Source organism: Telopea speciosissima, chromosome 4 (genome assembly GCF_018873765.1).
Source record: "Telopea speciosissima isolate NSW1024214 ecotype Mountain lineage chromosome 4, Tspe_v1, whole genome shotgun sequence".
NCBI lineage: Eukaryota > Viridiplantae > Streptophyta > Magnoliopsida > Proteales > Proteaceae > Telopea > Telopea speciosissima.
In genome coordinates, this window is record NC_057919.1 from 51,054,916 (window position 1) to 51,199,094 (window position 144,179).

At 40.4% G+C, this 144,179-nt stretch overlaps 2 protein-coding genes across 2 annotated transcripts; one reads left to right on the plus strand and one right to left on the minus strand.

The window, feature by feature from the left end:
- Nucleotides 1-10,491: 10,491 nt before the first annotated feature.
- Nucleotides 10,492-14,608, minus strand: LOC122659381 (secreted RxLR effector protein 161-like). The gene is made up of 2 exons (XM_043854493.1): nucleotides 14,248-14,608; nucleotides 10,492-10,682 (listed from the first exon to the last, which is right to left on the minus strand). Exons 1-2 carry the CDS (start codon nucleotides 14,606-14,608, stop codon nucleotides 10,492-10,494), a joined length of 552 nt encoding a protein of 183 aa, XP_043710428.1.
- Nucleotides 14,609-53,829: 39,221 nt separating this feature from the next.
- LOC122659382 (ethanolamine-phosphate cytidylyltransferase-like) lies at nucleotides 53,830-83,888 on the plus strand (the record flags this gene model as incomplete). Its single annotated transcript, XM_043854494.1, has 8 exons — nucleotides 53,830-54,082; nucleotides 54,215-54,393; nucleotides 78,172-78,243; nucleotides 79,905-79,972; nucleotides 80,146-80,266; nucleotides 83,005-83,067; nucleotides 83,171-83,293; nucleotides 83,812-83,888. Coding segments are annotated over 8 exons (951 nt in total), but the record flags the coding sequence as incomplete, so codon positions are not given.
- Nucleotides 83,889-144,179: the final 60,291 nt, after the last annotated feature.

Sequence of the window (144,179 nt, forward strand, 5' to 3'; positions counted from 1 at the left end):
GAGTGCTAGAAGGGGAAGAGACGGTGAGAGAAAGGATATGCATGAAGGCAACTGAGAAGACGATGGATTGTGTGTTATCGATACAAGATGACGATTAGGGTCCCGGTAAAAAACCCTAAATCTTGATTGATAGATATGACATCTATCACTTATCATGATTTTTGGGTTCTAGATTGACAGAAATGGTATGAACAGGCGGGAAAATGAAAATTCTCATCCCCCTTCCCGCCATCATTTTAATCAGGTTATATATAACCTCATTTGCTCATTTGAATTTTCTTTTCATCTTCAACATACCAAAGGTAATCCGTTCTCAGAAAACCCTAACTCTGTGGAACTCATTTGTATTTCCTTTTCATCTTCAACAGACCAAAGGTAATCCGTTCTCAGAAAACCCTAACTCTGTATTGTGCTTTCTTTGCATCTTTATTTCTCCTTACTTCTATGAATCTTCTGCAACTTCTCTTGGCATGTTAAACTGTTGATGATACTATGTGTCTGTGGTCAACAACTGATGCTCTTTGTTTCTATGTTATTGAAGGCTAATCAGTCCGGTTTATCTAGGGTTTTCTCCTTCTCATAAAACCCTAAATTGTATTTCTTTTTCTTTGCATCTTTATTTTTCCTTACTAGTATGAATGAATCTTCTGCAATTTCATGGCATTTTAAGCTCTTGATGATACTCTGTGTCTGCGATCAAGTGATGCTCTCTGTTTCTGTGTTATTGAAGGCTAATCAGTCCGATTTATCTAGGATTTTCTCCTTCTCAGGAAACCCTAAAACTGTATTTCTTTTTATTTGCATCTTTATTTCTCCCTACTTGTATGAATAAATCTTCTGCAAATTCATGGCATGTTAAGCTATTGATGCTCTCTGTATCTGTGTTATTGATAGCTAATGAGTACGATTTATGTAGGGTTTTCACCTTCTCGGAAAATCCTAAAACCGTAACATATTGCTCTATTTTGTTGTACTCTGTAACATATTATTTTGTGTCTGCAGTCAAGTGATGCTTTCTGTTTGTGTGTTATTGAAGGCTAATCAGTCCGATTTATGTAGGGTTTTCACCTTCTCAGAAAACCCTAAAACCGTAACATATTGCTCTGTTTTGTTGTACCCTGTACTCTGTAAAAAAAAAAAAAAAAAGAGATGACCAGATTGGGGACCCTTTACCCTACATGTCTGAGTCTGATAGCATGTTGGAGGCTATACAGTCTGGCTTAGCATTATGTTGGGTGAAATTACTTTCATATGATTGAAACTTAGGTGGCACTTGGTCAACCTCCAAAAAAAAAAAATAGACTAGAATCTCTGGTCTCATCTCTTGAAAAAAGACTTAAAGTGGGAGCTCCCAGTGCCCCTACGTTCGAGATCCTGGAGGATTTCATCCAAAGCTCTGAGCTTATCTGGATCTGATAATGCCAATCCGCTTACTCCTGCTCTACTAGTGCATTTGGGAATATCTCTCTCACCTGGTCAGCAGTACCTCATTCATTCCTCTAATTTTTCCCATGTCTGAAAACGGCAACAAAGGAAGAAGTTTCTTGCTCAAAGAGGGATGCCCCAACCTTAATTTCTTTTGGCTTCTTATCTGATCCTGGGTTAATAACCCTAGATTCCTGAAGAATTGCCTGTGCTTTCTTCTCTTTACTTTGTTGGATTAGCTTAAGGAAATCTAGCAGAGGGTCATCATCATTTCCATCCTCAAGCGAGGGTGGGAGCTCTTTCACTTTGATAGGTAGTAGGACCTATCACTCTTTTTAGCATATATGAATGATGCACAGAAAAATCCATTCAGAGGTTTATATCGTACCTTAAGAGAGAGAATCTGATATGCTACAACCGAGTCAAGCACTTCGATGCATTCATCCCAGAAAACCCATATTTTATTGCCAAAATTCTCATTAGTGATATTAGTCTCATGTAATTTGCTAATATTTGGATCCAATGTTCTTGACTGAGGATATTGTTCTTTTGATAGCTTAGCAATAAGTAGTAGGACATTGTTCTTTTGATAGCTTGAATCCAACATCTTTCCAATTGATACATAGAAGGAGGAGAGATTATTATCTTAACCTATTATTAAAAGTTTATCTCTTTCTCTCTACTATTTTGGTAACTAAAAGCTCAGTTTGCTGAATTTACATCCATTTGATGCCCTTGGAGATCAATGTTAAGATGCGTTAGAAAAGGAAAAAGATTGTACCACTTCTCTTGGAATAGCACTTAACAAACTCAAGTTGGCATTTGATTCAGCAAGGACGGGCAATTAGTGGATTCAAGTTTCAATTAGAAATGTCTGGGAATAATGATGGACTGTAACATTTTGATAAATTTGTTTAATTGGTATGTGGTTTGTACTAAGTTGGCCACATAAGGACGAGGGTGTTGTTTTATGTGCTGCCACTGGTAGTATTACATGCCTGCTTCCTGAAGTAGTGGATATATATATAGGGGCATGGTTGATTATCATATTTCCTTTGTGGCTATCTTGAATATACTTGTACTATTTATATGAAACATGGTTGTTTTCGGTATAAAGTTTTGTTGGCAACACTCATAATAGGTCCATAACTTGTTCAGCTTGCAATTTGAGGAGATCTTCCCCTTGGATCATTAAACCAATAGTACTGAAGTATCAGTTCCAGGTGTTTGTTCATGGCTCCAGATCATATTTGGGGCCTTTGGGTTATTGTAGGTGGAATCCTGAAATCAGAGGCAGCTTAGGTTGTTTGATTAGCTATTTTATGTTGTTTTCTCTTTTAGTTTTACTTCTTGTTTAGGGATTATTTTCCTTAAATCAGGTCTATTTAAATGACCAATTTAGGTTTGTCAAAAAACAAATGGGGGGGGTGGGTTTTGTCAAAAGACCAAAGGGCTCACGTGGGCACACTAGAGAAAGCTCTCTGCACAAGCTGTTAAGTGCAGTGCAAATTGCCAACTTTTGTCACATGGGGTGGGTTGATTTGGGTGATTGAGATGGAGTAGATATGTTTATCATATTTGGTGCCCACAGCCCTACCCCAACTATTTAGAAGATATGGTATGGTACTTCGGTAATGATGAGGTTTTTGGTAGTGATCGGCTGACTATGAGGAAGAAGAAGGGTTTGTGGGTGTTGTAATTAAAAGGGTAGATTAGGTACTTAGCCCATTAAGAAGGGCAAATTTGTTTTTTAAAAAATATTAAGTTGCTGACATCACCACTTAACAATTCTTAACTAACGATAGGGGATCTGTGTGGAATTAGTTTGGTAAAGCAGCGGTTGGGGCTGATAATAAGGTAATTAGTGGGTGTGCCTTAAAATATAGGCAAGTTAGACCCCAAATTGGTGGCTAGTTTGGCCGGCAAAGAATTAATTTCTATTTTGGTAGTTGCTGTCATATCTTCTAGCTCATAAGGTGCAGTACTTGTTGAGGGCTGAAATCTTGTATTTTGTAGTTTGGGTTGTGGGAGTGAAAGGGGTGTATTATTGGTATTATTTTACATTACCTGTGTATTTTATTTTTTCTATTTTTCTCTTTGTCTCAAGGGCAGTGTGGTCCTTTGGGGTTGTTTAGGGCTTTCTTGCTTTTGAGTGGTCCAGCTGTCAAAACTTGTTGATTAAGATATGTATTGTGCTGCTCTACAACTTCTTTTCTTTCTCTTTGTATCTCTGCAACTTTTCCAAAACTTGTTGATTAAGATATGTATTGTGTTGCTCTACAACTTCTCTTCTTTCTCTTTGTATCTCTGCAAGTTTTTTAAAACTTGTTGATTAAGATATGTATTGTGCTGCTATGCAACTTCGCTTCTTTCTCTTTGTATCTCTATAACTTTTTCTTCTTTCTCTTTTGATCAAACTCTAAACCTACAAAGCATTACAGAAGCAACAGAGGCTTGGGCTCTTTAATTTATTGCAAACAGTCAATTATAAAGCATCTATTGGTTTCTTCTTTTCCACTTTCCATTCAAAACATCATCTCCTATTGTCATAAGCAGCTTGGTTTTTTATCTTATTCCTCTGAAACCTATTTTTAGCTTCTTCATTACTGGCCTATTGTTGAAGTTACAGTACTACAGAAATTGTAATTGTGATGAAGATATAGTTTTTGCCTCTTGATAGCTGTCCTATTTCTACATTGCTCTTATTTTTATTGAAATTATGGCTGCTTTGGATGACAAAAATCAGACCATTAGTATTCGGGTGAATGGGAACAACTACTCCTATTGATCCTCTATAATGCAAAATTTCCTACTTGGTAGAGGCAGATTGGGCCATGTAACGGGTTCTACTGAAAAACCATCTGATTCTAATGACACCTATAATGCTGAAATAAGTAAATGGGAAATGGAAAATACATAGGTAATGCATAATAATACCAATAATACCCCTTTCACAGTGGGCGGCCTCGAAAGGGCTGAACCATGTAGATCCTTGCATTGTTTGTTTGATTGCTTTGTTTGTTTGTTTCGTTTTGTTTTCTGCATTGTGTATAGGTTTCCATTTCTACAGTAATCTTGTTTCCATTACTTATGCTAGTTGTTTATGTGTTAGTTGTGGATTATTTCTCCCACCATTTAAAGAGTTTATTATTTTTTGTCTGTCATACTAACACCTATGAACTCTCCCTGCTTGAATCATAGTATTGTTCCTGTGTTTGCTTACGATGGCAAGACTAAGGTTACACATTCTGAGGAAAAAACCTTGCCCCCACTCGCTTTAGGCTGAGTAAAAGAAAAGCACATAATCTTGTGTTTATTACAACTTTAAGGAGATGGCGCATTGAAAAGCAGAGAGAGCTGTGTCGTCTTGCTTTGGCAGCTTATAGAGCTCTACCAGCTCTACCAGCTCCACCTGCTACACCTGCTCCACCTGCAGCAGCAGCTCTACCTGCTCCACCTGCACCACTTAGTCCAACAGCTCCACTTGCCCCACCAGTTCCACCAGCATTTCCACCTTCTCCAGCAGCTCCACCAGTTCCACCTGCCCCACCAGTTCCATCAACAGCTCCACCTTCTCCACCTTCTCCACCAGGTCCAGCAGCTGCAGCAGGTCCGCCACTAGCTCCAGCAGTTCCACCACCAGCACCACCAGCCTATGGTGGTGGTACTTTTGATGATCCAATCCTGGTAGACAACATACCAGACACTTGCATTGTCTTGTCATCAGATGATGAAGAAGATGTGAAAGAGAATGTTTTTGAAGAAGAGTATGACGAAGAAGAAGATCCAGAAAAAGATCCAGAGGAAGATCCAAAAGAAGAAGAACATCCAAAGGAAGATTCAGAAGAAGATGTAGAAGAGGATCCTGAAGAAGAGTATGATCCAACAGGTGATGAGGAAGAGGAAGAGACAGATTGAAGAATGTTTCATGTTTTTTTGTGGCATTTTTTTTGCAATGAATCAGTGTGGATTTAGTATTTTTTTTTTGTTTCTACATTGATTTTTGGACAGTTTTTTAGTCTTTTTTTTTTTATTTTGGGTAAAAGGTTTGTATTTATGGTCATCTTAAATCATTATGATATAGACTCATGTATGATATATCCGAGTCAATCGGATGTTCCTTTCTCTTTTGGTTGTAAATAGTTTTTGGCTTAAGTGGACATGAGTTAATATCATTATGTATTGGAGGATGGGAAGTCTGAAATATGTGTTGAAAAAATGTGTAATTAAGATTGTTTATAAATATGGGGTTTATTGCTATGGTTTTCTATGCTTGAATGAATAGTGATAAAATACTTTGGAGTTTGTAGTGTTTGAACTTTGAAGGTTGAAGGCTTGAAGTCCTCTCTCTCTCTTTTTTTCTTTCTTCTTTTGTGAGTTCAGAAAAGATAAAATTTGTTGTGAGTTCAGAAAAGACAAAATTTGCAAGCATGGGGTATGATCTAAGCCACCAATATTTAACAAAAGTGGGGTCTGGTTCTCTATCATTGGCCTTCCATTTGTCTTAATGAATAACGACCAATAACCCAATAAACCCAATAAACCATAAACCATAAACCCATTAATCCAATAACCCAATAAATCCAATTAACCCAATAAACCATCAAACCCAATAAACCCAAGAACCCAATAACCTAATAACCCAATAACCCAATAAACCCAATAACTCAATAAACCAGATAATCTAATAACTCAATCAACCATAGACTCTCAAACCCAATAAACCATCAAACCCAATAAACCCAATAACCCAATAAACTATAAAACAAATAACCCAATAACCCAATAACCAAATAACCTAATAATCAAATAATCCAATAACCCAATAAACCCAATAAACTCAATAAACCCAATAACCCAATAACCAATCAACCATAGACCCTCAAACCTAATAACCCAATAACTTCATCCCTAGCCTTCCTTTTGTCTTTATGAACTGTAAAAATGTTTTTGTTAAGAGGACAAAGTAAAAATGTCTTTGTTAAGAGCTCTAGCCACGGCTGGAGGAGAGCCAGATCCATGTTCCTATGCCACAAAAAATCTTGAGGTGGACAGAGTACACGATAAGGCACGTTAAGCAAAACGACATTCTATGTTGATTTTGTCGGGCACACATAATGATAGACACCAAACTTTGTTTGACATTAAAGTTGTAGCCTAATATGAAATCTCATTCCTATGACACTCTTTCGATGTTGAAGTTTATGCTTTGAATGTCAAACTGAGTCTTTTCAACGTCGAATTTTATGGTTTTTTCTACAAACAGAAATTTTTTATTTTTGGGATTTATCTCATTATCAAGGAAAAAGGATCACCCTTGGAGGCCTAGAACTCGTCTTGGTTCATTCCTTGACACTGAAACCCCCCCTTGACATGATAAACCATGTATTTAACTTCAATTAATTGGCCAAGGGTTTTTAGCCTTTTCAACTGGGCACTCTTTTAATCATGTACCAAGTTTGATTATAATCATGCTTTGACATACTTCAAAAATAAAAGTTGAGAAATTAGGACAATCGAAAAATAGAAAGACAAGAATCCAATAAGATGGACAAGAAATTTAATAAGAGACCTACCAAAAATTAAAGTGATATAGTAAATAGAGCCAACAAAGACATTTTTATAGTTCATACCCTAAAACTGTATTTCTATCACATTGCTTATACAACCCTCCTATGTCATGACAAGACAACAATCCACCAGTATATACATTCCTTATTCTCTTGAGGAAAAGAGGGGACTGGTGTATGTTTCTTACATGTGCAACTTCTATCAAAGATAAATATGAATTTATCAACCAACCACTACACTGAAAGCCTAAAGTATGTCTTTGTAATAGGGGATTGGGGCTTTAAATGACAAAAAACCAAAAATCCATTACTCCTCGTGGTATTATCAGCTACCTCAAACCAGCTTTTTGAATCCACTTGCCCCATAAAAACCTGGTGGAGATAAATAGGCACAGTAATTATTAAGGCACACAAAATTCAATTCCAAGAACAACTCTAAAAACTATCATTTGATTATTCCCATGGATATTAAAATCTAACTATCTTATGTCAGATAGAAACATGTGCAGGCAAAATTGAAATTCGTGCCTTCCTGGTATGACTGCATATTCCTTACTTGTGGAGAATGCAGCAATAAGCTGTCTTGCAAGGGAACAAAAATCCAATTCCAAGAACAACATCAGCATGCACTCAAATGAGGAAGACAGCAGTAGCAACATCCTTGGCTGTGGGTGTAGTTTAAGCCTGTAAATGGCAACTCCAGTACTTGTAGTATTCCAGTAATAGTAACAGCACAAGGGTATTACAACAAGGGATTGAGATCTACATCAGCTAGGGTTTGTCCAATCCAATAGCATTTCACCGACAAAACAGTATTAACAAACATATATAAATGCAGAAATATCACTATATAAAATTAAAAAAATTATAAGAAAAGTACAACTGCAATGAACCAAAACCAAATATAACTTACAAAATTTGGAGTACGACCCACCCTTATCCTAACCAAAATTGGTTGAATGACAAAACTGTTACAAAAGAGTAGTAAGTTCTGCATGACAAACAAGGGTTTAGTGAATAAAGAGGTGTTGTGTTACCAAAATATTCAGAACATGTCTTAATATAACCTAAATGTTTTACCATTCAAATCTATTTGCTCTGATCGATTTCTGCCTTGTGTATTATCCCGTGCTCTCTTTATTTGCAAGGATAGGTTACTACATTGCGTATTAACCCCCAAGGTCTCTATTTGCGAAGAAAAATTGCTGACTTGTGTATGATCGCCCGTAATCCCCAATGTGTTAACCTAACAATAAGACTTATAAGAAACTAATAAATATAAATAGAACTTACAATATAGATATAACAAGACAAGGAAAAGAATTACCATAGGACAATTTTGAATGTTGTGGCCTGTACCGCCAAAAGAAGAACAATGGTAACCTCTTCGGTTAGTGACTGTTTCAATGCCAGCAATCATACGTTGTAAATTCGGTCTCCCCCTTGTTATCGATCTACGTAAGGGTTGATTTACTCTTCGTTGGACTACAGCTGAAGGTTCCGGATTACAACTGGAACTAGGCACATTTACTTGCAATCTCTGGACCTGCACTAATCCTTCATTCAATATTTTTAAAGCAGCATCAGACCGCTCTTCAGAAAGAGATCCTTCTCTTGCAAATTTATTGGCAAAATCTTGTAAAAGCCATATTGGTTGTTGTGACTGTCCTTGAGATGACCCTGACAAAGTTCTAGATGGGGTGTTACTAAATTGGGCCGCTTTGGTCCACCTATGCATGATATACCTATCTAAAATGTGGGATTTGTCTGTTATCACATATATCTTAAGTATATGTCGGCACTGTATACATTTTTTATTGAACAAGTTACATCCACAAATTGTGATATCATTCTGATAATTATCCAATACATATTGGACATCATTCTCTCGAACCCCATCCAAATGAAAGACCTTATACCTCTTCTCTATAATTTCATCATCACATTGATTTGCTTGAACACCAAAACAAGTAAACTACTCTTCAGAGAAAAACTTGAACACCTTATTAGTATAAACATTAGCGGCTTATTGCTCAATTCTGTGACCTGTAGCACAAGAAGGGGATGTGGTGATGCAGATAGCATCTTCCTTGGCTTCTTTTTCTCTTCGTCTGTTCACAGCCTCTTCAAATTGAGTAACAAATCCATTAAGAGATGTTGCTGATGTGAAAAAGCCCTTAAAACACATATTCATTGACTCTCCCCTCTGTGTCATACTCATTCCAGCAAAAAAGGTGTTACGAAAGTAACAAGGCACCCAATGTTGACGTATCCTAAACTGCTTTTTTAGCCATCGATGATCTTATAAATTAAATCTGTTTACCATGCTCTCCCAACGCTCCTCAAATTCAATGGTGTATTAGAGCCATAAATACAACTCCTATAAACTGCGTTCAAATCAGGATATTACTTGTACAGTGCTCTCATGTGTTGTATCCTATGTTTCTCCAGATGCCATCCACATAGCCGATGCACAGTCAATGGAAACACCAGCTTGATTGCTCTCATTATTCCTGAGTCTTGATCTGTAAATATTGCTTTAGGCTGTATATTTTCCATCGCTCGAAACCATGTCCTAAATAGCCATATAAATGATTCCTTTGTCTCATCAGCTATTAGTCCACAACCAAAAAACGTACACTGCATGTGGTGATTCACACCTGTAAAAGGAGCAATGGGAACTTATATATATATATTTTTTTATATGTCGTATCAAAGACAATTATATCACCAAAAGTCTTGTATTGTTCCCGTTCTCTACTATCAACCCAAAAAACTCCAATCAATTGGTGGTCTTCATTGACACGAACATCATAAAAAACCCTGCATCTGATGCCATTTTACTCTCCAAATAGTTAATTGTTTGTTGACAGTCTACCCCTATGCAATTTCTTCGATTTGCCCTAAGTATAGTCATACAAAATTCATCATTAATACCAGCAAACTTCTCACCACCAGCAAAATCTTTTACAACTCTCATTATATGTGCTTGTCTTATGCCACACTTATGCAGTCGTTGTACAAGATCAACTGTACGTTTATGCCTTTTCTGATGTGATCTAAATCTGAAAGACTCATTCCTGTTCACCATTATATGGTTGTGCTCCTTTTCAAATTTATCCACCACTCACACCCCATTACTACTCTTGATCTTCAATACAGCCCCACACTGAGTTTTCTTTGTCACACGTTGCTGGTAATCCACCTTTCTCTATTTGTCTTTTATTTTCTCACCCTGATTTGAACAAATATAGTATCTTGCAACTACGTGTTTATCTAACTTTGACCGATCCACCCTGTATTTCTGAATAGAAAACCCTATCTCCTTGGCATAACTGTTATAATGTCAATATGCCTCATCATCAGTCGGAAATACCATGCCAATAGTAGGTTCCAAGTCATTAACATTGGTAATCATTACTGGGAGATTCTCTTCCCTATCTAAACTCAAATCCACATCTTGTTCCTCACCACCATCTTCTCCTTCTGAATTATTTCAGTCATCATCATCATCTCTACTAACATCATGACCCACTGCATTTACTGTATTTTCACTATCAATAAAATACTCATCATTTAATACATTACTTGACCCAGTTTCATTTTTCCCATCAATAAAAGCATTGTATGGATCCGCGAAATCATTGAATTCCATTATCACCCAATATTGTATACTCCTGCAATAATCTAAACATGTGTAGGAACACGAGGAGAACAAAACTAAATTAGGACAAAATGTATTTAAATAATGAACATAGTATCACATAATTCAGCCAAATAGTCATTCAGTAAATTGGGGGGAAAACTGCAATTCCTTGAAAGCAACACTACTTTAGGTTTAGTTGAAAAGGATTTCTTTCCATGAGATGATTGTGGAGTCCTCTCTCACATGAACTACCTATGACAATCCAAAGTTTTCCACGGGCAAGTCTTAATAGATTCTAAACATTACTAGATGGATATTCCATGTTTGAATCTGGGACCCAAATTTAACACTCCCCTCATATCCATATTAAAGATCCATTTTCATGAACTGTACTGATTACTAGTTTCCCAGGGCAATATAGAGGAATTATGGACTTGTGGTGACTTTGATCCCCAAGCCAACCCTGTTTTGCAATAGGCTAGCTGGTCCAGGTTTCCTAGCTGTACAAATGCTGAAGAAATCAGAATGTGAGGTACAGTATAGAATTATTTGAATCTAAATGCTTGAAACACAACATGTATTGTACACTTTGACCATCACATCTTGTTACACTGTACAACCCCATTGAACATAGAGTACATGTGGTCATAGCCAAAGAAAGACATGGAATGTACATTTCTTGTTCTTATACTGTGAAAATTTTGAGTTGTTTCTTGTTATAAAATGTTCTTTGTTTTACTCCTTATTCCAACCCCAATCTAATTTCATGGATTTCCACATAGCTTGTGTGATATTTTCTTTCTAAATGTATTTCTTGTCTAATAGTAAGGATCTAAGTTAAAAGAAATGAAAATGAAGAAGAAACTCTATAGATTTTATACACAATTCATACAATTACTTCTTCTTTAGTCATTACTAGGACCTAACTTCAATACAGTGGAAAAAAAAAAAAAAAAAGTTAACAGAAGGAATTTTGCTATCTTTCCTGAGCACACACACCCCACCCCATGTTGTCCTACACCTGAACACACACACACAGCCCAATTCCTTGCTGCTCTACACTTGAGCACACACACCCCACCCCATGCTACCCAACACCTGAGCGCACACACAACCCCATCCCTTGCTGCCCCATACACCTGAGCACACACACCCTCACCCCTTGCAGCCCTACACCTGCACACACACCCAGCCCCATCCCTTGCTGCCCCTACACCTAAGCACACCTCCAAATGATGTCAAACATTTGCATAGTACTACACATATTGAAAGCCAAGCATTAATGAAAAGCAGAATCTTTTCATATTAAAGGGTATAATTATTCCTACCTGCCCTACACCTGAGGCCCTCAATCCTAGCTCTATGATTAGAGATTATTTCATTACATTAACTTAGATCATTAGTAACTAGATACAGCAGGTCTAATATTGCATTAGCATGGAAATGGTGAGGGGAATAAGAAAACTAATACTATTTCATTACATTAACTTAGATCATTATTTGATTCATGTTCAGATTCTAATATAATGTTTTATCAACTTCCTCACAATTGAATTGCAGTATTTTCTTCCATTATAGGATCTGGAACAAAATACTAAGAAGAATAGGAAGCAAGCTACTCATAAAAATGGAACTTCATAACTTATCAATGATAACCATGATAGTATGATACAAAGACTAAAATTCTTAATGATTACAAAGAGGCTCAACATGAGAGAGAGAGAGAGAGAGAGAGAGAGAGAGAGAGAGAGAGAGAGAGAGAGAGAGAGAGATCTACCACAGCATATTGTCTACTGAAAACCATGAAAATTGCAATTCATGTTGGGAATAAACCTGTTGCGCTGTGGAATATGGATCGGGTCAATACTTGTAGTTCATGATCAAGAATAGAGAAGAAATAATTTCAGAATAACATTCATGGTTACCTTAGAGTCGCAAGTGAAACTCCTCCTATAGATAATAGGTCTTCCAACTTGTGTAAACTTGGAGATTGAAAAATTGGTCAACACTTTGAAGCTTGATCAATCCTTACAACCTTTTAGAAGAACACAAAAATCACCAAAGCCTCTTGAGTTCTCTAACTCAAGTCTCACACACACTACTCCAAGAGAGGGGTGAGAGAGAAGTCGTGGGAGGAAAAGAGAGCACTGCCAAAAAATGTGGGAGGCTCCTCCCTCTTCCTCTTTTATAGTTTTGGAGATCCTTGGGTCTCAAGTAATCTCCTTCCATCTTGGCCTTGGCTCAATCTTCTATTTTGGTGTTTTGTGAATCTTTCAATTTTTGCAACTCCAATTTGCTACTAAAGTGAAGACATAGAATCTCAAAAGGGATACAATCTTTCTAAATTATGGTTCATGAGATATTCTCATAACATAAAAAGATATTCAACCATATATATTTTATTCTCCCATATAATGCCATGTGTCCAATAAACTCTTTTATTGCACATAAGCCCTTCCACTTTCCTAATATCCTATAATGAATTATAGGATATGTACTTTAATGCTGTTTATCCCCAATTCATCATGTACGTTGATCGAGAGAATATGTGATTACGATCGGACGACCGAAAAACTTCGAAATCAATTCTCAATATAATTTATATAGTAATTTTATATTAAAAATAAATTAATAAAACACTTCGAATAAACACTGGATCCAAGTTTAGTTCTGACCAATCACTTTCTCTCTCTTGGATATTCCCCACGTACAGGTAGTGGATTCCATGTTGAGAATCCTCTTTGTTTACAATGCGGGATCACGAATCCAGTATACCGGTTTATAGTTCGATTGGATATCAACCATTGGTTTACCAAAATCCGTAATGCCACACTGCAACAAATAAAATCTCTCAAGCCAAAGGGCCATCGAGTGGCGGGTAAGTATATCACACACACAACTAGTAGCAATACATAAGATATGCATACCAGATTCTTATCTATACACGTTCTCGACGTGTACCCACATCCATGCACTGAAATCACCATTTCTCATGACATGCGATATAGAAACCATATAAACGGGATGTCCAATCCCATTCCTAGTTCAGACTAGTTTTAGGTAAAGACCTATGGAACATTCTTATAAGCCCAAATAAAAAAAATGCCAAAATTAAATTCAATAATTTAATAATTCGGGTTTGATGGATACACATTTCCAATAATCTCCCACTTGTACATCAAAGCCAATTACCAACAAAAGTTACACCTAAGCTCTCAATATGTTTTTGAAACACTATAGGAGCTAATCCTTTTGTCATCGTATCTGACACACCGTCAGCAGTGCCAACTTTGGAAATAGCTACATTACCTTATTGGATTATCTCTATAATTAGGTGATACTTCTGCTGCACATGTTTGTTCCTCTGATGAGCCCTAGGCTCTTTAGACTGTACAATCGCCCCCGTGTTATCACACAATAAAGGTATGGGGTTCTTGACTAACTCTGAAACAACCTCCAAGTCGGTAAGAAACTTCTTGAGCCAAACACCATCCTTGGCTGCATCACCAGCTACTAGGTACTCTGTCTCGGTAGTAGAATTGGCTGTAGATTTCTATTTGGAGCTTCTCCACACAATCGCTTCACCACCCATAAGGTAAACCATACCGGATGTAGACTTTCTATCATCCTTGTCAGTTTGGAAATCTGATTCCGTATATCCAACTACTAACAACTCATCACTTTCATACACTAGAAAACAATCTTTGGTCTTTCTCAAATACTTGAGAATATTCTTGATCGTAGTCCAATGCTCTTTTCCTAGATTGGATTGAAACCGACTCACTATCCCTACAACATAGCAGATATCTGGCCTTGTACACAACATAGCGTACATCAGACTTCCCACTGCAGAGGCATAGGGAACTCTCCTCATCTCTTCAATGTCTTCTGGAGTCTTGGGGCATTGAGATTTAGAAAGTGAAATTCCATGACGGAAAGGAACATTTCCTTTCTTGGAATTTTTCATGTTAAACCTTGCCGGTATCTTTTCTATGTATGTGGATTGTGACAAGCCTAGCATCCTTTTCTGGCGATCTCTGATAAGCTTGATCCCAAGGATATAGCTAGCTTTACCCAAGTACTTTATCAAAAAAGTGGTGGACAACCACACCTTTACGATGAAAGAAACCCAACATCGTTCCCAATTAGTAAAATATCATCTACGTACAGTACGAGAAAACAAACCGCACTCCCACTGAACTTCTTGTAAACGCAAGGTTCATCCATGTTCTGTTCAAAGCCAAACGATTTGACTGCTTGATCAAAATGGATGTTCCAACTCCTGGAAGCTTGCTTGAGTCCATAAATGGATCTCAACAACTTGCACACTTTGTTCTCTTCACCTTTTGAAGTGAACCCCTTTGGCTGTTGCATGTAGATTTCTTCATCAAGAAATCTATTTAGAAATGCAGTTTGCACATCCATCTGCCAGATTTCATAATTATAGTGTGCGGCTATTGCCAACAAAATCCTGATGGATTTCATCATAGCTACTGGCGAATAGGTCTCCTCATAGTCGATACCTTCTTGTTGAGTATAACCTTTTGCTACTAGTCTTGCTTGAATCTCTCAACCTTACCATCTATGCCTCTCTTCCTCTTGAAGATCCACTTACATCCAATGGGCTTTATGCCTTCTGGTGGATCCTCCAGAGTCCAGACATTATTGGAATAGATTGAGTCAATTTCAGAGCGCATGGCTTCCTCCCATTTGGGTGCATCTACATCTTGAAGGGCTTGTTTATATGTATACGGATTGATATCCGATTCAGTGGTAACCATGTAGAATTCTTCTACGGTCTTAGCTTCTTCAGTGAGAAGTGTATAACTTGTGGGTGGTCTTATGGTCCTCCCACTATGTCGCGGCTTCTGAACTATATTAGGTTCGATGGGGTCGATAGTTGGTTCAATTGATGGATTAGGCATTTCAGGTATAGAAGACATCTCTTCTATAACAACAGGGTCGCTTCTCTTGGCAATCAAATCTTATTCAATAAAACTAACATGCTTACTAACAATGACTTTCTGATTTGCGAGGTCATATAAATTGTAACCTATTGTGCCTTTTGGGTATCCCAAGAATAAGCATCTAAAAGAACGTGGCTCTAACTTACTATCTGTTTGTTGCTTGCGTACATACACAGCACAACCCCAAACCCTGAAGTGTTTTACGCTGGAGGATACCTAGGGGATTCCATCTTGCCAATCTTGGTTGGAAGCTGAATCTCTCTTACCCATCCCTTGATACGCTCAATGATGGAGGCTGCACTACGTCGCCTCTCCTCATGCCGTCTGTTGTTTCTTTCCTTCCAGAGTTCCCAAACAATCAAAGATGGCAAAATACCAACGATGTAGGCACTTAGGTTATTGCAACTACCTGTACCCTGCCACAGCAAAACTCGGCTTCTGATATCTTGAGAGGGCAAGAAAGGGATGTCCAGGAGCCTTGAAAAATACTTCCAAACCTTCATTACTGTACCGCCAGCGCCCAAGCAGTGATCCGTAGTTTCCCTCCTTGGCTGTCCGCAACAATTGCATCTAGATGCCAAGGGAATGCCAAGGGCCATGAGGGCATCGTCAGTGGGGATCTTACCCAAGAGGAGCTACCAAGAAAAAAACCCCACCTTCAGGGGCACTGCCTGATTCCAGATCCACTTCGAAAAGGAACTATCAGGGTCCCTATGCCGGACTTCGTCCCATGCAGATCTAGAGGAGAAGCGGCCATCACACTCTGGAGTCCATATCAACAAATCTTCCCTATTTGAGAGCGCAAAATCCCCTGACCTGATGCTCTCCCTAACTGCCTCTGAATCGATGAGGCTTAGGATTTCCTCCTTCCATGCCCCAACACCATCGACCGCATCTTTGACCCTCAGATTCAGACCCACAAGCAAGCCATTATCCACGAAGTCTATTAGAGGTCCAACCCCCACCCAGTTATCCAGCCAGAAATAGACTTACCTACCCCAAGCAGCCATCTAGACCTCTCCAAAACAAATCCCCTGAACTCCAAGGTGCGGCGCCAAGATTTAGAACCAGTCCCAACCCGCCCAGCCAAAGTGACGTGCATGTTTTTGAAGTACTTGGCCCTGAAAAATCCACTCCACAGTGTTTGCTTTGATAAAACCTTCCAAAACCCTTTCAACCTGAGTGAAAGACCCACATCCTGCAGCCATCGAACCCCTAGACCCCCTTCCGCCAGAGGCCTACAAACCTTCTTCCAGTTTACCCAGTGCCTGCGGTTGCCCCATTCAGAGCTGCCCCAGAGAAAATCAGCAAAGATCTTGTTCAGACTGCGTAGGACCGCTTTCGGTGGATCCAAGGTGGCCAAGACATGAATTGGCATAGAGGAGAGCACATGCCTCAAGAGCGTAATGCGACCTCCAGAGGACAGCAACCTACCCTTCCACCCTGCCACTCTACTTCTGATCTTCCCTACCAGTCCATCAAAAAGATTGATCCTCAATCTTCCCGAGTATAGCGGGGCTCCCAGATAAGTAATAGGGAGGGATTTCCTGGGGAAGCCAGTAACCACCCCCACCATGTGTGCTGTAGCCAACGAAGCTTTTTCGCCCAGAACATAACAGCTTTTCTGCCTATTAACCAGCTGTCTAGAGAACCCTTCATACCTAGTACTGAAGCCCATAATCTGCTTAAGAGAGCGCTTCAATCCTCTGGAAAAAATAATGGTGTCATCTGCAAAGAGACTATGTGAGACTCCTGGGCATCCCCTTGGAAGTCTGTAGTAGGCTGCCATACCATCAACAAATAAACCTTTCAAACCCCTGCTAAGGACCTCCTCTGCCAAGATAAATAGGGCTGAAGACAGGGGGTCTCCCTGCCGCACCCCCCTAGAAGATTTAAAGAAGCCCAACTGCTTGCCCCCTATATTTATTCATTAATAGAAAAAAAGAATATTACATACACCTCCCTATGGAGGTAAAAGATAAGAAAGGTAAAAAATAGAAAATACACAATGGGCAACTAGACAAAAGGCTAGTTCCCAAACTACCCTTATCCTATCACTTCTAACAACTCCAACACCTACTTTGGTGTGAGGAGGGCTGGTATGATGCATGGGCTCATGCTCTCTTGTATGAAACCCTTTTTCAGCAACTCGTCCACTTGTTATTTCATCTCTGAACGATAGGCGGGTAAGTTTGTAGCACTGACCCCGGTATGAGATCAATGGCATGTTGGATGTCTCACATCGGGGGTAGCTCATCTGGAAGTTCCTTTGGTACTAAATCTGCAAAATCAGATAACAGTTCCCTAATGGGTTTTGCAAAGTTAGTTCATGGTAGGGGTAACTTCCTTTGTGACCAAGGCCAAGACAAGGCCAGTCTCTTTGCTGGTTTGTAAGAACTCTCGCTGCGGTAGTGCTAATAGCTTAGTTGCACTAGATTCTCCTAATTTTAAGTTTTCTTTCTTACTTTACTGGCTTGGTGTTGGCTTTAACATCATGTTTTCTCTTCTCTGCTGGGACATTTACAGAGTTCAACACAATACGTTTACCCTTAAATGTGAAAGTTCACTGATTTGTTTTGGCTCTAATCGTCACATCATTGTTGTAGAGCTATGGCCTACCAAGAAATACGTATGTCAACTGCATCAGAATAACAGCACACCATACTTCTTCATTGTAGGAACCCAGCTTTAGTGGAACTGGACACTTTTGGTTGACTTCTAAGGTGTTCCATTGAGGACAGAAACTATATAGTGCTGTGAATATTTCTCTTTTCCAAGATTTATTCTCTGGGTAAAGAGATGTGAAACTACATTCACATAACTTCTGCAGTCCACCATCACTTGCACTACCTTGGATCCAATGGCCATTCTATTGTAGAATATACAATTGTGTCTTCAGTCTTCTCCCTGTGTTTTAGGCTTTTAGCAACCGGAATACGAGTAACCACATTAACCTCATAAATTGGTATCTCATTGTCATACTCATCTGATGGTTGGTCTTTAGTATCATCCTCAAGGGGAAGTCCGTTATTAATTTCAACACCTTCCTCAGTCTCAAGGGTAGCAACAACAACATTTGTGCTCCATGCCTTCTGTGGAAAGAATTTGGCAAAGTGTCCACATTTGTTGCAGTGATAACACTTTGTCTCGTTGTTTGCATTCATAGGAGTTTTTCCTTTCTCAACAAACGATGGAGTGTTGTTCGATCTACTTGTAAATGGAGGTGGCCGAATAATAGCTGGTGGTCTCCTATATTCCCCGATTTGACTTCCATAAGGTCTAATGAGAATTTTCAGTATATCTTCTGCCTCTAATGCCCTCTGTTAACAGTCTTGAAGATCATAGACAGTAGTTGTTCCCATGGTTTTTCTGACCTCTTGTCGTAGCCTAAGTTTGTACCTAGATATTAGTTGTATGTCATCTTCTTCCACTCCTAGCCGTGAGCCCGTAACAATAGGCCATCATACTTATCTGTGTATTCGGACACAGATAATGTACCCTGCCGTAGTGTATTCAGCTCATCATGCAGACGGATCACAAAGGACAATGGGAGGTACTTGCCCTTTAGATCAACTTTCATATCATCCCAAGTAGTAATGGGCGTGTCTCTATCTCGATTCCTGTGCTCTTATAATCTCGACCACTCTTTGGCTGGTCTAACAAGTTTAGTCTTGTCTAACTTGATTTTTCTAGCTTCTGACATGTCATAACAGTCGAAGTAGTCATCAATCGCATTTACCCAGTCAAGGAACACCTGTGGATCAAGCTTCCCATTATACTCCTTCAACTATAGCTTCACCTTTTGTAATTCAGATCGGCTAGGGGAAAACCAATGTTATCAAAGTATGTTCTCATGTGATCCTCAAACGAACCCGGTGGTGCCTCCGGTAGTCCGGTGTAATAGTTCTCTATGGCAGGAAAACCAATGTTGTTTTTTGGAGTGGACTGTTGTGAGGACAATGTATCAACACGTTGTGACACATTGTTCAGATGTTGCTCCATAGACAGATTCTCAATCATATCAGCCAATTAACGCATGGAAACTTTATCTTCTCTTGAATTTATAGGGTTAAAACTTGGAGTAGCCATAGCTCTGATACCAAATTGATGGGGGGTGGGGGTAGGTAGGATGAACCCTAGGTTCAGGTCACACACCCCTCTTGACAAGATTCCAAGTAAAACCCAAATCAGAAAAATCAATAGTAAGGTAAAAAAATCAACCCTCTCTGATGAAGGTCAAACTTTAACCAATACTCACAAACGGTTAGAATAGGTGATCCGCTGAATATAGTAGTGATCTAATGGTTGGATTAATCATAATCAATGAATAACCAAATCTGAAATTCCAAACCCAGGGATAGCAGATTCTTAATGGTAGGTGTTGAATAATGTACACCAGAATACCGTGGGGGTATTCTGGTCATTTTACAGTTGTAATTTTATGTTTATGTACCTCCTAGTTAAGTTGGCTAAACTAGGGGTATTTTGGACATTAGGCTGTAATCTCTCTTATTATGAATACAAGGCTTGTTTGATCACATTGATCATTCAAGCAATATTCTCTAATTTAGATCTGTTAACATGGCATTAGAGCAGGTTTCAAATTAGGGCCCTCCCTTCTCTTTTAGTCTCGATTTCTCCTTCCTCTCTCTTTCATTCTCGATTTCTTCCCTCCGCTCTCTCCTTTTGTTCTTCATTCTCCCAAAAGGGCAGCACTGATGAGGTGATCTAAAGATCCAGATGCTGCCCTCCATTACCTCATTCATGATATAAAAACAAAAATTCTGCTCGATAGAAGATTGCTCCCTATCTGCGATATTTGCAGCCTTCAAGTTTTTTGGATTGATCCTCTCTACAGTAAAAGGACTCGATTCACCTTTTTGAAGTGCAAGAACTGCAGAAGATTATTGCGCAAGCTTCTATCCCTCCTCCTTGATCGATTTTTTTCACAATTCTGGTTTTTTCCAAAACCCGAAAAATATCGATCCTTGTGTTGCTGGTTTCTGTTGAAGCTGGTTTTTGGAAGGGTGATTCTCCACTCCTACAGGCACACTCGATCTCAGTTTCAGCTCCATCCATTAAGGTTTTGGCACCATTCCCCCCTATATCGATCTCACCAAAAACAGGGGTTTTTTTCAAAACCCTGATAAAATCGATCTAGGGGTTTGGCCTATCTGTTGCTGCTGATTTTTGGGGACAATTATTATCACCATTACATAGGTCTCTCCACCAATTCCTAGCCCTTCTCTTGAAATGCTTACTGGGTTTCTCATTACACCAGCCCTTCTCTGCGATTTGGGTTTCTTTGCTGCATTATGGATGACTTTGAAGTCTCTATTGGCACTTTTGCTACTGATGGGTTTGGTAGGAATGATAACTGTGACCTCCCTAATCCTATCAAACTGGATGGGAGCAATTATCTGATCTGGTCTCGCTCGACATACTTTGCCGCTGGCCTTGGGCTTACTGGACATATTGATGGTACTACTGCTATGCCAACTGCACTTGGTCCTCTTCTGAATAGGTGGATCTCCAATAATGGTATACTCATGTCTTATTTGATTGGCTCCATGCAATCAAACCTTGCAAGTGGTTCCCTTCTCGAGTTCTTGACTCCTGTAGTCCGGCTGAGATTTTACTTGGGAATTCTTCCTTTGTGGTTTCTCCCAAGGTGTTTGGTTGTGTGTGTTATGCTAGAGATACCAAAGCTCCTAGCAAACTTGAACCCCATGGGTTACGTTGTATTTTTTTGGGTTATTCTCCAACCCAGAAGGGTTATAAGTGTTACCATCCTCCTTCCCGTCGTACTCTGGTCAGTATAGATGTCATTTTTCATGAAAACCTTCCATATTATTCTTTACCACCTCTTCAGGGGGAGAGTTCTAGTGAAGATGTGGTTCCTCCTCTTGAGTTTCCTACTCTTTTATATCCTTTAGATGCAGCCCAGCCCCCTTTGGTTGCTGCCCAGTCTCCTTTGGCTCCTACCCCTTCATCTCAAGGGAATCCATTACAGGGGGAGATCATGGAAAATAATGATGGTGATGTTCCTATTCAGGGGGGAGCTAACTCCAGTCCAGAGAACTATTGGTGAATTTCAGAAGAGAATTGACAACTCCATCATTATCACCTATAAAAAGGATGTTCCAAAAAAGGGCAGCTTCAATCCACTGTTGCACCAATACCTATCCAATTGCTAACTCAGGATCCAGATCCTCCTCCTGGTAAGACTTCTTCCTCCGACCTACCTATTGCTTATCGCAAAGGTACTAGGACTTGCACTCAGCATCCCATTTCTCGCTTTGTTTCTTATAGTTCTCTTTATCCATCCTTTCGTGCATTTGTGTCCTCTCTTTCTTCTATTTCCATTCCTAAAAATTGGCAGGAAGCTTATGCAAATGGAAACTGGAAGGCAGCAATGTTGGAGGAAATGAGAGCATTGAAAAAAAATAATACTTGGGATCTTGTAGCTCTTCCTCCAGAGAAAAAACTAGTGGGATGTAAATGGGTGTTCGTGGTCAAACAGAAGGTTGATGGGACTATGGATCGATACAAGGCACGCCTGGTTGCAAAGGGCTTTACTCAAACATATGGAATTGATTATCAGGAGATCTTTGCTCCTGTTACAAAGCGGAATACGGTTCGAGTTTTGCTATCTTGTGCAGTCAATCTTGGATGGGATCTTTAACAGCTAGATGTGAAGAATGCCTTCCTCAATGGAGAACTTGGTGAGGAGGTGTATATGGATACTCCACCAGGGTTTTCTTGTGATAGTAATAAAGGTAAAGTGTGTAAATTGAAGCGTGCACTTTATGGGCTGAAGTAATCGCCTCGAGCTTGGTTTAGCAGGTTTCACAAGGTCATGGTTTCTGTAGGCTATAAGCAGAGTAATACTGATCACACTCTCTTCATCAAGAGGGTTGGTTGAAAACTCACTGTTCTTATAGTCTACGTTGATGACATTGTTGTTATTGGTAATGATGGTGATGAGATCAACCATTTGAAGATCTTTCTTGGGCAGGAGTTTGAGATTAAAGATCTAGGAAAGCTACGGTACTTTCTTGAGATTGAGGTTGCCAGATCTTCTAAAGGCATATTTCTCTCTCAAAGGAAGTATGTCCTGGATTTATTGGCTGAAACCGGTTTGTTAGGATGTCACCCTTCAGATACTCCTATGGATGCTAATGTTCATCTTAAAGAAAAGGAGGGTGAACCTGTTGATAAAGGCCGGTACCAAAGACTAGTGGGAAAGTTGATTTATCTCTCACACACACGTCCTGACATTGCTGTTGCTGTGAGTACTGTGAGTTAGTTTATGCACGATCCCTACTCTTCTCATATGGAGGCTATTCTTCGCATTCTTCACTACTTGAAGTCAACTCCTGGCAAAGGGATCCTCCTATCTCCTCATGGTCACCTATGGATAGAGGTGTATACTGATGCTGATTGGGCTGCTTCTACAGATCGCAAGTCTATCTCTGGGTATTATTCTTTTATTGGTGGCAATCTTGTCACTTGGCGTAGCAAGAAGCAGAATGTGGTGGCTCGTTCTAGTGCTGAAGCAGAATTTTGTGCTATGGCACAAGGCATTGAGTTACTTTGGCTGAAAGGCTTGCTACAAGACCTTGGTATTCCTATTTATCTTCCTATGATGTTGTACTATGACAACAAGGCTGCAATCAGTATTGCACATAATCCGGTACAACATGATCGCACCAAGCATGTTGAAGTGGATAGGCATTTCATCAAGGAAAAATTAGAAGAGGGGGTGATTTGTGTTCCCTTTGTGAAGTCTACTGATCAGATTGCTGGTATTTTCATCAAGGGATTGTCTGGAAAGCTATTTAATCCAAATTTAGTCAAGTTGGGCATGATTGACATATTTGCTCCAACTTGAGGGGGAGTGTTGAATAATGTACACCAGATAGGTGACCTGTTACTGTGCTACTCTTCACTGGTTAGAGATCTAACTTCATGGGTGATAGCCAGGGAAAATCCTCTCATCAACGGGACGGACACAAAGAGGTTCTTGTTTTTCCTAGAAAAAGTGTGGAGAATGATTGAACGGAGAAAGAAAGAATCATGCGCAACAGGCTTCTGCTAGGCAATAGGACTAGACTCTGACTGACTGACTAAGGATTTTCAGGGAGCTCGAAGTTTGATGCCCCTCGCCGTCTTGGCAAGGTTTGGCAATGAGACTCAGTTTTACATCCATCGAAAGCGGAGAGACCAAAGGCTGGTTGTAAATCAGCAGCATCCATTCTTTCGTAGTCTTGTTTGGTAGTAGGAAAGCGTAACCTAAGCGCAACAACGAGCTTCCGCCAGACAATTGGACCGATCACTACTGGGACTATTACTGGGAGACTGATCATCCAGAGGTGCGTCAACGACTATACTATACAGTTTCGGTTTCTTCACTTCACAGGGGGGCTGGGCTATTCATTACCCGAGGTACTCAGACACCTCCAGGATCCAGATGCAGTAAGTACAAGTCACAAGCAACCAAAAGTTTAAAATATTTGCAAATTAACTTAGTCAGAGTGCGCACAAGTTATACTATTTACATAAAGTTCTAGTCCTCTAGTCCACTTAAAACTCCTTACATTCGGTTACATTTTATGTACATTCCCTAAAAGGAAAAGTAACCTACCTAGTATTTATAATGGATTTCCATCCATCAAAAGAATGTAAGGAAAGAACAAAAAGAAACAGAAAGTTGGTCTACATTATCAGTCCCTATTCAGCATACACACTCGGATCGTCTAAGTAATAGGGGTCACACCCCTCTCCGTCCATATCAGCATATGGATCACCACCACAAACCTCTGGCTCGAAATCACCCTCCCCGGCATTGCAACATATACCTGCAGGATCATCTAAAAGAGAAAAATTCCACAGGGGTGAGCTCCACTGATCCCAACAAGTAAAGATAGACCACACACATAGAAGCATGAATCTTAAAATGCATGAATTAATTTTAAACCTAATTTTCATTTAATAAGCAATGCCTAAGTCACTAGGTCAATGCCGCGCCAACAACTCGGGTAACGATCTCAATTCCTTTCCATTTCCCTGAGCCGTATCTCAATTGTTGTATGGGGCCCACATCGGTTGTTGGTACGGTATACCTTCCCATGGGTAGACCCCGATAATCATAGCCTGGACCCCGCCCCGGCATGTACTTCTCGGGACAAGGGGCTATGATCACCAACACCTGAACCCCTGTTGGTAAGGGTTGTAGCATTAAGGAATTGACATCCCTAGCCATGTGCATCTAAATGGCACTGTACGAGGTGTACAGTACTCCCGCATCCCATACTACGGCACACCATATCACTAGTTTCCAAGCCGACTACGACGTCTATTCTAACACAAATATTCATAAAGCATATTTCACAGTACATTGTTCACGTTCATAAATCACAAATAACGGAAACAATAATTATCACATATAAAATTGGAATTTAAATATGCAATTAAATAATGACAATTATATCCAAGAATGAAATCATACATTCCTAAAACAATCAAAGCCTATCCCACTTACCTTGTGATGATTGAGATAGAGATGTTGGGTTATGTTCCGTGTCGGTGGTCGGCGCAATTTGACGAGCGAACGGTAAAGTCCTACGAATGCTTAACCATATCCGGTGTTAGAAAGCGTCAAGAACTCGTGTGGAGTCCTAGGGTTACCTCATGGTAGGGTTAGGTAAGGTCTAGGACGTGTTCACGAGTGAACGGCATCTCAGGTTGATGAGGCAGTCAACTGGGACATCAACCTGAGATGGCAGTGTTTTAAAAACTGAAACAGTTGTTCTCTGGTTGATGAACCAGTCAACTGGGACACCAACCTGAGATGACAGTGTTTTAAAAACTGAAGTAGCATTCTCTGGTTGTTGACCCAGTCGACTAGGACATCGACCAGAGATGGACAGCAGCCCCAAAAATGCAGAAAACAGTATCTTTAATGAGGTTTTGGGCTGAATCCTCGTTCAATTGATCATGGATATTGTTCGCGTGATCATTACCATGAATTGGAACGATGGTATGATCAATTTGCATGGAAAAATCGGGGTTTTGAAGGTGGGAACAGCTATGAGGGTAATTTCATGAATAAGTCTTTCATTAAAACTGCTCTATATGGCTGAACATGAATCAAGTATTTTAATTCGATAGGTTAGTATTAAGGTTAGCTTAGGGTTAGGGTTTATATATATGTGGGTTTTAGGTTCTAATTTCAAAAATTAAAACCCAATTTCATAAGTTACAGGAATTGAATAGAACATGGTTCATTCCAATACTTTGAAGATCGGCATGGGTTTGGTAGGGTTCACTATGATTAGGTTAGAGAGAAAATGAGGAGGTGAGGATTATTACCTTAGGTTAGCAAATCCAATTTAATCCGGCACTCTTCTTCTTCTTCTTTTCTCTCTTTCTCTGTTTAATTCATACGGGTGGGAAACATTGCAAGTGAATGATTTAGTTATTAGATTAGATTTTTAATTTCCTTTACTACGTTAAATCATAAGTCGGTTTGGTGTAGGTGTAGATAGAGGTTAATTATTTTTTAATTAATTAGAATAGTATGGAATGTCTTATTAGATAAGTTTGGGTTGATTTTTATATTAACTAATTATAGGGCGGTTTATGCATCTGAATAGTAAGCTGAATAGATGTCAGTTATCTAATACTTAAGATTTAAATAATTTACTATTTTATGATCCAACCCAATACAACTTCCTAGTTTTTGTCTTTTTATAGAATTTTATCTGTTTATGCATTAAGCCGATCCTTACGCAGATATTTGGATTTTGTGGGTCCCATGGGTCCTAGAATGTTGGGAAAAACATCCCAAGCCATTAATCGGGAGGCGGCGACGAGATCTCCGACCCAAAGCACTGGGCCCCGTGCCTCTAAAACATAATCCGCGGTGGTACAATTCTCTGGTTGATGTAACAATCAACTAGTACATCAACCTGAGATTTTTGTCTTTGTTTTCTTCGTGTCGGAACATCCATGCGTTCCGCAAGCGAACCCACACGGACATAGTTTTAATACTAAAAACACCTAATACAAGGTTAGGATCCCTTACCATGAGGTGTACGTCTGTGTGTGGATCCCACAACCGCACGGGGGAGGTATCTGTCATTTTATCGGCAGACGTCGAATTGATGCATGGATTCCTTCTTCCTCTTCTACCCGCTCGAATACCCAAACGACATTCTATAAAGAACACGGTGTTATGACCTCGGGTTTCGGATCTTCGGGTTAGGGTTCAGGTCGAAAATATGCCAAGCTGTAACATTCTCCCCACCTTACAGAAATTTCATCCTCGAAATTGACGTACCTTGTAAGTTGAAAAGGTTTGGATATCTTTCTCGCATCTCTTCTTCACGTTCCCAAGATGCTTCTTCAAGTGCGTGGTTTCTCCAACGCACCTTGACATAAGTGACAGGAACATATAGACCCTATGAGATTCTCAAGAAAATCGGAGCGATAGCGTACCAACTGGCTCTACCACCCTCGTTGGAAGGCGTTCACAACGTATTCCATATATCCATGTTGAAAAAGTATGAACCAAACCCAACACACATTTTAACTGCTGAACCGGTACAACTCGAAGTGGATATGTCCTACGAAGAACAGCCCAAGGAAATATTGTGGCGTAAAGAACACAAGCTCTGCAACCGTACTGTCACTTATGTCAAGGAGTGTTGGAGAAACCATGCACTTGAAGAAGCATCTTGGGAATGTGAAGAACAAATGCGAGAAAGATATCCATACCTTTTTAACTTACAAGGTACGTCAATTTCGTGGACGAAATTTCTGTACGGTGGGGGGAATGTTACAACTTGGCATATTTTCGACCTAAACCCTAACTCGAATCCGAATGTAGGTCCGGAACCCGAGGTCATAGCACCGTGTTCGTTATGGAATATCAGTTGGGTATTCAAGCAGGTAGAAGAGGAAGAAGGAATCCATGCATCAATTCGACATCTGCCGATAAAATGACAGATACCTCCCCCGTGCGGTTGTGGGATCCACACACAGATGTACACCTCATGGTAAGGGATCCTAACCTCGTATTAGGTGTTTTTAGTATTAAAACTATGTCCGTGTGGGTTCGCTTGCGGAACGCATCGACTTTTGGATGTTCCGACACGGAGAAAACAAAGACAAAAATCTCAGGTTGATGTACTAGTTGATTGCTACATAAACCAGAGAATTGTACCACCGCGGATTATGTTCTAGAGGCGTGGGGCCCAGTGTTTTGGGTCCGGGATCTCGTTGCCGCATGCCGATTAATGGCTTGGGATGTTTTTCCCAATATTCTGGGACCAATAGGACCCACAAAATCCAAATATCTGCGTAAGGATCGGCTTAATGCATAAACAGACAAAATTCTATAAAAATACAAAAACTAGGAAGTTGTATTGGGTTGGATTATAAAATAGTAAATTATTTAAATCTTAAGTATTAGATAACTGACATCTATTCAGCTTACTATTCAGATGCATAAACCGCCCTATAATTAGTTAATATAAAAATCAACCCAAACTTATCTAATAAGACATTCCATACTATTCTAATTAATTAAAAAAAACTAACATCTATCTACACCCCACCAAACCGACTTATGATTTAACGTAGTAAAGGAAATTAAAAATCTAATCTAATAACTAAATCATTCACTTGCAATGTTTCCCACCCGTATGAATTAAATAGAGGAGAGAAAAGAAGAAGAAGAAAGGGAGAAGAAGAGTGCCGGATTAAATTGGATTTGCTAACCCAAGGTAATAATCCTCACCTCCTCATTTTCTCTCCAACCTAATCATAGTGAACCTTACTAAACCCATGCCGTTCTTCAAAGTATTGGAATGAACCATGTTCTGTTCAATTCCTGTAGCTTATGAAATTGGGTTTTAATTTATGGAATTAGAACTAAAACCTACATATATATAAACCCTAACCCTAAGCTAACCTTAATACTAACCTATCGAATTAAAATACTTGATTCATGTTCAGCCATATAGAGCAGTTTTAATGAAAGACTAATTCATGAAATTACCCTCATAGCTGTACCCACCTTCAAAACCCCGATTTTTCCATGCAAATTGATCATACCATGGCTCCAATTCATGGTAATGATCACGCGAACAATATCCATGATCAATTGAATAAGGATTCAGCCCAAAACCCATTAAAGATACTGTTTTCTGCATTTTTGGGGCTGCTGTGCATCTCTGGTCGATGTCCTAGTCGACTGGGTCATCAACCAGAGAATGCTACTTCAGTTTTTAAAATACTGCCATCTCAGGTTGGTATCCCAGTTGACTGGTTCATCAACCAGAGAATAACTGTTTCAGTTTTTAAAACACTGCCATCTCAGGTTCATGTCCTGGTTGATTGCCTCATCAACCTGAGATGCCGTTTCACTCGTGAACACGTCCTAGACCTTACCTAACCCTACCACGAGGTAACCCTAGGATTCCACACGAGTTCTTGGCGCTTTCTAACACCGGATGTGGTTAAACATTCGTAGGACTTTACCGTTCGCCCGTCAAATTGCGCCGACCACCGACACGGAACATAACCCAACATCTCTATCTCAATCATCACAAGGTAAGTGGGATAGGCTTTGATTGTTTTAGGAATGTATGATTTCATTCTTGGATATAATTGTCATTATTTAATTGCATATTTAAATTCCAGTTTTACATGTGATAATTATTGTTTCCGTTATTTGTGATTTATGAACGTGAACAATGTACTGTGAAATATGCTTTGTGAATATTTGTGTTAGAATAGACGCCGTAGTCAGCTTGGAAACGAGTGGTATGGTGTGCCGTAGTATGGGATGCGGGAGTACTGTACACCTCGTACGATGCTATTTAGATGTACATGGCTAGGGATGTCAATTCCTTAATGCTACAACTCTTACCAACAGGGGTTCAGGTGCTGGTGATCATAGCCCCTTGTCCCGAGGAGTACATGCCGGGGCGGGGTCCAGGCTATGATTATCGAGGTCTACCCACGGGAAGGTATACCGTACCAATGACCAATGTGGGCCCCATACAACAATTGAGGTACGTCTCAGGGAAATGGGAAGGAACTGAGATCGTTATCCGAGTTGTTGGCGTGGCATAGACCTAGTGACTTAGGCATTGATTATTAAATGAAAATTAGGTTTAAAATTAATTCATGCATTTTAAGATTCATGCTTCTGTGTATGTGGTCTATCTTTACTTGCTGGGCTTAGTGGAGCTCACCCCTGTGGATTTTTATCTTTTAGATGATTCTGCAGGTATATGTTACGGTGGCTGAGAGGGTGATTTCGAGCCAGAGGTTTGTGGTGGTGATCCATATGCTGATATGGACGGAGAGAGGTGTGACCCCTATTACTTGGACGATCCGAGTGTGTATGGTGAATGGGGACTGATAATGTAGACCGACTTTCTGTTTCTTTTTGTTCTTTCCTTACATTCTTTTGATGGATGGAAATCCATTGTAAATACTAGGTAGGTTACTTTTCCTTTTGGGGAATGTACATGAAATGTAACCGAATGTAGGGAGTAGTAAGTGGACTAGAGGACTGGAACTTTATGTAAATAGTACAACTTGTGCGCACTTTGACTAAGTAAATTTGTAATTATTTTAATCTTTTGGTTGCTTGTGACTTGTGCTTACTGCATTTGGATCCTGGGGGTGTCTGAGTACCTCGGGTATTCGGGTCAACCATCGGATCCTCCTAGGGGAGGTTCCGGGCCATGGGGGTATTTTGGTCATTTTGCAGATGTAATTTTATGTTTATGTACCTCCTAGTCAAGTTGGCTAAGCTAGGGGTATTTTGGACATTAGCCTGTAATCTCTCTTATTATAAATACAAGGCTTGTTTGATCACATTGATCGTTCAAGCAATATTCTCTAATTCAGATCTGCTAACAGTAGGAAATCAGTGTCCCTGATCAGTCTCAAAATTTGGTCGAAGATCAATGCCCAAAATGTGAGCCAGATCCAATGGTTAGATATAGAATAAAAATAAATTTTCAGCTCTGGAACAAAAACGGAGCAGGTTTAGGAGATTTTTTAAATCTTCAGATCAGAGGGTCGAAACCCTCTAAAACCATAGTTCGAGAACTCACGAGATCTCGCCGAGTTTCCCGGTTTTTCGAAATCCCGAGACGAGATGGGGGTCGAGTCATAAAAGTACAATATATCTACGAGATCTCTGCGAGATCAGAGATCTCTCCGAGATCTCGGAACTCGGTTTGACATAGGAAAATGCCCATCTAGGTCCTTTACATGAGTGCCAGATCTCGAGATCTTGCTGGAAAATCTTGGTATACAGACACCTATCTATGCCAGGAACCAAGACGGACAAGACAAACATTTATTTATGCCTAATATCGTTTAAAATTTCATTTACTTAAGATATTATTCATAAATAAGCAAATATCCCCCTATTTGAATCCAATAAAAATAGTTAAAAAATCAAATTCCAAAAGGAAAAAAAAGTCAACCCCCCAGTTCAAGAACAAAAACTGGATTTTCGACGGTAGGTGCAATTTTCAACTTTCTAATACAGGGGTTTTTCTCAAATCTAAAAATTTCATAAATCTTATTATGGTAAAACATTGCTAAAAACCAAAAGTGCAGTAAAATATTCATTTGTTTTGATGTCCAAAAAACTATTTTCATTCAGAGCGATTTTGACAGCATTCGCTGTTGAAAGCTTTCCAACAAGTCCAAGATTGCTTAAATCTGAATTATATTAAAGGAGTTATGTACCGGTCAAACTTAATTCGGTGTGCGCGAATGCTGTCAAAATCGCTCTGAATGAAAATAGTTTTTTGGACATCAAAACAAATGAATATTTTACCGCACTTTTGGTTTTTAGCAATGTTTTACCATACTAAGATTTATGGAATTTTTAGATTTGAGAAAAACCCCTGCATTAGAAAGTTGAAAATTGCACCTACCGCCGAAAATCCAGTTTTTGTTCTTGAACTGGGGGGTTGACTTTTTTTCCTTTTGGAATTTGATTTTTTAACTATTTTTATTGGATTCAAATAGGGGGTATTTGCTTATTTATGAATAATATCTTAAGTAAATGAATTTACTTAAATGATATTAGGCATAAATAAGTGTGTTTGTCCTGTGTCTGTCCTGGTTTCTAGCATAAGTAAGTGTCTGTCCTGCTTTCCCAATAAGTGAAACTCCTATTTGGACTTTGTTTTTGCAAAATCTGATAGTGCAATTGTGTTTAAATGGCCTAAAATAGGCTGAATACCAAGTTTCAGACCCAAACTAGGTCTAAAACTCACCGAGATGAGGCTTCGAGTCGAGAAAAAAAAAAGTGCACCCTCGGTTTTTCAAGAGTCCGAGTTGGCACCGAGACCCGAGTTTTCGAACCTTGTCTAAAACTCAGGTTGAGGGGTCCTCTTGGATGACCCTTCAATGGCCTCAAATCCCAACCCAATCCTATGGCTAGATTCCCTTGAATGGGAAATCGAAGTTCTCTCAAATACCCCAAAAACATGGGTACCACCAGGCACCAGCCAAGAACACAGCCCAAAATCTCTTTATAAAAATCCAGAATGAAATAATAGATGAGATTATTTGCAGCAGGTTATATATTGATTAAACCTCACAAAAGAACTTAAAGAACAATGGCTGAACTTACCTGATATTGCAGGGAAGAAGGAGAGGATAAGAGAAGATAAAAATCAGATTTCTCATTAGATGCTATTCAGTATGTCACTGAAAGTGCAGCTGCTGTTTCCTACAGTAGCACCTTGTTTCTCACAACACCATTGTAGCAAAAGCTCAAATTCTTATCATCATAAATCGTGGTCAAGGCCCTTACAAACTGTGCTTTTATAGAAAAATTAATAAGAAACTCCTAATCTTATTAGGAATGTAGAATCTTACTTGTTAAATAGCAAACATAACCCAAAAAGGAAATCAAACTCCAAAAGGAAACATCCCACACAAGGTTAGGGAGTTTAAAACAAAATAATCAATTTAAAAAAATCTAACACTGAACCCATGAACTGGGCTTGACTTAATCATTGTCGAGCCAAAGGTTTTATGATTTCTTCTTAGTATCTTGCGGGGAGTAAGTGAGGTACTCCTTGCCTGCATCAGTGATGAAAAGAAAAGGAGTCTCGTAAGAACTTGGTATGGTGTAGAGGTGTATGTAAAAGATTCAGAAGTTAAAATGAGGAAAATTTATATGATTTTTGCAATTACCCAAAAAAGGGATGGAATTATGATTACCTAGGTGCCGTGACTCCTATTGAATCTCTCTCTCCTCTTGGTTTCTTGTAAAAGATCTAGTGTACCCGTTGGGGGTTGTTTCTGCAGCTTGCATTGATATCGCCTGTAAGCCACTGGTTGGAAGGAGATAATCTATAGTTCTTTCATATCAGATGTTTCTATTTTCGGGCAAGGAGGATGATTGTCCATCATGTATCATCTCTATCCCAAAATTAGATTCCTTCTCTTCATTAAGATTCTTAGAAAAGTGATAGAGATGATTCATATAGGTTCGCTTTGGTATGATTTATGTTTCTATTTATCTAACATATTTTTATTTTCCTGATGTTTGCTATGATTATGATCCTTCCTTATTTCTATTTAATATAAATTAAGATAATTAAAAATCACAAATAGCTGAGGAGCTCTTTGTGATTTGTGGCCACAAACCATTTATTGTGATTTATGCGCTCACTTTTGATGAGCACGTGTTGTAACGGCTCCAAACCAAGGGTAAGTGGGTAACTTTGATGCAGACAGGACAGGAAGTACCTCACTCCCCCAAGAAGAAGTCATACAACCTTTGGCTCGACAGGGATTAAGTCCAGCCCAGTTCATGGGCTTAGTGTTAGTTGTTTTTTTAAGTTGTTTATTTTGTTTTAAACTCTCTCACCTTGCGTGAGATGTTTCCTTTTGGAGTTTTGTTTTCCATTTGGGTTGTTATGTTGCTATTAGCAAGTAGGATTCTACATTCTTCATCAGATTAGGAGAGTGTCTTTAGTTTTTCTATAAAAGCACAGTTTGTAATGGGACCTTGCCAACAATTTATGATGAATTAGAATTTGAGCTTTTGCTTCAATGGTGTTGTGAGAAACAGGGTGCTATTGTGGGAAACAGCAGCTGCAACTTCAGTGAGATTCTGAATAGCATCAAGTGGGAAACTGATTTTTATCTTGTCTTATCCTTCTCCTCCTTCCTTGCGATATCAAGTAAGTTCAGCCAGTGTTCTTCCGTTTCTTTTTTAAATTTTTTCGTGAGATTTAATCATATATATACCTGCTGCAATTATTCTCCATCTGCCATTTCATTCTGGATTTTTTTTTCTTAATTTTAAAAGCAATTTTGGTTGTGTTCTTGGCTGGCGGTACCCCTGTTTTTTGGGGGTATTTAATAGAACTTTGATTTCTCATTCTAGGGAATCCTCATAGGATTGGGTTAGGATTTCAGGCCATTGAAGGGTCATCCAAGAGGACCCATCGACCTGAGTTTTAGAGGGATCAGACCCTCTGATCTGCGGATTTAAAAAATCTCCTAAACCTGCTTTGATTTGGTTATCTGAAAATTAATTTTTTATTCTAAATCTAACCATTCAATCTTGCTCATATTTTGGGGATTGAAAGAACCCTCCAAGACTGACCTTCGACCACATTTTGAGCCTGATCACTGGGGATCACCTATTCTAACTGTTTGTGAGTGTTGGTTAAAGTTTGACCTTAATCAGAGTGGATTGATATTTTTTTTACCTTATTGTTGATTTTTCTGATTTGGGTTTACTTGGGATCTTGTTAAGAGGGGTGTACCCTCCCCCCCCCCCCCCCCCCCCCAATTCAAACTTCCATCAGTTTTCTTTCCAAAAGCAACCTAAAGGATCAATCTCTCTTCATATGAACATTAAACCCCTCTCTCTCTCTCTCTCTCTCTCTCTCTCTATCTCTCTATCTATCTATTTCTCTCTCTTTCTCTCTCTCCCGAGTAGCAAACCTGTGACCGTGCAGCCGAAAGGATCTCTCTCACTGCGCATGAATTGATTTTTCATAGGGATGTTCTCTCTCTCTCTCTCAATCTACTTTTCCATTTTTGGTTTTGGGGTTCAAGGAAAGCATCTTCCACTGGGTTTAGCTTGATAGTTGTGAGGTATGGTTCTCTCGCATGCTCTCTCTCTGTATAATGCCGTGGGTTCTTTGCGTCTGGCTAAGAACCCAGATAGACCCTCTTTTGGAGACTGGCTCGCCTCTGGGAATCTCAGTTGAGACCTCTTCAACGACTCCTTCCTCAAGTGTTTCATACTCTCTATCTAAGGTAGCTTCTCTCATCAGTTACTTTAGTTTATTTCTGACGTCTTATATTTGGGATAATATATGTGAATATTTCCCAATTCTGTCTGTTTTTGATATGGATCAAAATCAGTTTAATAGGAAATATTAATTTTCCCCATTTTAGATGATGCCCGGTTTAGTGTTAGTCCATATGAATATAAACCATTGGATTTGAAAATGAAGATGTCCTTTAAACCAGAAGATAGGTATATTTATATCACTAATTTTCAAATCAAGAGAAAAGTTCAATGGAAGGTTCATGCTAGCTTGAGTGCTAATTGAGTAAAACCTATATTGTTTATTGAAAATTGTAGCTTTGATGGTTTATACTTGCTTACCTGTCACTTAAGTAAAATGTATATTGGTCATTGGGATATATTACTAATATAGAGAGGTTGCCTGATTACACCTAAACTTCAGTTCATAGGTCGCAGTTCAGATGACTGTTACAGTGGGGAAAAAGACTTGGCTGCCTTATAATAACTTGTCTTAGTTATTTTCTTGAAGAAGTCAATGCCAGAAACATGAGAATTTGTGCTCTTGAGGTGGTTTTCTTGGGAAACTATCCTAACGTTACTGAAAGTTTCACATTTCTCAGCCGTTCCCGGTATTTTTGGACCGTCTGAACTCTTAGATGAAGTTGTTGCCAATTTTGAGTTTTGTGGAGAGTGTTATCAAATCTCTTCTTGTTACCTAGAATCTTTTCCTTGATTCTTTTACATGCTTTGCAGTTGTTGGGTTTCTTTGGATTTGGTCCTTGATATGAACCACCCAAGTTTATCTTTATTTCTAGTTTAAAGTGGCTAAGATGGCCATGGTTATGTTTATCAACACTGTCGAAAATAGGGGTGGCAAAACCTAAACCGAACCGGTCAAACAGACCAAAAAATCCCAAACCGAATCAAACCAAATCCTTATTGATCCGGTTTCAGTTTGGGGTATTATGGAACCGGATGAAAACTGGACTGCACCGAACCCACCAAAAACCACATCGAACATGGAAAACCAGACCGAAACTGATACCAATCTTGAAATAATAAAAAAAAACATGTTTTCTCCCCATAATTATGCATATATATATATATATATATATACTGGTATCAGAGCCTAACTCTATTTCGGCTACTCTTAGTTTTAAGTTCTTCTCTCCTTCTCTTTTTTACTTTCTGGCAGTCCTCTGGGAGTTGCGTTGCGAGTATTAGTTGGCTTTTAGGGCCGTTGGGCAAGAGGTAAGACCCAGATTGCGGTTAATTAGCAACTAAGATCTCCTTCACCCTTTGGTGGATGGAAGTATACCTTAGTTAGGGGGATATGTTCCGATAAACTATGAGTAGACTTAGTAGAACCATGTCTGCGAGACTAGTCGGCGACTTCAGTTCGCCAAGTCATGTAATTAGTAATGAAGTTCTAACAAGTGACCTTGATCAGTCCCTTCAAAACTGGACCTTACCCAAGGTCCCAACCAAAGAAGTTTACAAACAAGAATGGTATAGTTTCACTGAAACTATCAAGACTGTAGAACAAACTATCAATTACTCTCCAGATATGGAAGAGATCCAACTCTTAGACCCTTCAAATCTTAACAAGTTAAAAAAGGATTTTAATTATATCCATATAGGACTTATACAAGTAGCCATCAAACCCCTGCACAGGGAAGGACTCAACGTAGCCCTCCTGCTTGCACTCAGGGATCAAAGGTTCCTGCAATTTGATGATTCCCTTCTAGGGATGATAGAAACAAGTCTTCACAAAGGCCCAGTTTATTTCAATTGTTACCCAGACATAAATTTATCCTTGAATGATGCAAATCTTCTGGATACCTTAAAAGTTAACATCCTTACAAGTGGTTACAAGATGAAACAAGGCTCTATACCAATTGCCATAATCCATAGAATCCAATATAAGGCCATGAGAACTTTAAGACCCAAGGCTCTAAGAAGAACTATCAAAGGACAAACCACGTTCATAGAAACGGACTTCGTCCATTCAAGAACCGTTCACCCTAAAACGGTGAGCTGGAAAGACATTAAGTTTCCGACAAAATGGTGTCTCCAGGCACCTTGCCCAGAGTCACTGGTTGAGCCAAACAGTGACGTTGAATCTATAAACCAAGATCAAGACGGAATGGTTACTATAACATTCCAGAGGAAAGATAAACAAATAAAACCAAATCCTGAAGAGTTTGAAAGACTCAGTCAAGTCCCAAGTAGAGCTTCAACCTCTAGCTCTCTAACAAGTCTTTACTTAGAAAACCAAAGGTTACATGAACAAATAAGGTCCTTACATATTCTAGGATTGCATACTCCAATTAACAGTAATGTCACCCAAGGAATTTATGAAGAACAGTCTAACAAGTCTTCTCCAAATGAACCAGCCTCACCAACTCAAACTGACATGCAACACGAAGCAAGAGTTGCTGTCATAACAGTAGAAGACTATGAGATAGACAAACCCAAACTCGAGTAGATTTCGTTCACTCGAAACGCCTGAAAAAGAGAATGGTTTTTTAGCTACTTTTCAAAAGAGAAACAACAAGAAATCAAGAACCTGCGTACGACAAAATGAGAACCATCAAAGTAGATGTTATGTTTTTCACATATTTAGACATCTATACAAGTAATAACAATATTCCTTATCCCTTCTCAAACATCAATGCCAGTAAGAAGGTGTACCACACCTGGAAATTGGCTGATGACAAGACCATAGAAACGATACACCCTCCTGGTTCAAATGTTAAATTAAAAATTAACAACACGGAAATCTTGGCAACACCTTTTAGATCTATCAAGGTGTTTCGATGGATCCAAGAAAATTATGAACAAACAAATTACACAAACCAAGATTTACAAACCATAGGAAGTCAACTAATTAGAATAGAGAACTTAGTTCAAAAAGACACTCCTAGTGAACCAACGTCTCTAAATCAAGCTAGTACTTCCTCAACAACAACAACCCTGTTCAAACCTTTCACAATTTCTAACAAGAGTTTAAAAAATTTAAATACTCAAGAAAATAGAGATCTAGTAAGCCAAATTTCCACAAGATTACAAAGCTTGATTGTCCCTGATACACCTCAAAAAGAAACACAAGGAAGCTCTGCTTCCAATGTGGCGAACATCCAACAAATGGCTTCCTCTGAATCATCCAGTAATGAGGAGGAGCAAGAGCAAGTAAATGCTATTACTAGCCCATACATGAACAATAACTATTATCCAAGACCAACATACCCAGATCTTCAAATTGAACAAAGAAGGGAATTTTCCCAGGCAAATTACCAAAGTGGTACCATCTATGAATGGAACGTAGATGGTATGTCAGATTACAATCTGGCCAACAAACTCCAAGAAATGACCATGGTGAGCAATGCTCATCGGATCAAGAACATACCTGATCAAGCCATAGCAGAAATAATTATTTCTGGGTTTACAGGTCAACTTAAAGGTTGGTGGGATAATGTTCTCAGTCCAACTGAAAAAGAATCCATACTAAATGCCATTCAAACTAATGAACAAGGTCTACCAATTATAATAGGAGACCAACCAGTTGAAGATGCAGTAAACACTTTAATTTTTAGTATAACCAAGTATTTTTTAGGAGATCCCACAAGACTCAAGGATAGGTCTTCTGAACAATTATCAAACCTCAAATGTAAAAAATTACACGATTTTAAGTGGTATAAAGACACATTCAAGACCAAGGTTCTAACTAGGGAAGATGCAAATCTCCCTTGTTGGAAAGAAAAATTCCTTACTGGGTTACCCATTTTATTTTCTGAAAAACTCAAACAAAAATTAAGAGAAGAAAACAATGGAGAAATACCCTATCAAACCCTCACCTATGGTGACCTCATAAGTCTTGTACACAAGGAAGGGTTAGCCCTATGTACAGATATCAAGCTTAGAAAACAAATTAGAAAAGAATCAAAATCCTACAAACAAAAATTAGGGGGATTCTGTGAACAGTTTGGTTTCGATTCAAAAATCATTTCTCAAAAGAAACATAAAAGTCATAGGCATAACAGGAAGAATAGATACTCAAGTAAGTACAAAACCAGAAAAGAACCAGATAAAAATTTAGACAATAGATCTAGCCCAAAGAAACAGGGACCTTACAAGAGAACTTTCCAAAAATCAAGACCAACCCAAAACACCAAGACGGGTTGTTACAACTGTGGTAAACCAGGCCACATAGCCAAATATTGTAGACTAGCAAAAAAGATAAACTCACTCATAATGCCTGATGATACCAAAATCCAACTCTTAGCCGATTTGGGTCAAAACAGTTCAGAGAGTGGAACAGAAACCCAAGAAAATGAGTTGAACCAAATTGAGTCAAACAGTGATAGTGATGAACAGGCTTCTCCTTGTAATTGTAGCCAAGGAGTTTTCTGTAAAAATTGTGATGATTCAGAATCATCAGAATCTATAAACATGATACAATCGAATTCAGGACCTAAAACCTTTAACAAACCAGAAGAATTTCTAAACTTTGTTGATCAAATCAAAGATAAACATACCAAGACTTTATACCTTCAACATGCCCAAGAACTTTTACAACAAGTCTCATCAACAAAACCCCAAACTAAGGCAACCCCTTATAACACAAAAAATATTTATAAGAAGTTTGACAAAACTCCTACTCCTTCACAAAATCCGGATCAAGTTAAAATTGCCAGCCTAGAAGCTACTACAAATGATTTAAAGACTGAAATCAAAAATATAAAAGCAGACATAGCAAGTTTAAAGAAGTTTCAAGAAAAGATCGAATTAGAGGTAGAAGAAGTAGGAGACAACAAGATACAAACTTTACCAAACAATAATGAAGATTTTGTTGATATTATTAACAAAGTCAAATGCCAACAGTGGTATGTCAATATTACTATTGTCATATCCTCACCCATAAGATCAAGCACCATAGCCCTGGTTGACTCGGGAGCCCAAATGAATTGCATACAAGAAGGGTTAGTCCCAACCCAAGTATTTTGAAAAGACAACTCAAAAATTAACAGGAGCAAATGGCTCAAGACTAAACGTAAATTATAAATTATCGACGCTCACATCTCGCAACCAAGGAGTTTGTCTAAAACAAATATTCATATTAGTAAAGGACCTTAACATCAAGTTATTCTAGGACAACCTTTCTTAGAACTCATAAAACCCTTCACTGCTTTCGGATCAAGGAATTACAACAACTATCCTAGGTAAACAAGTCCATTTCCAATTTTTTGAACAAGCAAAACCAAAGAAATAGACTGCTCAAAACAAGAGCCATTTGAACAATCAACTATAAGTCAAATTCAAAGTAAACAAAAACATCTCGCAATATCTAAAACAAGAAGTTAACCATAGGACAATTGAACGAAACTCCAAGAAAGAACAGTTCAAAAACAAATTTCTAACACCAAGGCCCAAATTGAAAAAGAACTCGTTCGAGTTTTCGATGCCTTGCGCAGACGTAGGCATATTGTCCATCTTCCCTATGAACCAAGTTTTTCGGATAAGGACATCCCTACAAAAGCCAGACCTATTCAAATGACCCAAGAACTACAAGAAATATGTAAAAGGGAAATTCAAGACCTTCTTGATAAAAATTTAATCAAGAAAAGCAAGTCACCTGAGTCTGGCCGCTTTCTACGTTAATAAGAACGCTGAAATAGAAAGAGGGACGCCCAGACTTGTCATAAACTACAAGCCTTTAAATGAAGCTTTGCAATGGATCAGATATCCTATACCAAATAAAAAAGAGTTACTCCAGAGGCTTTATCAAGCTACAATTTTTTCAAAGTTTGACCTCAAGTCTGGATACTGGCAAATCCAAATTCATAAAGAAGACCGCTATAAAACAGCCTTCACCACACCATTTGGTCATTACGAATGGAACGTAATACCTTTTGGTTTAAAAAATGCCCCTAGTGAATTTCAAAATATTATGAACGACATCCTAAACCCATTTGGCCAGTTCATAATAGTCTATATTGATGATGTTCTAGTATTCTCCAAGTCTATTGAACAACATTTCAAGCTTCTTAGGAGCTTCTTCCACACCATGAAAACTAGTGGATTAGTTCTTTCCCAGAAAAAGATGGAGTTATTCCAGACCAAGGTTAGATTTTTAGGTCATTACATTTACCAGAACCAAGTCATCCCAATAGAAAGATCTATAGCTTTTGCTGATAAATTCCCTAACCAAATCCTAGACAAAAAACAATTACAGAGGTTCCTAGGAAGCCTAAATTATGTCAGAGATTTCATTCCTCAAATTAGCCAATTATGTAAAGATCTTTACTCTAGGCTCAAGAAAAAACCAAGTCCATGGATTTCAAACCATACCAAAGCAGTTCAAGATATTAAAAAATTAGTCAAGGAAATCCCATGTTTAAAACTTGCAGATCCTGCACTCTTCAAAATTGTTGAAACTGATGCCTCTGAACTTGGATACGGAGGCATTCTTAAACAAGTCCAAGATGATAAAGAACAATTAGTCCAGTTTGCTTCAGGAGTTTGGAACCTAGCCCAGCAAAATTACAGTACCATTAAAAAAGAAATCCTTTCAGTAGTTTTTTGCATCCAAAAATTTCAAAGTGATCTTCTAAACAAAAAAATTTTAGTAAGAGTTGATTGCAGTACAGCAAAACAAGTTTTAAAAAATGATGTTCAAAATATTGCTTCAAAACAGATTTTTGCAAGATGGCAAGCCCTTTTATCGAGTTTTGATTTTGACATAACTTACATAAAAGGAGAAATGAATTCAATTCCCGATTTCTTGACCCGTGAATTCTAGCAGGTCCTAAAACAATTTCTGTATCATGGCTCCAAAGGAGCCCCCAAACCAAGTATAAAATCAAAAGGTTCCTATGCTAAACCAATCGCTTCAAGTCAACTAGTCAAAGTGTCCCCCTCCAAAACAATAGTTGAAAGTATTCCCTTCACCCAAGTCGTGGCTAGTCACCCACTCAAATAGTTCCTAACACAAGGTCATCCCAAAGCTCTCTAGGCCAAGTTCCTCCACAACAGTGTCCAAACCAGCTTTCTTCCCAAAACTTACCTAAGAGTCGGTATGTCCTCAAACAAGCTTATCAAGACATTTTTGCCCTTGTATGACCAGCCACCAAAGGTCGCAACACTCCGTGGAAATAGCGCGAAGGGCTTTTTTCCAAGGTGGGATTTCTATTCCCCAAATAGTTCAAAAGGCCAAGAGTTCTATGAGTTTATCCTCGTTGATACTGATTCCATCCGTATCAAACAAAATTTCGACAAAAATGAACCAAACTTGGTTACCCATACTTCAAGAACCATTTTACAAATTATCGGCCCAAGGATTGGGGTACACATCCCCTGTCTACAAAAAGGTTCTCTCAAAACTGCCCAGGAATATCACTATTTTGACTACATGGATGCTTGGCACCATGCTTTCCTGTTCCAAAATAGTAAGAACCAACATTCCTGGTTCTTTTGTTTCGACTTCAAGTTCTCAAGCCCAATTCCAAATTGGTTCCCTCGTTGGTGGGCCGCCTATGGGCCAATTAATGACATCCTGCCGGATCAAGTGTTCGATGCTCTAAGCATTTTTTGCCAGCACACCAAACAAATCCCTGAACAGCCAGATCTCCTAAGATTCTTTATCCATTGCCGTCTGGCGTGGATCATATATTGGGAATATGCAATTGGACAATCTGAGGGCCCCGATTGCTCTATCCCTTTTCTAGTAAGAAACTTCGTAGTCAAGTGGTGGGACAAGTGTGATCTAAGAAGGTGCACCCCGAGGCCCTTATCCAATCCTCACAAAGCTAAACCTCAAGTGGCCCTCATCAAGGATCGGACAAGTCCAAGAATGAGACGCCCAAGCTAAAAGCCAAACAAGCGAGATCGAGGCCCACTGGCTGCCCTCGACATCAAGAAGAAAAAGAAGAAACCAGCTCAAGTGTTGGGTCCATTGACCCCCACCTTCATGAAGGCCAATATGCTCAAGACCCGGATGATGGACTGGACCTTACAACCAACAACTCTCTTCAACAAGGTCCACCAAGGTCCATGAGCCAAACTTCCGAAAAGTGGGCCGTTAAGCCCATAGGGTTAGTCTCCAAACCCCGATTTTGGAGAATCGTCACCATGACGACATCATAAAAATGGCTCAAGAATCGACACGTGGTCTGTATCAAAAGTCGTGTCCCGGTTACTATCTCTCGGTCCTAGATAGTCAAGCCACCACTGGGCCCATTCAAATACAGTGAACCATCTAAACCAAACCAATGAGGAAAACAGTGTCTCGGCACGTGGAATGCCTCGGTGCGGTTTTTGAAGTATCTTCTCAAAGATTCCAAGTTCTACCAACAAAGTGGTGAATAGTAAAAATGACTTTTTATCGTAGCACTACGGACCAAGACTACTTTCGGCGTCCCCGCCTCCAAAGTCAAGACTCGGGCCCACGACCACATGCTTCTTCGCCCTGCCAAAGATTCCTTCAAGATAAGGTTTGCTTTCAGTGGAAAAGTGAAGCATCCAAAGCCTCCAAAGCTCTATGAAACCCTTGGTCTTCTCCAAGAAGAGGAGGAGAATCTCTCGAGGAGGAAAATAGAAGCACGCAAGATGCTTGTAGCTCAGCTCTTCAAGTTCTTACACCCAGTTATTTCAGGTTTTTAATTTTATTTTCTTCAAGTGTAATTCATCAAGTGTTCTCCAAGCTGTAACTAAGTTTCATCAAGTGTTCGTCAAGTCTGTAACTACAAGTTTAAGCCTTTATCTCAGGTTTCAAGTTTCCTTCAAGTAAACCCGTAAGTGAATAGTTTTCTTCAAGCTTTCTTCAAGAGTCCTGTATATCAAGAGTGTAATTCAAATTCTCCTAGTAATATAAAATTCAAGATTATATATATATATATCTATCATACTATTATATAAAAGCACGAATGCATGCTTTGTGGCAAAACTTTTCCTTGACTACTATCACCTTATATTCCATCTTTCTTTGTCATTAAGTATCACATACACGTACTCACCCTTTGGTCTTGTCATGTTTTCTTGCTCTGCCTCCAATATTCAGTATTGCATCTGTGTGTGTGTGTGTTTTGAAACTCTCACTTTTGTGATATTTACTTAACATAAAAAGAGATGTAAACTTAAAATGTATGATATCCCATGGTAAATAAGTAAGGAATGTTGTGATATTTAATTTCTGCTAAGTTATTTTTCAGACTTTATCTCGTGGTTGTTTAAAGATTCAATACTACATTCTCTTATTTTATTTAAAGTTTTTAATGATTCTTTTTATAATTTTATTGTCAATTTATGTTGTTATGCTTTTGTTGTGATGTTATTAAGTGTTTTGTTCTTCTTATTGTGTTATTATTTTTTTTTTGCACAATTCCTATGGTATTTTTTATTGGAAATCTTTCTATATTTGAAAAAGCTTCTTGACTCCCTTTTTCCATAATTTTCCTCCCTCATATTTCTTTCTCCCCGAGCATAAGATCATATGGTCACACATACATATGCAAGTGCATGTTTGCTAGTATATATATATAAACCGAACCCAAACCAGACCGAAACCAAACTTTCCCAGATTGGTTTGGTTTCGGATTCACCCGTTCTCACCCTGAAGCCTATTCAGCCCAACCAAAACAGACTTAACAGATCGATTGACACCCCTAGTAAAAAATAAAGAAGTATTATTGAACTAATTATCCTTCCGGCGCCACTAACTTGAATCCAATTGCTTTAGTAATATCTGATTATCTTCCTTTCCCAATCGAAGTCCCCAAAGAGCTGATCAGCTTGGTTTCCAAATCCAAGGCCCCAAAGCCCAGCTGATCACTATCATTTTTCCTGAGAGCTGACTGGTTATGTGGATGTTAAAACAGTTTGAAAGAAACCTTAGATTGAGTTCCACACAAGTACTTAGGAGGAGACCCCAAATACTGAGTCTGCTTGTCCACTCTCTTTATTGACAAAATTTAGTATCAAGCTGCATATAGAATTCCTTAGGAGGAGACCCCAACTTCACTGTCGTAAAATAAAGCCTAAAAAAAATGAACACCACAATAGCATCAAAACATATTATGTCAAAATCAATGATAAAGAAGCATAATAATAAAAAAATTCCCACCTCAGAAGCCTCAGATTACTAAATGGTGGAGGTTTATTTGGAAACTTAAGTTACATCCGCGATTTAAAGTTTTTTTTTGGCGTCTCTTGAATGCAGGGCTCCCTGTCAGGGCTACCATTGCCAAATGGATCACTATCGACTCATCATGTGTTCTTTGTGGCAATAGTGATGAATCGATCTGGCATTTATTCCTTGCGTGTGATTGGTCTAAACGTATTTGGGCTTCTGGTCCGCCTGGACTAAGAACTGATCATCTCTCAAGCTCATCCTTCCTCAATCTCTGCACTTCTCTTCATGCATCGTTGGCTATGGACAAGCAATCTCTCATTTGGTTTTTTTCTATTTTTGTCATCACTTGTTATTTTCTTTGGTATGTAAGGAACAAGGTTCTAATGCAGGCTGCTAAGGCAGACCCTGTGGTTGTTATAAACAATGTTATTAAGTGGGCTAATGATCTATGGATCTGCCCACCATCTTTATCTCCATCTTGTTTAACTTCCAGTTCTTCTCATCCTCTGACTTTATGGTATCCTACTAACACTATGACCCACATGACTGGTGTAATGGTCGCAGGCCTCATTGAACCAGAACTTAATTTAGCCAAGTGGACATTTAACCTTTTGATAGATGGCAACAGTTTTGTCACCGATGCAGGTTGTATCAATGTACAGGAGTCAACTACAGCAGCTCTTTATGGGTTACTGCAGGGTTGGAAGGAATCTCGACAAGAGGGGATTGTTCTCCATCATGTCTGGTTGCAAGATAAGGAGTTATTCTTGTGGTTCACCAATCCAGATGCTGCCAACATCTCGTGGCTTTTCCTACCCCTCTTTTTGCATATAGCTGAAGTCTCAAACAATTTTATGAACATTATTTTTCACTACTTACCGGAGAAGGAGACAACTACTCCTTTTCCGCCACCTGGAACTCTCTAACCTGCTATATTTATATAGTTTTCTTTGCTTCATCAAAAAAAAAAAAAAAAAAAAAAAACAACTTTCTAGTCTTTTTTTTTTGGGGGGGGGGGGGGGGGGAGGGGATCTAATGTAGGACAGGATTGAAGATTCAATCAGTCCCAAAACAGGAGCTGAAATACAGGGAATGGTTCAGCTCGATGGGGATATGGCTTGAATGATTGGGTAGGTTAAGGCAAGGTCTAGGGTTAGGTTTAAAGTAAAGGAATAGGTCTGGGACAGTAGGGAGGTCAAGGGATCAAGAAAAACAAATCTGCAGCAGGGTTTCTCCTCTGCCGATTTGAGTAGCAGGCTAAGAATTAGGGTTTTGAAGGGGTTTGGGGAGAATTGTTGTAGCAGACAATCTGCTGGTCAGAATGGGATGAAAGTGGGACGAGTGGGGGCCTTAGGTAGGGGAATATGTGCTCAAAGGATTGAAGGAAGGTGATGACTGGATTGGGCAGAAGAAGCGGGTGATGAAATTAGAAAGTAAAACAAAACAGGCACAAACCAGGGCACAGCAGCAAGGGGGCAGCTGTAAAGGTGTCTCGGTTGATGAAGAGTAGTCTTCCAATGGCTAGATAGCTTGTAGGGGATGAAGAACAGCAGCAAAGTGTGAGCTCCTGGGCTTCCCATCGCAAGGAGTCAGCCAGATCATACACCAGCTCCTTCCTCCATGGATCAAACACCAAGGAAAATACTTCAGCAGAAGTAAATAAGCTTGACAGCAATGTTGAGAATCAAAATCGTGGGCTGCTTACCCTCCTGGGTTGTTTTTATAGACTTTATTAAAACAAAATAGTAAGGACTCAAGATTAGAAAGTTCCAAAAACTAGAAACTCCGAACTTTGGCCCTTTACTTGGGTTACAAAACACAATCAGTTTCTAAACTGATGTGACCTACTAATTGTTGACAACTTACAAACTATGAAAATAGAAACTAACTTCTTACATTGAAATTAGAATGTAAACATTCTAGACAAATAACTTGGTCCACAAATCTTGACCATGACATAAACTAGACCAACTGAACCAGCCAGTTCATTGGTTCATTACATGACCCAAAAATTAAAACATAAAGAACCCAATAGAACCCAGCAGCAGCCTTCTCAAAATCGTGGCTGCTGCCTTATTCTTCTTCTTCTTCCTTGAATACACTCTTAGCTCTGCATCAGGATCCCAATATCCAACCCTGAAGAATTGATAGATGGACCTAAATGGATAAAGAAAAAAAAAATCCATGTAATCAAACACAAACAAAATTGTACCGGAAAATGGTATGGTGAGGAACTTTGGGAGACCCCATCAGCTATTCCTTCATGTCCATCAACAACCAAATCAACCAACCCCCATCCCAGATCATTCTTTGTTAATTTAAAAAAAAAAGAATTTCTTGCAAATGCTGTTAGATGGGGGAAAGCAGAGTACAAGCCTAAAATCTGTCAAATAACCCCAGATCAGTTTTGTGGAAGGCTTTATTGGCTTAGGATCCCTAGATTTGGTGGTTTGAGATATCATGACTCCCAACACCTTTTATTTTCAGGAGTGATGTTTTCGTTTGGGGTTTGAGACGCATTGCTTTCCTTCCTTTTCAGGAGGGCTTTTTACTAGTCGTTATGTTGAGTTCCAGGATGTATCTCATTAGGTAAAAATGGCATGGATATGGGAATCAAAACGCTGTCAGATGTGGCACCTTCCTTATAAATAATATGAAATTAGATTGAAAAGTATGTGGAAGTCCAACATGGATTCATAGCAAGGTACTAAAACTCGGGTCTCAGGACCAACTTGGCTCTTGGAAAAACCGAGTTGAGTCGAGATCTCGCCGAGTTGGTGCATTTTTTTTTTTTTCGTCGAGTTAGGTAAATACATACTAGATGGGTCAACCCGAGATCTGGACCCGAGATCTCGCCGAGATATGTCGAGTTCTGTCGAGTTAGGTGAGGTATTTAAGTGGTAGGTGGGTTAAAAAATGGGTCGAAACCAAGACCCGAACCGAGATCCGAGATCTCGGCGAGATTTTGCACTTTTGAGACTCGCAGGCAGTATCGTCTCGGTTTGTTCAAAAACCAAGAAACTCGGCGAGATCTCGCGAGTTCTCGAACTATGATTCATAGACAAGGTATTCAATGTAGCAGTATTTTGGAAAATGCAAGTCCTTTTGTTGCATGAATTGGTCATCTTCTTGGATGTGCTCTTGTTTGCAGCCTTTTTTGGTTCTCTAAAATATGAGATGCTTGGATATAGCTGTGTTCACCACTGAAAAATGTATGGTCCTTGGCATTTGTCAGATGTATTGTTACATTGAAACTGTCTTTTTGTATTTTCTCAAAACTGAGATGCCTCTAGCATGGTATGGGTATGTTTGGTGATGAAGCATGAATGCCTATAGCATTTGGTACTTATCATTTGTTGGTGTTGCAATTATTAGTGGGTTAGACTGGATAACCGAACCAAGGCAAAGTCTCTGTCCCTACCCAACCCACATCCTCTATTGGATTTTGGATACAATGACTGATCAAGGAATGATTAACCAATAATCATTGCTACTTGCTTTTAGTTTCAGTTCATGGCCAGCTTTCAAAGAGAAAATACTTGTGTTTTATGGGATTTTTATTGTAAGTGGTTAACTTCAAACTCTGATAGCCTGTCAAAATTTGCTCACTTGATTAGGAGTAGGCTCTGCTATATGTACATCAGTAAGATGAGGCCTCTCACATACTTGCAATGAGTTGAAGACGGCGTTAGTGATGATAACGAGGTTGGGAGTGTTGTGAATGTGGTAGGTGGTACGCAACAATAACAATGGAACACATATCAACGACAAATAGCAGATCAGATTGAAGAAGCTTATCAAGAGTGATGATGAAAATAATGTGTGTATTTTCTTTTTTATGTAATTGTTCAGTATGGTTTTGTTGAAGACTATTATTGATGGACTTGTGTTTTTCATTCTTTGGATGACATTATTAATACCAAGTTTTGCGGTTATAAAATATTAAGAGAATTTAGGACTCTTCCCCCATTTGGCTACCATGTGTGTAAGTGTTACCATAAGGTGTGGTTGCTCCATTGAAACATGTCAACCCATTCCAGGTTTTGCAGACATGTGAGACCCATTTGGTCCAAAGAACCCATCACCCAATCACTTACAATGATAAAATCTACAAACCCCTTATGTCTAAGTTGCCAAAGATCTGATTAAAGGTAAACCTATTGTTAGCATTATTATGGAGTTCTTTTTTTTCTTTTAGTTCAAGCTGGATCTTCTTTTTTTACATATTTGTATAATCCAGCTTGAGGGAGAGTGTTGAAGTACTGTTCATGTGACACTGTTCACGTGAACAGTGATTTGGTTGATATGTGTATCTTCTATTTTCCTAGTCCTAGTTGGAGTCCTATTTTCTAATTATGTCAAGTCCTAATTCTACTGTGAGTTGTTAGTCTTAGTTTCAGTTAGTTGTTAGTTCTAGTTCTTTTCCTATTGTAACTTGGAATCCTATCATGATTAGGAATTCCTAATCTGATTAAGAGTTTCCCTTTCTATTGTAATCATGATTAGGAATTCCTAATCTGATTAGGAGTTTCCCTTTCTATTGTAATTTCCCCTCTATTATAAATAGAGGGGCTTACCTATCAATTAAATAACTCAAGCATTACAATCAATTCTTCTTCCATCTTCTCTTCTCTCTCAAGTTATTGGTTACAGGTCCTAGGTTATCTACATGGTATCAAAGCCAGGTTACCTGTGACTAATTCTCTCTAAGATTGCCGTTTTGAGAGTCGTTTAGGGTTTCTTGTTTTTAGAAAGAAACCCTAGTTCATCGAAGAAGAAGAAGAAGGAGAAGAACTAGGTTTTCTACATGGTATCAGAGCTCATGGTCTGAAGTTACCCTGAGTTATTATCGCCTTTCCGGTTTGAGAGTCATGTAAGGTCTCTGGTATGGTGAGCAGCTACTGTCACCGCTGCTGCATGTTTATAGATATTCAGTTTTTTGTTTGATTTCTGTTGCTATGGCTGTCGATTTAAAGTTCGAAGCTAGTTTTGTTTGGCTATGTGATTGGTTTTATGGCTTTTATCAAGCCTTGTTTATGTGTTGGTTGCTTGCCGCTGTTCCTTTTTGAGGACTGGTTCAAAGGTGGAACATCCACCTGCAATTTTCTGTTGGCGGTGTTCTTTGTCTGGGGAACCTTATTGTTGTTTCTCGGCTATGTCGAAGGTTCCTGCTGGTTTGGGATGTTGAAAATTTTCTTCTGACTGGTTCGATTGCTTCGATTGATGGAGTTGAAGGTGTCTTCTTGGAATATGCCTCAGTTTCTTGTAGATCTATCACATCAGCAACCTTCTTGCGATTTGGGTTTTGTCCAAAAATAAAAAACCTGTCCTCTATCGATCTCATCATTGGCTCATCTTCTTGAGCTGCCTTTTGGAGGATATTTTGGACTACCAGAGAGAGTAACTCGATTACAGTTTGGGGCCATTCTGCCAGCTGGTTTGTGAGATTGGATTAAATCTCTATCTGCTATTTTTTCTGCTGATCGAACTAAGTTTTTTCTGGTTGGTCGATTCATGTTCTCCTTCACTCGATTTTTTTCTGCGAGATGGTATTTGCTTTTGTGGTCTGGTGTTTGTTGAGTCCAGAGGTTGAAGACAATACTTCCGCCTCTGATTCACGCTGGAGGTTGGAGATGGTGCTGCAAGTTCTGCTTCTACAATGTCTGCAGATGTACTGTACATATATATATATATATATTTTAACACTTGAGTTGCTGATTTGATTTGCTCAGGTTTTGATCTGCCTTTTTGGAGATCTATTTTCTGCAGTGTGTTTTTTTGGAATCGATTGTTGTTCTGTTTGAAGATTCCTTGGAGATCGATCAAGGTTATTATTGGGAACAGCTCTTTTTCCTGGCCAGTTTCAGATCTGGTTCTTGTTTGCCGCTGTTTTTATTCGAGGAGTTTTATTCCTTGTTGGGTATATGATATGCTGCCGCTACTACGATACCACTGCTACTGCCAGATTCAGTTGCAGGTTTTTTTTTCTTCTCCATCTTGCAGGGGTTTCCATTCTGGTTTTTTGAAGAACAGATATCGATTTGCTGAATTGATCTGTTGCTACTTTGTGTGGTTGTTCTCTCCCAAAGGGCGACTGAAATTCTAGAATCTTGGCTCCTGTTGATGCTCCTACAGTGAGAATCGAAACCAAATCAGGTCTGGTTCTCAGATTATCGCCCCAACTTGTTTCAGCCACACTTTGTCGGCATAATACCTAAAATCAGGGACTGTCCTTGGGTGATCTTGAGAGGCCTACGTGTTACAAAGCCTTGCCTAAAATTTAGGATCGAACAGATCAAAGGTGAGGAAATTTTCTTCTTCGAAGTCAAGTCTGGTTTCGTTTCTGGTTTCGGATGTGGCCAAAGGTTGAAGGTGACTATGCTTCCTTCTCTCACAGTAGAAGAGGCCTGAAGATTACGAAGTATTACCCAATATTTCAGGTTGAAAAAGCCCTATTTGTTGCGATATTCCCTTCGAACCAGGTCTGGTTCCGTGACTTTCTCCACCTTTGTTTGTGTCGTGAGGTTGAAGAAGACCTTCTGCCCACGATATCTCTTCATCTTGGTTAGCTTTATTTTGGATTTCCATTAATACCCCTTTGTTTCACGTGAAGACAACTACTACAATAGTACCCTATGTCATCATTACTTTATTTAGTTTCATATATTACCCTTCCTTTCTCTCTTTATTCCACTTAAGCCATTCTTCAAATTTTCATGTCATCATGTGCCATCATTACCTTATTTGAGTTTCCAGCTTTACCCTTACTTGTGAACTTATTTACTCCTTGACCCTATGGCCTTCTTTGTTTCTTTCAAAGGAATCCAATTCTGTTCACCATATTTACCAAAAGGCCATCCCTTTTTCAACTTTGTGTTATTTACAGTTCTACCATTCCCCTATTTGCCTACCCAATTGACCCTTGAACATTCTGGTTTATCACCAGTTTGCCCTTTGGCTTGGATTGTATTTCAAAGTGGATTTCCACCAAATTACAGCCATGCCATCCTTTTTCCAACTCCATTCCATTTCAATAATTCCTTTCATATCCCATACCTTTGGTATTTACCCATAACACCTTTGGAAACTTCTGGTAAATTATAATTTTACCATTCCTTCCTTTTTAATTACCCGTAGCACTTTTAGAAAATTCTGGAATATTATGTTTTTGCCCTATCTTTTACATTATCTCTGTTATGTCCACGTGTACTACACGTGAAGGGGGGATTATGTACAATACATCTGCAGACATTGTAGAAGCAGAATTTGCAGGAACACTTGGTCCAAAGCATAGAAGATCAGAGTTTTCACCATTGCCAATGGATATCTACTTTGTTATTGGGTTGAGTTTGCCGTAAGGGGGAGATTGAAGTATTGAAATATTGAAGATATTTGGTTGTTGCCTATTTGAGGACTTTCGATTGGGTTGATACAGTTTTTTTCCGCTACTTGATTCAGTTTGTTTTCGCTACTTGCTGCTCTAGTTATTTCACTTCAAGATTCTATGTCACTATGAGAATTTGAGATTCATCACTGGATAGCTATTGAAGATCGTTGAAAGCTGCCTTTTTTGGAAGACATTCCAGTACCGGTTTGCTGATCATGTATGTCCAAGTTTTGAAGATCTATTTTTTCAAGTTCTTGAAAGTTTATTTGGGAGCTGCATTCATATGTCAAGCTGGATTTTGCTGCACCTTAGTTTTTTCCCATTTTGTTCAAGTTGGGCATTAGTACATTGTATGCGCCAACTTGAGGGGGAGTGTTAGCATTATTATGGAGTTCTTTTTTTCCTTTTAGTTCAAGCTGGATCTTCTTTTTTTACTTATTTGTATAATCCAGCTTGAGGGGGAGTGTTGAAGTACTGTTTATGTGACACTGTTCATATGAACAGTAATTTGGTTGATATGTGTATCTTCTATTTTCCTAGTTCTAGTTGGAGTCCTAGTTTCTAATTATGTCAAGTCCTAATTCTACTGTGAGTTGTTAGTCTTAGTTTCAGTTTGAGTTAGTTCTAGTTCTTTTCCTATTGTAACTGGGAATCCTATCATGATTAGGAATTCCTAATCTGATTAGGAGTTCCCCTTTCTATTGTAATTTCCCCTCTATTATAAATAGAGGGGCTTACCTAATCAATTAAATAACTCAAGCATTACAATCAATTCTTCTTCCATCTTCTCTTCTCTCTCAAGTTACTGGTTACAGGTCCTAGGTTATCTACACCTATCTCATGTAATAGCACTTACTTCACATGGCTTCATGGCCATACGATGAGAGAGACTGAACATAGACAGGATCCTCAATCAACTCGTAGGTTTGAACTCTGAAGTGCAAACAAGTTATGGTATTCCTTTTCCAACTGTGACATGTATGACTACTCACCCATCCACATGATCTGCCACAAGGTTCTCTTGGTAGTGATAAAGCTATTTCTCATTGTACTCCATGTTGTGTGTGTGTAGAAAGTTCAAGAGAAGTGGGAGTGTGGTTGGGTTTAGGGTTGGTGTTGGTGTTGGGGATGAGAATGGTGAGGAATCCTTTGTTCAAATATGCTATAGATTTCAATAAAGGTTACATGGTTTTTTAATATATTCTGCACATAAGCATGCCAAACTTATTTCTCGTTGTGTAATCTATTATGTCTAGTGGTATCCAAACGGTTATTATTTCTGGTCCATAATTTATATCACAAATGATTTTTCATAAATAGGTCATAAATACAAATATAAACTATACCAAAGAGAGCCTTACTTCTTGTGATCTAATTTGTGATTCTTTCTAGGCTTCTTCTTGTTAGTGGTCTGAAGTGGGTAGATGAAGTCAATGCCAATGCTCCATACGCGATTACTAAGGAATTCATGGATAATCTATTCAATGAACATAAGATTGACTATATTGTACATGGTGATGATCCTTGCCTACTTCCAAATGGAACTAATGCTTATACTCTGGCAAAGAAAGCAGGCCGTTACAAGCAGATTAATTGCACTGAAGGCGTCTCAAATACTGATATTGTAGGCACTACAATTCTCTTATTTTGACCTTCACTTTTCGGTCTCTTATTGTGTATTATTACTTATGTTCTATACATTTACATTCCAAAACTTTCTATTTTGGTACTGCACCTCACCTGGTAACACTTGTTTTCAGGAAGGATACTTTCTTCAATGAGGGATACAAAAGTTGGTGATGGTTGCGATAGTCCATCTTTGCCTGGACTGTTTCATGATATGAATATCACTCCAACCAAGGAAAGTTCACCAAATGGAGCCCAAATATCTCACTTTCTCCCTACATCTCGACGATTTGTACAATTTTCAAATGGGAAGGTATAATCTGGTTTTCTATAACCATTTTACCATATACAGTCACTAAACGATTTAAATGACTCAATGGGAAGAAAGATCCTAGACAATATAATACTAAATCTTTACATCCTTGCAGCTCTACTTATAGGTCTGATCATGTTCTGCATTTCCAAATAGTAATGACAAAGGGGTTGTGTGGGGTGGTGGGTTTTACATGATCCTACTCCAACTCTGTCTTAACCCTTGGAAACTGAAACATTCCCTCGCTTCTCACAGGTCTGAAAACTACAGTCAAATTACCTAGCAGAAAATGGAACAGGGTCTGAAAACCATATCAATACTGTCTAGATTATAAAAAGTCAACTCCAAAGAAAGTAGTGTAGCAAAGGACCAATAGAATGTTTTAATTCTATTTCTAATGTCGAAAGGCTTCAAGAAAACTACCAATTTCAATATTTTCTGCAAAAGAAGACTAGAAGCTTCTCATGAGAATCTAGGAACCATGGTTATAACAATTCTTTGTGTCAGATTTTAAAAACCCCACTCCAACTAGGACCTGTTTTGGTTACTCCACCCACTTTGATATGTGCAACACATGGGGTTATCCATTTAACCTCCACCATCACCCTTCCTGTGTCTTGATATTACATGTTAATTTTCCTTCTGATTTAATATATCTGCTAATGTGTTTTCCTTCATACATTGGAACACCCACCCACCCTACACACACACTATACATGAATCTTGGTTATGAAAATTCATGCTTAATCCTTTTGAGTATTCATGAGTGCTCTGACAACCCTCACAAGTGCCAAGGTCCCACAAACCCATGTTTCATGGTTGTGGGTCCAAGTTTCAGAATCCAGCACTAACATGAACTTTCGGACTAGGCAAACCCCCAAAATAGGAAGAGTGGGAACTCGGAAACAAACAATTTTTTTAGTAATTTTTAAATATTTAAGATTGTTCTTGGGATGAGTATATTTGTAACCTTCTAACTGGAGATAGGGTGAGTAATAATGATCTGGACGATTAGATTATTCATCAAGACACCATACGTCATAGATATGTAAAAAAGGTTAGCGCAGTTGAAGTTAAAGAAGCCTTAAGAAATATGAAAACAGGCAAGACACCATGCCCAGATGAGATCCCAATAGAAGTGTGGAAAATTCTAGGAAGTTGTGGGGTGTATTGGTTAACTAATTTGTTTAACATGATTATGGAGACAAGGAAAATGCCACATGAATGGAGAAGCATTGTACTCCCAATCTATAAAAATAAAGGTGATATTCGAAGTTGCAATAACTATAGAAGCATAAAGCTAATGAGTCACACTATGAAACTTTGGGAGAAGGTTATTAAAGCCCGTTTAAGAAGAGAGATTCATATCTCGGTGAACCAATTTGGCTTTATGCCAGGGTGTAGATTCACGACAGAAGCTATCTACTTATTGAGGAGGCTGATGGAAAGATATAGAGATAGCAAAAAGGATCTCCATATGGTCTTTATTTACCTGGAAAAAGCCTATGACCGAGTCCCTAGAGATTTAATCCGGCATGTTCTAGTGAAGAGAGGGGTGTCGAGTAGATATGTGGATGCAATTAAAGATATATATGAGGGCATGGTGACTAGTGTGAGATCTGGGGGAGGTTAGGGCAAGGAATTCCCAATTTCGATTGGGTTATATTAGGGATCAGCCTTAAGCCCTTATCTTTTTGCGCTTATCATGGACGATCTAACCAAAAGCATTCAAGATGAGTTCCCATGGTGTATGCTCTTTGCTGATGATATCGTTTTGGTGGATGAGACAAAAGAAGGGATTAGCTCTAAGTTAGAGTTATGGATATCAACCTTGGAAGCAAGAGGCTTTAAGATTAGTAGAACGAAGACGGAGTATATGCTGTGTAATTTTAGCCACATTATGATGGATACCGACATGGTGCGAATTGAGGAAAGAGAGATACCGTAAAGCAACTATTTTGGATATTTGGGGTCAATCATAAATAAAGAAGGTGACATAGAGGATGATGTTTCATAGAGAATTAAAGTGGGATGGATGAAATGGAGAGGTGCATCCGAAATGTGTTACCGACGTATTCCTTTAAAGCTTAAAGAAAAGTTTTATAGGACTGTTGTACGCCCCGCTATACTGTAAGGGGAAGAATGTTGGGCAGTTAAGAAGTGCCATATTGAGAAGCTATGTGTAGCAGAGATGAGGATGTTAAGATGGATGTGCGGAAAAACTAGGAAGGATAAAATACAGAATGAACGTATTAGAGCTGACTTGGAAGTTGCCCCAATCAATGACAAGCTCCAAGAGAGTCGTTTGAGGTGGTATGGTCATATTCATTGGAGGCCTAGGAAAGCCCCAGTAAGGAGGAGTGATATGATTCCGATTGAAGGAGCTAAAAGAGCCAGACCTAAAATGACCATAGGAGAAGTTGTGAGGAAAGACATGCATAGTCTAGGTCTTTTACTAGGTATAGCCTCGGATAGAGCCTATTGGAGGGCAAGGATCCATGTAGCAGACCCCATTTAGCTGAGATTCTCTTGACTTGTTGGGCTGTGCCTTTTTCCTCTTACTTTCATCCTTTATATTTTATGTTTCTATTTATTTTATATCTTTCACGTGTCATTTTCCATTTTTGATTTCTCATCTCATTCCCCATCTCTTCATTCCCTTTTTTTTTCATATTTACACTGTAGTTTTCCCTACTTTGTTTTGTTTGGATCCATGTAGCCGAACCCATTAAGTTGGGATAAGGCTGAGTTTTTTGTTGTTGTTGGTTCATATGAATAACTAGTTAGAAACTAGGTATAGATTGATTCTAACAAGAAAGAGGTAGTGAGAGCTTTGAAAGGGAGAAGAAGAAGATGAAGAAGAGAACAAGAAGGGATGAGAGAGAAATTGTGAGTTAGAGAGAAACCTCTCCTAACTCCTATATTTACTTCACTAATAATCTTAGGAAATTACATAGGACTCCTTAAGGAGGTAAAAGATAAAAAGGGAATAAAGCACATAAACTCCAACACTCTTCAAGCTGGAGAATAAATGTCATACATTCCCAGCTTGCATAGAAGAGTACTGAACTGGTTAGGGATAAGGCCCTTAGTGAAAATGTCTGCCAATTGATCACCGGTCTGCACAAATGGAGTACAAATGCAATCTGAATCCAGCTTCCTATCAACTTCAATGTGCTTTGTTCGATCATGTTGAACAGGGTTATGAGCAATACTTATAGCAGCCTTGTTATCACAGTAGAGCCGCATAGGTCCCTCACACTCAAACCCCAATTCTTGAACCAATCGCCTCAGCCATATAAGTTCACACACCCCATGAGCCTGTTAAGAATAGTTGTATCAGGGGTATATATGTACATAATCCCTATTTTATGTACTTTATGTGTCATTTGTATAAGGCCAAGGGCCTGAGTGTAATTATATATTCTTTTCAATATAAGCATGTTAGTCTCTTGTTTTGAGACATAACACACCAAACCAAAACCGTGGCTGCTCTCTTCAGTTTTCTTCTCTTCTCCTTCTTGCACTCTAAAAGATAACATGGTATCAGAGCATTGATCCTGCTGTTTGCAAGTGTTCGAAGGAAGTTTGGGGAGTGAAGAAGGTTTTCTTTCACTTGGTTGCTGCTGCTGTTCGAAGGTCTGGTTAGGTTATCTTCTCCAACTTGTTTCTCTCTTGTTTGGAAACTAAATGGAGTGCTTTAGTTTCGTTTGGGGGTCCTCTTTGATCTCCTTGGCTCCTCTTAAGCCTTCTGCAAGCATCCATCCATCCACAAGAGATCTCGGTTTGGCTGTTTCGCTAGAATTTCGCTACTAGAGTCTAGATCGCACTGCTTCTTCAATAGAACCTTGTTTGGCCATTGTTTATGGTTCATTTGCATCGTTTTTTGGTAAGGAGCATTACTCATCTTTACTCCGCTGCTGTTTGAGTATTTTCTGAAGATCTACAAGTGTTTCTAGCCTTTTTTTGGCTATTGTTTGCCCTGTTTTGTGCTACTGTTTTGAGAGAAATCTGTTTGCTTGAAGTGCTGCTGTGTACATCTTCTAAGTGGTTGATTTAAGATCAAATATGGGTGAGAAAAATGTTGAAACACCCTTGCCCCTTGTGGAAACAGCTCCTTCTCTCCCTTCTTCCTTTGAGAGCCCCAATATCCAACTTCCTATTGCCAAGCTTGAGAACCACAACTATTTGGATTGGTCCCGATCCATGAAATTGATTCTTTAGTGTATGGGGAAGATGGGATACATCAATGGCAGCATTAAGGCTCCCCTCCCTACCGACCAAGGATACTCCAAATGGGACACTGAGAATTCTCTTATGATGGCCTGGCTTTTTTTTCTCAATGAAGCCTGAGATTGGAAGAAGATTTATGGGCAAGGAGACTGCCAAACACATTTGGGACAGTGTGGCCCGTATTTTTGATCGAGTTGGGGACTCTACAAAGGTGTACCAACTTCTCCAACAGATTGTTAGCCTGCGCCAGGGTGATAGAAGCATCTCTGACTACTATAGCCTTGTTGTGGGCCTGTGGGAGGAGTATGATCACTGTAGAGATCTTCAGTTGTGTCCTGATGATGAGGTCAAAGTGTACCGGTTGTTTGAGAAAGAGAGGGTCTTATTTCTCCTTAGAGGCCTTAATTCTGATTTTGAACCTCTTAGGGTACAAATCCTTGGCCGCCCAAGTCTTCCCTCACTGGAGGAGGTGTGTGGATATCTACAGAGTGAGGAGACCCGTAGGGGTGCCATGGGGACTGCTCCCACTGTTGAGCACTCTGCTCTGGTTTCTTCCACCCCTAAGGACTCCACTAAGGGAGCTGCGAAGGGCCGCTTCTTATGTGACCATTGTGGCAAATCTGGGCATACGAAGGACTATTGTTGGGATCTCCATGGGAAGCCTCCTTCTGGTTCCTTTGGGGGACTGAAAGGGCAGCGGAAGAAGGGACCTAAGGCTCATGTTGGAGTCCTTGAATCTGATCCATCCTCTCTTTCCAAAGAAGACATTGCTGCATTTCGCCGGATTGTGGCCCATCTGGATGGTTCCTCTGCTACTCCTACATCCACTGCACTGTAGGCCTCTTCCTCCTCCGGTACTACACCTTGGGTTATTGACTCAGGTGCCATGGCTCATATGACTGGTAGGTCTCAGCTGTATAACTCCTATTCTGTTTGTTTTGGGAAAGATAAGGTAAAAATTGCTGATGGCTCCTTTTCTTCTATTTCTGGTAAGGGAGATATCCAGGTTGCTCTACTTTTACCCTTGAAGTCTGTCTTTCATGTTCCCAACTTTGCCACTAAGCTTCTTTCAGTTAGCCAATTGACTAAATCTTTGAACTGCTTTGTCACCTTCTTTCCTACCCATTGTCTCTTTCAAGATTTGGTGACGAGGAGGGTGATTGGCAGTGGTCGTGAAGCTAACGGCTTGTATGTTTTGGAGATTGGTGCTTCCCCTGTTGTGCAAGCTCAGTCCTATGTTTGTGGGCAAGAAGGTGGAGGTACTCAGGAGGATATTTTGCTTTGGCATCGTCGTTTGGGGCACCCTTCCTTTTCTATTATGAGGAAATTGTTGCCACATTTATTTACTTCTTTTCCTGTCACTCATGTTTTTTATTGTGAACCTTGACTATTTGCCAAAAGTCGGAAAACAGTTTATCCATCTACTGGAAATAGATCTGCTTCACTTTTTCATCTTATTCATACTGATGTTTGGGGACCTTCCCCTGTTACCTCTTTGCATGGCTTCCGCTACTCTGTTTCTTTCATTGATGACTATTCTCGGGTTACTTGGGTTTACCTTTTGAAACATAAGAGTGATGTCTATGTTGCATTTAAATTTTTTTATGAGTTAGTGTATACCCAATTTCACACTCGGATCCAAATTGTCCGCTCTGACAAAGGTGGGGAGTATATGTATAGTGGTTTGGAAACCTTTTTTTCTGACCATGGCATTATTCATGAGGTGGCCTGTGTTGATACCCCACAGCAAAATGGGGTGGCTGAGAGGAAAAATCGCCATCTCCTTGAAGTGGGTAGATCCCTTTGGTTTACCATGCATGTTCCAAAAACCTTTTGGTCTGATGCCCTAGTCACTGCTGTCTTTCTTATTAATCACATGCCTTCTAGTGTCTTGAACTTCAAGGTTCCTCTTGATGTTCTACCCTTAAGGTCTTCTTCTTTTTCTCTTCCTCCAAGGGTGTTTGGTTGTATATGCTATGTACACATTAGCAAATCTGCCCGCACTAAATTGGATCCTAAGGCTCTAAAGTGCATCTTTCTTGGGTATTCCTCCACCTCCAAAGGGTATAAATGCTATCATCCTCCTACTCGTCGGTGCCTTCTCTCCAAAGATGTCCATTTCTTTGAAACCATACCGTTTTTTCAGTCACCTCTTCAGGGGGAGTGTTCATCTCTTGGTGGTGGTGTTGAGGGTGAAGAGGTTCCCGAGTTTGTTTCATTTCCTTTCCCCTCTCTTGTCCCTGTTTCCCCTTTTCAAATTGACAAAGGAAAGAAAAATTCTGTGGATACTGTTGTTGAGGGGGAACCCTCTGTGGATACTGTTGTTGAGGGGGAGCCTCCTAGTGCACAGGAGAACAGAGAACAGGGGGAGCTACTGGTGTATACGAAGGACAAGAGAAATCCTTCTTCATGGCTTCCTATAAAGAAGACCTGCCAAAATCCTTCTTCATCTCCTCATCCTGAGCCTCCATTCATCGAGACAGGTATACCTTCCTCTACTTCTACATCCTCAGACTTAGATCTTCCTATTGCTCACCGTAAGGGAACTCGGGCATGTACTAATCGCATTGCCAAGTTTGTTTCCTATGATTCTATCTCCCTTACAGGTATAGCCTTCACTGTGGCTATCTCATCCATCTCTATTCCCAAGAATGTAGCAGAGGCTATGGTAGATCCAAAATGGAGAGAAGCAATGAACACAGAAATGTTGGCTCTTGAGAAGAATCACACTTGGGACCTTGTTGAACTCCCTAAAGGGAGAATCCCTGTTGGATGCAGATGGGTATTCACAGTCAAGTTCAAATCTGATGGTACTGTGGAGAGGTATAAGGCAAGACTTGTTGCCAAGGGTTGTACACAGGCGTATGGCATTGACTATCAGGAAACCTTTGCTCCGGTGGCCAAGCATAACTCCATTCGTGTACTTCTCTCAATGGTTGCAAATCTTAATTGGCCATTGTACCAGCTTGATGTAAAGAATGCATTCTTACATGGTGACCTAGAAGAAGAAGTATATATGCACTCTCCTCCTGGGTTCAAGCATCCTGGTGACAATGGGAAAGTGTGTCGACTTAGGAAGGCTCTCTATGGACTCAAACAGTCTCCCAAGGCTTGGTTTGAGAGGTTTAGACAAGCCCTCCTACAAAATGGGGATACTCAAAGTCAAGCTGATCACACTTTGTTTATATAAAGGAAGGGCAGCACTATTACAGCTCTCAGTGTTTATGTTGATGACATTGTGGTCACGGGAAACAGTGAAGCTGAAATCTTAAAACTTAAGTTTTATTTGGCTCAGCAATTTGAGATCAAAGATCTCGGTCCATTGAAGTATTTTCTGGGGATTCAAGTTTCAAGATCCAAGCAAGGGATCAATGTTTGCCAAAGGAAGTTTGTTCTTGATCTACTTACAGAGACAGGCTACTTAGGATGCAAACCAATCTCCTCCCCTATTGAGCAGAATCACAAACTAGGGGAGGATTGTGGTGAACCTCTTGTGGATGCTGAAAAATATCAGAGATTAGTAGGCAAGCTAATCTATTTCTCCCTCACTAGACTTGACATAACCTATGCTGTTGGAGTGGTGAGTTAGTTTATGCATGCACCTAAGGTGGGACATCTTGATGCAGTTTACAGGATCCTTCGGTATTTGAAGTCATGTCCTGGAAAGGGTCTTCTCTTCTCTAGGAATGGTCACTTGAGAATCGAAGTTTATACAGATGTTGATTGGGCCGGGTCTATTTCTGATAGAAGGTCCACCTCTGGATACTGTACTTTTGTTGGGGGAAACTTTGTCACCTGGAGAAGTAAGAAGCAACCTGTGGTAGCAAGGTCAAGTGCTGAAGTAGAGTTTAGAGCCATGGCTCATGGTGTGTGTGAAAGCTTGTGGTTGAAGAAAGTTGTTCAAGAATTGGGGTTTGAGACAACTGAGCCTACGAGTCTCTACTGCGATAACAAGGCAGCAATAAGTATTACTCACAATCCAGTTCAACATGACAGGACAAAGCATGTTGGGGTTGATAGACATTATATCAAGGAGAAGATAGAATCTAAGACTATTTGTACTCCTTTTGTGAAGACAAATGAACAAGTGGTAGACATCTTCACCAAATGACTTAGTTCTCATCACTTCAGTTTTATGTTAGACAAGCTGGGTATGTATGACATATGCCACCCAGCTTGAGGGGGAGTGTTAAGAATAGTTGTATCAGGGGTATATATGTACATAACCCCTGTTTTATGTACTTTATGTGTCATTTGTATAAGGCCAAGGGCCTGAGTGTAATTATATATTCTTTTCAATATAAGCATGTTAGTCTCTTGTTTTGAGACATAACACACCAAACCAAAACCGTGGCTGCTCTCTTCAGTTTTCATCTCTTCTCCTTCTTGCACTCTAAAAGATAACAGAGCCATGGTCCTAAATTCAGCCTTTGCACTAGATCTAGCTACAACTGATTGTTTCTTACTCCTCCATGTAATAAGGTTCCCACCCACAATGGTACAGTAACCGGAAGTAGATCGTCTATCAGAAATAGAACCAGCCCAATCTGCATCAGTGTAACCCTCTATCCTCAAGTGACTATGTTTAGCATATAGAAAGCCTTTTCCTGGAGAGGATTTTAGGTACCTGATGATGTGATAGACAACATCAAGGTGTCCACTTTTGGGAGCATGCATGAATTGACTCACCATTCCAATTGCATAACTGATGTCTAGCTGAGTCAAGAAGAGGTAGATCAATTTCCCAACCAGCCTCTGGTATTTCCCTGCATCTATAAGAGGAGAACCAGTTTTCACTAAGTTTGTGATTCTGATCAATTGGGGAGTTGGCTAGTTTACATCCCAACATTCCTGTCTCTTTCAATAGGTCCAGAACAAACTTCCGCTGGCAAATATTGATGCCCTTCATTGATCTTGATACTTCATCCCCAAGAAATATTTTAAAAGTCCAAGATCCTTAATTTCAAACTGTTTGGTTAGGTAAGATTTTAACCTCTATAACTCATCTTTGTCATTCCCAGTAACAACAATATCTTCCACATAAACAATAAGAGCAATGACTGTACCATTTCCTCTCCGGATAAACAAGGTGTTGTAAGCCTGACTCTGGGAATATCCATTCCTTAGAATGGCCTGTCGAAACCTCGCAAACCAAGCTTTGGTGACTGTTTGAGACCATAAAGTGCCTTCTTGAGGAGACACACTTTCCCTTATGCTGAAGGAGACTTGAAACCAGGTGGAGGTTGCATATACACCTCCTCTTCTAGATCACCATGAAGAAAAGCATTTTTCACATCTAACTGATACAATGGCCATTCTTTGTTGGCTGCCGCTGATAGGAGGACTCTGATTGAATTGTGCTTGGGCACAAGAGCAAAAGTCTCTTGGTAATCAATACCATAAACTTGACTATACCCCTTGGCTACCAACCAAGCCTTGTATCTGTCCACTGTATCATCTGATCGGTACTTGATTGTATAGACTCACCTGCATTCAACTGGAACTCTCCCCCTGGGAAGATCAACAAGAGTCCATGTACCATTCTTCTCAGGAGCCATCATTTCCTCTGACATGGCCTTCTTCCATTTCGGGTCAGATATAGCCTCAGTAAGATTGTTGAGAATAGTGGCAGATGAGAGAGCAGTGGTAAAGGCAAGACCTGTAGGGGAGATAGCATCATAGGAAACAAACTGGGCAATAGGATTAGTGCAAGCTTTTTTTCCCTTTCTAGTAGCAATTGGGAGATCTAAATCAGAAGGAAGATTACTTAACTGAGGAGGACGAAGCTCAGGATGTGGCTCCAAAGAGGGCTCTTGGCAGGTCTTCTTTCCTGTACTCTTCAAACATGCACCTTTTTGGTACTGAATGTGGTAATCCTTCTCCTTACCACTGTCAACAACAGCCCCTTGATCACTCTTCATTCCTCTTATTCTCCCTCTGAAGAGGATGCTGATGAGAACGAGTGAAGAAGTGAAGGGTATGGACTCAAAGAAAGTGACATCTTTGAAGAGAAAGCGCCGTCGGGAAGCGGGATGATAGCACTTATACCCCTTGGTAGAAGATGAATAACCAAGGAAGAGGCACTTGAGGGCCTTGGGATCAAGCTTAGTCCTAGCTGATTTATTGACATGGACATAGCAGACACACCCAAATACCTTAGGACGAAGAGGAAAGGCAGATGTCTGAGGTAGCAAAGTTCCCAGAGGGGATTTGGAGCCAAGTACCAGAGATGGCATCCTATTAATGAGAAAGGCAGCAACACGGAGTGCATCAGCCAAAAAGTCTTGGGAAAATAAATGCTAAAAAGAAGACTTCTAGTGACCTCCAACAGATGGCGGTTTTTTCTTTCAACCACGCCATTCTGTTGAGGTGTATCAACACATGCAATTTGGTGGATAATGCCATGATCAATAAAAAACTGTTGGAGCCCCCTATACATGTCTTGTTTACTTCTTTTTCTTCTTCTCATGTTTTTCAGTGTGAACCATGTATATTTGCTAAACATTGTCGCACATCTTATCCCTATCATGATAATAGATCCACAGTACTCCTATCAGTCTGGCCACAAACATAGGACTGAGCAGCAGGCAAAACAGGTGGCTGGGGCTCCAGAAGGTAGAGTCCTTTCTCCTCACGTCCCCTGCCAATAACCCTCTTCGTCACCAAATCCTGAAAGAGACAATGAGAAGGAAAGAAAGTGACACAACAGTTCAAGGACTTGGTTAAATGACTGACAGATAACAGGTTAGTGGCAAAATTGGAAACATGAAGTACAGAATCAAGAGAAAGGGAAGAAGTGACTCAGACATTGCCCTTACCAGAGATAGAGGAAAGAGAACCATCGACAACTCTAACCTTATCTTTACCGGAGCACATAGAAGAAGAGTCATAACACTGAGACATACCAGTCATATGGTCTGTGGCACACGAGTCAACGACCCAAGTGGGAGCAGTGAAGGGGGCAAATGTAGAGGCCTGCAAGGCTGAGGCTAAGTCTTATGCTGCAGGAGCAGTAGAAGACTGACCAAGTCAGGACATCATCCAACTTAGTGCTGCAATATCTTCTCTGGAGAGAGAATCAGGATCAGGCTGTGGTCCAGGTGACTTTGTATCAGCTGTCACAGAATGGGCTCGAGCTCCCACGATCCTACCACCTCGGGTACCAGATGATCCACCACGCCCACTAGGAGGCTGCCCATGAAGGGCCCAACACCTGTCCTTAGTGTGCCCCTACATGCCACAATGGTCACATTTAAATCTGTCTTTACCTCTCCCTCCACCTCTTTGGTCTCGTTGGGAACTAGAAACGAGAGCAGATCTCTCCAGTGATGGTGTAGTGTCCATGGATCCTCTTCTAGTCTCCTCACTCTGCAAGTAGCTACACACTTCATCCAGTGATGGGAGAGGAGACCTCCCTAAGATTGGCAAGCGAAGTGGCTCAAACTCTGGGTTAAGACCACCAAGTAGAATAGGAATCCTTTCCTTTTCTTCGTTCCTGTGAACCTTGGCCTCATCCTCAGAATTGGATAGTTGGAGATTACCGTGGTGATCATATTCCTCCCACAAGCTAATTACAGTGTTATAGTAGTCAGATATGCTCCGATCACCCTGTTTCATATGGATGATTTTTTGCAGGATTTGATACACCTTGGCAGAATCACAACCTCTTATCATAAATTCTGAAAGCACTGTCCCAAATATCCTTCGCAGTTTCCTTACTCATAAACCTCCTACCGATCTCAGGTTTCATGGAGAATATCAGCCAAGTCATAACAGTGGAGTTCTCAGTCTCCCACTTTAGATAATCTGAATCAGTAGGAGTAGGCGCTTTGATGGAGCCAGTAATGTACCTCAACTTTCCCCTACTGCGCATGAACAACTTCACCGAACGAGACCAATCAAAGTAATTGGTACTGTCAAGCTTCACAATAGAATGTGGGGTGTTGGGGTTATCAAATGAGGTCATGGTGGAGAGAGCACCACTTGAGCTGCCACTAGTAGCTCCCAAAGGTCCACTAACCACTGAATCAGTCCCAGACATGGTAGACATATGGCTAAACAACTCAAGGAAACACAAGATAGAGCCTTGTACAAGTGGGGAGACACCTCAACCCAACCGCAATAAGAAAAAAACAGCAAGCTAAATGGGGAGTAACACTCTACCCAAGCAAATCAGCAAACACAAGTAACCAGCAAGCAAATAATAACTAGAGAGCACGAAAAAACACTACCCAACCTGTCTCAGCAGCACACAAACATAGGGCAAATCCTTGATGAAAGCCAAGTTAAACACTTCATGGGTATCCCAACTTCAATCCACACCAATCAAGGTCCAAGAAGTTGAAACATTCAACAAAAAACTTCATACCACTTATTACAGCCAATAAAACTCAACCATGGCTGAAAAAACAGAGTCTGATGGTACCTGGGCAGCAGCAAAGAGTTGAGCCGTGCTCCTCAACAGGCTCCTCTCTTCAACCGAGTAGTATAGAGTCTAAAAACACACCTCCAGGCGATCCAAAAGTACTAAGTTTCATCCCAAGAGGTGGAAGGATGAGGGAGAAACGAAAAAAATGCTCTATAGGCTGGCGGTAACTGCTTGTGTAGCTTCTAGGGCTTCAAACCTCTTCAACAGCTCCTAAACTCCCTCCATTGTGCATTGGTTTGAAGAATGGAACTTCAAAGAATGTAGTATGTGTAATCCTTCACATACTACAGTCTCTAAGAATGTAGTATGTGTAATCCTTCACATAGTACAGTCTCTAATGGAACCCTCTATCCTTTTTAGGGTTCCAAAGAGAGGTGAAAAAAACAGGAAAGAGCTTAGTCTACTCTCAAACCAGAGCCTAGCTCTGATACCAAGTTAGAAACTAGGTATAGATTGATTCAAACAAGAAAGAGGTAGTGAGAGCTTTGAAAAGGAGAAGAAGAAGATGAAGAAGAGAACAAGAAGGGATGAGAGGGAAATCGTGAGTTAGAGAGAAACCTCTCCTAACTCCTATATTTACTTCACCAATAATCTTAGGAAATTACATAAGAATCCCTAAGGAGGTAAAAGATAAAAAGAGAATAAAAAAATTACAACTCTATGGCTTATAATAAAGACAGACAAATATACCCCTAACACATAAACTCTAACATAACTGTCCAAACTGTTAAAAAGAAAACAAAAAAATTATTTCTATATATGCGTGCCTAAGTTATTTACATTCATTTTTGCCTATTCTTGAAGGTGGTAACAGTTTGTTTATTATTATAAGTTGTGGTGCACTTTTCTCTAGATTCTTTGTCTCTCTCTCTCTCTCATAGATTAACATATACACCAATGTTTGTGTTGTTAGTTTGCACATTTTTGGGGCATGTGATTTGGAACAAGGTTCTAAAACTCGGGTTTCGACCAGCCAGAAACCGAGATATGATCGAAACTGGTCAAAACCTGTGATTTTTCCCAGCCAACTCGAGTTGTTGGTTTCGAGGCCCAAAAATGCCTTTTTTGATCTGATTTTTTGTATACAACCTATTTTTCACATTATAAACACCATGCATGAACTATTTTGACAAAAAAACACTCAAAATGCTACTTGTGGGTTTTGACCCAAGTTTACTAGTGTATGCATAGTGTACTAAAAATCATAGTTGTCTAGATAGACACTTATTTATGCCAAATATCATTTAAGTAAATGTTTTTATATTTGTTATTTCATGTACTTAAGATATTATTCATAAATAATCAAATATCCCCCTATTTGAATCCAATAAAAATAGTTAAAAAATAAAATTCCAAAAGGAAAAAAAGTCAACCCTTCAGTTCAAGAACAAAAACTGAATTTTTGGCGGTAGGTGCAATTTTCAACTTTTAAATGCTTGGGTTTTTCTCAAATCTGAAAATTCCATATATCTTTTTTTGGAAGAATAAAAAATTCTATTACCAAAAGGAGAAAGAGGGGGGATGGGAGGATACAACCAAAGCTGACACAAATCCCTACCAAGAGCAAGGACAATACAAAGGGCCAAAGCCCAACCAAAATAAAAACTCAAAAATAAAAAACTCGGAAGACGAGACAGGCAACCAAAGAACCAAGCCCGGTTTGCAAAGGGCAACGGCCAAGCAAATCAAGCAATCCCAAGCACTAGCTAACCCGGGTCAATCGGCTCACCACTTAGAGCAAAATTTCTGAAATCTGAATTGAGCGGTGAAAGCAACTCCGGGACGGGCAGGGAGTAATAAAGGTAGGGAAGCTTCTTAGGGAAAGGAGGGGAGATGGGGTTACGACGATGGAAATCGAGGGGATAAGGGTAGACGGCAAGGAGGGGAGGCCGGGTAGAAATAATGGCTGAGAGAGGAGGGGGGACTGGCCCATTAGAGCTAGATGGGCCAGGGAGAGAGGAGCAAGGGGTTGGTTGGGTCGGAGAGGAAAAGGGAATGGGAGAGGGGGCTGTCCAATTAGCACCAGATGGGCCAGCCAGACAGGTACCAGTGGTCGGATGGGCTATAGAAAGGATCAAAACCGGGGGGCCCACCACGATGGAGGGTGGAATCGAGGAGAGAGAAGGCAAAAGGGGGGGGGGGTGAAACTCTTAGTTACCAATTTGAGAAAAGAGGGTATCCCGAGGTGAGAGGGGAGCGATTTTGAGGAAGGGTGCAGAGGAGTGACAGGCTGAGGCATAGCATGCGCAACAGAAGCAGGGGCAGTGGAGACTGACACAGGCAGAGAGGCCAGCTCATCGGAGGAGGGGAAAGCTGCATCATCGCATGGGAGAGAAAAACGGTTGGAACAAGCAATGTTAAGGGGGACCATTTGCTCAGCATGGGAAGGATAGTGGGAAGATGTCGATGCCGGGAGATCCCTTTGGCAATTTCTCGGATGGCGGTTTCTTCTCCGGCCACAACTGGGGCTCCTCAGTTCAAAGCCTGCTTGAAGAGAAGTGGCGGCTTCGACTGGATAGCGATGATCAGAGACTTCGGCTAGGTTGCACTGCTTAGGGACTTCTGTAAGAGAGCTGGGGGCTTCAACTGGGTTGCACTGGTGAGGGGCTGCCGTAGGAGAAATATGGGCTTCGACTCGGGGGTTGCTTAGATCCAAGTTAGGGCTGAGACCTTTAATGGAAGGTGGCAGAGCAGAGGAAACATCATCTAAGGCTTCTCTCCCAGTAGCAGGGCAATCTTTGGTCAGATGGCCAAAGACCTTGCAAGAAAAGCACTGAGGGGGGGTCCAATCGTAGCGGACAGCCTGGTTGAAGGAGAATCCTTCATCATCAACAAGAATGGAAGCTAGCAGGGGAGAATCCGCCGGAACTTCCACGCATATTCTGGCGAAGGCGAGACGATCTTGGACCTTTGTTCGGCCATCAGAGTAGAGTGGATTTCCAAGGACCGAGCCAATCAAGCTCAGACCTTCCTTACACAAAAAATGCAGGGGGAGCCCAGGGAAAGAGATCCAGAGAGGAAGAGAGTTGAGATCGAGCCTATGCATCTGAAGATATCGGTTCCAATGCCGTAAAAAGAGAGGTTTTCTTCCAACATTCTAGGGGCCACCAGCCAAAACTCTACCTTTGTCTTCAACTTTTGCGAACTTAAAGATAAAAAGGCCATTGTCGAGCAGGTAAGTTTCGAAGCAGCCCTTTGTTTTTCATAAATCTTAATATGGTAAAACATTGCTAAAAACCAAAAGTGCGGTAAAATATTCATTTGTTTTGATATTTAAAAAAAATGTTTTCATTTCAGAGCGATTTTAAACAACAATCTCTATTTTAAAAGGTGGAGTTTGCATTCTTCATATCCATATCATGGGATGAATGAAATCTTGGATAAATCTGATTTATATTGAAGGAGTTATGTACTGGTTAGTGAAATTAACTCTTTCAATATAAGTTAGATTTATCCAAGATTTCGTTCATCCCATGACATGGATGTGAAGAATGCAAACTCCAACTTTTAAAAATTTTCACACACACCAAATTAGGTTTGACCAGTACATAAGTCCTGCAATATAAATCAGATTTATCCAAGATTTCGTTCATCCCATGATATGGATGTGAAGAACACAAACTCCACCTTTGAAAATAGAGATTGCTGTTTAAAATCGCTCTGAATGAAAATATTTTTTTAAATATCAAATGAATATTTTACCGCTCTTTTGGTTTTTAGCAATGTTTTATCATATTAAGATTTATGGAATTTTTAGAATTGAGAAAACCCCCAGCATTTTGAAAGTTGAAACTTGCACCTACCGTCGAAAATCCAGTTTTAACTGGGGGGTTAACTTTTTATCCTTCTGGAATTTGAATAAGTGTCTGTCCTGGTTTTAAGCCAGGTTTCCTCAAGTTTCGTTGTGCATGAGTATCGAAAGTTGCGAAATATGGGGGTTGTTTTGGTCGAAACCCATCGAATCCTGTGACTTTTTAAACTCCGTTCATATCTCGTCCGTTGTTCTAAAACTCGCGAGATCTCAACCGAGATCTCGGTTTTCCAAGGGGTCGGTCGAGATGAGATCTCATAAGAGTTCTAAAAGTGCAATTTCTCGGTTGAGATCTCGACCCAAACTCCTTTATATGAGTGCCGGATCTCGAGATTTGGGCGAGATCTCGGTGGGAAATCTTGGTATACAGACACTTATTTATGCCAGAAATCAGGACAAACACTTATTTATACCTAATATCATTTAAGTAAATGTTTTTGTATTTACTTAAGATATTATTCATAAATTAGTAAATACCCCCTATTTGAATCCAATAAAAATAGTTAAAAAATAAAATTCCAAGAGGAAAAAAAGTCAACCCCCCAGTTCAAGAACAAAAATTGGATTTTCGGTGGTAGGTGCAATTTTCAACTTTCTAATGCTAGGGTTTTTCTCAAATCTAAAAATTCCATAAATCTTAATATGGTAAAACATTTCTAAAAACCAAAAGTGTGGTAAAATATTCATTTGTTTTGATGTCCAAAAACATATTTCCATTTAGAGCGATTTTGACAGCATTCGCGCACACCAAATTAAGTTTGACCAGTACATAACTCCTTCAATATAAATCAGATTTAAGCAACAAGTCTAAGATTGCTTAAATCCGATTTATATTGAAGGAGCTATGTACCAGTCAAAATTAATTTGGTGTGCACGAATGCTGTCAAAATCTGAATGAAAATATTTTTTTGGACATCAAAACAAATGAATATTTTACCGCACTTTTGATTTTTTTCAATGTTTTACCTTATTAAGGTTTATGGAATTTTTAGATTTGAGAAAAACCCCAACATTAGAAAGTTGAAAATTGCATCTACCGTAGAAAATCTAGTTTTTGTTCTTGAACTGGGGGGTTGACTTTTTTTCCTTTTGGAATTTAGTTTTTTAATTATTTTTATTTATTGGATTCAAATAGGGGGATATCTGCTTATTTATGAATAATATCTTAAGTAAATGAAATACAAAAACATTTACTTAAATGATATTAGGCATAATGTTGGAATATGGGCTTTCCGTGAGACATGGGTCGACCCATGATATATGGTCGACCCATGAGGTTGTTTTTTCCTATTTAGTTGTTTATTCCTATTCCTAGCTGTACTATGATTGCCTAGTCAGCTAGTTAGAGTTAGAGCTGTACTATGATTGCCTAGTCAGCTAGTTAGAGTTAGAGTTCTAATTGTAATTGGTTTCTTATGGATTTACTATTATAAATAAATCGTGGAGGGCTCATTGCTCTATACAAGCCATTATTATCATTATTTTTTCATGGTATCAGAGCTGAAAACAATACCTGAGAGATAATTCTCACATCCCAATAGCGATCTCTCTACTTGAGATTGAATTCTGCTCCCAGTCATCTTCCCCTTCCTAAAACCCTAAACCCACTGAAACCCTAAAGCCTTCTCTCTTCTCTTCTTCTTCTTTTATGGAGGCGGTACTTTGAGGTGATCTCATAATGATCTAGTACCTGCCCATAATCTTACCTCCTTTCGTGTATTCTTTTTTTATGATCTCCAACAATCGTGAGATCCATGTCTGACGATTGAAGCTCTGCAGTTTATTTGAAGACCTGCAGATTTTTTGAAGCTCTGCAGCTTATTTATATTTGAAGACCTGCAGATTTGTTGAAGCTCTGCAGCTTATTTATATTTGAAGACCTGCAGATTTTTTTATGAAGACCTGCAGCTTTATTTGAAGACCTGCAATTTTTTTCGAAGACCAGGAGATTTTTGAAGCCCTGCTATTTTTTCGAAGACCTGCAGATTATTCAACAACCTGCAGGTATTTTTTCTTGTTGCAGACCTACGGCCACAACAGATTTTTTTTGTTTCTGCAGTTCTCGGTTTCCAGCATTCCTGCAGATTTTTTTGTTCTTCTCAGTTTTTCTGCACTATACATAAGCAGAACCAGTATTCCATCACAAGCCAAGATTTTTTTTTTTGCAGAAATCGATTTCTGCACTTTTTTGGAATCGATATCTGCAATTTTCTTGGCTGTTTTTGGATTTTTTTTGTGATCAATATGCCTGATTCAGAAGTCTCTACAGTGTCCACTAGTCAAATTACTGCACAAGGGAATCATCATGATTATCCCTCTTTTCCAGTCAGCCCAGTGAAGCTCGATGGCACCAATTATTTACTCTGGTCCACATCAGTTTTTCTCTCCATTGATGCAAGGGGTTATAAGGGATATATCTATGGTACCACTGTCAAGCCAAGTGAGGCTGGTTTATTACAAGACAAGTGGAGTTCAAGTAACTCTCTTGTTATGTCTTTTCTTCTCAGTGCAATGATTCCTTCCATTGCCCGTGGCTATACACTACTTGATTCAGCCGCAAAAATTTGGAAAGTTGCAAAGGTTACCTATTCCCAGGTAGGGAATGATGCACAAGTTTATGATATTCAACGGAAAATTCATGCAACCAAACAGGGGTGAATCGACCTTATCCGAATATTCTTGTGAACTCCGTAGTCCGTGGCGGGAGCTTGACTATTATGATAACTTTCACTTGATTGTCCTTACGATATTACCAAATTTCAGCTTAGGGAGGACAAATTCGGAGTATACACTTTTTGACGGCCTTAATGTGGAATATGATCAGCTTCGGTCTCAAGTTCGAGTCGTTCACCTTTTCCCACTTTGGAGCAAGCCTACTCTTTGATACAATTGGAAGATACTCGTCGTTCCACCATGTTACCAACTACACAGCCAGAGAGATCTGCATTAATTTCCTCTAGGGGTGGCTCTTCTAATACTAGTACCCGTTCCTCATCTGAGAAGGAACCTCTTAAGTGTACCCATTGTGGAAAAGAACGACTTACTGTGGATTATTGCTGGAAGTTGCATGGTCGGCCATCTGATGGTCGTAGTGGTGGTCGTGGTCGTGGTCGTGGTGGCACACAGGCTCACCTTTCTGAAGCTACTGAAACAGCCCCTACTATTACCCTTTCTGCAGAGGAACTTGCTATTTTTCATCGCATGATGACAAACTTTGGATCTCTTGCATCTTCATCTGCATCTGCCTCTACCTCGACTATGGTTCCCTCTTCTGAATCCAACCTTGTTTTCTCCAAAGTAGGTATTTCTTTTGCTGGTCAGTGTGCTTCGGCATTATCTCATCCTTGGATAATTGATTCAGGAGCTACTGACCACATGACTGGTACATCTAATTTGTTTTTTCGTTACTCTCCTTGTTTAGGCAAAGATAAAATTAAAATAGCTGATGGTTCTCTTTCCTCCGTATCTGGGAAGGGGGCCAGCCATTGCTCTCCTTCTTTATCTTTGTCCTCTGTTTTACATGTCCCTAAGCTAACTTCTAATTTGCTTTCTATCCGAAGTTTGACCTCTGATCTAAATTGTAAAGCTCTTTTTTATCCTTCACATTGTGTCTTTCAGGACTTGGGGACAGGGAAAACGATTGGAACTGGTAAAATGCGTGGTGGCCTTTATTTGCTTGACGATGATCTTATCTCTGGTACTGCTGCTGCTAAGTTTGGACAGGCTCTTACTGCTACTTCCGCTGACCATCATTTATCTGAACTGCATCGTTGGCATCGTCGATTGGGCCATCCACCTTTAGGAACATTAGCTAAGATTTTTCCTATTTTATTTCAGCATTGTAATCCTCACTCTTTATTATGTGAGGCTTGTGTTTTTGCAAAACAAACTCGTTTTGTTTATTCTAGTTCCAATAAAAGATGTTCTAAACCATTTTCTATGATTCATTCTGATGTTTGGGGTCCCTCACGTACATCTTCTATTTCTGGTTTTAGGTGGTTTGTCACCTTTATTGATTGTCACACACGCACCACCTGGGTTTATTTAATGCGACACAAAAGTGAAGTGTTTTCTTGTTTTAAAGTTTTTTATAGTTTGGTTCAAACTCAGTTCCAGGCCACCATTCAAACTCTCCGGAGTGACAATGGTCGTGAATATTTCGATGGAGCATTTCAGTTATTCCTTGCTACTCAAGGTATTATTCATCAAACCAGTTGCGTTGACACTCCACCCCAAAATGGAGTGGCTGAACGCAAAAATAGACATCTCCTTGATGTGGCTCGCTCTATTATGTTTGAGATGCATGTCCCTTCTCATTTTTGGGGTGAGGCTGTTTTAACGGCTGCTTACCTTATCAATAGAATGCCCTCTCGGGTCCTTGACTACAGGTCCCCTCTTGATCTTTTAAAGGGGTCTTCTTCATATATTATTCCGCCTCAGATTTTCGGGTGTGTTTGTTTTGTTAGGAATCACTATGCCCATGGTAAGCTTGATCCTCGTGGTCTCCGCTGCATTTTCATTGGTTATTCTCCTACTAAAAAAGGGTATAAGTGTTATCACCCTACCTCTCGTCGTGTTTTTGTTTCCATGGATGTCGTTTTTCATGAGGCGGTGGCTTTCTTTCCCTCCTCGGCACCTCTTCAGGGGGAGTCTACACCTACTCTAGAAAATGTGCCGATTACTATTCCACCTCCTCTAGATGAACCCATTGATGGTTACCATGTACCTTTAGATGATGATGTCCAGGGGGAGCAGCAGGTACAGCCAGAGAAAGACTTTAATCAGCAGTATTATAGAAAGAAAAAAGGGCAAAGACAGCCCACCACTGCAGTATTACCACACCAAGAGTTCTCCCCTGAACCAGGACCGAATGACACTTCCTCTGGTAATATCTCTGATCCTTTAGATTCTTCTCCTATTATTTCTGATCCATCACTTGACCTACCCATTGCTTTTAGGAAGGGAAAAAGGTCTTGTACGCAACATCCAATTTCACAGGTTGTTTCATATGAGTCTTTATCCCCCTCATTTCATGCTTTTGTTTCCTCTTTATCCTCTGTTTCTATACCACAGACTTGGCAGGAGGCATTTGCAGATACTAAGTGGAAAGAGGCCATGGTCGAAGAAATGCAAGCTCTTAAGAAGAGTGGTACATGGGATCTTGTCACACTTCCACCACAGAAGAAGACTGTTGGCTGCAAGTGGGTATTTGTAATTAAACAGAAAGTTGATGGAACTGTTGACCGTTTTAAAGCAAGGCTGGTTGCTCGCGGATTTACTCAAACATATGGGATAGATTATTTGGAAACTTTTGCACCAGTTGCCAAGATGAATACTATCAGGGTAATTCTCTCTTGTGCTATGAACTTAGGATGGAGTCTACAGCAACTTGATGTTAAAAATGCCTTCCTCCATGGTGAATTAGAGGAAGAAGTATATATGGATGTTCCTCCTGGGTTCTCATCTGCTGCAACTCACGGCAAGGTTTGTAAACTTAAGCGTGCTTTGTATGGCCTGAAACAATCACCACGTGCATGGTTTGGTCGCTTTCAGACGGCAATGTTGACATTTGGTTATAAACAAAGCAACGCAGACCACACCTTATTCATCAAGAAATCAGACAGCATTATAGCTCTCCTCATAGTATATGTTGATGATATAGTTGTAACTGGAAATAACCCTGCTGAAATTTCCAAGTTGAAGACATATTTGGCTAAGGAATTTGAGATCAAGGATCTAGGCATACTTCGCTACTTTCTAGGGATTGAAGTGGCTCATTCTTCTCAAGGGCTATTCTTATCTCAACGCAAGTATACTCTAGATCTTCTGTCTGAAACTGGCATGTTAGGCTGTTCTCCTGTTGATACGCCTATTGAGGCAAATGCTCGTTTCCGAGACACTGATGGTGAACCAGTAGACAAAGGGAGATATCAGAGGTTAGTCGGGCGACTCATTTATTTATCTCACACTCGGCCTGACATTGCCTATGCTGTGAGTCTTATCAGTCAATTTATGCATGATCCTCGGTCTAATCATATGGAAGCAGTACTCAGGATTTTACGATACTTGAAGTCAGCACTTGGTAAAGGTGTGTTATTATCCCGTCATGATCATCTATAGATTGAGGCTTACACTGATTCAGACTGGGCTGGTTCCCCTGATCGAAAATCCACCACAGGTTACTGTACATTTGTGGGTGGAAATTGTGTTACATGGCGCAGCAAGAAGCAAACTGTAGTGGCCCGTTCAAGTGCAGAGGCCGAATTTAGATCTATGGCTCTCGGTATTTGTGAACTATTGTGGCTCAAAACCTTGTTACAAGATTTGAGCATTCCTATTACTCTACCTCTGCGACTCTACTGTGACAGCAAATCAGCAATAAGTATTGCCCATAATCCAGTGCAACATGATAGGACGAAACATATTGAAATTGACCTTCATTTTATCAAGGAGAATCTAGATAATGGGACTATTTGCGTTCCTTATGTGCAATCTGGAGACCAGTTGGCTGATGTGTTCACAAAAGGATTAAGTGGAAAAGTTTTTCAACCTCTAGTGTGCAAGTTGGGCATGACAGATATTTATGCACCAACTTGAGGGGGAGTGTTGGAATATGGGCTTTCCGTGAGACATGGGTTGACCCATGATATATGGTCGACCCATGAGGTTTTTTTTTCCTATTTAGTTGTTTATTCCTATTCCTAGCTGTACTATGATTGCCTAGTCAGCTAGTTAGAGTTAGAGCTGTACTATGATTGCCTAGTCAGCTAGTTAGAGTTAGAGTTCTAATTGTAATTGGTTTCTTATGGATTTACTATTATAAATAAATCGTGGAGGGCTCATTGCTCTACACAAGCCATTATTATCATTATTTCTTCACATAAATAAGTGTCTGTCTTGATTTATGGCATAAGTGTTTGTCTTGGTTTCCCACTAAGTGAAATTCCTATTTGGATTTTGTTTTTGCTTTTGCAAAATCTGATAGTGCCAATGTGTTTAAATGGCCTAAAATAGGTTGAGTACCAAGTTTCATACCCAAACTAGGTCTAAAACCCACCGAAACCAGGTTTCGAATTGAAATAAATAAATGCACAAACTTGACCGAGATCTCGGTTTTTCCCAGGGTCGAGTTGAGTTCCGAGTTTTAGTATCTTGGTTTCTTGCAAAACCGAGATTTAGAACCATGATTTGGAAATAAATTATTTCATCCTCTATTGTAGCAGTTCTCTAAATTCTGGTGTGTAATGGTTCTTCCAACATGCGATCTCTTTGTATTTAATACCTTGCTTACTTCATTTAAATCTAGGGACCTGTACCTAATGCTCGCGTGGTGTATATTGATGGTGCATTTGATCTGTTTCATGCAGGACATGTAGAGGTATAACTTCCATCCTCATACTCTTTTCTTTTTCAAATTGTTGTCTCCATGAACCTTGTGTTGATGAACCTTGCATTGTGCCCATGTGTGTGGCCTTGATTCAAACTTTACAATCAGCATACTTGCCAGCTTTACTAAGTAAGCCTGGCAGTCTCGACCTAAAAGGGCATACCCAGTGCACGAAGCTACCGCCACTGCGGGGTCTGGGGGGTCATACTGTATGCATCCTTCCTTACCCCTGCTTGTGCAAAGAGGCTGTTTCCAGGCTCAAACCCATGACCACTGGTCACAATGGAGCAACCTTACCGTTGATGGCTTATTGGCTTATGTTTTGTAGCCAATGGTCTGCATCACATGGTTTGGATTCTGACCTGGTGAATGGGTCTGATCACCCATGAAGGTGACCACCAGCAATCATGACTGAATCAAGAGTGGAGACAATTAACCTCAAAAATAAAATTATAAACAAAGATTTTTGTTTAGTTCTGTGTTTTTCACCTGCTGGTATTGTCGGTTCATTTGATTTCAAGCTGATTTTGATGTATATCTGTTTATAATCTCAGATGGAAAATTACTGGTCTTATTAACTGGTCAACTGGGATTACCTGATGGTCTTATCTGGGTCTTAAAACGATTTCTTTTGCCTTTGTCTATTCCTAAATGACTTGGATTTGAAACAAAATGAGTTAGTGGAGAAATCCTGGTGGCGATGTTTTTTAGATACTTGGTTACTGTCCTGTGAAAGACATAATTTGTAAGGAACCTCATTTTAGGATGATAGTGGTTACATTGGAGAAGATAATCACTTGATCTGAATATGGTTGTGTGACTTCCAGATGGAAGCTGAGTGAGGCTCACGTCAGACTACATATGTTGGGTATCTACTTATTTAGTTTCAACCCAGGCCCTACACATTAATGGTTGGGTTCAGTAGGGCCTGGGCACGCAACTAACCTTTCCAGACCTGTATCATTTATAGCCTCTACTCTCTCTCTCTCTAGAGGATTTCTGAAGCGATATTGTTATGTCAATCAGAACATCTATTTGAAAATTGTATCTTGCATGTTTACAGGATGGTCAGTCAGTCGGGGATTTTAGGAAATGAACATGCACTTTAGGGAGGAGAGGCCCATTATGTAATGGGAACAAGTGAATGATCAGTTGATTGCAGTTGACTAAAACACTAGTAGAAATGCAGTATGTGGCTTTTTATGGATGTTACCAATACAGAAATTGTGTTTAGCAGGTGCATACAATTTTTTAAATTGGTGTACAGTGGGGGGTGGGGGATTTGCTGCATATTTAAAGGGAAATGGAGTTTTTTCTTCATTTTAATTGGGAAAAATGGATAGTCTGGAGCACAGAAAAGATCTATTATTGTCTCCTTTTGTGCTGCATGTCCATTATAGTGCATAGGTGGGGTTGAATAACATTCCTAGAAAAGTAGCACTTATTATGTACATAAGACACTGCTCCTTGAAACCTTAAAAGACCTCCCTATGCTATTTGGATGGTTACATTACCTTGTTTCTTTGCACTGCCCTTTTAAAAGTATACCTTGGCAACATTCCTCTACCCGCTTAAAAAAGATATGGGTACAAGTACCTATTGATATTCCCTTATCCTGTGTATGTCTGAGTTCTTATTCTTTTCATTCTCAGATCCTAAAAAATGCAAGGCAGCTTGGAGATTTTCTGCTTGTGGGTATCCATAGTGACCAAACTGTTAGGTGAACCTCTTCATTCTTTATTTTCATTGGTATTTCCTGATCTCATGGGTCATTGCTGGGAGGTTCCCTTCCCAGAGGTAATTGTGATTGTGGTTTAATATGTATGTGGTCCATGAAGATTAGTTTTAACCCTCAACGGAAAAGGAAATAATTAAACTGGCTTCTCTTTGCAGTAAGCACAGAGGAACTCAATATCCAGTTATGCTCCTGCATGAGCGTAGTCTTAGTGTGCTGGCATGCCGGTATGTTGATGAGGTCATCATGGGTGCACCTTGGGAAGTTACGAAGGATATGGTGTGTATGCGTGTTATTGTTTCTGAGATGAATACTGCATAAATTGAAATTATTTTCTGTAATTCCTTTCCTAGATTAACTTCAGTTTGTTACATATTTTAATTAACCCCTCCTCCCTCCCACCTAAAATAAAAGATCCATGAGCTACACCTCTGATCACTAGGTATGACTTGGCCTTACCGGTGTGTTCCATTGAGAGGTTATGATGGTACTAAGTGAAACCATTATGTTCTCCAAATCAAAAAATTATTGCTGACTCCCTTATAGAGATGATAATATATTAGAACATCTCTAGGTACATAATGTACAGTATGAAATGAAAATTACCAATAAATGATGATCAAAGTTAAAACCCTTAAGATACATGCTAGAAACAACTTGTTTATCATCATCAACATCATTTGATTGGCAATAAACTGAATTATAATATTCAGATGTTAGATGTTCGGTTCATCCTCTAATAGTTTTCCAATTTGCATATGTATGTCATTTTGGGACTAAAATTTATGCACTGATTCAGGTATGTCCCATTAAAAGTCATTATATCACTTCTGGAGATATCATTATCTTGTGGTTGGCATTCTTTCAAGTGCCTCAATTTAAACTTTTGGAAAATTAGTGTGATGTAAACAAGTCACTTAGAGGGCTTAATTTATTGAAAATAAGTTTTGGGTTGGGTTATGTAGGTGTTGGGCTTTTGATCCCAGGGGTTTATTTTTTAATTGGCCAATTTAATGGGTCTAAAATATGGGTAGAAAATAGGATAACGGGATTTACTTCCTTAGTTTAGTTAGAGTCCTATGTTGAGTTTTTTTTTTTTATTATTTCACTTTCTTAGTCAATTTAGGTTACCTTATAAGTTAAGGATAGGGTTAGGCCTTTCCTTTTTAGTGTCTAAATCTATTTTTGAGTCTTCTATATAAGTTTGTAAGGGAGGCCAGCATGGTACAAGAATTTGATTAATGAAATATTAGCTTTAGCCTTTGTTAAAAATTCTGAGATAGGTGGGGTGAGATGCCCAGGGTGAGCTGAGATAGCCATCCCCATCCCTAGTCTTCTGTATAATTTTGTAAGGGAGGCCAGCATGGTACATGAATTTGATTAATGAAATATTGGCTTTAACCTTTGTGAAAAATCTTGAGATAGGTTGGGTGAGTTGCCCAGGGTGAGCTGAGATAGCCATCCCCTTCCCCAACCCCCTCCATCGATCTCCAATCAAGCTCCATTCAAGTTTCTATTCTGCCATTGCCGATCTCTTGAAGAAACATATTCAGTTGCTGGAATTTCTCTGCAAGGTTCAAGATATTTTCAAACAAGAAGTAAGTCTGAAATTGAAATTCTGCAATTATTCTTCTCTTCTAGAAGGTCACATGCAAGGTGATTTTTGTGAGAATTCTGCCCAGCCAAATCTAACCGTTAGAACCTGCTGAAATTTTGATCGAATCTTCCTCAAACCCTAAGAGAGACTGGATTATTTTTACTAGGATTCCTCAATAATTTCAGATTTAGTCATCTGATTTAACTGTAACTTTCAACATCTCTCCTCTCGCATATAATCCACACTCTCCTAACTTAACCTTAACATCTAACCCTAGGTCCCACCAAACCCTAACCCTAATTTCACAATTTCAAATAATTTGACCTAGCCGATTTTCCCAATCCATAGCAGATCCTGGTTATTGGTTCTAGTTGGTCTCCTACCAATCGAAAATTACATTACAGTGTTTCCCTAGGTTGACTAAGTTTCCTTGCAATAGAATTGGGTAATATTTTAGGGTGCATCTTGTGGTCATCAAAATAGAGAAGTGAGAAGTTGTAACCCTCTTTTGATTACCCTTGGTCTTATTCCCAAAAGTTATTTATTTTTTTTGGTAAATCCAAAAGTTATTTAATGTAGTGGTAAGAAAGGATTTTCAAAATAATTTGAATGTGACTTGTCATTTTGTAATTATTAAAAGATGCACATTTTTTCGAGTAGGCATGTGAAATGACAGGATTTACCCTCAAGAAAAAAAATGTGTTATACTAGAAGGACAAAAAATTAAGGTTACGACTCTTTCACCAACCATGGTTACAACAAGTTTCCCAGTATTGAATTATTTAAAATTCCCTGGTTTATTGAACTATACAACTTCGTACGACAATCATAGCTTCCTCTATTTGTACCTTCCCCATTCATTCCATTTGGATGCCATGTAGATCATCTAAATTTTCTATTTTGCTCTCTATTCATGTATGATGTCAAATAGAGCCTGATTGGAGAGCAAGGATCCATGTGGCGTACCCCATTTAGTTGGGATAAGGCTATGTTGTTGGTGTTGTTCATTCAAAATTTGTTTTTACCTCTTTTTACTTTAAATATTTAAAATTAAATTTTCCCGACCCACAGCCATGAGTTTATAGTGAAAGGAGAGGTAGCTGCAAATGGAGTGAATAAAATGAGGTGTAAATGGAAAAAATTTAAGAAACTTTGTATGAAGTTGTAATTGAAGTTCCAAGAGTCAGGAGAATCTCAAATGATAACTTTGATTATCTCAATAAATGAGCTTATTGGCATTCTTTTATCAAAGAATCATGGAATCTCTTCAACCTTTTCTTTTTGTTTAATCAATAATTCTTTTCTTTGGATTCCTTTTCTCTTGTTATCCTCCAGAATCACTATTCCTTCGACATTCAATGAGAATAGTAAATCATGTTCATGAAAATTTAACACTGAGGTCCTTTGTTGGCTTTAGCAGATAACTACCTTCAACATCTCCTTGGTTGTGCATGGGACAGTTGCTGAGAGCTTTTGTTTGATTGTAAGTTTATAAAGTATTTTTTCTATTGTGTGTAACCAAAAAGCTACTTTGGTAACTCATTTTTGGCATCTAAAAACTTACTGGGAAGTTATTTTGCATGTAGGAGGAGGTTGATCCATATGCAGCTCCAAAAGCCATGGGAATATTCAGATTGCTTGAAAGTCCTAAAGATATAACAACTACTTCAGTCGTCAAAAGGATAATTGCCAATCATGAAGTCTACGAGGTATGTACCCAGGCTAATGCCTTGCAGCACCTTACCTAGTTTTCACTTCACACATACCTAGACTAATGCCTTACAAGTGCTAAATTGCTTGGGCCACCATATGAACCCTGTTGAATTTGGTGCTCGTGCCTGTGAACTCATTAAAGAGGACTAGCTCCAATCAAAATCCGTTGTTGGATGGTTCATTTCTTGCATTGTATCTTAAGATGTCAGAAAATTGAGGGAGAAACTTGTGTAAACTAGGGCAGCTGACAGTGGCTGTTGAGGCCAATTTTGTCAGTGATATTCTTAGTATGAGCTGAATTTATGGTCCATGGTTTTATTGTTAAAAAAAGGTTTATTATCCCAGTTCTTGGATCTATCCTCCCACTTGTGTAGGTTATTCATTATGCATACGCATGTCTGCTTTTCTTGCCACCAACTTTCTTCTATTTTAGAAGTATCTCTTCACTTAACTGCCAACGAATTTTTAGCATATCATTTCTCTTTTCTTATAATCTCATTGTCCGTTGATGTAGAAACGCAATGCGAAGAAGACCGAACGTGAGAAGCAATACTATGCAGAGAAGAAATATGTGTCAGAAGTCTAAGCGATTAAATATAGGACAGTTGAACCAACTGAAAGGATCCAAACCAACCCGGTGAAAACCCTCCTCTTCGATCCAAACCCCCCCTCCCAGCCCTATGCTGGTGGAAACCTTCTACCATTGGAAATTTGGGATGGGGCATTGTATTTTTTTTTTATTTCCCGGAAAGGAAAAAAATAGAACACATATAGTCCAGTGTTCCATTTCCAAGGCATTAGAAAATCATCTTGTGCAATTTGTTTTCCCTTCTTGAATTTGTTGTAATTTTCTCAGAGTAGCATATTAGATAATTAGAAAAACTAATTGAACGGTGTTGCTTGTGATGCTGGTGCGCCTACCTTTATGACACGGGAATCTTGTGTTCACAACCGTACATATCCATTTTTAGGGTTTGTAGAAATGAGGGAATACATAAGGCTGCATTTTACTCCCCTTTTAAGGGTTTATAGTATTGTTGTAATATTTCTGGAGTATGAGGTCCTGAGGATCCTACTTGGTCCCAGTGAATGAAATCTTCTGCAAGATTAAATGGTTGATCCAAGCTCCTTTATTGTACTTATATCTTAATAATATATCTTTATGCATTACTGGGACTAAGTTCAAGAAAATAAGTTTGTGATCGATGAACCATTGCATCTGCCAGCAGTTGAGTCCGAGATATGGTTGCAAAGAACTTGTTAAATGTCTTTCAATCAGGTTACCATCTGACTTTAGCTGTGTATGCATGTAATAACCAGGATTTGGATCCTTTACTGCCACTTGCCCGTGTGGACGGCGTGCAGCCTCACACAGGCAGGGGCGAAATGACTACCATATTCATTGCCCGAGTACCCTGCCCAGGTGGGTTCCATGCCCTGCCTATGTGGCTGCACACCGGCCGCACTGGCAGGCAGCGACAGAAGATCCCGATTGGTAATCACCATCACTGAAGTAACATTTTAGGATTCAGTTATATTTAATTACCACCAGAGCAGATTTCTAAGCCTGTAATTTGGATATCTTTGCCGGATACAGCTACGATATCAATGATGGATAGAGGAAGGCTGATTGTCAGGTAGAAGCATCGATCTATGCTCCTGCTATTAAGAAACAAGGAGCCTACAGCATGGGTTCATAATCTCAGATTGGATCGGCTGATATCCGTTGGATTGGATCGGTATCAGTCGAGGCTGATCTTGAGATTAGACCGATCCATCTAGGTTTTACTGGATCATTCCCTGGATTGGACAACTCGGTTGGATCAGCCGATCCGATTTCACTAGCCATTTTTTTGGGTTTTTTATCGATATTTTGGGGATTTTGACCCTTTTTTTGAATTTTTAACTGATCTGTATTGATTTTTAATATTTTTGATCAATCCAAGTCTGATCCAGTAAAACCTGGATTTTGGTTATTTTTGACTAATCCAAGCTGAGTTTGACCGATCTAGATTGGTATTAGATCGGTATTGGTCATGACCGATCCTAAGTCCGGTACCTGGATTTTGAACCTTGGTCTACAGTTAAAAAATGTCACAGTGTCCTTCACAATAGTTACAGGCCCAAATGAACACATTACATTAGAAATATAAAGTAAAACAGAGAAGTTCCCATGGCCATACTTCCCAACTTCCCGACTTTGCTTTGAAAGTCACTACACCAACTGCAAGCTATTTTCTACCCGGCTCTACCAGTTTTAGTCTTTATACATGAAAGACTAGATGGTTGTCCACATTTGTTGACCCACTTCAGTTTATTAACATCGATTCTTTCGTACACCTTGTAATTACCTTACCACTGGCACTTTGGCTCTCTTAGGTTGGAAGTAAATAAGAAGAAAATGAAAGTGAAATTGTTTAAAAATGAAAAGGTAAAATTTTGTAATCATGGTTGGGTTATTCACTTAGTTATTAGCATATTTTGGCAATTATATTTTTAGATGTATTTTTATTTTATTTTATTTTTTCTAAATCCATGGGATTTTGGTTGCAAAATGAAAAAGAGTTTAATAACCAAATTTGGAGTGATTTGAAGATACTTATGCAGTCACATTGGATAATGATTGCAAAAGGTTTTATTTTACTTTTAATTTAATCTCACTTCCCTAAGCAACTTGACAGATTCTTTCTTCTAATTATTTTTTGGGGTAGGCCATTGGTTTTTGGATTGGTGCTTAAACTTTGTTATACTAGGCAGAAACTGTACAACTTATTTGAGTTGGAGTGATTTGACAAATATTTGTAGCACAACAGAAGCAGTGAATCCTGAACAGCACGAACAGGTTGAGCTGAGTCGTATCAAACAGATACTCTCCTTAAGGTTTTAGATGCCCTATTTTTGCAAAACAGGGTTGACCTTGCATCTAACCCTCCAAGATGAAACAACTCACTAAACGTATAGGTTGCAGAACCTAATACGAGTACAGAGGGATACCAAACAGCTATACTATCACTCAGTTTTTTTAAGAAAATACAATAAGGAAAGGAGTCTCTGGAATGGACAATTCCAGAGACAGAACTCGTTTCTGTTGTGTACAAAACGTTAGGCTTCACATAGTATATATAGAGTTGATACACTTTCATGAAGAGGTATAACTATACGTATATAGGTAACCTATATGTACAGGTAGGTACTCTTCCAAGGAGGTGTGTCTATTCGTATATATGTACATGGTATACGAATACAGTAATGGGAGAATCGAATATTAAATTTAAAAAATTTAAACTCAAAACGCAAAACTCACTATCTAAAAAGAAGGTTTTTGGCTACACTTACACCCACACCCCGACCCCAACCTCTGTCACGGTCCGACCCCGCTCGGCTCGACGTGCGATTCAAAAGCACCCTAGGGACCCCCACACACATGAGAGATGGGTGACTACCTCTCCAAGGGGCTCACATCCTTGAGAAACCAATATATATACATCAAAGAGCTTGCATGAAGGGAAATTATATCATGTAGTTTAAAGGATTTAAATAAAGTGATATGAGGTCTAATCATCCAATTAAGTAAAGAATCATCTTACCTTCAACACTCAAGGCATATATCCAATTGTGAAGTCTAATCCTCATGGGATTGATCTACAAGTAAGGGTTTAAGAATAGATTAGCTGGAGTGTGGATGTAACATTCTCCACACCTTATAAGAATTTCGTCCTTGAAATTGACTTACCTGTGAGGTTGAAGAATTGAGGGAGCTTTGTTTGTATTTCTAGCTTAGACTCCCAAGAAGCCTCTTTGTCAGAGAGATTATTCCACTTCACCTTCATATAAGAGTCCAGGATGTACTTCTGCAACATCGATACATGGAAGACATTATGGACTCCTACCAATGATGGGGCAATGTCAACCTGTATGCTACATGTTCGATGCGCACCAAATCCTCTTATGGTCCAAAGAATCTCGGCTCAACTTTCCCATGGCACACACACATGAGGAGTTGCCATTACTTCCAATTGACCTCTTGACTGTAACATCTCACGAATCACTAGTGTCAACAGTTACCGGGGCAACATCCACTATGAAAATTCAAATTAGCCCCGGATTTTGGGCACAGGTGTAACATAGATTGTTGGATATGTGTGTCCATCAAACCCAGTTCAATCCGGTTTGATCGGTTTATTATGTATTAAACATTTCATACATTTTTGTTTAATATGATCACATGCAATATAAACTTTTGAGCAATGGGTGTCTATAGATATTACTTTAAATTGGCAGTCACGACTAGGGATTGGGTTGGGCAGCCCTTATCATATGGTCATCGCATTGGGCATGCCTAGACTTGTTTGATGTTGGGGTATGAATGCCAGTACGCATATGTTGATGTGTGTATTGGCGAAAAATCTTATTTTGTCGATTGCCTCATGTATTATTGCTAGATGTAGGTTTGGGATAGACATGTGTCACCGAGACCCAGTACCTGAGAGGGCCTTGTCATTGCATGATGTTAGCATATTCTTTGGTTCACCAATGACCGCAGTTCAAGAGAACTATAGTCGGTGTTCTGGGAATGTGTTAATATTATGTGATTTAAAGATTCACTCAACATGGTCTCCACTGCTCGATTGAGGAACATTAAGAGGAGTTAGTCTGTGGATGGTTGGATTTGAATTAGGATCCTGTACCATTTTGTTAAATGGTTTTTGCAAAACATATTTTCACATAAAATGATAATTTATAATTATGCTTTTGATTAAAGAGTTTAATCGTGTTTTACGGATTCTGATCACCTTGGCAGTACAAGTGTACATGCCCTAGATTCCATGATGATGATGTTATTTAGTGGCGGGTTAGTGCATAAATTGGTATGCAGGGGTATTTTTGGGATTTGCTAATTAGTAATTAATTTATTTAAACTAGTATGGGCTTGATGCTAATTAATTAAAGGCCTATTAATGTTTAAATTAATTAATTATAATTCTTCCCTTTTAGATTATACTTATTCACCAATTAGAAGTCCATCACTTAAGCCCATTAGGGTTTTAAGTCAAACATGAGAGAGAGTGTCAGACTCTTATTGGGAATGAGGAGGCTTTTTAGAGCCTCACCTATTTAAACACTCCAGGGGGGTCAGCCAGAGCATTCCAGCCTTGGAAGAATTTTTTGCCTCCCCCTCTGGAAAATCCATCCCCTGACACTCTCTCTCCTCCTCTCTCTCTCTTCTCCTTTGTTCTCTTGCTCACTAGAGTTGTGAGATTAGGTTAGGGTTTCGAAAACCTGGCTTTTTCGGATTGGATCCAAGTTTTCTGGAGAAGATATTCTGGTTTGGCTTAGGGATCTTCTACTGCATCAAGGAGATCCAGATTAGGGCTTTCTTGATCAGCTCGTTAGGGGATGAACCATATTATCTGGAGGAGAAGCAACGCTTAAGGCTCAATAGGTTAGTAGATATTAATGTTTATTTTATGCATTAAGTTTTATTAATTATTTGATAATCATGGGATGTGAAAGAAACCCGAATTGATCCATTTTCCCGTTGCGCATTCGGGTGTAGGATGGTTCCCTCTTTCCATGGGATGGAAATGAGATGTTTTTCTCTGTTCTTGTAGATCCCATAATTTAATGGGACAAGAAAAAAAAGGGTTTGGTAAGAAATTTTTATACCAAACCCTAATTGGGATTCACTAAGGTTCCCATGGGCAACCATGGGAGATCCGAATTTTGATTTAGGGCTCTCATGGGCAACCATGTGAGACCATGGGCTGACCCAGACTTTCCAATACTTGTAAACCCAATACGATAAACAATTGATTCATGTGTTAGATGATCCCATGGACTGTAATTTGCCAACAGACTCGACTCTCTCAAAACCACTAGACTCTCCGTACGACTCATCATTATCCTCCATGTCATTTGTCTCATTTGTTGGCAAAGCATTGTGCTGACTCATTCCTCCATCACCGCTTACATAAGTATCTCCAAATAACATGCACAGTTTTGGCCATTGTGGAAGACCATACTTCTTGAACTTTAAGCACTTAGAGTTTGCATGAGATACACAAACACCCACAATCAATAAAATATGATCTTATTACGACTATTTTCTCCTTCAACGCAGTTGTCTAATAAAATCTAAGCATACCTATATATGCATAGCTCATACAGATTTATCATCAACTGTGCAAGTTGGGGTAAGGCTGTTCCAATCAAAGTTAGTTGTCTTTGACAACTCTTTAAAACTACTGTAGTATTCAGTTTATTCATCTTGTTCCTCAACTGTCCTATATTATAAGAGACAGTAGTTTTCTCTTTGAACTCATTTATAATGTTTCTCCACTTTGCTGTGTTAAAAGTACTGATAGTTCTATTGCCCTTCCTAACCTCGTTCAACATTATCATAACAAATAGGTCAACATTGGCTTGCTCCACTTTGCATTCTCATTCACTCCTTGAGAATTGGTCATTTTTTAAGTATTCAAAAAAATAAAAAAGTAAAAACATGAAATAAAGGAATTCAAGCATAGGCTACATGCATGCATCCTCATTAACACCTTGTGGATTAGCCATTATTTTCAATACTTACATATTGCATAATATGATGGAATATTACAATAATTAAAACATCAATTCTTATTGCATGCTTTCTCTTTAATTCTTATTTCATAACCTCTATCATGAAAGAGTTACAAAGTAAGTTGAGACCTAATTGAACAACTGAAAATATATTACCCACCTTCAATTCAACTCAAAGCCTTGCCGACCAACAACAAAGAGGCAAAACAATCACCAATCAAGTTGAGGTTTGCTCAATTGATTCTTGTCATTGCCTAATCCAAATTTCATAATTTTGATAGTTGATCAAAGTGAATGGGTTGAGGCAGGCCTTGGTGCAACGGTAAGTTTGCTCCAATGTTACCAAGTAGTCACATGTTTGAGTCTGGAAACAGCCTCTTTGTGAAAGCAAGGCTAAGGGTGCATACATTATGATCCTCTGCAGAGCCCGCAATGACGAATGCCTCGTGCACTGGATACGCCAAGATCAAAGTGAATGGGTTGGGACTAAGATTTGTGTCACCTAAGTGGGTTATATAGACATTTGAGTAAAAGAGAGATGAGCAAAGATATTACAAACACGTATCAACTAGACACTAATGTGTTTGCACCTTTTGTTTTTTCAGCTAACCAATATCTTTACCAAAGGCATTAGTGTCCCACTTTCTTATAGTATGTTGGGTTTTGGTAGCCATGTTCTTGGGCACCTTCTACTAAAAACAATTGGAAAAATAAATGTATCCGTTAAAGTATGTTGTTATCATAGCTATTTTGAGTTCACTTGAGTGTCTGGGATTGAGTCTCACATCTCAATCACCATTCACAAAGAATTCTATCCCATTGGAAGTGAGGATGACTAGTGGATTTGTCATATAGTGGCAAGGAAAAAAACTAATATAAGAAGAAAAATAATAAACATCTTGGGTTCCAACAACAAGCTATTATTGTAGGGATCTCCATTGAAGAGCAAATAACTTAAAGATACACAACAAGGATTTACATGAGTGCATTCGAATAGAATCAAGTTATTCAGGGATAAAAATGCTAGTAGGCTTGTGAGTTAATCCACTAATGGTATAATAAGGCTACACGATTAGTTTCATGAGTGAATCCCCCGACAATTTAGAGATTTACATGAGTGCATCCAGATACAATTCAAGATATTCAGGGAAGAAAACAACAATCTCTATTATTCGTAAGGATCTATTAGGGTAAATGTTATTCCTCGATTCATTGATAGTCCCAATACGGATATATATACATGGCATACAATCATGTGTAAACAAGGTAACCCAATATTGGGGGATGTAAAGAATATACAAGAATATTGAATAGAATATTACATGGCTGAAATAGACTATCTATAATGCCCAACAGATTGTGTTTCCATAGGTGACTTGATCCATATCACATGTGATAATAATCCGAGAAAGGCAGGTGTATCGGTCCAGTGATCTTTCTCTCAATACACCCCCTCAAGGTGGAGAGTTGAGTAACCGAATCCTCAGCTTGTCCCTCAATGTTTCAAATCTGGAATGTGCTAGTGGTTTGGTTAAAGTATCTGCCAGTTGATCTTGGGACGAGATAAACAAGATCTGCAGCTATTTCTTTGCCACCCGATCGCGAACGAAGTGGAAGTCTACCTCCCCATGTTTTGTAAGTGCATGGAACACAGGATTCGCGGAGAGATATGTCGCCCCGAGATTATCACACCACAGGATTGGTGGACCAGACAAAGGATACCCAAGTTCAAGAAGAAGAGATTCAAGCCATACAAGCTCGGCTGACGCATTAGCAAGGGCCTTGTACTCGGCCTCAGTGGAAGAACGGGCCGTAGTACGTTGCTTCCTTGAGACCCAAGAAATGAGATTCGGACCCAGAAAAATTGCAAATCCGCCAGTGGATTTGCGGTCAGTCCCATCTCCAGCTCAATATGAGTCCGTGAAGGCTTGGAGAGAGCATGAGGTAGAGCGTTAAAGCAAAAGACCGCCCGATTGGGTGCTTCTCAGATAGTGAATAATACGCTTGGCGAGTTGCCAGTGTTCCTCAGTGGGAGAATGCATAAACTGGTAGGCGCGATTGATTGCAAAGGACACATCAGGATGCGTCAATGTAACATATTGTAATCCACCCACCACTGAACAATATTTAGTGGGATCGGTTAGTGGTGCACCCCCTGAATCAGAGAACGTCGTTGTGGTGGCCATGGGGGTCTTAACAGATTTGCAGCCAGTCATTCCTGTGCGCTGCAGTAGATCCAAAATGTAACGAGATTGGGATAGTAGAATGCCCTTGGGATGTCTTTTGACCTCAATGCCCAAGAAAAAATGAAGATCCCCAAGGTCTTTAATTGAAAACTCACTGGCAAGTCGATGTAGGAGAGAGTAAATCATAGAAGGATCGCTGCCCATGACAATGATGTCATCCACATATATAAGAATATAACAGACATGAACCCCAGAACGGCGAAGAAAAAGTGACGTATCAGTCTTCGATCCAATGAAACCCAAACTGATTAGGAACTCAGAGAGGCGATGAAACCATGCACGTGGTGCTTGTTTCAGGCCATATAGAGATCGGTGAAGCTTGCACACATGATCTGGATATGACGGGTCAATGAAGCCCTGTGGTTGAGACATGTACACTTCTTCATCCAACGAACCATGAAGAAAAGTATTTTGTACTCCCAACTGTCTGATTGGCCAATCTTGGGACACTGCAATGGATAGAACACATCGAATAGTGGTTGGTTTCACAACCGGACTGAACGTCTCACTGTAATCCAACCCATGCTGTTGGTGAAATCCTCTTGCCACCAGACGCGCTTTGTAGCGCTCGAGGGAGCCATCAGCCTTCCTTTTAATTCTGTAAACCCATTCATTTCCAATGAGGTTCATGGCAGCATGGCGGGGCACAAGAGACCAGGTGCCGTTTCTAAGTAGAGCATTTAACTCCTCCGCCATTGCTGTCCTCTATTCAGGGACCTTGTTAGCCTGCGAAAAATAAGAGGGCTCAGTAATAACTGCATTAGAAATATTTGCCTGGGGCTAGTTTCGGTGTGACCTAAGCCGCATAGGGTGCAATGAAGGGGCTGGTGGTGGGTTCGGTTGTGGTGGTGGTGAAGATATGGTTGGGATGGGTTGTGGGTGATAAAGCGTGGGGAAATGGGAGATGATGGTAACAAACCCAAGAAGAGAAAGGATTGCTCATCGAAGCGAACATGGCGAGCAATAATTAATTTTTGTGTTTGCAAATCAAGACATCTATAACCCGTGTGTGAAGGACTGTAACCAAGAAAGACACATGCAGTGGACCGATAATCCATCTTGTGACGGTTAAATGGCCGTAAATAGGGAAAACACAAACATCCAAAGACCTTTAGGAAACCATAATCCGGTGTTTTGTGAAACACCAATTGGAAAGGAGAGATGCCAAGAGAGACAGAGGAGGGCATTATGTTAATTAAAAAAATAGCAGTTTCAAAGGCAAAGTGCCAGTATTTCTGTGGCACAGACCCATGAGCAAGAAGGGTGAGACCTGTCTCAACGATATGTCGATGACGTCTCTCAACGGAACCCTGTTGCTCATGGGTATGTGGCGTAGAAATGCGATGGGTGATTCCAAGTTTTGAAAAATAGTCGGGAAGGGACTTAAACTCGCTACCCCAGTCGGATTGCAGAGCTTTGATTTTTCTACCAAATAACCTTTTTACCAAGGCTTGAAATTAGGGAAAAATAATAAATACATCAGATTTGCGGATTAATGGATAAAACCATATGAATTTGGTATTGTTATCCACAAATATGACATAATAGCGGTGATTAGAGATTGACAGGGTGGGCGAAGGGCCCCAAAATCAGTAAAAATTAAATCCAAAGGGAACATGCTTGTACTACTAGAAGAAGAAAGAGAAAGGCGAGACTGGCTTTGCCAAGTTGACAAGCCTTACACATAGAATGAAGACGAGTACTATTAAATGGTAAATTATTCATACGAAGCATATGCTTAAGGAGATGCTCATTTGGATGCCCAAGACGGTGATGCCAGAGATCAAGTGAACTACGAATAGCAGAATGCGCAGATGGGGAAGGGGAGGAATGAAGCTCATATAGGCCATCCTTACTCGGTCCGGAAAGCAGTGTTGCCTTGGTTACTTGGTCCTTCATAAGAAAATGGGAAGGGTGAAACTCAAAGAAAACATTATTGTCCTGAGAAAATTTTTGCACAGATAACAGAGACTTTGCGAGAGAGAGAGAACATGCAGAATATTGTGTAAATAAAAGGAACGTGATGACAAAAAATGGAATGGAAGAAAAACAAATGTGAGAAATTTGTAAACCCTTACCATTACCCACATGCAATTGATCCGTATCAGTGTATTCGTCATACTAATAAAAATCCTGAAGATCCGAGGTGACATGGTGAGATGCACCTGTGTCAGGGTACCAGGGTAAAGCCGTAGACAAGTGAGGCATGGGTAAGAGGGAAGGGTTAGCTTGAGGATAAGATGGGAAATGGGAAGTCGGGTTTGGGTAAGTGTGATGGGAGGATGGAGGGGGAAATGGGTAGGGAGAGTTGGTAGGGAAAGCAGCCTGTGGATGATAAAAGCACCTATCCGTAAAATGGTTGGTGCACCTGCAGATGGAACACCAAAACCGTCCATATCCTGTAGAGGGTCCATGGCCACGACCAGCACCACGGCCTCCACGGCCCCAACGGCCTCCACGACCACCATGGTTTGGTGGAGATGAGCCGGAGGGACTAGAGGAAGAAGAACGTTGCACAGTGTTTGCAGTTATCTGAGTAGAAGGAGCAGCAGCATCTGTAATCGTAAGTTTCTTCAAAGAGGAGCCATGCAGGAACTCATGACTCAATAGCATGGCATGTAGGTCATCATAACCAATCGCATCAGTTCTTGTCAAGAGGGAAGGCACCATGGATTTAAATTCGGGCTTCAATCCCCGATAGACATGAAGATTGAATGCTCTAGGGCGTAACGAGTGACCCGCAGCAGTGAGTTCATCTGCAATAGATTTGGCACGCTGCAGAAATAAAGACACCGATTCATCAGACTTCTGTTCAAGATTGGTCAAAACCATATTCAAAGCCATTAGTCGGCTCTCAGAGGGAGAGGAAAAGGTAGTCTGCAAAGTGGTCCATATGTCACGGCTAGTCCTTTTACCAACAATCAGTGGAAAGACTTCCTCAGACAGAGAGGAAACAAGCATACTACGGATAAGGGAATCTTGACGTCGCCATGCCGCAGCTTCAGTGGGGTCTGTAGGACATGGGGTGGAACCATCAATGTGGCCAAATAAATTCTGCCCGTCTAAGAATGGTTCTACTTGGGTTTGCCAGAAGATGAAGTTCTTAGATGTGAGTTTCAGAGAAATATAATGGTGAGCATGATTTAAAGAGGGAGGGGAGATGGAAGGAGATAGAGGAAGAGGGGTGGGCGATTCATTCGTAGCAACAAAGGAGCTGCCATCGGCTGCATTAGTATTTCCTTCGGCCATGGCAATAGGGAAGAGAAGGGAGAAAAAAAATTGGTTCAAGGCTTGCTCGATGGAGCTTTTGTGGCTCTTGATACCATATTAGGGTAAATGTTATTCCTCGATTGATTGATAGTCCCAATAGGGATATATATACATGGCATACAATCATGTGTAAACAAGGTAACCCACTATTGGGTGATGTAAAGAATATACAAGAATATTGAATAGAATATTACATGGCTGAAATAGACTATCTATGATGCCCAACCGATTATGTTTCCATAGGTGACTTGATCCATATCACATGTGATAATAATCCGAGAAAGGCAGGTGTATTGGTCCAGTGATCTTTCTCTCAATAGGATCAATCACATAAAACTTCCACATTACTAGTATAATGGCTGCCCAGCTAGAAAACTGTCATTTTTTAGTAAAACACAACACAATCAAAAGGGAGCTACTAACATGGCTCATGATGTAATCATGTAATCATGCAACACATCCATTCATAAGAGCCGAAACGAATTTGCAAGGTCGGAGCCCATATATTTCAAGTGCAAAAAATAATAGAAAACAACCAATTTCTTCATTAGAGCCCAAATGAATTTGAGGTTGTAAATCGAACACGGTTCAGCCCAGTCCAAGCCACCCACAAGGGGCAGGCTGGACCCGACCCGACCTATTGCGCATGGAGAGAACCAGCCACTTAAGTTGTTGGGTCTCTTCCCCCCTCTTTGGTCGATTCCCAATGGGAGTCTAAATAGGGGCATGGGTCTTAGGGTTTTGGCTTTAAATAGAAAGCCTGTAACCCTAAGACCAAATCATCTGAGAAACCAAATTCTCCCTCTCTCCAGTGTTTTGTGTTCTCTTTGGGATTCCTTCTCTTCCCAGGGATTTATGGTGTAGAGTTCTCTGAGGAGAAACCTATTGTGATTGTGGAGATTCGTTCGTGTGCTCGTAATCATAAGCTTGGCTTTTGATCCTTCTTCCGCTGCCTTTCTGTATACATTCAGGTATGATCCAAACCCTAGTATATTGGATCTTGGTCTATGTGAACTAACAGAGGTGAGAGATTACAAACCATATATCAATTTGGGAGAAGTCATATATTTCAGTTAAGAGATTGCAACCCATATATCAATTTAGGTAAAATTCAAGAGAGAGATTTGAGAAAATGCCTGAAATGTTGAAGATTTAAGACAAACAGATGTGGATACCTTTGAATGATTTTTCAGGTTACGCACAATAGTGATGAAGAGATTAGAAGAATTCAACAATTCTGAGATGAGAGTTACATACAACAACGTCAAGGAGTTAAAAAATTCTTAGATGAGAGATGCTCATGAAGGCGATCAACATAGATCTGCGGAAGCTTGGTAGGATCGATTCTATCAATGGAGAATGCTATTAAATTATCTAGAGTAACAAGGGAATCGATCGTTACCTAAAGTCTCACAGATGCAAGACCTCCAACTGATGATAGCCATTTCTCAGTCGTTCCACCCACTACGATCAAGCCAACTTCTCCACACACAAGGGTTCTCAAAACCCAAGCTTTCTCCAAGATCAAACACCAAGAGAGGGAGAGGAAGAGAGAACGGTTCTAGGAAGGGGAGTGCTCCACCGATTTTCCAAGGATGAGAGAGTGCCTCTTGAATTTTGGCAATCTCATGAATATATGTGATTTGCCCTCTCACTCCCAAATTGGTAGCAACATGGGCAAGGAATATTGAGTTTCCTATTGGGACTCAATCACCAACCCATCAAATCTTTTCCACCACGGAAAGATCCCTATTGCTAGAGGAATTCAATATTGGATCAAATATCCAATATTGACCCAACATCTTTCCTTTTCTAACAATCTCCTCCATCCTACTGTAAGATCCAATCTTATAAGAGGATCACGAAAAGGAAATCATGATCAACCTTGCTGCATAAGTGAATGGAACCAAAAGGAAAGGGGTAGGATTGCAATGGGATTCTACTCAGCTTCTAAAGTGTCCAATCACCAAAGATGCCAAGCAAAGTGTAACAATCAACACCCAAGGTTAGTAGATAAGACACGCATTAGTCCCCCATAAAATAATGTTGCATGGTTCAATATAAGGCATGTGTTTGAGACTGTAAATCCTCAATGAACCAATACGTCAATCGAGAGATTCAATTACCTTGATTGGACCAAGAAAAAATCATTTTAAACAAAATGTTCAAGAAAATAGATAATGGTTTGTAAATATATATCTAAAAACATTTCAAAAAACATTTTGAAAATGCTACCAGATTCGGATTTGTGTCCAGTATTATATAGAATACTCTTCTTAACATATTCCTAATGTATGGGGTTGTGGATTCCATGTTGGGCATCTCTTTCGAATACAGTCAGATACTATGAATCCAGTGCACCGATATATAATCAGAGAGACATCAACCGTTGATGCACCAAAACACACAACATCTGAATGCAACGATAAGGACCCCTCAGGTCAAGGGACCAATTGAGAACTACTTAAGAGAATCTTATTTTCTTTATAAACTAATAGTATACTACCTGTGACATTCCCAAGTCATCCAGTCCAATGTACACACGCTATGTACACTCACACTTGTGTCTTGGAAAAGTAACCTTCCTAAGCACACACAGTGTGACCACCATGCCGAACAGGATGTCCAGTCCCGTCCCTAGTGGTGAACAGTTTTAGGTATGAATACCTATGGACAACAACTGAGCTCAACAACTGATCATGCAAATCAAAAATTAAATTCATTAATTCAAAAAGAGTTTGTACATCAGTGCCAATTACGTATAAACTTTATCCCCATATTCCCAACATGTTTCTCAAAAACAATAGGAGATAATGCTTTAGTCATAGGGTCAGATAAATTATCTACCTTGTCAACCTTAGCTATGGTTATGTCACCACGCTGAATGATCTTACGAATTAAGTGATACTTCCGCTCCGCATGCTTATTCGTTTGATGAGCTCTTGGTTCCTTTACTTGTGCTATAGCTCCCCTATTGTCACAAAATAATGGTATGGGTTCCTCCACTAGCTCAGGCACCACCCCTAAGTCGGTCAAGAATTTCTTGAGCCAGACACCTTCCTTGGTTGCTTCACTAGCTACCAAGTACTCAGCTTCTGCTGTGGAATCGGCTGTTGATTTTTATTTGGCACTCCTCCAAATCACTGCACCACCACCAATCATAAAGACCATCTCAGAGGTGGACTTTCTATCAGCCTTGTCAGTCTGGAAGTCCAAATCGGTATATCTAACTACTGACAGCTGATCACAATTGTAAACAAGGAAGTAATCCTTGGTCCTCCTTAGATACTTTAGGATCCCCTTGACAGCTGTCCAATGTTCTTATCCCGGATTGGATTGATATCGGCTCATAATCCCCACAACGTGATAAATGTCAGGTCTGGTACACAACATGGCATACATTAGACTTCCTACTGCCAAAGCATAGGGAACTCTTTTCATAGCCTCAACATCCTTAGAAGTTTGAGGGCATTGTGACTTGGAAAGACCGATTCCATGTATGAGAGGCACATTACCTCTCTTAGAATCCTGCATGTTGAACCTGTTAAGTACTTTGTCAATGTAGGTGGATTGTGACAATCCCAACATCATCTTTTTGTGATCTCTCACAAGCTTAATTCGTAGGATGTAACTGGCTTCAACCAGATCTTTCATTGAGAACGTTTTGGATAACCACATCTTTATAGATGAAAGTAACTCCTCATCATTCCCAATGAGAAGTATATCATCCACATATAGGACAAGGAAACAGATGGCACCCCCATAAATTTTCTTATACATGCTTGGTTCATCAATGTTTTGCTCAAACTCAAATTCCTTGATAGTTTAATCAAAATGGATGTAACAGCTTCTGGAAACCTGTTTCAGTCCATAAATGGACCTCAACAACCTACATACCTTATTTTCCTCCCTTGGGGAAGCATAACCCTCTGGCTGATCCATGTATATGACCTTATCAACATATTCATTAAGGAAAGCGGTATGTACATCCATCTGCCAGATCTCATAATCATAGTATGCAACAATCGATAATAGAATCCGAATGGATTTAATCATCGCTATTGGTGAGATGGTCTCATCGTAGTCGATACCCGCTTTTTGAGTGTATACCTTTGCCGCCAGTCTTGCTTTGAAACCTTCCACCTTTCCATCCATACCTCTCTTCCTCTTGAAGATCCATTTACAGCTAATGATTTTCACCCCTTGTGGCAGATCCTCAAGAGTCCAGACATGGTTAGAATACATAGAGTCTATTTCAGAGTGCATTGCTTCCTTCCATTTATCTGAGTCAACATCCTTTAGAGCCTCAACATATGTATAAGGATCCATGTCTGAACAATCATACACCATGTGGAATTCTTCCACACTTTGATCTCCCTCTATGAGAAGATTCAAATGAGTCAGTGGTCGTATAGACCTCCCACTTAGTCTAGGCTCTTGAGGCTGTTGCTCCTCAGTGGGTACGTCGGTTGAAATTTCTGTGGGTGCAGAGGGTAGCTGGTAATTAGATATTTCCTTTATGACCACTGGATCCGATCTCGGTGAGACCATCTAAAAATGTCGCTTGCTTACTAGCTATGATGTCAAACCCCAAACCACCCCCTAGGAGGTTTGGGTAGGTGACCCGAATTGCATAATGACAATCCGCCAAATCCCACGGATCTAGAAGTAGTGCTTACATTCACGGAACCACATTCATCTCGTTACCATAAGTAAGATCAAAGTGCTACAGAAAAACTACAATTCAATAATAAAAGGAAGCATAGCAATACGGGAAAATGATGATAATATATACATAAGAAAGATTGTTTGTACATTTCCCTGCACCCATAAACAAAGAAACTGAACTGATAAGTATAGAACTACATATATAGACATATACATGGTGAGCATACTTAACCCCAAAAAAAAGAAGTAAAAAGAAACTACAACTGATCCACAGTCAGAACAGGGAAAGCTCCTAGCAAAACAAAAAGGAGTTCCCACACCAAAACATCAGAAGCACTCCTTAACGGTCTTCATCAATGACTACCGAGAAAGTATGCAGGATCGTATGACCTCTGTCGGGGTCCACACCAACATCATCGTAATAACCAGGATTCTCCTCCTCGAGATAAGCCTCCATGCCACACTGGCATCGATCTGTAAAATCATCTAAGAAAAATATTGTACAACAGAATATGAGCCCCACTGAGCTCGTGAGCAAATAACATCAATCATGCATGCATATGCAATCACAATTCACAATTCATATGATCCTACATGATGTGTGAGTCCAGATTATTTATTAGCCACCTAACAATACAACTAAGTTAAGTTAGTACTACTACAATCCCCAATACATGTATCTCTGGTGCGGGCTTCTAACCCCTTCCCGCGATACACCCATTAAGTTGTCAGAGAGGACTAGTCAGCTCCCGCATCAGTCACCAAGGTCAGCCCGACCAGCCCTCTGTGATTAACCCGTGGGATAATCCATTTCTTTTCTCTTTTCTTTTCTTTTCTGGCTTATAGCCCATATGCACCATTCCGGTGTTCTATTCATTTCATTTTCTCTTTTCTCATTTTTTGATAGTCGCCCCCACAAGCATCAAACACCTTAACCCTTGTTGGCAAGGGTGCGTAGCACGGGTGATGAAACTCTAGCCCCATGTCTATATGGCATCGTATGAGTCAGGTGGTGTCAACCGCATCCCATACTACGGGCTACCATGGGCCTCATTTCCAAGTCAACTACGGCATCTAGTCTAACAATCACAATCATCATATAAGAATTCAGTGTTGATCAACAGACTGTCATTATGTAGTGATTTGAGTAGTTGGAACATAAATAAATAACACAACATAAATGATTCAATTCTGATTAGCCAACATAGTATCATAATTACACTTGCACATATGATATTATTATTCACTCACCTGAGTTGGGTTCTAGATACTCGTTAGCAAACTCAGCTCCAACAGCAGTCTGATTGTTGTCCTCGAGCGTGGGATCAATTCCTAGATGTAAATCAAAAGTTGTCATATTAGGGTTTCAGTCTATCGCTGGTACTCCTAGAGTTAACCTAATCTTACTGGGTTGACCTAGTACTTGGTTGGTACTCATTTGGGATCACAGGGCTCGCACTGAGCATTAGGTTCTTATCCCGATGCCTCAACCAGTGTCAGTGGCATAAAGGGTAAAATAGTCATTTTAATGGTTGTACCTGACCCTAGGTCAGATCAGGTCCATAGTGCTGTCCACAGCTTGTCTGTGCTGTAGGACGAAGCACAGCAGGGTTTCTTTCACTTGCAGGGCCCGGTAAATTTCGTCCTCGAAATTTGGTTACCTTGTAATCCTAAGGGTTGGGGATACTTCTCTTTCATTTCTTCTTCATGTTCCCATGAAGCTTCTTCTATCGGGTTGTTTCTCCATCGAACCTTTACAAAGGCGACGGTGCGGTTATGGAGGTTATGCTCCTTTCTGTCCAATATCTTCGTGGGTTGTTCTTCATAGGTCATATCCATAACCAACTGTTCAGGTTCAGTTGACAGTATATGTGTCGGGTTGTTAATATACCTCCTTAACATCACCACATGAAAAACATCGTGGATGCCTGACAAAGATGGTGGTAACGCCAGTTGGTATGCTACGGGTCCCACCTTATTAAGAATTTTGTAAGGACCAATGAATCTTGGGCTCAACTTGCCTTTCTTGTTGAAACATAGCAATCCTTTAGTTGGGGATACTCGAAGGAATACTTTTTCTCCGACTTCAAACTCGATGTCCTTCCTTCTATTATCCGCATAACTTTTCTGTCTTGATCTTCCCTCTTATAGCATCCACCTTGTCGCAGGTCACTTGAATCATTTCGGGTTTGAGATATTTCTGCTCACCAACTTCATCCCAATAAAGTGGAGTTCTACATTTCCGTCCATAAAGTGCTTCGAATGGTGCCATGCCAATGGTGGAGTGGTAGCTATTATTGTATGCAAATTCCACCAGAGGTATGTGAGCATCCCAACTGTCATTCATTTCCAAAACACAGGCTTGGAGTATGTCCTCTAGAGTCTGAATGGTTCTTTCTGATTGTTCGTCTGTCTGCGGATGTAATGCTGTGCTAAGATTTAGTTGAGATCCCAATGTCTTCTGCAAACTTCTCCAAAACCTTGAGGTGAACCGAGAATCTCTATCAGACACAATACTGACAGACACACTGTGTAGCCGAACTATGTTTTCAATATATTTAAGGGCAAGCTTCTCCATTGGGTAACTTATCTTGATCGATATGAAGTGTGCCGCCTTTATTAGTCCGTCTACAATCACCCAAATTGCTTTCATGCCCTTCTTGGTGTTGGGAAAGTTTGTCACAAAATCTATAGTTATCCTTTCCCACTTCCATTCAGGTATGGGAAGTGGCTACAATAATCCGTACAGTCGGTGTCTCTTCGCTTTTATTTGTTGACAGGTGAGGCACTTGGACACGTATATTGCTATGGTTGCTTTCATTCCCATCCACCAGTAATACTTCTTCAAATCTTTGTACATCTTTGTACTTCCGGGGTGGATTGTGTAGGGTGAGTTGTGCGCCTCTTTAAGAATTCGGTCTTGGATGTCAAAGTCATCAGGCACGCATAGTCTATCTCAAAACTTCAATGCACCATCATGAGCCAAGGAAAAATCTGGGTACTTATGGACACCTTGTTGAACTTCCCAATTTATTTTAGCCAGCTCGGGATCCAATGGTTGCTTCATAATTATTTCCTCTCGTATCGACGGCTGTAGGTTCATAGCTGCTAATTGCATAGCCGTTCCTTCGTTCACGAGTTCCAAATCAAACTTTCGAGCTTCCTCTATTAACTGCTCACTTACGGCCAAAGATGCAAGGGACGCAGTCTGAGATTTTCTGCTTAGTGCATCCGCCACAACATTGGCCTTGCCGGGGTGATACTGGATTTCACAGTCGTAGTCTTTCACCAATTCCAACCATCGCCTCTGTCTCATATTCAACTCCTTTTAGGTGAAAAAATACTTCAGACTTTTGTGATCGCTGAAGATCTTGCTCTTTTCACCATATAGGTAATGTCGCCAGATTTTTAACGCAAAAACTACCGCCGCCAATTCCAAGTCATGAGTGGGGTAGTTCTTCTCGTGTTCCTTCAACTGCCTGGAGGCGTAGGCAACTACCTTACCTTTCTGCATCAAGACGCCACCTAATCCTGTTCTAGATGCATCGATATATACCACCATTCCTCCAGTGCTGTCCAGAATGGTCAGGACTGGAGCTGTTACCAATCGGTTCTTCAACTCCTGAAAGCTTTTCTCACATTCTTCATTCCATTCGAATTTGGCTCCCTTTCTTGTAAGTTTTGTCATTGGTGCCAAAATCCGTGAGAAATTCTCAATAAACCTCCGATAGTTACCAGCCAATCCTAAGAAACTTTGGATCTCAGTGGCTCTCTTCGGAGTCTCCCACTCGAGAACTGCTTTCACCTTGCCTGGGTCTACTTTGATGCCATCTTTGGTGATGATGTGTCCCAAGAAACCAATTTGGTGAAGCCAAAATTCACATTTACTGAATTTGGCGAAAAGCTGGTGTTCTCAAAATCGCTGCAACACGAAAGTAAGGTGTCGCGCCTGTTCTTCCTCACTCTTAGAGTATACTAGGATGTCATCAATAAGTACTATGACGAACTTGTCCAGAACGTCATGGAATACTCTGTTCATCATATCCATGAAAGCCGTCGGGGCGTTGGTTAACCCGAAAGATAAAACCAGGAATTCGTAATGCCCGTATCAAGTTTGAAACGCCATTTTTTGAATATCGCCGCTCTTGATCTTCAGTTGATGGTATCCTAACCTAAGATCAATCTTGGAGAAAACTCTTACTCCATGTAGCTGATCGAATAGGTCGTCGATACGCTACAGCGGATATCGATTCTTGATGGTCAGCTTATTCAACTCGCGGTAGTCGATACACAGCCGCATACTCCCATCTTTCTTCTTAACGAACAGCATGGGTGCTCTCCAGGGTGATACATTAGGTCGTATAAATCCTTTCTTTAGCAGGTCTTGAAGTTGAACTTGCAACTCCTTCAGTTCGATCGGCGCCATTCTGTACGGTGCCTTAGATACTGGTGCTGCTCCAGGAATCAGATCAATCGTGAATTTTATATCGCGGTCGGGCGGTAGCTGCGTCAGATCTTCTGGAAAGACATCAGGAAATTCTTTGACGACTTCTAGTTCCTCCAATGGTTTTATCTTCGCCTCCGCGCCTATCACAGTGGCCAAAAAGCCTTGGGATCCATCATCAAACAACTTTCGTGCCTGGAGGGCTGATAAGGTTACTCTCCTGGATTTCCTCTTGGGTTCACTTTGATAGGTGAAAGTTGACCCATCTTTTAAGTTGAACCTTATCTTCTTCTCCGTACACAAGACGTTTGCACCATAGGCCGACAACCAGTCCATGCCTAGGATTACATCAAAATCATTTATATCCATCTTTATCAATCGTGCGGTTAGTTTCTTCCCATAAATTTCAATCTGACAGGGGTCGTAGACCTTCTTCAAACTCATGACACTCCCTGTCGGCGTACTGACTACTAACTCGTGCCCAATGTCTCTTGGTTGATCTTTCATCTTACTCACAAAGGTTGAGGAGACAAAAGAGTGGGTTGCGCCCGAGTTGAATAGTACTCATACGGGTATGGTTGAGACATTCAGGGTACCTAGGGTTTGTAGGTAATTTTGGTTACATGAAGTAAGCCAATTAGTCCCTATATGTTAGTAGTGTTCAGCAAACTTACCTGTTAATACATCGGGATTCACCTCAGCTTCTTCATTCGTCACCGCAAACACCTTTCCTCGCGTTCGATTGTCCCGTGGCTAGAAAGACCTAGCGTAGGACTAATTTTACGAGTTGTTACTGTACCCATGCATTTTACAATCTCTGGCCATGTGCCCTTCCTTGTTGCATTGGTAACACTTAAAGGGTGGAGCAACAGGTGTTGAGGCTTGGCTCACTTGACTTGTTGCTGGTCGGGCTGGCGAAGCTGCTGTTGTTGCTGGGCGCGTCACCGATTGAGCAGGTCGATTAAATGTGGGGCGGATAGGGTTTTGACCCACATTCGGCCTACGATACGGAGTCGAGACAGAGCCTGAGTTGGTTCCGCGATAAAATTTATTTGGCCACGCATAGGTCTAGAAATTGTTTGACCTTTTTGCCCACGGACGACGTCACAGCTTTCTCTTTCTCTTTCTCTTTAAATCTATCTTCCATGGTTTTTGCCTTGTCGACCATCTGAGCATAATCCCTAATGTCCATGATTGACAACACGGATCCGATCTCAGTCTTGAGTCCTTTCTCAAATTTCTTCGCCTTACTAACTTCTCCTTTCAAATGCTCTGGAGAAAAATGGAACAAATCCTCAAATTGCTGTTGGTAGTCCAGCACTGACTTGGTTCCTTGCACCAGTGGGATAAATTCCGCTTCTTTCCTGTCCTTAGAACTCTCAGGAAAGTAGTTCTTGAAGAAAACTTCCTTAAATTGTTCCCACATGGGGTTCGGGTGAGTAGCTTCCAAATTAGGACTAGTTGCCTTCCACCAAGCTTTAGCTTCATTCAGCAACTGATAATCTGCACATATAATCTTTTGTGCATCCATGCACTCAAGTACTTCAAATGCCTTTTCTGGGGCACTGATCCACCGCTCCGGCTGCATTGCTTCTGATGTTACTTTGGAAAATGCAGGCGGTTGGAGTTTGAACCTTTCCATAATCTTGGCAGTAGAGTTTTCAGCTAAATATTGAGGTACTGGAGGTGGAAACAGTATGGGTTGATTAGGTGGTGGTGGTGGTGCAGTGCGTTCGTGCATCATAGTTTCAAATTGAGTTGATATTTGACCAAGCAATTCTTGTTGCTGTTGCATGGTCCGCATCATAGTGGTCATGAACGCAGTCACGTCACTAGCTGCCACATTTGGCTGAGGTGCAGCAGTAGTGGCTTGAGCAGCTGCTGGTGCTTCTGAGGAAGCAGCCGATGCTTCAGAATTTTGAGCCTCAATTCCGTTAGGGAATTCAATCTCCGGTACAACTCGAGGTTGTTTTCCTTTACGACCACCAAGAGAACTTCTAGTGTTGACCATTGTTGCTTCTCTAAAAAGAGGAGCGTATTTAATATTCCAATATCTTCTATACAGATAAAAAATTATTCCTTAGCTAGAGCATGCACAAATCTAGTCCACAGTTCCAATGAGTTTCATGGGTCACACCCGTAAGGTGGTTTGTTAGATTCATTGTTTTGGTTTATTAGGTGATGTGTCTTATTGAGTGCATTATGTTTCGCTTTCTATGCATTTTATATGTCAATATGCTATGCATGGCACTAATGAAAATTTTCAATTTTTTTTTTAAAATAAAAGACTTTTAGTTATTTACCTGATCTAGCAGGCAAGCCTCTCCAACTTCTTCCCGGTCACAAACTCCATCGCAAGTAGAAATTCTATGTCAGCTCTTACCTCTTCTGCTAAAGTCATAAAATACTCTAGTTCTTCTGGTCCACTAATGGCAGCGATGGCTAAATAGAAATCCAACCGGTTCTCGGCTCAGGGCAACACTAATCGTATCCGTCTCAGTCTCTCTCGTAGATGTCTAATATAGATCATGATGCTGGGGTCTCCAGCCTGGCTGAGGTAATAGGTCCTACCACAGAAAATGGCTCTAGGCATTAGGGCATACTTAATTAAAAGAATTAAGTACATATCTACTGAAATTTTAGTAACTACGGATAAAATTTCTAATTTTTGGGTTGGCTCGAGGTACCTTAACGTCTAGATGTTCTCGATAGCTAAACCACCTCTTAGATTCCTATTCTCGGCTAACCTACTTTGTGGCTAGGATAATACCTATGCTTCCCACACGTAATACATATGTAATACAGTATACCTATGTAACTATGTTTGGTTTACACAGTAACACTCCAATTGGTTTGTACATCACAATATTCGAGCATGTAATAATTAGATAGTACACACCATATGTCATTATACACATCTATTTATACTTACATATATTAAATACTTATTATAAATATAACAACAAAATTTCCCAAGCCCCTATGTGTTTTACTCAACCTTATTGAGAATTTCACCCCTTTGGGTTTAAGAAGATTATGTTTGATTAGTGCAAAACTATTTATTATTTTATTATTATTATTTTTTATATTATTATTATTATTATTATTATTATTATATATATTTGTAATAAAAATCTGTATTTTAGTGTTGTCTGAAGTCATTTTGGGTATTCCCCAAGTTTCCATAAGCTAAAACCCAAAATCCAGCAAGATTCCCTCACTGGGCGATGTCTCTGGGCGTTGCCACATCGCCCACTGCCATTGCCCAGAGAATTGGGGCGTAGGGTCTTAAATCCGAGAGGGCCCCATTTGACTCCTATCTCATTCTAAACTTCTCTAAACACTTGGGAGAAGTCCTTGAAGAGTGAGGGGACCACTTCAACACCAAATCTCGGCATTTCCTCGGGTTATTTGCGATCCTACACGCGCTTAGGTAAGTTTTCTTGGTTACTTTGTCTTTTCTCGAATTCGTTTATTCTCTTTTGCTTAGGTTAGGGGTTTTTGTCAAATTTCTAGCCCTAACTATGGTATTTCCTTCCCTTTTTGTAGAAAATGTCTACAAGCCATCGCACTGCTAGGAAATCGGTAGCCCAAAAGCGGCTACTGGTTGAGTCCGAGGATTTTTCCTATTTTTCGATACCTCCGTCATCATCCACGGACGATTCTTCTTCAGAGGAGCCTACTTTCAATCACTTCTTCTCTAGGTACGAATATGTCAAGAAGTGGAAAAATTTTGAATCTGTAAAGATATTGAACGGCCGGGTGGTACGGGTAGAAGACTTCCACCAATACAACCTTTATGCCTGGTTCAATGCCCTAGGTTGGGCATCAATGTTGTCTCCTACTGAGCCTTGTTATCCCAACTTGGTTCGGTACTTTTATTGTAACCTTGGGCCTTCTAGTGCCCAGGAGTTTGGAGTGGAGAGTAGGGTGAAGGGAGTGGATATCAGGCTGACCACTACCCTATTGGCAGAGATCCTGGGTTTACCTGACACAGGAGAGAGGGTTTACTATCATCCTCGCATGGATATATCTGAGATGTTTTCTTTGGAGACTAGGAGGACAATCTTCAAAGCTTTGACAGGTTCTCTGGACACGCCTAAGTCTGAGACTTCTTACAGGCCAAGTGCTAGGGTGATTAGTAGGTGTGTAACCTATAATATTTATCCTAAGGGCGGGAATAAGGGCAGTATATCTATGATGAGGGCATATATTACTTACTGTCTTCTAGGAGCTGGGAAGGGGGGTCTAGTCATAAACCTCCCATATCTTCTTCTGCAGGTGATGCTCTACCATGCACGGAACCCAGCTGATGGGAACCTTCCTTATGGGAAGTTCTTCACTTTGGTACTTCAGTATTTTAGGGTTCCATTGGAGGGTGAGTATGTTGATAAGACTAGATCCAGGCCCATAGACAAGACTTCCATCCTGAAGATGAAGGTGCTTGGGGAGGATCCACTAGAGGATGAGGGACAGATGGGGATGCAGCAGGGAGAGGAGCATGGAGTGGAGCATGGTGATGATGTGCATGATGAGGAGGTGCAGGGGATGGAGCAGGGAGACACTCAGGGCATACATATAGAGGAGCAGGGTATAGGTCTAGGCGACTTCGAAGGTTTTGACACTCAGTTTACTGACTTACCTGCATATGAGACGACCGGTGCCACTAGCTCTCAGGTTCCAGGACCTTTTGATTGGGCACAAATGATGACACACTTTCAAAGTCTTAGCACTCAGCTTTCAAACTTGGGGACCAGGATGGACCAGGGCTTCGCTTCCTTGGGGAGCAGAGTAGGATTTGTTGAGCAGCGGTTAGATTTCTAGGATAGATTTTACAGGGTTGATTCACATCAGTCTCTGCCTCCTCCAGATGACGTACCTCCCACCTAGTAGCTCCAGTGCAGCTTCAGACATTTTATGCTTCATGGTTATGATTACTTTTTTTTTTTTTTTCTATGCTTGGCTTATGTACTTTTATTTTATCAGCAATGTAATTGTTAAACTTTCAGTTTAGCAATGAAACTTATGTAGTGGCTTGGCCACAGTTATCTATTATTTAATGGAAATTGTGCACCTTTTTATTTTATTATAACTACCTCCCCTGTAGCTTTTAATTATTACATATTTTATTATTTCAAACTTATTAGTCCTAGTCTGCACTCCATGAATGTAAGAAGAGCCTCATGCTCTGATACCAAGTTCTGTCACACCCCAAACCACCCCCTAGGAGGATTGGGTAGGTGACCCGAATTGCATAACGGTAATCAGCCAAATCCCACGGTTCTAGAAGCAGTGCTTACATTCACGAAACCACATTCATCTCGTTACCATAAGTAAGATCAGAGTGCTGCAGAAAAACTACAATTCAATAATAAAAGGAAGCATAGCGATACGGGGAAATGATGATAATATATACATAAGAAAGATTGTTTGTACATTTCCTTCCACCCACAAACAAAGAAACTGAACTGATAAGTACAAAACTACATATATAGACATATACAGGGTGAGCATACTCAACCCCAAAAAAAAGAAGTAAAAAGAAACTACAACTGATCCACAGTTAGAACGGGGAAAACTCCTAGCAAAACAAAAAGGAGTTTACACAATAAAACATCAGAAGCACTCCTCAACGGTCTTCATCAATGACCACCGAGAAAGTATGCAAGATCGGTATGACCTCCATCGGGGTCCACACCAACATCATCGTAACAACCAGGATTCTCCTCCTCGAGATAAGCCTCTATGCCACACTAGCATCGATCTGCAAAATCATCTAAGAAAAACATTGTACAACAGAGTGTGAGTCCTAGTGAGCTCGTGAGCAAATAGCATCAATCATGTATGCATATGCAATCACAATTCACAGTTCATATGATCCTACATGATGTGCGAGTCCAGATTATTTATTAGCCACCTAACAATACAACTAAGTCAAGTTAGTGCTACTACAATCTCCAATACATGTATCCCCAGTGTGGGCTTCTAACCCCTTCCCGCGATACACCCATTGAGTTGTCGGAGAGGACCAGTCAGCTCCCGCATCAGTCACCAAGGTCAGTCCGACCAGCTCTCTGTGATTAACCCGTGGGACAATCCATTTCTTTTCTTTTTTCTTTTCTTTTCTGGCTTATAGCTTATATGCACCATTCCGGTGTTCTTTCATTTATGCACCATTCCGGTGTTCTATTCATTTCATTTTTTCTTTTCTCATTTTCTGATGGTCGCCCCCACAGGCATCCAACACCTTAACCCCTGTTGGCAAGGGTGTGTAGCACGGGTGATGAAACTCTAGCCCCATGTCTATATGGCATCGTATGAGTCAGGTGGTGTCAACCGCATCCCATACTATGGGCTACCACGGGCCTCATTTCCAAGTCAACTACGGCATCTAGTCTAACAATCACAATCATCATATAAGAATTCACAGTGTTGATCAACAGACTGTCATTATGTAGTGATTTGAGAAGTTTGAACAGAAATAAATAACACAACATAAATGATTTAATTCTGATTAGCCGACATAGTATCATAATTACACTTGCACATATGATAGTATTATTCACTCACTTGAGTTGGGTTCTAGATACTCGTTAGCAAACTCAGTTCCAACAGCAGTCTGATTGTTGTCCTCGAGCGCGGGATCAATTCCTAGATGTAAATCAAAAGTTGTCATATTAGGGTTTCAGTCTATCACTGGTACTCCTAGGGGGTTAACCTAATCTTACTGGGTTGACCCGATACTTGGTTGGTACTCATTTGGGATCACAGGGCTCGCATTGGGCCTTAGGCTCTTGTCCTGGTGCCTCAACCAGTGTCAGTGGCACAAAGGGTAAAATAGTCATTTCAATGGTTGTACCTGACCCTAGGTCAGATCAGGTCCACAGTGCTGTCCACAGTTTGTCTGTGCTGTAGGACCAAGCACAGCAGGGTTCCTTTCACTTACGGGGCCAACTAGGGTTCCAAAACATTTCCAATCAAGGACAGATGTGGGGAAGGGCTTTTTGGTAATTTTCCAACCTTCCCACAGTGTCCAGGGGTCAAAGGGTGAGATCCCCCAAGTCTGTCCATCAATCCAGCTAATTTTCCTTCACTGGGCGTTGGCTCTGGGCCTTGCTACATTCCCCAGTGCCATCGTCCAGAGAATTCCAGCAAGCTGAAATTCAATGGGGCTTGCACAGGGTTTGACCCTAAGTCAGGGTATTGTCCCCACATGCCAAATAGGAGATTTTACACACTTTTCACATAGGTGGGTCCCACTGTTTGGGGAGGAGAGAGATTACTTGGGATCCAAACCATATATCAAGCTGTGAGCTGCACAGTTGCAAGGGTTTGCTATCCATCTTCTGACAGGTATATAGGGAAACCTGTTCAAAGTATTCTCATTGATCTCATTGAGTGGTGTGATGCTCCACAGTGATCCTGGTTGCCTAGACAGGGGTTCCTGCCCTTAAATCAAGAATCCAACTAGTCAGGAGTAGGGTTTGACATATGACCTTCTGATTTACTAGGTCATAGAAATAGTAGCCTATTGTGACTTAGGGTATCCAATGAAATAGCATATATCTGTACGAGATACCAACTTATCCATCTGTGCTTTCGCACATGTGCTATGCAACCCCACACCCTGATATGTTGGAGACTAGGCTTGCGCCTATACCACAATTCAAAAGGTTTTTTGGGTATAGATTTTGTGGGTACCCTGTTCAGTATATAGAGTGCAGTTTCTAGTGCAAAACCCCAAAAACTTAACAGTAATTCTGAATAGCTCAATATGGATCGAACCATGTCCAACAAGGTTCAATTCTGCCTTTCTGAGACTTCATTCTGTTGAGGTGTCCCTGCGTCAACTGAGATACTATCCCAGCTTCTTTCAGATAGTCCCTGAACTCATCTAATAAATACTCTCCACCTTGATCAGATCGAAGGCACTTGATGTAACTATTCAACTGTGTATCAAGTATATATAATCATAACGAGAGTAATCATTAGTGAAGGTTACGAATACTTTGTAACCATACCTCACTTGAACACTAATGGGTCTACACACATCCGAGTGTACCAATTCTAACACAGCTTGGGCTCTTCTTCCCTTGTTTGAGAAGGGTTTCTTAGTCATCTTTCCTTGTAGACATGACTCACAGGTTGGATAAGGTTCTACCTTTAGAGAATCTAAAGGTCCATCCTTTATCAGCCTGCTTATCCTTTCTACTCCAATATGACCTAACCTTAAGTGCCAGTGTTATGTTGAATTATCTTGGGCTGAGTTTCTTTTTATAGATGTATTGGAGATTTCATTCACATCAAACACCGATTTTAAGAGATATAATCTGTTATCTAGTAAGTCAGTAGTAACAAAAGAATTTTTAAACCGAATAGTCAACTTATCACCAAATAAAAAAGTATAACCATCCATCACTGCTTACTAACAGAAACAATATTCCTCCTAAATAGGGGACATAAAAATAACCTCTCAAAATCAAAGTAACTTTATTGTTTATAAAGTAAAATCTCTAACGGCCTCACCAACGGCCTCAGTTCCAGTACCCGTTCTTAGACGAACTTCATCCTTACTTAGCCTTCTTGTCAGCTTGAACTCCTACAACATGTTGCAAATATGGGAGGTAGATCCGGAGTCCACCAACTATGTATTATTAGGTTCTTCTGAAAAATTAGACTCTTAAAGGACTAAGGTTTCAGAAATACCTTCTTCCGACTTCTTTTTCTGAGCAGCCAGGAAAGCTTGACATTCCTTTTTTCAATGCCCGTCCTTACAATAGAAATAAGTTTCCTTTCTCTTGTTCTTCTGAGTTCCCTTTGACTCAACCTTAGGGGCTTTCCCCTTGTCAGTCCTGTTCTTCTTCTTCTTCTTACTCTTAGGCTTAGAAGAAGAAGGCTTCTCCTCTGTGGTCAAGACCTCCACTTTCTGCCTTTTGGATGTAGTCTCTACCTCTTGCAACATGTTGCCTAGCTCAGGAAGTTCGACGGAGAGTGTATTCATGTTATAATTAACAATAAATGATCCGTAGATATCCAGAGGCAAAGAGTAGAAGATAACACCCGTCTTATAATTTAGCTTAAAAGATGTCCCAAGGTTCTTCAGATCTTGGAACAAGTTACGCATTTTCATCACATGATCTATAACTGGAATTTCTTGGGCCATCTTCGTGCCATGGAGAAGTGTCACTAGTTGATGATGGGCATGTCTTTCTTTTCTCTCATACATCTCTTTCAACTCCTCCATCATATCCTTTGTCAAGTACAAATCCTTAATAGAATCAGCGATGGTCTTTTCCACAGAGTTCAATATGAGGAGTTTGGCCTTAGAATTGTTCTGACGAAATAACTCATAGGCCGCTTTAGCAACAGGGCCCTCGTTTTGTGGGAATTCAAGTTCATCTTGCTCAATGACTGACATCAAACCTTCTGTAGTCAGGAGTAACTTGATGTTCCTCCTCCAATCAACGTAGTTTGGGCCGGTCAAAATATGATCTTTTATAAGGGTAGCATAGTTGATTTGGGTCGACATAGTATAAAATCTACACGATATACAAAAATAACAATTTGCATGATCGACAACCATTGAAAAATGGGATAAGAACAATCAATGGTCAATCACACCCTAAGCTTCCCTCTAGCTTATAGGGTATGAATTGGAACTTATCAACACTTATGCTCTTGATTTAGCCTATCGGAGTTCATCATTTGTATGTTGGTTGAGTGGACTATTCTATCCGTCACTTAGACTTCTAATGTGATTTAGCCACCGGAGTGTCATGCCTATTCCTATCGGCTGATATATACTCAAGTCAAGTGTATACCCTTAGTTTTGGAGGGAATTATGGTGTTTGTGAGTTAATGCCTACTATCGCAGTACACTTACCACTGACCACATTCTCTCCCTATCACATGTGAGATGGGTGTAGACAATTTCATCAACCTATCCAAGTATTATCCTATCGGCATCTACAAGAATAGATCGATGAAATTTCTACACTCACCAACTAAGGGAGGCCATGGAAATCCCACCAACCAGGGTTTCCCATGTCACACTTGTTTTAAAATTAAGGGATTATAGGAACGCATAAAATCACAACCATACATCCAATGTAAAAGCACATAAATACATCCATCCAAGAAAAATTAAATACCAATGGTTATGGGATAACATCATTAATCAACATGAGTTCACATCCAATGTAAACTCATTTTGATTACAAGATGGATGGGAGTAATCATAGCCTCATATGTCACACCCACACATAGCGATAATCATGTGATAATGCAGATGCAACTAACTATTACAAGAAAATAAATCTAAAACTGCAAACAACTTAGACACTCCAAGTGAGCAAGTCCCTCCTCCAATCTTCTCACCAACGAACCGTCAAGATCCTTGATCCACGATCAAAATCACGATCCCAATCTTGTCATGATCATCAAGCGATTACAACAAATAATATACACTAATTTAAAATTATTACAACCCTTTAAATGTAAATAAAACTCAGGAAATCAGTCCACCAATTTGAACTACCTGAGGGGGGAATTACATAACCTTTGCATGAGAGATGAGGAGAAGAATGAAAAAAATAATAATTGCATCCAAAACCACATCCATGCTATGCCTAGCACACACACATCCATCTAATGCATGTAAATGATTAAATCTCATAATCTTGGTCCTCATTATATACACGATGTTCAAAGATTATAAATTCCATATTTTATGTGAAAAATGCCAAAAATGTTAGAACAGGAGTTGGCTTGAATCTTCAAGGCACGTTACAGAGTCATTTTCCTTAAGACAAAACTCGTCCCTACTTCTAGATGCAAATAGGTTGTAGACGAATTGCCTCCCAGGATATAATGGAGCTCAAACTTGTTGATTAACTTGGCTGCGTATTACACAAACGAAGCCAAGATCGATGCCTAAAAGCCTTTTGAGAAATAGAAAAGTCAGTAGCACAGAGATCTGTTTCCTGCAGTAAAACAGATTCTCTGGAAGATCACCTTTGAGAATGAGGAGAAGAACGTTTTTGGATATCTATTCAAATTTGAAATACCTTTGGGTATTAATAAGCCACTTGGCATCTGTTCCCAACAGATGGATCTTTTCATCTTTGAATCTGGTTCGTTAGATCGTAACTGTACAATCTATACCATCCAAAAATATAACAATCATAACTGTTGATCAATTGTATACATTGATCTTATCCAGATTCAAATTTGACCACTGGATCAAAAGGAACGGTCCAGATCAGATCTTGCTCAAAGTGTGCAAAGTGATAAGTACGTGCGCCACTAACGCCTCTACAGCCCCCTGCCCACGCCGTGCATACAAGCTCGGACGAAAGTCCTAGCGTGTGCACTCGGACGAAAATCCCCGCACATACACCGTAGCTTTCATCGTATTTATTAATTTAAACAAGTAGTAGTGCTTTATTAAACATACCCAAGGAAACAACTTTACATTTTCGATGGGGGACTATTCCCAATGCTATTATGTTGAAAAACCTCCAACAAAAAATACATAAAAACACCATTACCATGACTAAACATGTCACAATGGCCATGAGCATCTAATGCCCATCGTGATTTAATCACTACCACATACATTCTTATAAAAAATAAAATAAAAAACCAATAAAATAAGCCATTATGTAAAATGGTGAAGATGGGTGAAGAGAAAAATCCCTTCTCCCATCTTCCTTAATGAGTCTCCTTTCAAAAAACCCCTGAAACTGATTTTTTTTTTTTAATATGCTTATTGTCCCATCAAGGGCAGCTCATGGGAAAAAGAAAAGGGGACCATCCTCTTCCAAGCAAAACTTGAAACCTTTTTGATCTTGTATATATATTTTTTTTAATAATAAGCTTGTTGTCCCCATCAAGGCCCATGGGAAAAAGGGAAAAGGAACAACCTGTTGCGTGAGAGGATTCTTTCAAAAAGACTTGAAATCGTTTTTTTTTTAATATAATAAATCTAAACTAAGAGCATCATATGTAATAATGGATATAAAAAAATAAAACATTCCCATTTGATAGCAAGGCTCTGATGCCACTGAAGGCGATCAATATCGATCCGCGAAAGCGTGGTAGGATCGATTCTATCAATAGTGAATGCTAGTAAATTATTTAGAACAATAGGGGAATCGATCGTTACCTAGAGTCTCATAGATGCAAGACCTCTAACCGATATAGTCCTTTCTCAGTCGTTCCATGCACTACGCAAAGCTTGGCGTTCCCACACGATCAAACCAACTCCTTCACACACAAGGGTTCTCAAAACCCAAGCTTTCTCCATGATCAAACACCAAGAGAGGGAGAGGAAGAGAAAACGGTTCTAGGAAGAGGAGTGTTCCACCGATTTTCCAAGGTTGAGAGTGCCTCTTGAATTTTGACAATCTCATGAATATATGTGATTAATTTGCCCTCTCACTCCCAAGTTGGTAGCACACATGGGCAAGGAATATTGAGTTTCCTATTGGGATTCAATCACCAACCCATCCAATCTTTCCCACAAAGGAAAGATCCTTATTGCTAGAGGAATCCAATATTGGGTCCAATATCCAATAGTGACCCAACATCTTTCCTTTTCTAACAGCTCACAGTGGCGTTACAGAGTTTGGTGGAGTTCAACTCTTCTGAGATGAAAGTTACATACAATAGTGTGGAATTTAAAGGAGTTTAACAATTCTGAGATGAGAGATGTGCACAATAGCGTTACAGAGTTCGGAGGAGTTCAACTATTCTGAGATAAAGGTTACACACAGTAGTGTGGAGGAGTTCAAATGAGTTCAACGATTCTAAGATGAGGACTGCACACAATAGCGATGATGATATCACAAAGTTCCGTGACGAAGAGGAGTGATCAGAGAGTTGAGATCTTTCCAAAGTCTAGAATTGTAAGTTTAGAAAACAAATATATTGGAAACCTCTTGGAAGGTTGCAACCGTAAATATCAGAAAACAGAGGTAAAGATAAAAAAGGGGGAGGGTTCGTGATCCAACATTGATCTAACTGCTGAGACACACCAAGTGATACAAGGGAATTTACGAGACGGTTTCCCTCCCGAAGGGTATGTTGAAAAATGACCACTTCAAAGGTGTTGGATGGGTGTTTAATTACAATCCTCAATTATATGGGAGATTCTGCAAGGACTATTACTATCCGTGTCTCTTAGGATGTTTATGATCATCAAATTGTCTCCTTCAATACAGAGTCTTCTAATGTCACACTAGTACTTGTTGTAGAGCATACCTGACCGCTAATGCTTACACCCTTTGAGAAGGGGAAAAGAAATAAGCCTGAAGAATCACTGATTATACCACCAATCTAGGGGTGTCAATTACAGGTCCGGTCAGACCCGGCCTGATTATTAAATGTGTTGGGCTTAAGCCCGATACGTTTAATAATTGAACGGTCCCGATGTGGGGTCATAATCCGTTAGGCACCTGACTGGACCGACCGATAATAAGCCCGACCTAGCCCACCCAGTTAAAACCCTACTTAGCCCACCCGATTAAAACCCGACTTATTTTATATATATTAAAAATAAATTAAAAAAAGATAAATAGGCCCACACCTCAAAATAGACATGGACCATTGGTTCCTTTTCTCTTCTACGGTCATTGTTTCTCAACTTCTAGCTTCGGCAAGAAAGGTTTGTCTTCTACGGTCAATGTTTCTCAACTTCTAGCTTCGGCTAGACAGGTTTGTCTTCTACGGTCAATGTTTCTCAACTTCTAGCTTCGGCAAAAAAGGTTTGTGTGATTGTACTTTCATAGAAAAAAAAATGCATAGCTAAAGTTGCCATTGGGTCAAAAGTGTAGGCAATTTGGGGGTCTAAGCCCATTTGTGGGAGGCCCAATCCTTAGTAAAAAGCTGCACCCTTAGTTTATTTTGGGTTTTTACTTTTTATGAGCTGCTTTGCTTGTCCCAACCTCCTTCCCACAGAAAAAGGCTTGGGCCCAAACTTTGGGCTTTTCTTGGGTACTGTTGGATGGATTTTAGTAATATTTCGGACCAGTGAGGGATATTTTAGGCAAATAAAATTTATAAACGATAGATTTACTGACTTTTTGGCTTTCAAAGTTTGAACACAAACATTCTCTAACTGTGACTTTTTGGCTTTCAAAGTTTGAACATAAACTTTCTCCAACTTCGAAGATGGATTTTCTGATTTTACAATAATTTTTTTATGGGACTAGCTCAACCCTCTAAGGCTGTACTGTGTAGAGCCCGTTTAAGGACGGTCTAGAGTTAAACAAGCACACAGCCCATTTATAATCCGTTTAAGGACCGATTATAATAGCCCAATTACCGCCTGAGACCGACTGAGTCCATCCAAGCCCAGTCCAATTAACTAAACGAGCGGTCACAATGCAAAGGTTAAGCTTGGTTAAGTCCGATTAGGTCCGACCAAGACCAACCACGCCGGACAGGACATCAAATGTATTTATTTTACCAAGTTCGTTTTAAGAAAAAATCAGATCAATCAACACATACAAGATCGAATTTTTCTCCTCTCAGGTTCCTGCCCGAGTAGGTTCGTAGGTTCCTCTCATAGGGAGGGCAGAAATGACACCCTCACCCCACCCAAGCAGTGTGTTCGGACAAGGGTGAGATCATCATTTCCAACCCCCTATAAGAGGAACCTACGAACCTGACCGGGCAGGGAACCTGAGAGATACAAGATCTAGATATATTCCATTTCTGTTCTTAAAAAACTTAAAAAAAACTCACCAAAATTGATTTATTTAGAACGTCGCCATACATAGCCTTAACAACCAACAGTTTTGTTCAAAAAACATTTGGTTCACCCTTACCTACCAACCGTCTTGTCATCCAATCCCTACCCCAGACAGCACAAGATCACTATAGATCACAGAGAAGTCAGTTTTAAGACCACATGATGGGTGTAGAGTTGTTTTGAGGGAGTTGGGGAGTCATACAGTGTTGTTGCTGCCATTGCTGCCAAGTTTCACCACCTCTTTCCCTGGAATGACCTCCAGTGACCTGTACAACATTGTCATCTTCAATTTCCATCAATGCCGAGTTGTCTATTACTTCACAATCCACCATTTGCTCTGAAGCTTCCATAATTGGCGAATCAGTTGTTGCATAATAGTTTGGAGGAAGTTCAGATGGAGAAGGAACCCATGGTACAACAGCTAAATAGTCATTTTTGACACCAGGATTCTTTCTTCTATCCATTGCTTCATCTTCCACTCTCCTTCCTCGGTTCATTTGGCCAGGCCAGGAGACATTATCTATTTCTGTTAAAAAATTGAAAGTTAATCCTCAATGCAACTAGAGACAGCATAAATCAGGCAATCTGATGGTCCATGAACTGAAACTTCTAAATCATAACCAATCATAGCTAGCTAGGTTTAACTAAAAGAATGGAGTAGCAAGTTGAACTTACTTCTCCAGCATGGAATGAAGTCCGAGTTCACAGTGAATTCCATTAAAGGTGTGTTTATTGGCTTGTAAAGCACAAGAGCTCTCTGTTCATTCAAAGGAACAGAAGGCTGTGATTCTGTTGCTGCAGCTCCAACTTTGTCCCCTGAAGCTGAAGGTGGTTGATCCAAACCCATATGAATCTCTGGGGTTTCCTCTTGTTCCATGATCGGAGGCAACTCCGCATCCTTCAACATACCCAATTAATAATAATTATTATAAACCAATAATAATCTTCAAAGGAACAAACTCAGAAGCTTCTGCTGCTACTGTGAAAGTCATTTTTTTGATCGACTCCATCCAAATCGAAGAATTGTGAAAAGAATTAAAATAAAGGGCCTCTCAAAATTTGTAAGAAATTTAGAGAGAGAGAGAGAGAGAGGAGTTTTGTAAGAAAAAGACGTACCAATCTCCTGATCTTTCTAGCAGGAGAAGACAGAGAGAAATCTGAGAACTCATCATACACTTCTTCAAGGTCCTTCCGCTTCATCGTCATCGATAAATATCCCGTCATCTTGACTACAGAGGAACCACCAAAGAGCGAGTGACGAAACCCTAACTCAAAACGATGAGATCTCCCGTGATCACAACTCCATACCAGGAAAGGAAACAATGAATTCCTAAACCCAACCAAAAAAATGCACAAAATTTGTTATGAAAAAGTTCAACTAGAAATCTCTCTCTAACTGTGCTAGTGTTTTTTTCTACTTCTCTCGCTCTCTATTTCTCAGTCGGAACCTCTTTGGATTCTGATATCTGGATGCAATCTGCGTGCCTTCTATTGCGCTCTTTGAGACGACATGACACAGAATCTCTCTCTCTCTCTCTCTCTCTAGACTTCTCCAGAACTCTACACTCAAATTGAAATTTCTCTCTCTAGACTTCTCCAGAACTCTACACTCAAATTGAAATTTCGGTAAATTTGTTAGTTTTTTTTGGTAAAGTAAATTTGTTAGTTTAAAGCTTTAATTTAGCCCGAATGTAATCGATCCGTATCAAATGGCAGATGGCTTGCCATTTTGCGTGCTTAAAAACCATTGGATTAGTATCGGAGTACAAAACTGTGGAAGGTTGAATCTGAGAATTGAGTTGTTTCCAATCTAACGTTAAAAGAGCATCTTCTACATGGCAAAATCATAGAATCAGATTCCATTTTTATTTTCTTGTGCCACAACGCCGGATGCACTTATGAGGATTTGATCAACCGACCAAAACACCAGGCCCTACAGTCTCTCTTTCTGCCCTTTTCCTGCTATCTGGCTCACTGCTACAACCACCGACACTACCTGCCCTCTCTTTCCCTTTTAACCTCCCCACCCGCCCTTTCCCTCTTCCCATCTTGCTGGACAAGTGAACCCTTCACGTCCTCAGGCGTTGGATCACATTCACCATGATCACTACCATCTATGTCACTCGTGTCTGGGTTGGAAATGTGTCCATCAAATCTACGGAAGATTATATGATTAGCTACTTTTGAGTTTTCATTTACAAAATTGTCCACCCTATGTTTGAGTTAACAAAAATAGACAAAAACAAGTTTAGTTTTACAAAATTAGACAAAACAGTGACTCTCCTTTCTTCCTCGGTAGTTCTCCTCTGAAAAAATTTCTTTTTTTTTCCTCTGTTACTTGGGGTAGCAGAGAATGGCGGTGGCTAGGACAAGGGTAGGGTTGCAGGGAATGGAGGATTCCTGGGCGAGAAGGCAATGACAGGGGTAAAAATGTCTAAAAAAGTAAGTGTGGGAGGGAGAGACATTATTTTGTCCAATTTTGTAAACGTTAACTTGTTTTTGTCTATTTTTGTTAACTCAAACATAGAGTGGACAGTTTTGTAAATGAAAACCCAAAAATAGCTAATCATGTAATTTTCCCTAAAATCTATTTTGTGTTTTAATTTTGTTGGTCACAATTTCGATCACAAACCACTAGCGTGCCAAAGTCGCAAAGACTCGAAAGTGTGATTTGATTGGGAATGCCCATCTGACCTTTTCCAAGAGAAATTGGATCGGTCTCTTGCCTTGATTGCTCCAAGGATTTTTAATGGATATAAATTGTAGGGGTGTCAATTGGTCTGGTTCTGGGCTATCGGTTTGATTCTCTAGCGGTTCCAGTTCTAACATGTCAAGACCAGATCCGGACCAATAAGTTCATCGGTTCCAAATCTGAGATCCAAGACCATTAAGTAATGGGTGATCCGGTTCCGGTTCCTAAGTGGGTCCAAACATTATTCTAATGTAGAGCCCAAAACAAGGACAATAGGAGTTGCTCTAGAAAAACGGTAGACGTTCCAATGTGTCAATGTATATATTATTATTTCATGCGAACGGATATGTTAGACTTGAACTAATTTTGATAGCTATACTTTCACATAATTCCTCATATTTAAACTTTGTTTATGCAGAGAAGAGAAAGAGAGAGTTTAGAAATAGCAAACTATTATAATAATTCACCATTTGTCATCACCAATTTGGTGGTTCGTGAATAAAGATTTTTATTGAAATAGTAATCTATACATTGTAATTGTTAGGTATGAGTGGAGATAATACCAAAGCTTTTGAAGTTGTTTTTCTTTTGTATGACATCATTTGTGAGATTTTATTAGATGCTAATCCAGTCCTGGTCATTTCTTCCGGTTCTAACGGTTCCTGGGACCAGACCAAATCCGGACCAATAACCTATTACTAAGACCAGATCTGGACCAATAAGCTATTGGGTGGATTGGTTCCAGTTCCTGGCGGGACGGTTTCGATCCGGTTATCGGTTCTGGTCCAAAATTGACACCCCTAATAAATTGTAATACCAAGGAGATTCAAAAGGGAACGAAACAGATGAACACGGATAACTGATACCATGATCGAACAAATCGCTCTTTCGAACGAGTGTACATGGAAATAATTCCTGGAAGGGATTACTACACTAATAGAGACTAAGATCTAAGATTAAACTAGGCTACTTCTACTCCTACGACAAAGATGAGTAAAGTAATTCAGAATTTTAGATGTTGATTTGACGAAAGGTCCTTCCTGCTTATTCAGATCTCTTATTTATACCAAACAGTTTCATAAGCCAGAATTTTAGATGTTGATTTGATGAAAGGTCCTTCCTGCTTATTCAGATCTCTTATTTATACCAAATAGTTTCATAAGCGGTCAATCTCATGTTCTCTCAACAGCAATTGTAACTTCCTCTCCAACCAATCATAACCGCCCACATTGAGATTTTATAGACTAGCATGACCATCTTGGTTATAATATATACAACTACTGGGGCCTAGCCAAGATGAACCGACCAACCTACTCTGGTCCTTTTTTACCCGTGTCATTCTGGGTCCAAATTTCACTAGTCCTACTTCTTGACCGAAATAGGGTACTGTTGTACCAAGAATCTTGCCGGAGGAGAACCCTCTGGCAGTACAACTCTCAAGCTAGTCCTAGGCTAGCAGAATTGGAAAAACGAAGATAGCTCTGCAAAGTTCTCTTGATTTCTTTATTGATTAAAGAAGAATGAATCTACAGGAGCGCTTATGGCTCTTATTTATACAAGTTTGGGGTTCACCCCTTTCCTTTTCAATAACCGCCCCTCTTTCACGGGTTTGGATTAGGAAGCTATTATAGAGGGTCATCCTCTCTTCAGCGAATCTTGGGATCTTGTTATACGTGGCGTGTGAGATAGGGTTTGCGGTATATCCCCAGTTGGAAGTTGTATAACTACCTTAGTGGGCCCATCCTTGTTGGTATAACGGTTTCTAGCGTGATTCTTTTGAAGCCACATTTTGGAATTGGTTTGCTTGTGGTCCAAGGTAGGCCAGGTGCCAGGTGGGGATTGGTCGTATGAAAAGTGATGTATCATTTGCCCCCTACTCCCTTTGCCTGAGATGAGGTATAGGGAGTATATGTCCTCGGTATCCTGTGCTGGTTCGTATGTAGCTCGGGTTATGTGTGGATGATGCTGGTAATGGATGGATCAATCCTTTCCGCCTTTTGGAGTCATAGTTTCTTCTGGGACAGGGTTACACTCCGTAGGTCTTTTATGACCACACCGCCATTTGCCAACGTTTGCACGTGGGAGCAAAATATCTTCCTATTTTCACGCCTTTTGAGGGAAGCTTGATGGGATGTCATAAAGTTTCAAATTTAAACTTTCTTGCTTTCCCGGTGCTTCTTTGTAAAGGTAGTTTTTTCTGTCTTCAACATCGGTGTCTTTTCTTCTTCTCCCTTCTGATATCTGGGCTGTCCAAATGGAATGAACGGATAGATCTGGGGATCTTATTCCATCGCTCATAAGGGTATAAAGTGTTCTAACTTCCCTGGTTTTCCCTTCTTCATCGCTTTCGAGTTCTTCTGCTAAAATGCAACTCTCGAGCCTTTGCAATAATTTCGCCTAGTGTCTTCTTCCTCTCCGACTATAACCTTCCTTGCCTCAAGTAAGTTTTCTTACTTCCTTTCTCTTTATTCTCTTTGCTTTTCTGTTCATTTTGGGAAATGGAGAAGTCTAAGAAAAGTTCGATCTCAGAAGCCAATAAAGAGGTAGAATCCCTATTAGATGAGGGAGAGAAATTGTTTCATGGAGAGGTTCCAGAAGGAAACCGGGGGGCTCTCCCTCGGTCGTCTGAAGTAGATGTTGTAGCTTCTAGGATCCCCATACTGATTCCTCGAAGTTCTTCTGGCTCATATGCCAGTACCTCTAGCCGTGGTTCCAAGAAATCATCGGCCAGAAGGGGTTATCGGGTTCGCCAACCCCAACAGGATCCCACCATCGGGAAAGGGGTGGATGAGATCCTATCCATTTTGATAGAGTATAATCTGTTGGAGATCCGAAACATTTATGGCATCCTGGAGTTCGTTGATCTTAGGGTTCCATCTCCCGAGGAGAGGTTAAACCAACCGCAACCCAATGAGGTGGGTCTCATTCTGGACGCTGTCGAGGCGGGGCTCTGATATCCTCTTCCCACTTTCATTTCTTTTCTCCTTAGGCATTATAAAGTTGCCCCCAGCCAACTAGTTCCCAACTGCTGGAGGTGCATGGGAGCTTTTGTTGTCAAATGTTCTCGATTGGGGAGACGCCCCTCCCCTGCTCTGTTCATTAGATGTTTTACCTTGAACCAAAATAGCGGTCATCCGGGGTGGTACTATCTTCACCAGCATGACGTTCACATTGTGGGTCCTCTCCCATCAGCCATTCATGGTTGGAAGTAGAGGTTCTTCTGGGCTGCTTGTGAAGGGCCTTAGTGTCCCATCGTATGGGGTTACGCCGATACCATTGCTCGGAATAGAATTCCTTCCCTTGACCCTGAAGATCAATCTACTTTGGAGAAGATGATGGTTGACAGGAGACATGTTAAAGTAGACGCCGTCGATGGATATGAATGAGTTGGAGAGGGGTGAGCATCTCGGGGATTTATCTTTTCCCGTCTCCTTGTAGATCTTCATGCAATATTAACTTTTTCTCATTTTTTTGTATTGGTTGTAGTGGAGTTTCCTCTGGATTCCCTTACTGCATTTATGGAGAGCGAGAATCTCCAAATGGTTGGGGATGATATCCTCCCTTCCCCTGACAAGAGTAAGAAAAGAAAAGCGGTCTCAACCGAGCATGATAAGGATCTTTCTAAGAAGGGATCCACCAAACCTCCTCCATTGCCTTCTCGAGGTATCAAAATTATGGAGCACTCCTCGGACAAGGGAAAGAAGACCTCTCTTTCAGGTTTGAGCACCCAGGAGGAGGGGTCTCTCGCAGTTCTCAAAGGTCCCTTGCCCTCGGATATGACCAAGAAGAGAAAGGGGAAGGAGAAAGCCAGCCTGGACCTATTTTTCCCTAAGTGGTCAGTCAGTACCAACCAGAAGGTGATCGGTGACATCACTGCTGCCGAGAACTTGGCCCTAAACTGCATTCCCCCAGCTGACCAAGATTGGCTTTCTGAGATGGATAATGATATGCTGGAGGAGTCCACTCTTGCACGGGCTTATGAGGTGATACCTCTTTCTTTTCTTGAAATTCAGTTGTTAATCCATTGTTGCTAACCTTTTTCTTGTTCCAGGCTTTGGCTTTTATCTCCGGGCTGGTGGAGCGTAAGAGAAAAATTGCTTCTGTATATACATACTCGGAGAAGGAGATCTAGGATTTGAAGAGAGCTAGTCGCGATAGTGAGGATCGAATTTATATCCTGAACACCGAGGTGAAGGACCTGAAGGCGGGGAAGAAGGCCGCGGAGGAGGCACTTGCTGAGGCGAAGGTAAAACTTATGATCGCAGAGAAGCAAGCTAAATCTTTCTCAACCTCCTACGAGAAGGTGAAGGGGAAGCTGGCCAGGAAGGAAAAAGTGATCGAGGATCAAAAGAATGAGATTACCACTTTGTAGTCTCAACTTGAGGATTCACGTGCCAAGGCCATTGAAGAGTACATCAGTTATGAGGCTAATACCACAGGGCACCTGAAGACGGCCTCGATGGCATACCTGAAGACGACATACTCCATTTGGCTGCAAGTAAAGGAGAGGCAGCCGGATTTCGATTTTGGGGGCATATCTGAGGTGGAATCCATGCTTATCCGATTGGAGTCCGGTGCTTATGTCCCCTCTTCATCGATGGGTCAATTGGACATTCCCCGGCCGCATCCTTCTTTTATAATTCCTTCTGTGGTTCGCACTGAGGTCGGTGGGTCAACTTCATCAGTAGGTGCGGCAGAACTATCATTTTGGTGCCCGAGCCGGCCGAGGGAGATACCCCAATTTCTGAGCAAGTTATGGCACAAAAAGGTGCTGAGTTGGGAGAGGAGAATCCTCTAGTGTCGTCCACCGAGGGTGTAGTTGCGCAGGATGCCCAAGATGTCTAGGCTACTTCCGAAGTTTAGCTTCCCTTATGTTTTTTTTTTTTTTTGTAAGGTGTAATTCTGCCCCTTGAGGCTTTCAATGATGAAGGATCGTATTCCCCTTATTTTCTGTGCTTCCGTGATGATTTCTTTAATTTTACCTTCACTCGAGCATAACATTTCTCTTTTTCCTTAGGATAACCTTCTCATGCACGGTAATATGCAAGCTGACGTTGTGGAGCAAGAGAAGGAATTACAAGCTCAGATAGCGGTGTACGCTAGCGTAAATGCTATGCTGAGAAAGCGCTATTCTCCTCTGGAGAGCGAATTAGACTATTACAAGTCTCTCGAGCGTTGGGAGGAGGACCTGCTGACAAGACTGGAATTCGATCGGGTCATTGTTGATAACGTGGTTGAGTAACTCTGGGTTGAAAAGTACACTGCAGCCAATCTCACCATAGAGCATGTTATAAAATCAGCAGCCTTCAAAAGCTTCAGCGAAGATAAGGCCCTAGAGGGTGCTCAACGTTTTTACGATAGGATAACGGAAGCTGCCCCCCATTTCAAGTGGGGGAAGATTAAGTTGGGCTTTAACCCTCGGATTTCTGTACGGGAGGTGGTTCTAGACCCATCTTCCCTTTCAATACCGTTTTTCCCTCCTCCTCGAAATGTTCCAACGCCTTTGCCCCCTAATCTTCCACGTCCCAAGCTGAAGTATTTGTAAGCACTTGCCTTGTATCTCGGGTGGCCGTAACTGCCCCCCCTTTTTTTTTTCTATAAAATCATGGTCTTATTTGTGATTTTGCCGGCATACTCTGCCCGTTGTTTATTTGACTTGCGTTTGTTTGGCTCCTTTACTTTTACCAGAGATTTTCTTCACGTTTGTGATGTTTGACCTTCTTTGTGACATAAATTATCTTAATGACGAAGATCTTCTTCCAGGGGATTCTGTATGCCTTTCCCACACAAACATTTATTGCCCCTGTGTTGGTTAATGCTTCATTTACTACGCCATTAATGGAACTTAAGTGGGAGACGAATTGTTGCCTCTGTATTTGAGCCCTTTCTTCCTTTTCAAAAGGCACAGGCCTAATGAGGCTTGGCCATGTGGCTCCAACAATTATTTCTCTTAATTTGGGTGGTTGCCTTTTGGTATTCTTCTCCAAGATTGAACCGTCGCTTGATCTTCTAAATAGCGCTTCAACTCTCCATTCCTTCTATTCCTTCGGGAAACCATGAATCCCTTGCGTCTATGCTTTCTCCATAGTTCTGTTGAAGTTCTCAGTTTTCTCTGGCATTTTGGGTGCCGCTACCTTTATGGTTATAGAGGGTGCATGTTTTTAAAGGCTTACCTTCCTGTAGATGTTATTATTTTCAACTTCAATCTTCAATCGAAATTGGCCCTTACAACTTCGACCCTCAATCGACACACTGTGTCTTTTGGGTTTTCTGGCTTTTGGGCCATCTCTCTACGTAGTGTGCCCTCTCTAATGCTTGGGGGGTGTTATGCTATCGTAGAGAGAATGAGAGTCTGGAGGGGGCCATTTCCTACCGACCCTAATCTCTTCAGGATTCGAGGTGTGGTGACTTGATGTAAATAGGGCACTGGAGAACCTGCACCGATGACACGCTCGTGCTCTTCAAGCTCCTCGCTTCCTGGAGACATAGGTGATCGAAAATGGGGGCTATTTTGGGCTTTGGAGGAGTTTCCAAGCCCCTTGATGGTGATTCCCATTTGGCAAAGCAGCTCTCTCTTGGCTTCTCGGGGTCGCTTTGGAATAGGCCGTATTGCATCATGAATGTCGGGATTGATCATTCACTACCCGATGTTCTTGTTATGGCTAAGCCTATTTCATATTTCTCGTCCCCTAGTTCGTGCGCTCTTCAGTGCTCTACTCGGGAGGATCAAGATAAGGCACATCGGGCTTGTGGTTTAGGCGCATTTAGTTTGCCTCATTTTCTCCTTTCAGCAGAAAAATCTATCTGGAGCCGAGCACAGCTTGACCCTTGTGTCTATAGTACCTTTGTGTGTATCTGTAACAATCTCATGTACTTGTACTACCATTTTGAAGTGTCAATAAAGAATTTTATTGTTTCTGAATGGCTTCTGTCTATATTCTTTCTGTCGAGCTTTACATTTTATGCTCCGTTTTTTTTTTTTAGCCATAAATTAAACACTGTAGTCTCTCAATAGCCTGTTGTGTAACTCATATTCATGTTCGCATCACCGTCTTCTTTATTGGGGAAATCCCCTTATGGTGCAACTCACTAGTAAGGTCAGATGACCATTATTTTTGTTGGGGAAGCGCCCCTATGGTGCAACTCACCATTATGGTCGGATGACCATTATTTTTATTGGGGAAGCGCCCCTATGGTGCAACTCACCATTATGGTCAGATGACCATTATTTTTGTTGGGAAAGCGCCCTTATGGTGCAGGTGCAGCTCACCATTATGGTCGGATGACCATTATTTTTGTTGGGGAAGCGCACTGCACCATTATGGTCGGATGACCATTATTTTTGTTGGGGAAGCGCCCCTATGGTGCAACTCACCATTATGGTCGGATGACCATTATTTTTTTTGGCATATCATTAGTAACAATATATGTAATTTACTTGAATGATTCCGAATTTTATTGCAAGAATAAACCATTGGCATGATTTGTTGAGTAAGCATTAATATTCTTATTTGTGTTTGCCTCATGAGGCTTGGAAACAATTTCTATTTTGATTCAAGACACATGGAAACTTTGATTCAAAACAAATGGAAACTGACCTTACTGATAGAATTTTTGTAAATTTTTTGCATTCCAAGATCGTGGTATGGGTACTCCCTCCAAAGTCTCCAAATGAAAAGCTCCTGACGCCACTTATTTGGAGATTCTGTATGGTCCTTACCAATTGGGCGCTAGCTTACCCATTGACCTCGGATCGGAGGCTTCTATCTTGTGTAGGACCAAATCTCCTTGGTGAAATTTTTTGAGTTTGAGCTTTGAGTTGTAATGGTGTGCCGCTCGCTGCTAGTGAGCTGCCTTCCTTACCCAAGTTGTTTCTCAGATTTCCTCTAGTAGGTCTAAGTTTTCTCTTAACTCTTCATCATTAACTCCAGGATTGTAGAATTGCACCCTCGTTGATGTTTCCCCTATCTCCATGGGGATTACTGCTTGTGCTCCATATGCCAACATGAAGGGGGTTTCACCCGTCGCAAGCCTTGTGGTTGTTCGATATGCCCATAAAATGCTGGGCAATTCCTCCACCCATAATCCCTTGACTGTCTCCAACTTCTTTTTGATTCCATCTAGTAGAACTTTATTCATTGCCTCTGCTAGGCCGTTGGATTGTGGGTGAGCTACCAAGGTCCTTTTTAATTAAATTTTGTACTGGTCGCTAAATTCCTTGAATTTTTGCTCAAATTGCTTTCCATTGTCAGTGATGAGAGTTCTTGGAATTCCATATCTGTAGATGACTGAGTGGAGGAAGAATTTCCATACTTTCACTGCTGCAATTATTGCCAAGGCTTTTGCCTCTACCCACTTGGTAAAGTAATCCATGGCCACGACCACGAACTGCCTACCTTCGGATGCCTTTGGGAAGGGTCCCAGGATATCCATGCCCCATTGCACAAAAGGTAATGGGCTTGAAATTGAAGTGAGCTCCATGGCTGGTTATCGCGGGATTGGTGCAAACGTCTGGCACTTAAGGCATTTGCAGACAAAACTCATTGCCTCCTTACACAGGTATGGCCAGAAATACCCTTCTCTGATGACTTTGTGGGCAAGTGCCATGCCCCCCAAGTGTTGTCTGCAAATTCCCGTATGTATTTCTCGTAGAACATATTTTGCTTCAGACGGCTGAAGACATTTCAAGTAGGGCATGGCATATGCCTTCTTATAAAGTATTCCTCCTATCATCATGTACCGTGCTACCCTCATTCTTATTTTCTTTGCCTCCTCCTTGTCCGTAGGCAATGAGCCCCTTTGGAGATAGCTACCAAGGGGTCCATCCAATAAGGCTCTACTTCTATGGGCAATACGTCCTCTGTGTTTCCTATACTCGGTTCACCGATCACATCTACGTACACGGTTCTACCGAGATCTTGAAATTCTGAGGTGGCCAATCTAGAAAGTGCGTCAACTGAGGCATTCTGCGCCTGGGGTACTTGTAGTATTCGGAAGCTGGTGAACCCAGTTATTAAATTATGCACCTTACTTATGTACTGCGCCATGTGTGGTTCCTTTGCCTCATACTCCCCCTTTACTTGATTGACTACCAATTGGGAGTCACTGTGGATGGTAATATTTTTTACTATCGGCTAAATTCAGACCTGCAATTAGGGCTTCGTACTCTGCTCCATTGTTGGTGGTCTAGAATTCAAACCTTAATGCGTACTATACCAAGAACCCCCTGGCCTGACAGTATCAGGCTTGCGCCATACCCTCTTGCATTGGATGAATCATCCACAAACAGGGTCCAGGTCTTTGTCGCCTCACCAGCCTCAACATCTGGGTTTATCTCTTCTTCGGGTAGGGTGCACTCAACGACAAAATCTGCTAGGGCTTGGGCCTTAATGGTCGTGCGGGGCTTATACTGGATGTCGAACTCCCCTAGCTCTACTGACCATGCCACTAGCCTCCCCGAATGGTCGGGTTTGGCCAATATCTTCTTCAGAGGCTAATTTGTGATCACTTCTATGGTGTAGGCTTGAAAGTAAGGCCTTAATTTCTGAGCTGCCGTTATCAGCGCATAGGCATATTTTTTCACATTGCTATATCTTGTTTCTGCATCCAGGAGCACCTTGCTGAGGTAATAGATGGGTTTCTATGCCCGTCCTTCTCCCTGAATCAGTACCGCACTCACCGCTGCTGTAGTGATGGCCAAGTAAAGCTGTAGGGTGTCTCCTGGTTTCAGTTTGGTCAGGAGTGGTTGCTGGGCCAAATACCTCTTCAATTCTGCGAACATTGTCTGACATTCTTCCGTCCATTCGAATGTGAGTTTGATCCTCTTTATTTCTCTCTCCCGTGCATGATTTTTCAAAGCCTTGAACAAGGGTAGGCAGTGATCTCCTGAGGCTGAGATGAATCTTCCTAGTGCTGCTACTCTCCTAGTGAGCTCCTGTAATTCTTTAACCCTTCCGGGTGGACGCATCTCCAATATGACCTTGATCTTCACGGGATTAGCTTCTATTCCCCTTATGGAGACCATAAAGCCAATGAATTTTCCTGAGGTGACACTGAAGGCGCACTTGGCTGGGTTCAACTTCATCTTGCTTTTTCTTAAGACTTGAAATACCTCACCCAAGTCAGCGATATGGTATTCTGCCTTGAAGCTCTTTACCAGCATGTCATCTACATACACTTCCATATTGTGCCCTATTTGATTTTTGAAGATATTGTTCACTAGCCGTTGGTATGTGGCCCCGACGTTTTTCAATCCAAAGGGCATACGAGTATAATAGTACGTATCCCTCCCAACAATGAAAGAAGTTTCAGGATATTTGGTTCATACATCCTGATCTGATTATATCCCGAGTAGGCGTCCATAAAAGTCAGCATTTCATGTCTTGCCATTGCATCTATTAACAAATCAATATGAGGCAAAGGATAATAGTCTTTAGGGCACGCTTTATTCAAATCGATAAAGTCAATACACATCCGCCATTTACCGTTAGGCTTTGGCACCATTACAACATTAGAAAGCCATTCTGGGTAGATATCCTCCTCTATAAAATCTGCCTGTAATAGCTTGATTACCTCCTCGACCACTTTTTCTTACCTTTCTGGGGCGAAATTTCGTTTCTTCTGGAACACTGGTTTGGCGGTTGGATACACACTGAGCCTATGCTCGGCTAATTCTTGATCTACTCCTGGCATATCGGTTACTGACCATGCGAATATGTCTGCATTGGCCCTCAGCAAGTTGACGAGGGCAATCCTTTGTTTGCCACTCAAGCCTGCTCCAATCTGAATGGTACACTCCTCGTCTCCTTCAACAATCTCTATAGGGACCAAATCCTCCGCGGGTTCAGTTCGTTCTTGCTCGGTGGTATCTCGGTTATCATCCAGGTTGATCAAGAGAATCTGTGGCTCCTTTCCCTTAGCTCTCAAGTATCCTTCATAGCATCTCCGGGTGGTCACCTGACTTCCTCGGCACTCCCCTATTCCCTGATCAGTTGGGAATTTCATCATCAAGTGTGGGGTAGAGACCACCGCCTACAGAGCATTGAGCCTGGGTCGCCCTAGTATTCCATTGTGTGTGGAGTTCACTTTCACCACCAGGAAATTCATCTTTACGGTAGCGAGTTTGGGCTCCGTCCCCACAGTCACCAGCAACTCAATTGACCCCTCAACTTGTACCGGGGCCCCATTGAACCTGTATAGGGGGGATTCAACCCTTTTCAACATCTCGGGCTTCAGGAGCATTTTTTCAAATGCATCATAATATAGGATGTCAGTCGAGCTTTCGTTATCCACGAGAATCCTTACCACCGTGCAGTTGGTGATAACCATCTTGATTACCAGGGCATCATCATGGGGAGATTGGATGTCAGACGGATCTTCATCTGAGTAGGTGATCTTATGGTCAGTCTTCCTCCTCTTGTCTAGTACCTCAGTCTAGAATATACTTCGAGCATGGTGTTTCCTGGAGTTGGTAGTTTCTCCCCGTAGGCCTGGGCCTCCATAGATCATGGCTATTTCCCGTATGGGGGCATTCTCAGTATGCTGCTTCCCATGGGTGTGATTCTACCTGCCCGACCGAGCAGGTGAATGAAGCCTCAGCTTGGGTTCTCGGATGCGATAGTCTTATTTCCTCTCACCGCCGTCCTTCTTGATAAACCGGCCCAGTCGACCCCTCTGGATTAGCACTTCTATCTCGTCTTTCATCTGTCTACAATCCTTAGTGTCATGGCCATGGTCCTGATGAAAGCGATAGTATTTGTTCTTGTTACGCTCATGGGCAGGTTTCACCATTTTCGTTGGCTAGCGCAGGGTCACTTGATCTTTTATCTCGTTCAGGATGTATGCTCGGTTGTGAGCTTAGTTAGTAAGTTTGGGAATGGCAATTGAACAGGAACGGATACGTACGGCAATTAAACAGACTAGATGACAATAATACTTTTCAAAAATCTGTCTTAATAAAATGCATACGGCAATAATACGATACGCATTTACTACGTGTTTAATACGGCCTAGACGACAATAATACTTTTAAAAAAAGGGGCATATATTCATTATGTAACATACATTCACCACCTAATAAACAAAATAATATCATGATTTCATGCCTAATCATTGAGGATTTTTATTGTGATCACCTACACACTAGCTTTATATTCTTGACCGAAAAATCAAGTGACACTTTTATTCAGCCCATGATTTTGTTTGATGCAGTAACACTTTATCACACAAAATTTAAAACCTTGTACAAATTAGGAAGAACAATGGAAGATGGGTCATAGGCTCATAGGAATCGTGAGATCAAACAATGGAAAAATACAAACCTGCTGTGTATCTCTCTTGGTTTTGAAGATTGAGAAGAGAAGCCATCGTCGTCATCGAGGATTTGATGATCGCCGGTGGCTGTTGAACGGAGATGGTGAGGATGATTGGAGATTGGGGGGGCAGCTGCTAGGGTTCGAGTTTGACAGTTCGTAAATCGCAGAGAATGGAGAAAGGGAAAGTGAAACGATAGATATTTCTGTTTGGGTGTTTTTTTTTTTTTTTTTTTTTAACATTTGGTTTAAAAAGTATAAAAACCATATAATACGCTAATTATTCGCATTTAATACTCGAATGTTTAAAAAATGAGTTTTTTTGTAAATATATGGGAAAATGCGGGGATGGAAGTTTTTTTGATCTAAACGTTCGGGTACACGTATAATACGCGTATTATACGTGTACTTACTAACTAAGGTTGTGAGTGAGGGCCATGTAAACAGGTTCTGGTTCCTCGCTCTTAGAGTCCCATGCCCTCTTGTCTTCTCTCTTTTTCCTTCCATCCTTCTTGTCTCTACTGCGCTTGGCGCCAGTTTCTCCTCCCTGTGTATCTTTCTTTTCTTGAAATTTCTTCTTGGATTTGCCCTCCTTTTCTTGCTCGACAGCCAGAACTTCGACCAAATTAATGTACTTCTCACAGCGTGAGAAAAGCTCATACATATCTCATGGTTCATCCATGATTAGGGATTTCTTCAACTCCACATCTCGAATGCCACTACGCAACGCTTGAAACTTCACCATCTGATCCAGGTTTCGTACTTCTAAAGCTTCCTTGTTGAATCTTGTAAGAAAACTTTGGATTGACTCATCAGGGAGCTATTTTATGGCCTCTTGGCGGTAGTTTTCTTATGGACTCTGCTACTCACAAAGTGAGCCAGGAAGGCTCACCTCAGGGCCACAAAACTGGAGAGGGAGAGCGGTGGGAGCTGCGAGAACCATTGTCTAGCCTCCCCCTTCAGGGTGGAGGGGAAGGCTCTGCACATGATGGCGTCTAAGGCGCCCTGAAAGAACATCAGGGATTTGAAGGTTTCCAAGTGATCTTCTGGATCCGTGGTGCCTGCGTATTGCTCTATAGTCGGCATCTTGAACCCCTTCGGCAGAGGTTCCAGTCGAATTTCATCTGTAAACGCTAGGTCAGTAGTAAAGTGGAAGTCAAGACTAGGGGCAAGATTCTTTCCTTGCATGACCTCCTAGATCTGGTCCTGGAGCTCCATGACCTTGTCATTCAGAGCCTGTTCAACAATGGTCATTAGGGAACCCTGATTCTTGGTGTTCCCCTGCACTTCCCTATCCTTCCGCCGGTCGTTGTTTGCATTGCTGTGATTCTTGCTATGCTCCGGGGAAGGAGTTCTTTCTCTTTCTCGCGGTGGAGGCAGGGGTACTTGGATCCCCTGCAAGAAATTACACTGCATCTCCATCATCTGTTCCATCTTATCCTGCCAGCGAGTCTGCAGTGCATCAAATTGTTCCACCATCACGTAGCGCGGTGGGTCTCTAGGAGGTCTCGGGTGAGATTCCTCCTGCTGTGATTCATTACTCTCCAGGATGGGATCTTTCGCCACTTGTCGGGAGCCGACAGGCTGGCCTAGGGCTTCTTCTTGGGCAATGGTGGGAGGAATAATGGGATCGACGGCTGCTGCAGCAGTGGCAGCGGCGGCTTTGGTGGCTTTGAATTGATTTCTAGTGGTGGTCATGGTGGGATCTTCGCAGGCCTTTTTTCCTCATTCCCACAGACGGCGCCAAAATGCTATACCAAGAATCTTGCCAGAGGAGAACCCTCTGGCAGTACAACTCTCAAGCTACTCCTGGGCTAGCAGAATTGGAAAAACGAAGATAGCTCTGCAAAGTTCTCTTGATTTCTTTATTGATTAAAGAAGAATGAATCCATAGGAGCGCTTAGGGCTCTTATTTATACAAGTTTGGGGTTTACCTCTTTCCTTTTCAATAACAGCCCCTCTTTGGCGGGTTTGGATTAGGAAGCTACTATGGAGGGTCATCATCTCTTTAGCGAATCTTAGGATCTTTTTATACGTGGCATGTGAGATAGGGTTAGCGGTATATCCCCAGTTGGAAGTTGTATAATTGCCTTAGTGGGCCCATCCTTGTTGGTATAACGGTTTTTGGCGTGATTCTTTTGAAGACACGTTTTGGAATTGGTTTGCTTGTGGTCCAAGGTAGGCCAGGTGTCAGGTGGGGATTGGTCGTATGAGAAGTGATGTATCAGGTACAAACAAATTTAGGGATAGAGAACACTACCTGTGCGGTACGCTCCTCCTGCACTTAGACACAGGGATACATGAAATGACTATTGCACCCCAAGAAATTCCCCTTTTTCATAGGGATACAACGATCATTTTGCTCGCCCTATGTCTGGGTGCAGGGGCAGCGGACTGTACACACCCAGATAGTGTTCTTTATCCCCTTAATTTAATGCTTATTATTGGGCATATGACAGTTGGTGTTGTTGTTCTTGTCAACATAGTTAGTGATAGATAGTCGCACAGTCACTAATAGATATATAGCAATATGACAAGGCATTATAGAGTACAATGGCAGACTGATGCACCTAATTAAGTCATCTCAAATGCACCCAAAAAAAAAATACAGCAAGAAATTTTACAATTTTATAAACTTCAAATCATGGACAAAGGGGAAATGGCAATACCTAAGGATTTCAAACCAATATTGGTTCTATGAACCTACTCCTAGCATAAACAACACATAATAACATCGAAAAACACAAGACATTTCAATATATATACATTTTAGAAAAATCCCCAAAACCTAGACTTGTGGAATTGGGGCAAATGACTCCAATCATAGGGGAACTAAGTAGGAAGGCAATACGCATGAACAAACTCATGCATTGTCATCATAGCATGATAAAACACATGGTAGTACAGCAAAACCACAGAAAACATCAAGGAAATGGAACCCTAGGTGTGGAGAAAGTATGAAGAAACCTAGGTTTGAAAGGGGAAGATAGCTTCAATCATGATAAACCATAAAGAGATGCAATAATCATGAACAAATTCACAAGACACCACCATAGCATGATAAAATAGATGGAAACATAGTAAAATCATAACAATTAACAAGAAAATGGAATCCCATCCTCACAAGGGATCAGTTCAAAGAGGCCTTCTTCTGAAACTACTTCCCCGATACCTTGAGAGATAGGAAGGAAGCCAATTTCGTAGAGCTGACACAGGATTTCAGATCTGTGTTGGAATATCAACAGAGGTTCGAGGATCTGTTCTACTTCGCCCCGGCTCACATGAGGGGTGATGTGGAGAAAGCAAAGAGAATCGAGAAGGGACTGAGGTCCAGCATCAGGTTCATTTTAGTATGCCAGCGCCTTGACTCATATGGTGACGTGGTTTAGATGGCAAAGTCCGTTGAAGACAAACAGAGAGGTAGCTGTACAGCCCAACATAGTACGGGAAAGTGACTAGCTATATCGCAGGATATTTGGGGATCCGCCAAGTTCCCAAGGCCCTACTGTCCCCCTGCCCTAGTTCAGTATAGAAGGCCATAGACTTCTTAGTTGCATCTCAGCCTGTACCTCAGCCCACCCATTTGGCTCTGTCCACAGCTTCATCACAATCGGTCGGACCGAACCCCCGTTGCTACATGCAACCAACTCGGTCACATGTCGAGACCTACCCACAAAGAAGGGATGATGCACCTTATACCTTTCGTTCGCGACCACAACAGCCATGTCCCGTCAACCATGCCCTTCAGCCTTAGCAAGGCAATCACATTCCTGGGTAGGTATTTGCGGTGACTAATGCCGATGCGGAGAACACCCCTGGTATAGTGATAGGTAACCCACCTATTACTCATTATGCCTAAACAAACTGGTATATTGTATTTTTATATGTGTTTAAGCATGATGATTACCTAATTTAGATGACAAGTACCTTACTCATTTCTCTCATGCTTGCACATGTACCCTTTGATTTGGGAGCATCTCATTCATTTGTATCGTCTATATTTGCTAAGAAGATGGGGGTCAAACCAAAGAAGTTGACTAGAGGATTAGTACTCAGCACCCCTACGGGGATGGTAGTGGGATTAAACCTGGTTTATGAGCCTTGCCTAGTGCAAGTTTGTGGCCACGATACCATGGCACATCTTATCGGGCTTGATATGACTAACTTCGATGTGATTTCAGGCATGGATTGACTGGCAGCCTACAATGCTAACGTGATGTGTGCAAAGAGGAAAATAATATTTTAGCTACATGATGAAGTGGAGTTCACTTTCATTGGGGACAAGGTGAAGAAACCAAGGAGAATGATTATGTCTGCTCTACAAGTGGCGAAGTTGATGGATAAGGGATGTTAGGGGTATCTAGCGTTAGAAATGGATACTGAAGTCAAGGTGAAACCGATATCAGACTTACAAGTGGTAAGATATTTCCCTGATGTATTCCTAGATAATTTGATAGAGTTGCCACCCGACCATGAGATAGAGTTCGTGATTGATTTGTTGCTAGGGTCGGCACCTAAATCCAAGGCACCACACCGGATGGCGCCTACTGAATTGAAGGAGTTGTAGACACAGCTACAAGATTTACTGAAGAAGGGCTTTATCCAACCTAGTGTGCCTCTATGGGGAGCACTAGTCCTTTTTTTTAAGAAGAAGGATGGTAGCATGAGGATGTGTATTGATTACCAGGAGCTTAACAAGCTTACCATCAAGAACCGGTACCCCCTACCAAGGACAGATGATTTGTTTGACTAGCTGCAAGTTGCAAAAGTTTTCTCTAAGATTGATTTGAGGTCGGCCTACCACCAACTCAAGATCAAGGAGAGTGACATAAGTAAAATGGCTTTCAGATCTCAGTACAAGCACTACAAGTTTCTGGTTATGTCATTTGGGCTGACCAATGCACCAACGACATTTATGGAGTTGATGAATAAGGTATTTCAAGATGTTTTGGACAAGTTCTTCATCATGTTTATAGACGACTTCTTGATTTACTCCAAGACTGAAGAGGAGCATGTGGAGCACCTGAGCTGGTGTTGCAGAGGCTAAGGGAGAAGGAATTGTACTCAAAATCCAGCAAGTGTGAATTTTGCCTACCTCAGGTGGCATTCCTAGGGCATGTTGTGTTAGAAAAGAGCTGTTTGAGTTAAAATAATTACCGCAAGCGTACGGGTCAATTGTAGCTAAGGGTCGAACACGAGGAGATATACCCCACTCTATTTAACTAACTTAAAAGTAATGCAAAGTGAACCAAATTAAAGTGCTAAATTAAACTAATTAAATAAATGAAAATTAATGCATCCTAACTCATTAGCATCTAACAAAATTAAGGGATTAAATTGGCGTCCTAACACATGAGCATCTAACCTATCAAACTAACGCAAATTGGAAGGAATAAAAAGAATGCAGCCACACTTCACAACCACATAAAAAGAAATAAGGAAATAAAAGTGCATCCACAAACCACAACCATATAAAAAAAAAATAAAAGAAATAGAGGGAGGAGAAGAAGAAGATAGAGAGAGATAGAGGAGAGGGAGAATAAGATATTAAGGGTTTAGAGAATGAGATACCTTGATGTGCTTGAATAAACTTACCATGGCTTTCTCTTCTAAATCTCCAAGTCTTGTCATCAACATAGGAACTTAGACTAGGAAGCTTTAAACTAAAACTATTACAACCATTAAGCTAGACTTATGAAATCAAAACTAAGAACTTGAAAGAACTAATCTTATGAAACCAAAACTAAAAACTAGAAAGCCAAAAATCACAATTTAGAAGGAAAAGAAGAGAAGAAATTTCACTCAAAATTTAACTAAAAACTGAATTAAAACTAAACTAAAACTAACTTAAAAATTGAACTAGGGGTATTTATAGGGGTAAGGGAGAAGAGAGAAGAGGGAAGTGGTAGGAGAAATATTTCCTAAGAAAAGAGAATATTCTCTTCTCCTTCCTCCTTTACAATGCTTGACCCCTAAGAAAAAAAAAGAAAAAATGGAAAGAGGGAGAGAAGAGAATATTGTTTATATAAACCTTCTATTTCAATTCTAGAAAAGTAAATTTCTAATTCTAACTTGTGCTTCTTTTTCTTTGTAGATATCTTCTCCAAGCAATGAGATCAAAGCATCTTTGACTTTTCAGCCTTCCATAGGTGAGAGAATATCTTTCAAAATAAATCTATCCCAAGTAAAATTCCAAAAATGCCCTTGAAAAGTTAGAGGAGAGAGAGAGAGTGATGACTAGGATTTTCACTCAACAAATGATAAAATCTCCAATGTGTCCTCTAAAAATTGTGGGGCATTGGATGCAGCCCAATAAAAATAGTGGACACCTTGTGGGCCTTCAAAACTATGGAATCTAGTGGCAGTGTGGGTCCCTCCATGTGGGTAGCAGTCTTTCTCTCTGTTTAAGAATGCAAAATTATTGAAACGGCCCTGTACTTGCAATAGATCTCCACCATTGCTTAGAAATATCTTCTATAATGTCAAAAAATATCCTTGGACAGTGGTAGAATGACTATGGGCTTATACTACAACTCCTTTCTGACCCATTATCCTTTCTTGGGCTGAAAAGAATAATCAATTGCATGGAGGCCTAAATGGATGCGTACTTGCGTTCTGTCACATCCATCTTGCTCCAAATTTGGTCCTCTTTACAGTCATGGAAAGAAAAATGATAACTTTATGTGTAAATTGGGACATGCAGCTCCCGATAGTCCAGAATAGCCCAAAACCTGAAAAGCACAAGAAAGCACCAAAATAACTCTGCCCAATGTGGTAAAATGTGTGCTATATGCTCTAAGATTTCACACTTAAATGTGCTCATCAGATTCTCTCACACTTGAACGTTACTTGTCCTTAAGTAAAGAAAAAGAAAAACTAACCTAGAATGCAAAAAATCCTAACTCACTTTCATAGGAATCACGGTTGCACTTAGCATGTGCAACAAGCCTTTAAACCCCTAGGTTACCCCTAGTGGACGAGTTGTGTCTCGTGGGTGTTTACAGTGAGTATACACCCAAAATTCAATTGTAAATGAATGCTACAAATTTTAATTATGGCATAAGTAGGACAGTGCACATAATCCCAAAAAGTGCTCAACTAAAGATCAAGGAGCCAAAGGTTCCTCCACACTTGAATTTTATCACCCTACATCAATTCAAGTAAAAGCATCCATCAAGATTAAGGGATCTCCTCATATTTTCTGAACACTACTCACCTTCAAGTAAACCCCCCAGAGCATAGATGGAACCAAAGACTTAGGCATTGAGTATTTTTTACCATACTTTCTTTTCAGGCATTAAGGCAAAAGCTTCTCTTTTTTTTTTCTCCACCACAAACTCTATTTCTACTCCACTACTATTCTCTGAATGACATGGTGGAGCATACACCAGACACCCAAATACTTGGTAGCTTCGCTTTTTGCATGTATCTATGAAGACTTTGAGACATTGATGCAAGAGTTTTTTTTGCATATAACTATGTAGACTTTCCTTTCTTTCTCTTTTCTTTCTTTTTTTTTTTCACTTTTTTTTTCTTCCATTCACTTTCACTTTCATGCCTTGCCTTGCCACAAACAAATTGGTCTCAACTACCAACCAAAAGATCAAAGGGTCCATAAATACTAGCACTCATATTTTTAAACTCAATCCCCATCACCGGATACAAATCAACTACCATCCTTGAAAAGGGATTTTTTATTACTACGCATGCTAGGGAACCTAATTTCTTCTTTCTCTCGCTTTGCAATCAAAGAGACTTATGCACATAACCAAACTATCGCCACAATCAAAATTTATAAAATTCACAAATAAAGTCTAACACCCCCCCCACACTTAAGTTATGCAATGTCTTCAATGCATGCAGAAAAGAAAGAATAAGGATAAGGGAGGGGATACATACCAGGATATCAGTGGGCAAGGTAAAGAGGCTCATAGAGATCCATGACCTCTTCCTCAACTGGAGTAGGTATCTCTATGTATGGTTTCAAACGTTAGCCATTTACCTTGAAAGTAGCTCTTGTACTTGGATTGAGGACTTCAACAGCCCTATGAGGATAGATAGTCTAAACTATATAGGGGCCATCCCATCTAGAGCCCAACTTACCTGGAAAGATGTGCAAACGAGAATTGCACAACAAAACTTTTTGGCCTACCTCAAAAGTTTTTCTCAAAATATACCTATCATGGAAAGCCTTGGTTTTTGCCTTGTATATCTGGGCATTCTCATATGCCTCATTCCTAAGCTCTTCTAACTCAGATAGTTGGAGTTTTCTATTGGCACCTGCAGTGGGTAGGTCAAAGTTAAGCTTCTTGATAGCCCAAAAGACCTTGTGCTCAATCTCTACAGGTAAGTGACATGCCTTTCCATACACCAGACGGTACAGAGATTGACCAAGATCGGTCTTGAAGGCTGTCCTATGGGCCCACAAAGCATCTACCAACGGGTTAGACCAATTCTTGCAATTTGGGTTGATGGTTTTCTCAAAAATTTGCTTTATCTGCTGATTTGAAACCTCAACCTGGCCACTAGTCTGGGGATGGTAGGTGTGGCTAACTTGTGAATGACACCATATTTTCTCATGAGGGCCTCAAAAGGCCGATTACAAAAATGCTTGCCCCGATCACTAATGATAGCCCAGAGAGTACCAAAATGGGAGAAGATGTTCTCCTTCAAAAATTTCACAGCCACCTTGTGGTCATTGGTCTTACAAGCAATAACTTCAATCCATTTGGATACATAGTCCACAGCAAGTAATATGTACAGATTACCAAAAGAGTTAGGGAAAGGCCCCATGAAATCAATACCCCATACATCAAACACCTCAACCACCAGAATTGGGTTGAGGGGCAACATATTCCTCTTAGAAAGGCATCCTAAAGATTGGCATGAAGAACATGCCTTGCAATAAGTAAAAGTGTCTTTAAACAGACTAGGTCAATAAAATCCACACTGTAAAACCTTGGCTGCGGTCTTATTAGGCCCAAAGTGGCCTCCACAAGCCTGATCATGGCAAAAAGATAAGACAGATTGTTGCTCATGATCAGGAACACATCTCTGGATTACCTGATCCGGACAAGTCTGAAAAAGATAAGGATCGTCCCAAAAGAAATATTTAACTTGCGAAAAGAAATGATTCTTATCTTGGGTAGACCAATGTACAGGTGTCACACCCGTAACCAGATAATTGACAATATCAGCAAACCATGGTTCACTAGACACTACCATCAGATACTCATCAGAAAAGTTCTCATTGACTGGAGAATCACAAAGAATCGGATAGATTGCACAAATTTTCACACCCTTTCTTATCCTAATTTTAAGATCAAATTTTGCAACAAAAGGACCCACCTAATGAGGCGAGCCTGGCATCTTTTTGCACAAGATATTTGATAGCTACATGTCTGTAACAATAACATGTGATCCAACCAAGTAGGGCCTAAATTTTTAAAGCAAACACAACAACTAAAAATTGTGAGAATCCGGATAGATTGCACAAATTTTCACACCCTTTCTTATCCCTAATTTTAAGATCAAATTCTTGCAACAAAAGGACCCACCTAATGAGGCGAGCCTTGGCATCTTTCTTCTGCACAAGATATTTGATAGCTACATGGTCAGTGTAAACAATAACATGTGATCCAACCAAGTAGGGCCTAAATTTCTCTATAGCAAACACAACAACTAAAAATTCTTTCTCAGTGGTTGTATAATTAAGCTGTGCATCATTAAGAGTCCTACTAGCATAATAAATCACATGGGGCAAATTGTTGATTCTTTGCCCAAGAACATCCCCTATAGCAAAATTAGAGGCATCGCACATAAGCTCAAATGGCACTGTCCATTTTGGAGCTTGCATAATGGGGGCTGAGGTCAATGCTCTTCTCAATTGCTCAAAACTCTTATGACACTCAGGAGAAAAA

What these genes read in the sequence shown, in the direction of transcription:
- LOC122659381 (XM_043854493.1), bottom strand. Translation starts at nt 14,608, where the DNA reads ATGAAAAATTCCAAGAAAGGAAATGTTCCTTTCCGTCATGGAATTTCA. An exon ending in TGATAGAAAGTCTACATCCG is followed by an intron (nt 10,683 to 14,247) that starts GTATGGTTTACC and finishes ACACATGTTTAG; the next exon opens with ATTATTGCAGGAGTATACAA.